The sequence below is a fragment of the Accipiter gentilis genome, chromosome 30 (assembly GCF_929443795.1).
Source record: "Accipiter gentilis chromosome 30, bAccGen1.1, whole genome shotgun sequence".
NCBI classification, from domain to species: domain Eukaryota; kingdom Metazoa; phylum Chordata; class Aves; order Accipitriformes; family Accipitridae; genus Astur; species Astur gentilis.
In genome coordinates, this window is record NC_064909.1 from 6664841 (window position 1) to 6809019 (window position 144179).

Here is a 144179-nt window from a genome sequence, read left to right on the forward strand (position 1 = left end):
GTTCTGTAAATATACCTCCCCCACTCTGATATGGGATGTCTTCACCTTTTTTTTCTCACCTTATTTTCAGGATTTGTTTGGCTTTGGCAGCTGAGGGATGGAGCATGATGAGCAATCCTTGCCACCCAAGGCACGCACTTTGAATTCATTTTTAAGTGGGTATCAGAAGCAAGGATAATTTAATGGCTAGCACTATTAACCATTTCACAACTGATCATTTTAACAGGAATGGGCACTGAGCATGGAACCTGCATTTATTCTCATAGAACAAAACGTGCCACAGGATTGTCACTTCTAACCTAACAAATATCCTCATAGCTTAGCCCTCAAGTTTCGGTCATCTTAGAGAGGAAAAATCTAAAAGCTCTTCAATTATTTTGCAATAATTTAGAGCCAGACCCAAATTTCATCGCTTGCAATGTTCTTTATTTCCAAACCACTGTGTCTGGTAGAAATGTCTGGAATGTGGAGTATTGTATTTAAAAACAAATCAAAACAATCCTTAATAGCCACTGTATCATTTAGCTAAACAAAATCCTGTACCCACACCATTCTGGAACGGTGGAGTGGGGAGAATGGGAGAAGTAGTGTGAAAAAAAAAATTGAAGTAAAACTGTGTATACAGTGACCAGAATTAATCACTTTGAGGTTTGGAACAAAGATGAAAATATAAATTAAACAAAACTGCCTTTATCCCTTAAAACACTTAAAATGCTAGTTACAGAATTCAGAGAGTCCAGTGTTTAGTTCCAAAGCAAACTGTATGAAAGGCCAGGAAGCCACTTCTCCTTGGTTACCCTTACACTAAGGATCAAAGCAGAAAGGTATCTCATTTCCATGTATAACTTTGAAGTATTTTATAAAGAAAGTCAGAAAATGGATCCTAAGAGCAGTTCTAACCAGGATACCTTGCATCAGAGGAATGAGTAAGAAAACTATAATGTCTCTTTGCTGGAAGATGTACCAGTACTGTATTGTATAGCAAAGTTCTTCATCTGTCTCTTGTAATTTTGGGTTTGTAAAGACCAAGAAAGAATTGGACAGGTTTTTATTGCCTTGGGATCTTTTTTTTTTTCCCCTCCTCTGCTCTCATAAACCTTCCATATGCTTCTACATACATGTCTTGTTTTCAATTTTAGTGAAGGTTTTTATTTGGACCCTCATAAAATTCTAATTTATTGCAGCTTCTTTTTATAAAATGGAAAGGGGAGGAAGGAAGTATTGAGATAGCATGTGCGAGGCAGTCCCAAGGAATGCATTTGAGTTTAAAACAACAGTCAGTTTATCAGCCCCTGCTTCAATTATCGGCAACTACTTTTCCTCGCTCTCTAACCTATGATCATGTGTTCACACTGTGTGTATAGAAAGACTAAGTGACTATATAAGCATACTAATACACACTCATTTTGGGGGGGGCATGGAATTAAAGTGCTAAACTTCTAAAACTCTTAAATGGGCCCTACTGATGCACAATGTGTATACTGAGAGATGGTGAGGAGAACCTACCCTCCCAATGAGTCACATCTGACACTACTTGGTAACAACTTCTCATGCACTTTTCTGCATTATGGTCCTTGAATTCTACTTAAATCAGGAACAGGAATGTCAGCTTATTGAGTAGCTGCTGATTTGACCAGCATAAAGGAGTGCATCTCTAGCACAGGGAAAGGCATAGTCTTTCCTCTTTGTAGGGCAGAAGCCAGAGCAGAAAGTCCTAAGATGCCAAATAAACATACCAAAATCAACCTCAAGAGAGGTCTGAGGAACATCCAAGAGCACAGTGAGCTCCCAGATCTACCTGCTTCTTGTGCACATGGACTCCTGTGTACACAGGGATGTCAAGGGACAGCCTAGCTGACATGCCTGATGGGGAACAGAGCACCAAGCATGCTTGAATGCATCACTTGATTTGCATTTTTACATTTGCTGTTTACTTGGATAGCAAAACTGGTCTACAAACTCATATCCCTCTGCTTAAATAATAAAGTCTCCTTTTCAGTCAGCAAACTGTCTGTATCCACAGCAGAGTGAGGGAAAACCAGGTAGGTGATCCTCCCACCTCCATATGGTGTGATCCTATAGCAGCCAGTTATCACTGGCCTGTCAGGGACTGGCTTCCATCAGTGCGCACCATTTGTTGAACACTCGCAAGAAATATCCACCCTGGTACATCCCTCTGGAAGTCATTGATGACAGCTGACCCTTTCCTAGGTCGGGAGCAGAGGGTTTTCCTCTGAGGGAGCAGGAATACTTCCAGGCTTACCTTCTCCTGCTCTGTTCAGAATTGGATCAGGAACCAAACCGGACCAGAAATCTTGTTCTAGAGCAAGATTTCTACACAAGGGAACAAAGTGCATTTCCCACCAGCATAGTTGTTTTTGCTTTGCCCTTCTCCAGTGTTAAGTTGACCAACCTAAATGAAAACCTCACACTTCAAATAGTGAAGAATTGAGATGCTAATGTGTTACTGTGGTTCAAAGTTACTGTGAAATCTCAAGTAGTCCCTGACTTTAGGAGAATGAGTACATCTTTTTTCAGCAAGGAACTACATTACTTTTACATAACCACATGATGCACTGAAATCACCTGTAAAAACAACTGTCCAGAGCTAATGGTATATCGCACCAGCACAACATATATAGAAGGTGTCATCAGGCAAATTGAATAGTTTAAGAACTTTGTGCAAATGACACATATACTTTTGCATATGTTGTATGTTTGATAGACATGTAAACATATATGTACACACACGCAGGTATTCTCTGAACACATTCTTCCTTGTGAACCCCTTCCTATTCTGTACACCTTACTGTATACATTAAGGTATGTCACTAATACAACACTCATGTTGCGTAAATGTTTGGAGAGAAGACCCTCCTGGAAAAAGTTCATAGGGATGAGTCAGTCTAAGCACTGAAAGAGAAATCCAAGTCCCATAGCACATTTGAAACCTGTTCTTGCAGAGGCTGTAAGAAAATATGAGAGAAGCTCTGCTGTAGAGAAACTGCTGGGCACTGGACTTTTTTTTTTCTCTCTAAATAAAACATAGAATAGGCTTTTAACTGCCTTTTCTCCATAATAGCTACTTAACCCTGTTCACTACCATTAAGGAAAAAAGAAGAAAATTCCAAGCAAAATTCCTATTCAGAGTAAAAAATATAAATCAAAATGAAGTGCGCAACGCACACCCTTTTCTTTCCTTCCCGTTTTGTTTAGTGTTTTCTAGCTCTGCTTTTCAGACAGCTGAATGGGGGCTGGGAAAGTGTTTACAATATTTTCACATGATTGAGATGGCAGAGTTCTTGCACCCCGTGAAAGGCCTTCTGTTTTCAGATGGCATTGAAAGTTTACCGTCTTTCCAGACAAAAGGAAGAGAGCCCATTGCCAGTGGATGAGTAATGGGCATGGCCTCCACACAATACCTCCTATCCAGTCCTAAATCTACATGGTGTTCTTAGGCTTCCCAGCTTCTCCAAAGCAACCTTTGTCTCTGCTCTGGGAGACCAAAACTGCTCATTGGGCGAGTGGGGATGCAGCCAAGAGGGGAAGGCTCAGTGACAACAGTTGCTCAGTGCTCACTGCCCAGTATCTGCCTTCTTACTATGCTACGATAATAGTTGGAAACCCATCAACAACTGGGCATCTTCTATACAAATATGTTGCAGACCATCTGTATAGTTTTCAGTTCCAGAAGATTCCAGTAACTCACTAAGTTTTAATACTTTTTTTTTTCTTTTTCTTGTTAGTCTGATGGGCTGCCCTGAGATAAGTGATTAAAGCAAAAGCCTGCCATAATTACTTTGGAGCTAAAACTGCGCAGAAGTTGCCAATTCCTGTATTTGTTTTCTTAGAAGCAGCTTGAAGCAGGCATTTTCCACTGTTAATAATTTTTAGGTTCTATTAAGTTTTGGGGTTTTTTTTGGTTAGAAAAAATATTTTTGTGAAAATGTTTGCTAACATATTCTTTCAAAATATTAGAATAGACAATTTTAAAGGTTTTCCAGAGAATTTGTGCATTTGTTGGCGTTATAGAGACCAGTAGGTAATTTTTTTCTTGTTTCTCTTATAAAGTTTCCTAGAGCTTGTCTGTTTGGAATTTATCGATGTGCATATATGTAAATGTAGACTACATATGTGTGGGCTTGTGTGTGTGTGTGAGCATGCCTGTCTGTTTACCTGTCTAAAAGAATTTGCATTTCACTTTCATGTACTTTAAAGCGTGCTAAGAGGCACTTTCAAAGAATTAACTAAGCTTTCATTAACTACACTTAATTTTGACTGTGTGCTCAGCTAAGAATTGTCAGTATTAAGTTCTTATTCTCTCCTGCTAATCTGATGTTGCACAGCTACTGATTTATCGGCAGGAAAATAGAAGCAAAGACGTAAGAGACTCTGGATTTCTTAAGGGTTGGTTGTAGCTGATATCAGCAATTTACTGATTAACCTGTAGTAACCTGTAGTGCTGACAGTCCTGGGTATACAAGCAATGCATTAAGGCTATTAGCATAACTATTTTCTAAATTACCTGAGTAGAGCTTTCAAGGTAACTAAGTCTATTCTTTGGACTTTTTTTTTTTTTTTTTTTTTTTTTGAGGAGTTAACTGTTTAAAACAGCATTAAAATAATCTGGCTTCATTTCCTCTGCTGAAAGAGCAAGTCAGCTGAAACGTGGACTTTTTGCTGAAAGAGGGGGAAAAAAAAATAGAGGTAGTTTTTCTTTTAAAGAGCATGACCATACACATTCCGCTCCGGTGCCTTTAAAGGGGACTTCCCTGTTCTAAATGCCCTCGAGCACAGAAATACCAACACCTCTTAATTGTTTAATATATTACAGCCTAAAACATTCACAGAAGTGCTTTCCAAGTATTTCAGTGTTCCAGGTGCTTCGTCCTGCACCTCCTAAAATAATAGGCTATTTCCCCTCAGTTTTCATCTGCTTAGTGCCACAATGAGACATATGCTCTGTATCAGGGGAAGGGGAAGCGAGGGAAGTAAGTGGGACTGCCTGACATTGGTGCTTGCACTTGTGGCATACACAGACTCCTCTGTCTTGCATCACACGGCTTGTAAAGAATGAGAAAATAACGTGGCTTGTACTTGAACTGTGAGATCTAAGGAGAAAAATATCATCTTGTTAAGCATTTGAATGTCACTCTGCACAAAGACCTTCTATCACTGCGTCCTCTGAGCAGCATCACAAAAAGAATAATAATAATTCTAGTAATCAGCAGTGCTGAACATACACCAGTACATGATGTAGCCATCTTGCAGCCGTCTTAGAGCCATGCTCCAAACTGTGTTTGTTGGTGTGTGGAGGTGACATGAAGCCGAAGTCTGATGTCTGTCACATGCAACAATGAGAAAAATTTATTCTGAAAAAAACATGACATCTTATTTTGCTTCAGTGGGGGCAAAGTAAGATGCAACAATTTGCTTGGCCTATGCTTAACTAATTTATTTTTCAACTTGTTTAGCCAAAATGAACTGAGACTTTTCCCCACTCAAGAAATAAATTCCTTAATATGGAGAGAGCACTTAGGGCTCCCTAGGCTTCTGTGAGACTCTACCCTGACATAACAGGATCTGAGCCTACTCTGTCAATCTTAATTGTCACGTCCTACCTCTGGTAAGAGACTCGGGTGCCGCCTGCTCGCAAGCTGTGCAGTTCAGACATCCGCATGCCACGAGCGCAACCTGAACACGCTAAGATTTGGTGCATGGGCACTGAGTGAAACTGGGCAAAGGGACTTTGTCTGAAAACACCTGTTCAAAAAAGTCTCCCTTCTCCTTCTTGAAAATCTTCCCTACTGTGCGAATGCAAGTTAACACAGATGGTTTAAAGAGTTGGGGTCTTACGTCCTTCTCCAAACAACTCCCTGTAAGGGAGCAGCGGCTGGACACGGTTTCCAGTAAGGAGCTGGAGAGAGGGTGGCTCTGCCCGGCCCGAGGGAGGAGATAATGCAAACTTAAACAATTCTGTGAGAGTGGAGGACTGAATCTTCCCGTGGCTGCAGTTTCAGTCATGCACTTCCCTGCTAAGTTGCCTGCCGTCCCTTTGAGTGCACCTCTCCCATGTGACAGAGCAGTGATCTGGCTGCTGAGCCACTAGACTAATATTGTTCTTTTAATCTCACAAAAATGTGTTATAAAAGGGTTTGATTCACATGAGAAATTAAGTATAAGATCTGTCCTCATAAAGACATTGTACCATGAATGCTCTCTTTCTGCTGGCTGCAAGAATAGGTGGCTCAAGGGTGAAAGGGTAGCATTTACATTTAAATACACCTATTGGAATCACACAAACAGAAGGCCAGAACTACTGCTCCCTCTCTGAATGCTTTTAAAGTTGGCTGCTTTTTTTACACAGCAGCATCTTTCTTGCTTTCGTTCTTTTTTTTTTTTTTTTACATAATCAAAAATGGGAAATGAGATCCTTAAGATCCCATAAAATAAAACAAAGAAGGTCTTTGTGCCAGCAGAATAAATGGATGAACCTTTTCAGACTAATTATTTTACTTTTCATCTGTATGTGCCACTCAGGAGGCAAAATCCAGATATGAACCAGAGCTTTCTCTGCTGTTACACTAACTGGTAGTGGGTGTGATGCTGTTTACATTTCCCAGAGAAAGTGAAATGCACTTTTTTTTGGTGTGTCTGCCAAACCCAGATTTACCCCGTGATAAAACAGAAAGCTCCTTACCACTTAGGGAAAGCAGAAACAGAAACAGAGTGGAAAGAGCACTTGGTACCAGAGTGGCCTGGCAGCCAGGGTGCAAGCTCACTGCAACCCTTGAAATGCACCCGCTTGACCCAGGCCAGGGCTTCTTCCCTTTCCTCTCTGACATCTTCCTCCCCTCTGTGCAGTGACAGAGGCTTAGGGGCTGGAGCTGCAAAAACTCTGGGGTTGTCTTTGCTCTTTGGGACCTCTGACTGGAAAAAGAAAAGAAAAAAAAAAACCAAAAAACCAAACCGCTGTGTATTTCCCTTGAATTTTTCCTCACATTTTTTTATGGCTCTTTTATCATGATTTTCCACCACTAAAACAAGGGCCAAACCCAAACACCATGAATAAATTACAATGTAGCCGGAAACCAGAAATCAGGAGCTGCATTCTGAACAATTTTTGCACACACTCCCCAATTTGTATTAAATTACCACATAACATATAGCTAATAACACTAATCATTAAATATGTTCCAGATGCCTCAGAACAGTGAAGAACTTAAAATCCAGATCTGAATGTGGCAGTTTCTTAACATCTAATTAATATTTTTTTCTTTGAATATGTATGTAAAACTATCTTGATATATAAACTTGGACAGTGGTGAATCTTAAGGCATTTTGTACAAACTTAATGAAACTATACAGATTTTAGAATGTCTTCTAAGTGGAGTGAAATGATCAGATCTTTAAAATTCATGCAAAGAAAAAAGAAGTGAAGGAGTCCATATCTCCATGTTCAGTAGCCCTTTATGGGTCTTATTTTAAAAGTATATCTAACTGTATTTTGTTTGGCTTTTTAATAGTTTTGACCTTTACAATATCATGTGGCCATATAAAACAAAACAGCATGTTCCTTAGTCGTCTTAGTCTAGCATGTTTTCCTAGCTTTTACATTAAGAGAAATGCTGAATAATTCTTTCCTGCATATTTTATCCATTTTTTTCATAATTTTATGTCAACTACTCACCACTCACCTTTTTTCCAAACTGAGGAATCCTCTGCAACCTAAAGTCTCCATGTAGAGAAGCTTTTCTACATGTCAGATAATCCTTGTTGCACCCTGTTGTAGCTCTCCTCCTTCTTCTATGCCTTTGTGGAGGTGAGGGGATCAGAGGTGTATTCAGTATTCACCATGAACTTATGAAACAGCAGAATGACATCTTCTGCTTTGTTCTCCCTTCCCTTCCAAAGGACTCCTGACATCCTGTGTGCTGTCTGACTGCTACCAAGCATTAGGATGATGTTTTCATTGAGTTTAAAGGTCCGTTGTAAGGAGGAATTATTCTCCTGGCCCATGGATACATAGGGCCACATTACCTGAATTCGGAGGATTTTATTTCATCTGCAGAGCAGTTTAGACAACCTAAATTGCATACCTATGTTTTGATCCTACAGTGCAATGAAGGTGCCTCAGTGCTCCTGAGGCAGAAGTTCCTTCCAGACAGCCAACAGTCAATATTATGCACCTCAGCCCACTGTGAATTTAGGTAAAAAATATTTTCTGATGAATACAACATCGAGTAAAGCCCATTTTTAAAAAGTGGAGGGGATGGTAGATGTTCTGAGGTTCTGGTTCCTGGCCCCAGTTTCCTGTTTTCAATAATAGTGTGACATAAAATATCACGTTATCCCCAAAAGAAAGAACTAGAATCTATCTACTACCACTATCTGATAGGTAAATCATATCTCTTGTTTCCCTGGTGGGTACTGAAGTGTTTCTGGGGAAATGTTGTGGGAACTTCCAGGTCAAAGAAGGAAGCCTGTAGTTGCTTTTGGGTTCTCATACCATTAGACTGTGTGGGCAGAAGATGGCCCAAGTTGCTGTTTGAGGTTAGAATCAGACACCTCCATTCCAATTCAGGCAATGTTATTAGATACGGGCCAAGAAGTTTATGCTAAAAGTTTAGTATCATTAAGTCATATCAAGCATAGCTCAAATACAATCAAATACTTATTTCCTAGCTTGAGGCTCTCATTTCACACTCTGCATGAATAAAATATAGCCTGACCAAACAAAGACTGTAAGACAAGTGCAAGCTCTACTTAGAGGTTAACAACCTGATTTCTCTCTCAAACCAGTTTTACGGTCATTTAGCTCCATTGACTTTGGTGGAATGAGTCCTGATTTACAGCATTGCTTCAGAGCGGGTTTAAAGCTGTGTTATACAAGAGCAATGCTGGTGCCAGGTCTTTGGGAGCAAAGCATGTTTGCATTGTGCATGCCACAGTATCAGTTCTGAGGCCCTAAAGAAAATGTCTATTAATTTTTTATCCATAGAGAACAGATTTTCAAGAAATTATTTAGGTTTCTCATTTGTTGCCTTTTATTATTTAATATCAGTTATGTTTTGGGTTTTTTTTCAGTGATTTGTCATTTGCCAAGGTAATTCTGGGGTTTCAAATCAAATATCTAGGTTAGAGGTTTACAGAGTCCATACTTGTGTGTATTTTTGTTGGAACAGACACCCTCAACTTGAAATTAAATCTCAAAAATGCTGTCAAATTTAAAAACAAAACCCCAGCAACAAAACAGAATTACATACTTTAGAAACTACTTGGAAATTAATTTACCTCCTGTCACCTCTCCCAAGTGTGATTTTAAGTTTGCACACAATAGGCTACCATTCCTTCAGAGTTTGAGGTGCACCACCATAGGAGGTCTCCTGTGCTGCTTCTTACCTCACATTGACTTTCTAGTGTAGAGCAAATAGAAAACATCTGGGTGAATGCATCTGAGCAAGAAATGAGGATCTGTGTTCTTAGCTTGACTCATGTTGACACAAAATATTTTTACTGTGGGAAAGCTAAGCGAGCCGAACGTGATAAAATTGCAATCCACTTCACTGCTACATAGATACAACTATGTCTGCTGGAGCTCTCCTTTAGGAACTTTAGCTCATGTGCACGTATGATATGGAAAAACACATGTACTTTTGATGCCTCTCTGGTGTATCTCTTAAATTGCCAGAGCTCACCTTTCACAGTCCTTAGCAGCTGGTCTGTCACTGGGACGCTGTAGAAGGATCTTATCTTCTTTGTGAGCCAGCCCTTATCTTCTTATCCAGTGCAATGGCCACGTTCTTTGGAGAAGAGATCAGCTAGCATTTTCCCCTCTCTTTCCTCATAAAATAATCTGAAGTGGGGCAGAAGCATCAGGAGTGCAGTGGTGAAAAGAAGGATTTGTTTCCTGAGGGGTGTCATTGTTTCTCAGTTCCCAGCAGCAGAAACTTTAATGATCTTTCCAGAACATGTAAGCCAGCTGGGCCCAAGACTCATGTTCATGTTGTGATGATTTGATATTGTTATGAGTATTCATTCCTAGTAGGGACAATGTTTTGCAACATCATATTAAGGATAATAATAAATAAAACCATACTCCCTTGTCTCCCCCCAAAACAACCTCCACCATGGCTATTTATGCAATGGATCTCGGGGGCTTCAAGGCCGTTACAGATATCAGGGTTAGTGCAAGACAGACTTACTGAAGCAACTGGGTGGCTGTGGTGTCACCTCTCCACTTCTCTTCCTTTCCCCGCAAAAATCCTGACTTTAGGGAGGGGATAGAAATCTTTTCTTATGTGCCTGACTTGCTGGGAGAGAGCTGCATAGTTGTGGTCTGTTTGCTCAATGTTAGCTGCGCTGCCTGAGTGTGAAAGTAAGCATGGAGGGTAGATTCTCCCTGACTTCTGTGGGATCTGGAGCCGATCCACGAGGAATGCTACTGTTTTCAGCACTTCCCTTGCTCTGCTTAAAACCAGGCACACAGAGATATGAATGTTGTTGCAGCTGCCACATACTACATATAAGCCACATGTTGGCGATTATGGCTTTAAATGAGAAGGTCTTTGTTTAAAATGTTGTTTTCTTCCATCTAGAAGCTACCAGGTTTTGTGCAATACTTAAAGGAAGAGTTTCTATTTTTAATGTTGTTAACAGTATACCTGGAATTTATATAATATCACAGTTTGTATTTATTAAAAAGACGTATATTTATTTATTGTGCAGACAGCTTTATAGTAACAGAGAACTAGCCCATAATTAATTGAAACAAATTGGCCTATTCATTCTTCAATTGTTTGTATCATTTTATGTTGTGGTTTATTACTTCTAGGTCTGCTTCAGTTCACTCCTCAAATAACAGTGCTTTTCTTTAAAATATAATGAACTGTGTTGCATTTATGAGACCTGCATGGGTCAAATCATGTCACTCCTGTCACCCTGCTGAATGCCATGTCACACTGCCAATGTTGGGACTGAGCACTGACTGCTGGCTTCGGCAAGACTGGAAAGGAAAGGAAGACCTGGACACACTGACTACATCTAAACTATTCAATAAAATTAGTCAGAGACTTCTCCTGGAGGCCAACTGGCATGAAGGAGCTTGCATTCACACAGCTAAACTCTCTCCCCCTCCAAATCACAGTGGCCGCATCCAAAATACCTATTGGAGATGGTCCCTGGCCCGGGTTAATACCTAAGCTGTGCTTTGGCATTGTCTGGAAGAGCACAAGCAGCCTTGGGCCAAAACTATGCCAGGGACCGATTTAGTAGTATGGACGGTTTCAGGCCCATGCCTTACCGGTCCTGTGTAGTTTGTTTAGTGTCAGAGTGAAACCTCAGTAGTTCTGCCAGAAGTCAACAGAAAACCCCTATTGGCCTCAGTGGCCCCTGAGAAGTATAATCATTAGTTTGTTCACCTCCTTCACATCTGGATTCTTTTTTCTCTCATTCTGTTTTTTGCCAAATGAGTACTGAAATGACATTTTTTAAATCTCATAGAGTAATAGAATTGGGTTGTTGCCTGCTCAAAACTTGTTGTTAGTTTTGAACTAGTGAGAGGTTTTTCACACAAGCTGAGATTCTGGAAAAGCCACCTTCAGCTCTCTTCCCTGATGGAGGATCTCCTATGGCTTTGAGCAAGTAACTACGATCTTCTGTGACTCAACGCCCCATTTGGATAAAAGGGTAAAAAGCTGTGAGGTGTCGAGATACAAACACAGCAGGTGCTCGAGGTCACATAAGCATGCTGAACTGATGTGAACATAAAACTCCCCTTTGACGTCCGTGGCAACTTTTTTCGCATGTCTGGGAAGGGAATTTATTTTAAACCCTGCAAAATGGACGTGAGTGCATTCACCCCTATATCATGATGTTTTCACAGTCAGAGCACTGGGAGTGGGTTTGGATAAGCCTTAAATGTCCTATAGTGTGAGACAATTTGGGGAGCCAGTGCTCGGTGTTTCTAGGGCTAACTCTGTGTACCTGGTACCCCAATTATCCCGTGTAACACTGTCCTTCATGGTACTATGCTATACTTCCATCTGCAGCAATATAAATAAGAATCAGGCAGTTCATGCTATAATCTTTTTCTCTATTCTAAAGATAAACAGCAGTGAAGGCCAAGTAGGTTTAAAAAGCTCATCATACAAAATTACTGTATTAGGCCATGCTGTATTACTGAGATTACAGAAAATTAACTACATGTATTGAATTAAACCATGATTTTCGAATGATCTCAACAGCAGCAGCAGAATTGGGACTTTATAATCATTGCATTATCAGTTTGGTAGGTAACTACTATACTGAATTGCTGCTCAAAATGAAAAACTGTATTGTTTTATCCAGAAGGTTTCTGGTTTCTAGCACTAGCCTTTACTTTTCTTAGAGCTCAGACATATGATTGAATTACTGAAGCTAACAAGTACTGATTTCAACAACATTTAAGCTAGCAGATATTTTGCCTCAGGTTTGCTACAGGCTAAGAGTGTGCTGTTAATGGGGTCATTTGATGTGCAACACCTTGCTGAACTATGAGAACTTGATTGTGTGCTTTTGCCCAATGTTGCTTTTAGGGTAAAAAGACCCTTTGTTTTTTAATTGACCTATTCATGGATCAGTCTCATAAAAGAGGCTATGGAGCCTGATATGTACGTAGTCATACCTCGCCCCAGCTGTGCGAATCTTAATGAAATTGTTATGAAGAAAAGAATAGAGTTGTTGCCCAGAATGATTTACTTAGAAATCAATAATTTTTAATTTTTTTTCTGAGCTGGATTTTGAAAAGCAGGAAGTATGTCAAAGCAGAGGAGGAACATTTGACCTAACCTACCTTTGGCCCCCTTTCCCTTCCCTTTCCATGTTGCCCCTCAAGCCTGAAGCACTCTCTCCCATGGATGCTGGCATACGGCAGTGGCTCTACTCAGACCTAGTAAGACCACTGCTCAGTTAACATTTGCAAGGCCATAATGTGCTTATTTTTGCAGTCTGATCTTGCGAGAAGCCGAGGAGGGCTTGCATCTCCCTCCTACTGATAACAGCAGTGTTGAAAGCGCTCAGTGCATCCTAGGGTAAAGCCTTGAATGCTGCGGGTTAGAGAGTTGCTAATGTTCCTTTGGTCTTCACTGAGGGAAAGCCTGGCTCTCCATTAAACGAAAAACAGAACAAAAGAAAAGAACAAAAACCCAACACAATAGTTGTAGTGGCCCAAATAAAACATAAAAAGCCCAATCTCAGCCCAAGCTCTCAGTTTGGGGATCCTCTGGAATTAGAGGCTTGAAGCTTGACCCACGTGTGAACGGCCTGTGGTGTGCGAGGACATAGCCCAGTGGCCCAAACTGGTATACCCTGCCTGCTGGCAGAGGGTATCACCACAGACTTGATGCTTACTCAAACTGCTCAGGCTCTGAGCTGTGCTATGCAAGCCATCAGCCCAGGCTTCACCTTGGGCTCTTTTGGACCCTCTGTACTTTTTTAAAGCTTGATCCTTTCAGCTTATATTCTCCCTCTAACAATTCTCTCTCTCTTTTTTTTTTTCCTCTCTCTCTACTTCCACAAACTGAACTGTCTTTGCCAAGCTCCCCACTCCACCATCTATCCACCCCATATGTTTATATTTTCCTATTGCTGAGGCATGTTGCGCTGACCTGCCTGGACAGAGCTCCTTTATCACAGAGATAAACATGATGTCCCCCTCACATAGAGTTTCTATCATGTGTGACCTTTCATCTTGAACTGCCATGACCTTTTTTTTATTAATGCTGTACTGTGCTGCTTGCAGAAGCCAGGAAAGAAAATCTTTTGTTTCTAGATAGAATACTGCTAAAGAACATGATACGGTCTTGTTTTTAATCCAGCTAATTAAAATCTGCATGTGCAGTGTAACTGAGAATGCAGCCTTCGCCCACCACTTTCCCACAGGCAGGGAATAAAGGCCTTTAGTGCGGCAGCAGCTAGCTACCCTTGGATAACAGAGAACAGAGCCCACAATTCATCCCAGCTTTCCTTATCATATCTGTGGAGGGCTTTTCCTTCCCTCCCTCCCTCTCCCTTTCTCTCCATGGAATCACTTACAGTAGCAATGCGCCTCCATACATCACTTCAGAACGTAATCAAGTTAAAAATACGTTAGCTTGCATTTATCTGTGCTCCGGTGAGCTCTGAATGTAATTCATTTCTAACACAAAAAAAGAAGAAAGAGAAAAAAAGAAAAAAATAGAAAGAGAAAGAAAAACAGAAAGAAAAAAGAAGGAAAAAACAGAATGAAAAAGAAAGAAAAAGTGTCTATTTCTAATCAAATTTCAAACCTATTTATGTTAAAACTGTTCTGCCAAGAACTAACTGAATAACACAGTTTAGCAGTTCACACTTTCTTATGTTCATTATGTAGGCTTTTTTGGATTTGCTGGATGGTTGTGGTTATTGCTAAGGCTGCCTTTTGTGCGTGTGTCGGGGAAAGGGTGCCATGGAATTTTTTTGTGCAACACTTCCTCGGTTAGTTTTTCACTTGTTGCTTTTTGTTGGGTAACTGAAGTGGGGGAGGGAGGAGGAGAAGGAGGGCAGCCGGGTGGGAAGAAGCAGTGAGGGCAGAACGGGAAGCACTAAAATTGAGCCTCCACCTGTTTTCTCTTTCTTGAAGTCATGTTTTATATGATGATGATGAGGTCAACAGGGAGCATAAAAATGTGCCAGGAGATTCAAAATGTGGAAGGAGATTGTACAACATGAGTGGAAAACACATTTCAATGCACGTAAAGAAGCCCCCCCCCCCCCCCAGTTCCCTCAGTAAAGCACACAAACAAGCTTTCTGTGGGCATTCCCTGGTAACTCGCACAAAGGGCTGTTCAAACAGCTGTGCCCTCAGCTAAACACCATCCACGGGCTGCTGCGGAAAATGCCGGGGTTTGTGCCTTAACTTCCCTAGCTCAAATTCAGCAAAATATACCTACAATTATTAAAGGAAGGGATTCTGAGTCCTGAATAAATATGCAACATCTCAGGAAATGATTTATTTTATTTGTCTGTAATGAATTATTCATATATATGTTGTACTCGGGGAATGATTAAGGAGTTATGAAAAAGCGGTGTTTTGAAATCTAATAAAGCTTGTTAGGTGACACCAGTCTAATTAAAGCACCTAATATCACATTTTTTTAATACCTAAGTATTTTAAAAACGGAGAACAGAACAATTAAAAGACATCAGAAGTACTGTGCTGCCTGTATATTAAGTTATGTTGATCAAGTACAACAGTGCTTTTCATCACAACTTGGTTATCTTATGCTGACCTCCATAAGCTAGAATAAAGAGATCTGCACATTTTTCTGCTTTTAGTGCCTGTGGAAGGATAACATTAAATAAGAAATAGGTATTAGTATACTTATGTAACGCTGATATATTTATATAATATATCATGAAATTACAGCAAGCATAATTTTTTTATGTACTCTGGAATTAGTGTCTAATCAGTAGAACTGTGATAGCCAAGAGGATATTTATCTGTATTTTATGAATTTAAGATTTTCTTTTTTTCATATTTTGAGGAATATACTCAATAATTGCTCTTTGGTAGTGACATCTGCTTTGACACAGTAAAAAGATTGTTAATAACAAGTCATGTATTTTTTATAAAATGAGTGTTTGCATATTGCATAAGCAATATAAGATTTATGAAGCTTTGTGTAGTCCTTTTAAGTGTGCTAATCCTGATAAATATGGCATTTTTTTATTGTTACTTAGCAGCCTTCCTCAAGCATTAAAATTAATTTGTATTTTGGGGGGACACTTCTAATTTTTATGGGTATATGTGATGTTAAATAATGTCCTGTAATCCCGTGTATCTAATACATAAATTAGGGTGGTGATTATTATTTTTGTCACTAATAACTATTGTTGTAGAACCCTTCTTATGCAGAGGGGACATAACAAGAGCTGAAAATCAACCATATTACTATGTTAGTCATACATGACAAGCAGCATGGCAGAAATTCCCTCTCAAAGTTACTGAAGGATGCTGAACATCAGGGCATGCTAAAGGTCAGGCTTAATAATGGGGCATAAGTCTCAGATCCCCACAGTGAACATTTAATGTATTGGAAATCAGGCTGCCTTTACTAAGTCCATAAACCACTTTATGCACTCAAAACTGCATCCAAAAAGTTTAGGTTATGATAGGACCCATATGTGTTTAGGAGGTTGTTCTCAATACTCTTAATGAAGAGGGGATCAAAATGACATCCTTTAGTCTTGCACGTGGGACCTGAACCTGCACTTCAGATGTTTTTCGTTCATCTGTGTCATCAGCAGCCATTTACAGGGATTCCTCATTGGTGATACCATGGAAAACAAGACTGTGACAAGGGGGCGTACCTGAATTTTGGTATCAAATAATATTCAAAGTTGTCAATTTCCATTTCAAAAGTTTTTCAAAGTTTTCAAATTTTCAGAGTTTGTATTTCTACTTTTTATGTCACTACTACTCTTTTGCACAGCAGATACATACTGATCTTCCAGAATTAAGAGCAAATTCTACATTAAGTGAAAGTTAAGAAAACTCAAGAGGCTGACATGTCAAAGATGGCAGTTATTTAAAATGTTCAGCTATGGCTGCAGAAACATCCCTTTAAAATGACCACTATTCTTTCCTATACTAACCTCATATCAAAGCAAGTTCTTAAAACAGCACCAAAAGAGGTGAAAAGAATAATTGTGATTAAACTTCTTTTGACGCTGCAAATTCCTCTCACAATCCAATTCTCAGATTTCACTGCATCCCTTCCAAACAAAAGCCGTCTAGCCCAATTGTGCAAGAATGTTTTATAAGGCTATGAAATGAAGGGTCGGTTAATTATGCCCTTTCTACAAATGATGAAGACCATGGCAGTAATGCTTCATCCAAACTGATGATTCAGGGGGACGGTAGGAGGCAGCTGCTCAATTGCAAACAGAAACATGAGTCACCCTCTCTCTGACTCTTAAATAAAAAACCAAAACAATAATACGATTAGAAATTACTTTCCCTGCCCTCAGAGTAGAGGAAGAGAGTAGCAGCTCATCTGTTTTTGCAAAATAACTAGGTAAGTTTATTACTGGTAGTAAATGGTAAATGCTGTAGCCACATAGCTCTGGAAATGGAAGAGTGACGCTGACTAAATAATCACGCCAAATTCAGGTTTTACCCACTGGGAATAATTCTGTGAATAAAATCTGAGTTGGGAGCTTGGGATTTAGCCTACTGCTAGCGTAGTAGTAACAACAATAATCCTAATAAGTAGTTATTAGTAATGGGAATACAGTGACACCACTTGTTAGTTATAAATAATTAGTTATCAGCAATGAGAAGCCTGTGGCAGCAGCAGGAGCCCAGGAGGTTCTCGGCAAAAGGAGCACGGTGGGAACACCACCATGTCTCCTCCCCTCAGCAGGCTGAGCGCGAGGTGTAAACTACTGAAACAGAACAGGGGAACTGCTTACTCAAGGCATTGTAAAGCCTTCTTTCTACTCATTTATCCTTCGTCTGTCAGTAAGGTCCCAATTTCTCTCTGGGACATGGTTAAGTCCAGGAGGAATGGGCCAAGCTCTCATTGTGTTCAATGTAAAACTGAAAAAGCAGTGCTTCTGAGCACTTCTCCACCTGTATTAAGAAGACTTAAATCCCTTTAAATAAACCAACCTGATAGCTGTGTTTCCAAATTTGAGCCTGATGATACTGTTGCCGCTCATGTTGGTTGGATCAGCATGCCTGTCTACACCAACACCCAGGTTCTCAGTTTTCTCTGCAAGAAATGAAGTCCTTGACTGTACCTTCTACTAACTTCAGGAAGACAGTTTTGGACAGGTAGAGTATGCAAAGTTTAGTTTTCTGGAATTGTGCCCACCAGCAACTAGGCAGAGTTTGGCCCTCTCAGTCTGTTCACTGCCTATGAGAATGGCTGTATTATTACATTTAATATCAATGCAATAATCCAAAGAAAAGCAAAATAAGATGTTTTGCACATTTTTTGGTACCAGGGGATTACCACTTACTGCTGCTGTTATTTAGAAATACATACATACATATACGTAGCCTTTTTAATTCTCTCAAAAGAAATGGGAGCTGTATTACCTCTGAGCAAGCTAGCTAAACAATTATTAATGTAACTAAATTAATTCACAATTCATCCCACTTTTACGACCTTTTTGTATACTTAAGTTTGGTTCATTTCTCTCAGACAGACAAGTACCATGCATATGCATGGCCCAACACTTCTACCTTGCTCCCTGTCACCACAGGAGGATTGGGATAATCTTCATGTTTGCACCAGGTCAGGTGGGACATTGGTAGCAGCAGCCCTTTTGCTGCTACTGCAACACTTTTTGGGTTCCAGACAGCTGAAATGTGGTAGAGGCACCCCTGACAGCTTTAACCTATTGGGAAAAATGGAACATCTCTGAAAGCTTCAGTTCAAAATATCGCCAGCATCAGGTCTGGCATAATTTGCTCTTCAGAGATAAACATGCGAGTGCTTAGAAGGAAATACTCCTGAACACAAGTAGTTGTTGAAGTTTACCTCTGATGACATCTTTGGGAAACACACCAAAACAACCCACTGGTACAAGACGTGCATAAAGCCTACAAGCTCTTTACCAGGTGGAAAAGCCATTCTGTGTCAGCTAAGGACGAGATGAAACAAAAAAGACTGAATTCAACAAAGCACATGTGCACTTTCTGAATGAAGTCAACTAAAAGGTCAAGAGAATAATCTGAGTGATAAGCAATGTAATGAGACACCCACTAGAAGTAATTTTCAGATGTGCTTCCAATCAGCTGCTTGTTTTGAGAAAACATTGTTTCAGCCTTATTTTTTGCACCTGCAAGCTAGTTACCTGGATTAGCCTAATACTTAACATGTGCCCTGTCATTTCAATCTCCTTCCTGCCAGGGCTGCCTGCAAGGATACCTGGCCTGGTGCTTAGAGCTTGGACTCAGGGTGCTCCATGCTTTGCTTATGGATTACAACATTCACATTCCTATTTCCTTGGTTTTGCTTCCAGAAATCTATCAACAAACATCTTCTTCTTTTTTTTTTTTTATGATCTGCCATTTTTTCTTCTATAAAATTATATCTGTCAAGTCTTGAGGCTCAGTAACTGTGTCCTTTGTGTAAACCTGCAAAAATTTGTTGGGCTCTGTTTAATTCCTTTCTCTGAATTAGCTACTTTCTTTTAATTTCTAGTTGCGGTATTTTCCTAATTTTCTATCTGAAGTGCTTTGCTTCAGCTATTAGGATTTTTAATTTCTAACTTTGTTCTCTCTTGTGCTTGGAACTTTCTGATGCCACTTATCACAGCCCTTGCCTTAGACATGCTTTTTCTGAGACTTAGCTTCTTACACCATGTATTTTCTAGGAGTTTTTTTATTTCAGTGATTACTATCCCAACAGATGGAGTTTCTGTCTCTTCCATTTGAATCTGGTAAGTAATCTAACAAAAGTTAGGGGGCATTTGTGTCACTTGTGAGTTTAAGATTTCATTTCTTTCTTCTTTTACCAACAGCCAAGATCATTGTTGGTTTCTACAGTGAAGATGAAAAGTATGAGCCATTCAAGCTAAACTGAGGTTCTGGAGGGATCATAGCCTTAAAAGCAGTGAATTTAGGAGGCAAATATAAGCTTTCTTAGTGTGATGAAACGTAATATGGTCCTGTGAAGTGTGTTTTTAAAAAGTGAGAAATGATAATTAATCATGCTTTGAACTTAGTATACAAGTTGACTTTTCAATGCTGACCTTGACTTAATTAGCTGGCAAAATACTATTATTTAAAATACTCTTTCTAAAAATTTAAAAAAATTCTTTATATGTTGCCTTGATAAAGATCATAACATAAATTTAAGCAGTTGTAAAACTCTTCTATTTATAAGCATTTACTTCTGGAACAAATCCTGCTAAAGACCCTGGGAGTAAGGGAATAAACCACCTGGCCCGTGAGCTGGGAGAGTTGCTACTCTCATTCTTACCATAGCTCTGTCTTGGCTGGTATCCTGCTTTGTCTCCATCAGGTTCATTATGAAAATAAATTATCCTTTGTCAGTATGTTGTTGGTAGATTTAAATAATTCTTAGCAGATTAGTGAGACACAGGTTTTCTCTGCAGAAATCCTGCTGATTAGACTCTGTGGCGTACTGAACATCCAGCTGTTTTATTATTTTGCTTTTAATAACCGTTTCAAAGTAATACCCTGAATAACCAGTAGAGACTCTTCTAAATAAAGGTACAGCACTTGCTACCTCCAGTCTTCTGGAACAGTTGTTGTTTTCATGTAGTCTAAAATTTTAGTTTCTTCACAACTTGCCTGCCTTGTGGGCCTGGTAAATTTTTTCTTTCCTATATTGGCAAATCAAAATCTTGGATAGCTGCCCCCCCCTCTTTATTACAAAACCAACTAACACACGCACACAAAACCAACAATAAAGTTTGATATTAGTAATCCCTTGATGTTCTGAGCAAAGAAAACTGATGCAGGAAAATAATCGAGCTTTCCGTTAAAATGCCTCAGCTTTTCTGATTGCTTTCTTTAGGCCTTTCTGATCTAATGCAGTCACTGACTGTTATGTGAGCCTTTTACTTCTGATGGACTTACTGATTTTTTTCTCACTAGCTCTCAGCTTCTGATAAACCCTCCAATTCATGCACCGGCTTCCTGTTTCTGATATGTAGAACACATGTCAGAACAACTGGCCTAACTAGAGATGAAAAATAGTGAGAGAAATTATAAGATGTAAGAAAGGAGAAGTACAAACACCAATTCGGTGTGAGCTTTAGGATGTGAAAAATTGAGATTCTAGGGATTCAGTTGTCATGTAAATGAATCTGAGAATTTTTTGTTGCTGTTAATATAAAATTCTTTGGGTTGTAAAAGATTCAATGAACACATGGCTGTTTCTCATTAGTGGTGGCTGTCACTAAAATGAATATGTTGCTGAGTGTTCAGTTTCTGGGAAACGTGGTTGAAACATGAGCAGCTCTCTCAATGCAGAGCTTCAAGTCAGATTTTTTCAGAGGGGATGTTCCCCATTAAGTAATGACAGAGAACCATACGGAACACATTACAAATCGAAATACTGATTGATGAAGTGCCTGTGGTCAGCTTTCTACAGAAATGAGAATTTTGAATGTATTATCACATCAGCATGGAACTGATCTCACGTACAATCACATTCTGTTTTCATTTCTCTTTTGCTTCAGTGTCACACGTGCTGTTCCAGATCACGTTTATAGTGAGCAGAACCTCAGACCAAAGGAAATAAAGCATCAAGTTTGAGCTCTGATGTTTCATTGATTTAGCCCAGTTCACAGAAGCCCAATAAGTCTGCGTTTGTTCACGCAGCTGGTAAGCTATAAACTCTTTCTCCCTGTAGCAAACTTCTCCCCTCCTTCCCAAGAGCTGGGAGAGGGGACTTGGAGATTGCTGGAGCATGCTGGCATTGGGGAGGGAGAAGTGGGGTCCCCTGGTAAGGCAGGGTAGGCCCCGTGCAGGTGTGAATTAATCGGACCAAAAGCTCCACCTTGCCTTCCCCAAAGTAGATGCTTTTCTTTTCCCACGTAGCTCATTTGCAGGGGTTCATTGAGGAAAAACAACTGGTTCATGCTGACTTCAGGGCGAGATTTCTTGGTTTGTTTGCATTCAAGTTACTTATTACTCTAGCTGCAAGTTCAGGTTTGTTTCAGATACAGTGACCTCTTCCGTTTTACACAGAAAGCAAACAGGGCTGGTCATACGAAACGTGTATAGCTATTCACTGTGTACACAGATTGCAAGTGAATGCATGTCTAAGTCACAACACATTTAAAGAAAAATATAGAGTCAAATGGTAAATTTAGGTCAAAGTATCTATCTCTTTTTTTGCCAAACAATTCTTAAATGGTACTTCAGTAAAAGCCTGAGCAGGAACAGACTTAGACACATATTTAGCACAGTGTTATGACTACTTGAGTATTTCTGTTTCTGAGATCCCAGCAAGAGATTATTACAGTGCTAAGGCACATCAGGTGTGAAAGCCAAGTCTAGCTTATGCCTTCACTAATGGAAACTCACTCAAGTGAATAGAGTTGCTTGGTTTACATTAGCACAGCTGAGGCCACAGGTTGGCCTAGAACCTAAAAATTTGAACACAAGGTGAAATAAAATCAAGTGCCTACTAATGCCTCGAAATGTGAACAGTGGACTGGGTCTAAAATTAAAAACAAGGAGAGAGAGAAATACCAGGCATTAATGTACAGCCCATGGATATATTTTAGGGTCTAATTTTTCGTAATCATTAATTTTGGGCAGTCAGGACCTGATTATTCAGAGTTGTTAAGAATGCACAATCCTTAGCTGAATTTTCTTAAAAGTAAACCTTTGAGGTTTATAGCAAAAATTATAAGTCTCCTAGCCTTCTTAAATACATGTGAGGTTTTTCTTTTTCAAATTAGCCATGGCAAACTGTTTTCCAGGGATCTGATTTCTGCCCTTCATAATTTTACAGGTGTTCTTGAAAATACAGAACAAATGTACCTTGCTGATAAGCAACTTGTTAGGTTTCACTCTGTGTTTATTCATGGCAGAAATCTGTATTGGTATGTATGCAAACAATAGTGTTTATGTGCTTCATTGATTCAAAGGATAAATAAATGTAGAATAAAATGAGGAAACGTGTACAAGCAGCTGTTCAAGGATATCAGATTTTAAGCTACCTGTAACCTTCATAATTATTTCAATGTTCTTCCTCTTTTATTAAAAAATATAGTGCAGACATTATAATAATAGTAATGATCAGTAATTAGCTGAGATTCTACTACCTTTCAGATATTTAAGTCACGAAATACTAGAAGTCTTTTTGATGGTGATGGTTAGTCTTTGGCAACAGATACAGACTTTTAATGGGGCTGAAAGGCTTCATGGCAGGAGGAATGCTGAGAGTGCTGCAACCATCATTCAGATCCCCTTCTTCACGTACAGTCTTCTTACCATACAAGAAGACTCTACCAGTCTTCATGGCTCTTTGTGCCAGAGCCATGAGCTCTGCTTGCAGAAGAGACTGTTGCAATTGTACTTCTGGTACCATCCAGAAGTGCAAGTTTGGGCTTAGATGGGGCAGAGATCAGGAAAGACTCACTGTGCTGGTATCGGGCATGAGCTTCAGATCTCATGTAATCCTGCTAGTCTTGGAGGATCAAATACTCCAGAGTCCTTACTGAAACTGCTGCCCCAGCCTAAGATGAGCCATAGGAGCGATCCTTATCTGGACAGGAGAGCAGCTCAGATGAGGAGAGGGAGGTGCTGATGGCATTTTCTCAAAACTTGTGTGAATCTCCAGAACTGTCAGTGTGGGGCATTCCCATAGTACACTGTTTGGCCTGGGCTAGATGATTAAGGCTTTGGTGCCAGGAAGATTGGTACTGGGGTGGGTGCCTACTTGCATGGGCACACGACCACATTTCTGACAGTGTAGCCATAAGATGGGTTTTGTGATTTCTGCATTTGTTCTGCTATGGCATGAAGCAAGGGTGTGGTTCCCTGGCTCTTAAAACTGCTCCAAGCCAGGGCTGAGCCGGCTCGCTGTCCTGCAATCCCCTGGCCACGCGTTTGTGCTGCTCTCCTGAGCTGGATCTAGCACTGATGTGAATGTGCAGTGAACAAATTTAGAGCGGCAGAGAGATCAGTCAAATTAGTTATCTGCATGCTGAAGCCACCTCTTCGTCTTTCCAGCACTAGGCACCCTAAAACTGATAGACTGTATCAATGAACCAGAGGTTTTCCCATTGATCAGATAAAATAAGGAAATTCTTCTTTCTCCCAGCACTGAAAGTTTCTAAGCTTCTAGTGGGACCTAAATCAGGGAATTAAGAATCTAGATATTATTGAATATATCTTCTCCAGGACTCAGTTTGTTCTTGTATACATGAAGATAACAGCGTAGTTTTGTCTCAGATAAAGATGCTTGGACAGCATTATACGTATTGCTATAGCTATTGTTACCACTCTCCACAAGTATAGGCTATGGAGAGAGAAGACTTGCCAATATAATCAGCATTATTACAGATTTCTATTTCCTTTCATTATTGTATCTTCAGAATGGCTTTGTTTGGTTCCATTCCTTTGAGGAGGATTGCTTTATTTTTTTAACTTATTCTTATACATTTAATCTGCCTTAAAAATAATATTTTGAAAATGGTCAAGAAACTTAAGACCACCTCTCTTTCTCAGATGTGATCTGGTGCTTATATGTGGGCCTGGAAATGCTATTACCTGCCAAAATTGTAGTGAAACTGGTGTGTTATAGACATCTAAGACTTCTGAGCCTCTTGGTCTCCTCTGGAAGATCTGGCACTAGTCCAACCATTTAAGTTACTGGTATGTGTTTTTATTGAAAAACAACCCAGTACAACCACATTTATAGATATAAAGACATCCTATGTTGTTGCTTCCCTATACTGCTATTTCCTTTCTAGATTGCAATAGGTGATACTGCTAAGGATACCAATGTAACTGCATCAATATTAAATGTTGTATTAACTATATCTGACAACTTGTTGAAAGTTGTGACAAAGACTCCTAAGTGCTAGCCTGTTTTGAAACCAAGATTTAAAGTCCAATTCTACAAAACTTCTTCACTCTCTTTTTAGATTGGGGCTTTTTGTCTGTTTGGCTCTCTTGAAAGTTTTTACAGTTAGGTTTATGCTGCCAAATCGGATCAGGATTCAGGCTTTGGGTAGGACTTCAGGTATTTATAATTTCTGTCTCAGAATAATGATATGACAAGTATTAGGAATAGTGTGAATGAAGAGTAAGGCTTGAAGCTTTTGGAGCAGAACTAGCTCTCACCAGAGATAAGTCCATGCTAATGTTGCACTTCTTTTATGGGGCTTATTTTGAGCTTCCTTTAGAATTTTTGAGGCAGACATCTGAGAACTAAACAGCATAGCTGCCTAAAAAGTAAACAAATGCTTTTAGATGTGGTGGGCAGATCGGATTGGATGCGAGTTCTAAGAATGTACAAAACTAAGTCAGCTTTATTTAGCAACAGAATGGTTACTGCACAGTGGTAGCACCACATGTGACTCATGTTGCAACACCATTAACCAGAGAGGTTGGACACAGAGATGACAGTTCTTGGCCTTGCTGAGAATACCAGTAAGATGTCTAACCACTGCCAGTCATGCTGTTTCTCAGCTCACGTGTTAGTCATATACTGGGGGGCGGGCGGATAAAAATTATCCAAATTCTGTTGTTCCCTACTAAGTCACACTGAGTAGCACCTAAGTATTACAGCTGCTGGATTTCCACAGGCCACTCCAGGACTCCATCCATCACAGCACCACAGCTGAGTGATCACAACTGGCCATCAGGGCGCAACTTTGGGTCCACCGATTCAACAGGAAAACTGGTTTGGACCTGAGCTTCCCTATGACTGTCACAGTCGCAGTGTCAGCCTGTCTGTGTCATGTATTGATCTTCAGTCTCTGTCCTAGTACAGTGTTGATTATGTAACGTTAATAATTACATTTTTTTTTTTTTCCAGATTGACACAAAGCTTGCACCTTTTGCTTTTCTGGAATGATGTGGGACACTCCTCCCCCTCCCCCCCTCCCCCCCAACCCCCCAACCAAACAACAAACACCCAACTTTTCTTTTTCTGCCTATCTCCTCTATGTGGTGCAAACCCACCTTTTGCTAGAAGGGCCAGCAGTTGCTGCAAGCCCCATCATGCATTGTACACTTTTGCTTCTTTTCATCCCTCTGATTTTTTTTTTTTGCTGAATTATCTGATTCCTGAAAAGCATCAAAGACAAAATGAGAACATAAAGCAAAGGTAGGACTTCTTTCTTTTTCTTAGGGCCACTCAGCTCTCAAGAGATCTGAAACAAGAGGGCCCTTCTAAGTGCCACAGCAAGAGCATGTTTTTCTGTAAATGCTCTCTCATTCTCTCTTGCTCTCACTTGCTTTAAAGCATACATCTGACACAAATTAATCTGCAGGGTTTTTAGTCATTTCCCATCCGCTGCTGGGGCAAATTAGACTTGCTGATGTTGTTTTGGCCTAACCCTGAAGCAGCATGAAAGGAATGGCCCAGAGGGAGAACGAGCATGTTCTCCTTGGCTCTTCTTCCATGTACTCTCTGGCCTGCTCAACAAAAAAATTGAGTTCAATTGGCCTGAAAGGCACTGGGAGATTGAAAACCCCTCTGTAGTACCTTAAAGAACCAAAATTACTTAATTAATGTGGAGGCCATTATGTGTGGTTACCATATGAATGAGTGAGTGGACTGCCTGAGTTACAGAGCAGGAAAGAGGAGAGGATATCTGAGGTCAGCCTTGTCAGGGTAAAGGAATCCTAAACAATGAGGGCATTGGTTTAAGATTTGAGGAAGAATTTGAAAAAGAGCCCTGAGAGTGAAATTAAATGAAGCATGGGAGAGTATTAGTGGAGATTAGCAGTGCTGTGAAGGAACCCAGAGCGGACTGCCAATCGCCCCTAAGCACAGACAGCTTTAACTGGGCTGCTGCAGAGAGGAATTAGGCAGTATGCTGCTGGAGTTTGACTGAAAAGTATTTTCCTGAGCAACATTAAAGAGTTTCTCTTCCACAGTCCCCCTTCTTTCATTGACTTCTGTGAGCATGCCCCTTTCACCTGTGTGTTTTGGGTGTGGTGTTTTGTGGGGTTTTTTTTTTTTGCCAGGTAGACTTATGACAGAAGTAGAAAAAACAGAGTCAAGATTTTAAAAGAACTCTGGCACTCTCAGTGTAAATGTGAGATTCATTAGTAGCACAGGGTTGTCATTGTGAACGTACTGCTTCAGATGAGAAGAGGACAAAGCCTAATGAAATTAATGTCTGTGCCTGTAATTGAAGTTGGTGAAGAAACTGATGAGATGCATTTGCTCACATATAGAATGAAAGGGATGGATACTGGTTTAGTGAAAACTAGATTGTTTTTCCAAAATATGAATCCTTAGTGACTTAAATTTTTCAGAGTTATTTGAGACCATTTCAGGATTGTTCTCTGGATTTTATCTTATTAGCCATAATTTCTAGAAAGCAGTACCTGCGATAGAAAAAGCATCCACAGGACAAGAACCACTTGACAGTGGTAATGTTGGCTACAGCATTTATTTTCTTGGCCTTGGTTTCATTTGCTGTGTTTTTGAAATGGTATTCACTTACATGTTCTGGAGTAACAATCCTGACTGCTGGATATCAGTTCCTAGTACTTAATTTTCCTAGCAGCTATAAACAGAATTGTTGCTAAAAGGAAGAGAAGAGAAAGTGTATCATCTCTCTGAAAATACTTTTATTGTGTGTAAGCTTTCCAGAAGACAATGGACTAGATCTTGAGTAACACTTGCAAAACTGTCAATGGGACCCAAGGTGAGACCTGCCAGAGCCTGTAGGAAGTGAGGGATTGTATTTAGACCACATCCTTCAGTTATAATTGATGATCTCAATTGACTGTATGAATTGGTAGCGCTTAACAGCCTTGGAGAATAGTCATTCAGTGATTTTTGTGTTAAATGCTGCTGTAGTGTGATACCCAATAGCTGGTTGTATGGCTGTAATCTTAATATCCATCTTTGAAAAGCTGCATTGTATCCTCCTTTACATCTTTATTCCTAAAGACTGTAGGTAATCTTGTATTTTACAACTGTAAGTCTCAGTCACTGGGCTTGGCCTTCCAAGGCAGCTCCTGCATGCTCCTGAAGTACCGAGAGAACCTGTGTGCCTAAATTGCCTCCAAGGAATGGAACAAAATGCTGAAGTTGCCTTGTGAAGAGGCATACTTAAAACTTTACCGGTTTATGTCCCTAAAAAATTTAGGTGCTTCTGGGAAGGGGATAGGGGTGGAGCCCTGACTGTTAATAATCCCAACAGTTTTCAAGTAGCACTGAAACTGGAGTCTGGCTGGTGTGTTAAATTGGAGTGAATTAGTGGAATGCACACAAATGGTGCTTCATTGCATAAACTGCATTTCAGAAGCAAATTGGGTGACATTTTCCAACGTTGCCTCTGCAGCAATTGTTTCATTCCTCTGCAAGAGAACAATTTAAGTAATTGAATTTTCCCTCAGGATAGGAAAAAATTACCCCACCCCCAGCCCTTTCTCTTTTATTTTCCCTTCTATTAATTTTATTGAAACCAAAATTGTTTGAAATATTAAATACCACTGGAGGCCTCCCATTACTAAGGCTAAAGCTGTGTGGGAAATACTTTTCTAACCTGCAAAACTTTTGCGTTTTCTTAAACATTCCTGTTCTGCTCTGAGATAAAACCAACCCCTTTTAAAGGCAGGAGTACATGTGCTTATGTTTATGTATAGGTGTTAGTGTTATGAAAGTGGTATGTAACCCCCCCCAGAAGTTTCAACTTCAAAATACCTCTTTTTTTTTTTTTTTTTTTCCCCTGACCAAAGAAAAGAAAAAGTTGCCAAAAAAAAAAGGTGAATTGTTCCATGATTTCGTTCTCTACCCTGAGCTTGAGCAGGCTTGCTAGCAGGGCACTGTCTTTTGGCTGAGTGCTCTGCAGGTTAATATGAAGGCCATCAGAAGTCTGAAATTAGTAGGAGTTGACACATCATGGCCCCACAAGTACTTAGACTGCTTTCAAAACATATCTTCCAGCCTGGCTGAGCAAGAATTAAATTCCCTTTGGAAAGCAGCGTTGCTTGTGACTCACTTGTCACCCGCTCGATAGCTGTCACATGGAACTTCACTGGTAGTTTTCCAAGCTAGGCCTGACTAACGTGTTCCACTTAGTCTAATGGAGTGTATGCGAGTGGCTTAAGCTGGACTTTGCAGTGAAGAAGAGGAGGTGTGTTTGGGCAGTTTGCTGCAGGCCCTGCTAGGAAGCAGAACTACCTGTTGTGCCACAGATGGGGCCAGTGCCTGATGGCATGTGAATTTGGACACAGCAGAAACAGGTTAGGAAGCCCTCCAGACAAAATCCCTGACCAAACCTGTTGTGTGTTTCTCTGTATTCTTTTTTTTTTCGTTTTACATTAAAAAAGAAAATCACACCATATAAATGAGAAACAAAAATCGAGCTAGGGTTGGTCGTTTGCTTGTTTCTTAACTCTAGAGCTAAAAAAGCTGACAGAGGAATTGCACAGTCTCTAAACAGTCTGCATGGCTTCTGGTAACAATAACATATGTGATGCTCCTGCTAATTCTGAACTGACCATGGAGTTACTCAACATATCTTCCTGCACTGCAGCACTGACTGCTCAACATATGGCCTAAATAGAGTTTGCAGCTGAGTGTGACTTTCTGTTAATGTAATGTATAATGACCAAATTTTGCCAAGTATTACTCTAATCAGCACTGGAGGACATGTTTAGTTAAGAATGCTTTTTCTACTAAACATGTTGCAGGCGATATATTCCTGAATCATAAACTATCTCTGTTTCTACACTCCCATCTGAATAAAACACAGTAACTTTTTATTGAAAGGGTTTTTTTTGTTACTTCAAACAGGCTTTAACCCTGATACTGCTTCTTAATGAAATCTAATTACAGAAATGTGATTTCATTTTAAGAGGTTTTTCTTTGTCCTTGCCAGTTCATGGCAATTAGAAATCCTTTGCCTTAGAGCTCACATAGAAGAGACTCATATTAAACTTTCAAGCCTTCTTTTTCACGTGTGAACCACAAGTATATTAACTTTCAATGATTCACAAATTAAGCTAATAAAAATAAAGGCAGGGAGGCTGGTAGCTTCACACTTTCTAAGAGTTTGGGAAGGGTGGGTTGTTTTTTTTTAATTCTAAAAAAACCTGAAAACCAGCTAAAGTCTCAAGAAAAAAATGAGCGATACGTGAGATCAAAAACTACATAGTTCTTTTAAAGGATTCTGGATAACTAATCCATTATTAAGATTCCTTTTAATGGCTGGTGCTCCTTCTAATTGGTTAAACTACTTAAGGAAGTATTTCAGTGCAATCATTAGCATAGAAAGCCTGATTGTTTATGCCTTTTGATCACTGATGCTATCAGGGGAGAAGTTGGATTTTAATATTCTCAAGAAGGATGAGTAAAGTTCTGACTGCCATCCATGCTTCTTGGTTGTAACATTATATGTCTAAGATCCTTAAGTTGCATATAGATATCATCTTATTTCCTCTCATCAAATGTTTTCATAATAAATGACCTTTTTGTACTATTTATTATACACTATCCAGTGAGCTCCTTGGGAATCGAATAACTTGGAATTAAGGGGGAGAGAACACATTCTCTTTTTTGTAGGCCATGTGGACTATGTTGTGCCCTGGAGATAAATACTGGCTTTGGGATTTTTAATGACGTATTTGACTTTCTATGATTCAGTGTGAGTAGTTGTAGAGGCTAAGTCATCTACCATCTGGATTTCATCTGTTCATATTTGACCTAGGTCAACAAGGTCTACCAGAGTAGGGATAAAGAGGTATTTATGCAAAGAAATGTATTGCTTAGTTTTGGTCTGGCAAGTTTTCCAGCATGTTCTTTTGCTCTGAAAATTGAGAAGGCATCCTCTCAGGTGAAGCTTTCCTACATTTCTAGTGCTTCCAGCCTTGAGATACTATTGCCTTACTGCGTTTTTTGTTTGGCTCTTCCAAATGAGCCCAGAGGTGAGATGCACGCCAAGAACATCAAATTAAAAGCTGGCTGGTCTGAGGATGTATTGAAAGTACTGAAAATAGCCCATGGCATTTGTCATGCATGGGCTAAATTCATTCTTGGCATCAGCAGGTAGTCTAACAGTGCTTGGTCCTTAGTGATACCTGGTAGTAGAAATCAAAGGATTAGCATCTTTAGCATAAATTGCTTAGAAACTATAATTATATTGCCAGGGATATGTAGTTGTACCTTTTCTGGACTGAAACCAGTGAGAACTTCATACTAAAGAAATCCATTACGGGTGCACACATGAAGCTGAAATTTTGATCTAGAGAGAAACTGTACCAGTTGTGCAGTCTTGCTGCCTTGGATAGTGGCCAACAGTAAAGTTGATTTTAAAAAGTCTGTCAAAGATAGTGTCAAAACATTCCTTGTTAGGTAAGTAGATAGATAGGAGCATTTATGTTATTCTGCTTCAGAGTGAGGCTGGAAAGCAGTTTTTAAAAACACATGTGTTACTGAATTCAAAACTGTGTTTCATGAATCATTAGCTCACATTGTACTCATAGGTAGGGTCCATTATTTGTGCTGACTTCCAAAATGCTGGTGGGAGCTATGCCCCTGTAAGTAGAGCTGAGTGAATAATGAAACAGCAACTAACTTATCTGATACGTTTTAGTTAGGTTCAGGATGTTTGCAAGGAAACTGATTTGGGGGGTAATATTTTACACTGATGAGCAGCTACCAAGTCCTGGAAAGAAAAGTTGCACTGTCTAGCTGCTCTCTGCCTATGTGTGCGCACATGCAGCTCTGTCATGCAGGCTGGTGGATGCAAACGAAACCTTTGGTTCTGGAAAGCTGCGTCTGGCACTCTTCCCCTCCCCCAAACCCTGCTTTCTGCTCATATGTTTGCCAGTAAAACCCAACCCTGGGAACATTTGCAGACACCAGTCATAGAGAGGCCAGGCACAGCAACAGTTAAAGATTAATAAAAAAAATATTAAGTCACTGTCCTGGTTTCAGCTGGGATAGAGTTAACTGTCTTCCTAGTAGCTGGTACAGTGCTATGTTTTGAGTTCAGTATGCGAAGAATGTTGATAACACGGATGTTTGCAGTTGATGCTCAGTAGTGTTTAGACTATAGTCAAGGATTTCTCAGCTTCTCATCCCCAGCCAGTGAGAAAGCTGGAGGGGCACAAGAAGTTGGCACAGGACACAGCCAGGGCACCTGACCCAAACTGGCCAACGGTGTATTCCATACCATGGGACGTCCCATCTAGTATAGGAACTGGGAAGTGGGGGCAGGGAATCGCCGCTCGGGGACTGGCGGGGTGTCGGTCGGCGGGTGGTGAGCAATTGCCCTGCGCATCATTTGTACATTCCAATCCTTTTATTACTCCTGTTGTCATTTTATTAGTGTTACCATTATCAGTTTCTTCTCTTCTGTTCTATTAAACCGTTCTTATCTCAACCCATGAGTTTTACTCCTTTTCCCGATTTTCTCCCCCATCCCACTGGGTTGGGAGGGGAGCGAGTGAGTGGCTGCGTGGTGCTTAGTTGCTGGCTGGGGTTAAACCATGACAGTCACAGAAAATAGGTGGGGTTTGTTGTGGTTTCCCCGGCCTCTCATGTGTCCCCTGAGGAGGATTTCATTGGGAAGGAAAATAATTTAGTTATCATGACTGCTGTTATAAGTTGCTGAATGTTTGGTTTAGGCAAAACTTACAAATTTGACTCCTTATTTCTGCTTATGCAGACCTCGTAATGTCTTTCAGAGAATCCTTTTTAAAAAGTCTTTGAATTGTTGTAACTTAATTGCAACGAAAAGTTCAAGCACAGTCATTCAGTTTCCAGTCATGGCCATTGTAATTTAGACAGTAAAGGAAAAGAAACCTGAGGAGGGAGGCTGTTTCAGAATGAAAGGTGTGATGGCTGCCCACTGTCCGCTATTTAGTCAGAAGTCTTGTTTAAGACTGCCCTGAGTTACAGGAATTCTGCATTTAGCAGCCTGTTGTCCCCCCGCCATGTATGTGGAAAGCCTCTGTCAGCAATCATGGGGAGAAGAGACAGTTTCATGAGGTGAGTGGGAGGTTATCCCTGATTATAAAGGTATTATACTAGCATTTTATTTCAAACCCTTCTGCTCACATGCATGATTCGCTCAATATGCTACGTGACTCTCTACCTGACTTGTGAACTTATGTGGTGAGGATGAAATTCCTAGCTTGGGGAAGCAGCTGTGGTATTGATTCATATAAAGTTCCTGTGCTGATCAGAACAAAAGATAATGCTTAACTTGCTTGATTGCTTAGGCCCCCGATTCCGTAATCTACAGAAAAGTAGATACAGACACTGCACACTTACTAGAAAGGGATTAAAGTTGAGTATCTAAAGTATTTGGGCAATCCTCACTGGACTCGGAAGCATCAGCTATAATCAGTATAGGAATAAACAGGTTTTTTAATATAGATGAGAAAATGCTAGAAACCTCTGCCACACCTTGAAAATGCATTTTTGGCCTGAAAGGTTTCTTCTGGCTGTACCAGCTGGCCTAAGAAGTTTCTCTCTCACTGTACAAACCCTGCCTCAGAAGTATCACAGGTTGTCACTTATTTCCAAATTCTCCTTTCAGAGCAGAGTATAAATCTCCATGTGTTTCAACACTGGAAAGCCCCAATTTGGAGTGGGATCCATAATTAACACTACTACAACAAAATCTCAATAGCTTTCTGTGCAAGGGAACCCAAACGCTGTCTTTAGTTCACTCCTGATCCCTGTGCCTAAATTAAGGGCTAACATTAATTTAGATCCAGACTGAATATGGTTATCTTACCCTCATGAATAAATTCCAAACAGTAACAGCCTGGGTAACCTCATATATAACTTTCCTGGTTGATTATCGTTCCTCCTGAAAGTATAAGAGGAAGAAGTTAAACGGCATTCTTCAGAATAAACTCAGGACTTCTACACAGTCTGAAGCATTACAGCTTCAAATGGTAAAAATGATTGACCCTTTTTGTGGTCTGAGCTTAAAGAGCATATAGCTTCCCAGTTTACTTACAAAGAGGAGGCTAGACTGCTGATGTGTTACTTGGAAGAAATGTAACGGTCTGAAAACACGCAGAGAGTGTCCTACCCATAAAGTGCCTGTCCTAAAGCAGCAGATCTGGCATCTTAAAAGGCAATGTGAATTTGATAGGTTTCTTTGTTTAATTAAAGGAAATTATTTAACTAAATTGCAACTTTTCTGGCTGATAGAGCTGCAGCTATCGCACAAGAATTTCTGCCTAATGGCTATTTTAAGTAGGTGTTGAATTATATTGTGTTCTTATTTTAGTATAGGAGATTTCTATTTTTAAGAAATTATTAGACAGCGGTTACAGTCTGTACCATTAAATTTATTAACACTTTAAAACTTTGACTTAATTGAATTTTCGTAGTCTCATAAGAATTATCATGGTGATTTACACTGCTGTATGTTCTGTAACTAGTAACAGACGTTGGTCCCCATCTCCCTTTTGTGCTCTGAGCACTTGATATGTGATGTTTTTTTAGCTGGCTTGGTTTTGTGGTGTCCTGAACAAATATTTCCACAGTTTGCTATCACTGGATTTAACAGCATCAGTGTAGTACCTGACACTGTCCTAACTTGCAAGGATTGCTTTCAAGGCTTAGAGTCCCTGGCTATTTTGCTCTCAGAGCTTACTGGGCCATTTATGTAATATGAGTCTTGGAAATTAGTCTGGAACCACCAGCTTCTTTTCAGAAACTTTTGAGTGGTGCCAGTGATGAGCTGGCACAAGCAATCACACTATGTGATAGAAAATCAGTCCAGAAGGTGCATTTGACAAACTGGTATTTAAAAAAATTCTCCTCTTCTCCTGTCCAGCTGCCTGGTCACATCTGTTTGGCTACATCCTTGTAATCTAATGAAACTGATAGATTAAATGTTTGCAATGAATAATTCCAAGCCCTCTGAACTCCCCAGCTCTTTACTTTCCCCACAAATTTCCAAGTGATTTGAAGAAATAGATTTACCCCATGGTACTGTTTAGCAATCCAGGTGCACCAATCCCAAGATGAAATGGTTATGTTTTAGGAAGAATGTAACTGTTGAAACTACATGACTAATCTTTTCAGTGAGCATCCTTATTTCATTCAGGATGAAGAGATTGAATTTCAGCTTGTATTTTGAGTTATGTATGAGGCTTAAAAATTAACAGGGGGAGTTGTGAGTCTGCTTAATATCACAGTTTCTCGAGGGTCTGTATCAAGATCTTTTCAAACAAGTCACAGCTAAAATTATCATCACATTTATTGCTCTTCTGTTATAACTTTTCCATGTCTCTGAGTGTAGTAAGAATAGGTTGACAGATACATTTCATTTTGCATTGTATTTCGCATCTCCTAAAATCTGCCATTGTCTGCTTCCCCTAAAAGGTATGCAGAAGAATCCCACGTCTCCTTTCCAGTCTGTTTACGTATTTAATAGACATGCTTCATCACCAAAACACCTTTTCTGTTTACGGATTCAAGGTGCAAAACACAATGCACAAATTGCTACCCATATAATAAATTTGGGCATGTACATTGTATAATTAACTTCAAGAGTTCCAAGTTGCGTATTGTACTAATTACATATAAAGAAACTAATTACGTGGCTAGAGTTGCTTGTTGCTGCTTGTGAAAGTTCACAAAGTGCAGAACCTCCTTTATCTGTACCATGATTCTACAGCTATCAACCCACTGAGGTTTGATGATTCAGAAGCAGCTATTCCTAGGGTCAAAACAGGTCATTGGAGTATCCTCAGAGATTTAAGTTGTGGCTTATTTATATCCTGACTCAGCTAGGTTTCTGATTCTAGGTTCAGACTTGTGACCTCCCTTTGTTTTCCTTAGCAGACCATGGAAGTTGCAAAACGCCGGTGGAAAGTATGCATGGGAGAACCACATTTTCCATATAATTTTATTGCAGTCACTGAGATTGTCTTGGTACTAGTGCATTTCATTAGAAGTTTGGATAGTTTCTGCTACTAAAATAATGGAGTGATATGAGGTGAACAAAGATGAAAATCAGATTTTTCAACAGGGTATCTTAATGAAGCTGAAAAAAAAATGATTCGCACAACATTTCAGGTGATAATTGTCCCTTTTATTTTTTAACCAGCACTTAGCCAGGCTACTGTCTGGAAGCTGGATATCACAACACTTAAAGGGAGACAACAAACAACTGCAGGAGTGTCCAAATTGAAATGCAAAAGCAAGTATATGCTTTTGTGCATGTCTCCTTAATCTTAACACTACAGACACTAAACATCCTAACAATATCTAAAACACCATGCCTTTCCTAAATTCACCCCACAATTGGAAACATTGCGAAGGAATGAATTACAGAAAATTCTTGCCTTGTACTGCCACTGCAATCCTGTACCTTGCAAATTTTCATCTCTCATCTACACTTTGCATCATGGGGAATGAAACTCTGATATGATGCTTACCTCTATAGAATAGAGGGCAGATCTAAAGCAAGGATAATTGCAGTAAGCAATATATATTTTCTTCCAAAGAACAGTAGCACTTTTGGTGGAAGCTAAGCAGCATGGAAAGAGGTAATAGGTTAGAGACACACATGTAAAGGAGATCTCTTGTATTTGTTCAGCCTGCGTTCAAGTTAACCTCCCTAAGCAATGAAATGCATGTATGTAACATTTGTGTGAGTATGGACTCACTGTATTGCGTGTCTAGTATGCTCAGTAGTCATCCCTGTGTTCTGCCAAGTGGTTATTAGAGATTCCATTAAAAACTGAGGATCTGGGCCCTCAGCCCTATGACCACACAGCAGAAGACAGGATTACCTAAATGAAGTTTGAATAAATAGCAAGTAAGTGTGCTAGACCAGCGGCCATCAATGATCCAACTCCTTTCTCCTAAAAAAAGCCAGCATCATTGTGCTAGTGTTAGAACATCCTTTTGTGATTGAAAACACTCGTAAGGCGGTGCCAGCATGTTGCTGTTTGCATCCAAACAATAATCAAGATCTCACACAGTGATGATTTGTTGTCAGCTATTTTTCCCCACACTAAACAAGTCCGACACTAGCAGCCCACAGCTAATTAACTCAAGTATCTGGCATGGGAATCTACATTATAGCTATCAGCAGAGTATCCACAGAATTGAAATAACCAGCCAATTGGCCTGATGCTTGGGGAGATGAAGAGTGACTCCTTAAGGTAGAAAAAAACGAAAGATGAATATTGATAAACAGGCTTTCCACTCCTACCCCCTGCCCCCCAAAGAAACTTATTTATCTTTTTTTTTTTTAAACAAAACCTTGGAAGAAAATTTTCTATTTAGACTGAATATTGGTCACTTGTACTTTTAATTTCTTATGACTTTCTATCTCTCTCTTCAACCTTTCTGGTTTACCTTTAGCCTGTTCTTAACACACAGAACTGGGTTTTGGCATCAGTTTGCTTTTGGTATCTGCACAGGTTCTTGACGAGACAAGATTGTGGGATGCCTTGCTGTTCAAACACTTTTTGTTGCTCCCTCGGGGTACTGTTGACATCACATGCTTATGGGGCAATCAGAATTCAGAAACAGCAAAAGTTTTAGGAATTCAGCACTGTTGGTAAAGCGTTGCAGTAGGCTGGAAGAGTTGAGGTGTCCAAGATGAAAAAGTAACAAGAACAAACTGAATGAACAGGACGTTAATATTTTGACACCTTGTCAAGTTGCCCATACTTCAGGGTTTTTTTCTGCATGTCTTACAGAATTAGAACACTCATCTGGTTTGCTATTACTCCCACTGTATTCAAGCAGAGCTATGAATTCTCAGTCCCTTTAAGAGTGGGACCTGAGTTGTCTTCTAAGCAGGGAAAAATGCTGCAGTAATATCCTCTCACCACTGTAACACTGGAAGTGAACTTTTTTTTAAAAAAGACAAGATCATGTGCCTCATAATGAGCAAGAAATACACAGAGATAGGTCTATACAGAAAGCCTAGTTTATTAACCATAGGCAGTTCCCAGGAGAGCTGATGGAGGCATATATTTTTTAATTAAAGCAAATTAGATCTCTTCTGAGCAGAGCGGCAAGAGCTGTTGGGTCCGTATCCATTAAGGGATTTAAACGTTTGGCTCACAGGGTCATATTTACACACCAAAATTAAATACTTTGAGCATTGTTTGGTAGAGAGTCATTTTAGTCAGTGAGAGGCTCTTGAGAATCCCAGGTCAGCCAGAAAATATGCAGAAGAGAGGGCTGCTTCTGAAAACTTGCCAATTTGCCAAGTGTGTCTCCACAAAGTCAGGTGTTTCTCACCAAACTTGTGGTGCAGCAATCTGTTCCCATCCCACCTATCTTTTGTAGAGCAGATACTGGCACAGAATAAGAGGTCAAAAAGATATTTCTTACCTTCACAGGCAGAAGAGTTAGAGATGAATCATTCTGTTAAAACTGAATTTATTGTGTAGAAAGGGAATACAAGATTCATTAACTCCCAAGAGAGTATAAGCAGAAGGATAATGACTCCTCAGACCTGCAAGGAATGTACTCCCTTGGAGCAGGGGAAGCCTGAACAGCTGTTTAAATTGGTAACGAGAATATCCCCAGTTATAATAGCATTGACTACATTAAGAATTCTGTGTTGGGGCTTGGACCACTCATCAGTTATTAAGGAGGGAGTCTACACTGTCAGTTGAAAGCACCATTACATCAGACAACATGTCATCTTGCTGTCAGTTGAACTAACTCAGTAACAATAATGTAACTGCAGCAGCATTAAGCTCATCTCAAGATCTGAGCATATTTTGCTGAAATCAGTGCTGCGGTGGGCTAAAAGGGAAGAGAGTGAGTCCCCCCCCTTTGCTTACTCTTGAGTTCTTAAACCACTGTGAGTGGTCTGGTATTGATAGCCCCCAGATATCTTGGGTCTGATCCATTATGGCCAGTCCAATTTTCCTTCAAGGGAAGCTGGGTGTAAATGGTTATGTGAAATTGCACCTTTTGCAAGTCAGAAATAGACTTGGGACTGGCTTTACCCATTCACCCTCTCCAGATTTGAATTTATCTCAGCTTCTTGGCTAATTTCAAACAATGGCTAAACAAAGAAGGGGAAAAAAAACCCAAACCCAAAACAAACCACCATAAGCTGGAACTTTTGTTGTCTTGCCACTGTTTAATTGGGGCTTGACATGAAAATTTAGTTGTACATCTGTGGCAGTGTTAAATTACGTTTCTTAAGAAATAACTTTTGCAGCAATGTATATGCTTTCTCCTGCTCACTTCTGCCCTGAGCTGTAAGGTTTCACTACAGCATTCCCTTCCAGGTTGCTGCTGTGTGATCAGAGTGTTAATCATCAAGTGAATTTCTGCTTCTGCTGGGCCTTCCACAGTCGTTTCATTTTTATTTTTTTTATTTCCCAAGCATGCATCCTGCTTTCATCCTGCCTTGGGTCATTTACTATTATTCAGTTAATTCACTCTAGCAGGGTGGCAAATGAGACTGGCACCAAAGGTATGTATGCCTGCTGCTGATTCCCAGTGCTTTTTAATGTCATAATTGCACCAGAGAACATTGTGAAAATGAAGTTCATCCTTGTAAAATAGTATGTGTGAGCTATATGGAAAGTGATCATGAGTAAATCCGCATCAGGTACAGGTCATTAAATGAACAGATTAAATTAAAAGAAGTTAGTTTATGTGGAGTCTGTCAGTTGCATGTGTCAAACCTGAAATGATCAAGTTGAACAAAGCCTGGCATGCAGTTATATTTTTATAGATATTTTTTGCTAGAGGATAACTTCTTAAAACAAAACCAAAAAGAAACGTTGCATGCAACAGTGATTTGAGAAGGTCCCATTGTTCCCATTTGCTCTTGCTTGCTCTCTCCCTTGTACCTGTCGTAGCCTAGACATTTGAAAGTTCCTAACTAGATTCTGCAAGTCCATGTATAGGAGAGACAAAGGCTTCTCCTATAGGTGCAAGTGTCCTAAAACTCAGAGGCACAAACTCCTCTGAAAGAGATACCACCTAGTTTCAGACTAGCCACATTTGGTAACTATTTGGGCTAGGTCTATTAAAGTCTCCAAAGAAATGTCTTTAGGAGTTGCACATCCTGATTGCAGTGTGGACATAGTGTGAGTCAGTCATGAGACATCCTGCGTGTATTATGAAACTACACAAGGATTCAGATCAGTATGCACATCAGGGTAGTAAGTGCAATCATGCCTTAATGCATGTCTGTGCCTAGAGACATGTTGTGAAGTGTCTTCAACAAGAAGACCCCACCAATATTTTTACAGCTTACGTTAAATTCTCTAACAGGCTGCTGAATGATTTAATAAAGTTTTTTTAAGATGACATAACCGTTCTGCAAACAAAGTGCCACGTACTTTATAGCTTAACACTAAGGAAGGCAAGATGAGGGCATGTCAGTAAAGAAGATCTTCCCATTTTGTGATTTAAAGTTGATTCCTGTCACAAAGCGTATTCTGCTACTTTGCTGAAAACATAGTTTTGTCAGATTCCCTTCAATTTCCAGGAGACTATACTCTAAGATATGCTGTTACCTTCATCCAGAGAGAGAGAAATAAAATTGTTTAGAGCAAGAATGAAGCAGCACAACTCTCCTGTGAACCCATGATTGTCATTGCATTTATTGTGTGTCATTGTACATACATGGGTACTGCATTCTAGTCATTCCCAAAGTTAAGAGATCAGGATCCAACACGTGCTGACATCTTTTGTCTCTCTACACTCAGCTTTCTGCAAATGCAGGACTCCAGATAGATGAGCTGAGTTTATTAATGAAAATTAGTTTATTCATGAAAAAAACAAAGCAAATGCTAATTCAAGGGTTACTATAGTCTGCAGTTACAGCACATGGACAAATGGAAATGCCCATCTTGCTAACTTGATTGTCTGTAGTGCTTATATATGTTTTAACCACAGTTCCTCAAAAGGAGCAGAATGCACAGTTCTCCATTTTAACTGCTCCTTGGGGGAAAATGACTGTGCTGAGCAAAAGCAGTGTTGGTATGGCCCAAGGAGCGAGATGTGTTGCAGTCTCAGCACCAGCTTTGCATACAGGAAAGTCAGTGGGAGTGCAAGCAGTTTCAATGTAGGAAAAATCCAATTGCCAGTAGTCATCTGATCACTTACAATGACTCTGAAATTAAAAATTAAAAATACATCACATTGAGGCACTGATATATAACCTTGGCATAAGGATGTACTTTTGGCAGAAGTATACTGTAAACACATAGTAAATGGAAAGCCACTGCCTTAAGGAGCTATCAGACTTGGGTTTATTACAAGATGAAATTAGAGAAGGAAACAAACAAATGGATAGGAGCTGAAACGGAGAAGGATGTGGGAAGAATAGTGCAAGCATGCTTTTTCATAGACAAGCTGTGTGCATAATATCACAGTGAGCAAGGAGGCTCTGGGTGTCTCCTGCTTCATGTTGTGGCTTATTTAGGCACAACTCCCATAGACTGCAGAAAGAGTTTTGTCTTAAACAGAACCAAGGAGGGGAAATTGGGGCTCATCAGAAAATGATGATCAGGTATATACAAATGAATCAATGTGCTTCCCACTATGCTGGCTTAATGTTGCAAAGAAAAGCAAAGCTTGGGAGGAAAAAAAACCCAGCTTTTTATAATTATAGATCTGTTTGAGTTAGCCTGAGCCCTCCCCTTTCCTTCCTTTACCTTCCGCTTCTCCTCCCAAAATAATAACACATTTTGCCAATAATTTTGAGGAAGTCGCAGTGGGCCAGATGGAATTCGGAGAGAGGGATCTAATGGAGTTTCATTTCATTCTTCTTTCTCCTGCTTTTTCCCCCTCCCTTGATTTTCTACTTGTGATTTCTTTCTTTGGCTTATTGCATGACATGGAGGTGGTGAGGTAAAAATAGAAGTAATGGTACTACCACTGTTTGTTTCTATTAGCGTTTACATGTGAAATGAAGGCATTTTGGAAGAGAACCAGACTGGCCAGTAAAACCTTTCACCCTCGTAAACTGTACATTTGGTTTGACTTTGGCTTAGATCCCAGAACTTGTCACAAGCTTTATTATAAAGCTGTAGTTCAGCTAGAGTTTTGTTAGCTTTATTACAACAGCTCCACTCCTCAAAAAAAAAAAAAAAAAGAAAGAAAGGAAAAGCAAGCAAGCAAGGAAGGCTTTTGTTCATTCTGAATGCTTTTCACATTCTGGAGAAAATACACTAGAAAATGCAATTAGATAACTGGCCAGCATCAATCATCAGAAAATAAATGAAGTTTATCTAAAATTTACAAAAATTATACATCACCTCCTTAAAATAGTCAAAGAATGACTAATCATATAAACAATAAGGCAGCCACCAACAGTGAAGCATGTTACAACCTCTGAGAAAGCACAGGCCTAGCACTGCCAAAGAAGAGTCTACAGATCAACTGGAGAATGATATGGACATCTGGAGAGAAGATGCATGCTACGCTTCAAGAGGAGATTTTTTTTTTCTTTTTATATGCTTTCCCAAAGGGGTAGTTTAGCTTTGCCTGAATTTACTCAGGGAATATATAAGGAAAAAAAGAAGAGGAGGAAAAGGAATGTGTTACACAATACACAATTATATAACTATTGGTCTCATCCTGCTTTCATGCACCCTGTGTCTCTCATGCACAGAACCCCCTTGGTTCAGGACCAGGTACACACAAGAGCAGTATAGGATTTTCACAGTGGTAATGGAATTTAAGGTGACTGCTTTATACCATAAGCATTAATGAATTTTTAAAATCTGTTTGAACAGTTATTGAGAGGATATGTAGAATGGCTCTGAAAGATCAGTTAGTTCATAGCACTTGGCTGGAATTTGAAACATGGTCTTGGAGCTAAGGGACTAATTTGAGACACAGAATATCTAAGTTTGACTCTTGTTCCTGTCAGTCAATTCCCATGTGATCCTTGAGTGACTTTTATACTACCTATATTTCAATTCCCTGTTGAGGAAATGGTGACCAGAAATTCTTCTCTGAGTCTAGTTTAGACTAATTTAAAAAGTTTAGTTTGGTCTTCTAGTGTAGAAAATTTTATTCTTTAAAACTTCTTGGATCAGGAACAGTTAATTGGCTATGAGGCCTTGATTTTGATTGGAATTTATAGAAACCAGACTCTTAAAAGGTATTCGATTCCCCCCAAATGCAAACAAGCACATCAACTCAATTTTTGCACAATACTTTGGTGTCTAATTCCAACAGAAATAATTACAACCCTGTACTTTTCAATGTAGCACCACACTGATGGTGATTCCTTGTTCTCCCACTGGAAAATACAAATTCACAAAATCTTGACGTTCCCAGAGAACCTATTGAACTGAGTCCCATGTCTCCTTCAGTAATTGCTGTCCAAGGGCTGTCTAGAACCAGGGTACCCAGGGAGGAGGACTACCTGAAAATCTCTCTTCCCAAGCAAAATGTTTACTGTTTGGATGTGAGCAGTATTTTTTGTGGACAAAGAAAATACATTTTCTTATTACTACTCTTGGAAAGCAAGTGATTTGGCTCACCAGCAGTTAAGCCTAGCTCCCATGCCAAGGCCATGGTTGGTAATGGCTGCAGGCTGCCTTGGTACTGTCTGAATCCTTCCTGTGGATCTGGGCTGAAAGCTTCAACTTGCTGGGACCAAATATGGAACTGGTAGAATCGTTGTCATCACCGGTGAGTAAATCACTGCCAGAACTTGTCCTCCACTCCTTCCTGTAGAACAGCATTGCCTGGTGGTGCTTTGCTATGGGTCATCTAATGGAAAGTTACCCACTCCACTATACTAGTGCATTAGTGATGTCCATCAGCAACCTATTGAAGTAAGAATTTGTGTAGCAGAGGAAAGTTGTATGCAAATGATCGTTAGCTTTAGTGAGGTAGGAAAATCAGTTATGTACGAAGTGCCATGTAATACCTTGCTACTGAATTTAAGTTCACAAGCAATGTGTGCAACTCTCAGGAAGTCTTTGGTAAACATTGATTTGTAAATTTTAATCTGATAATTGGGAATTTTCAAACTAGACTTGAAAGTCTGCTTCAATTACAAGTAAAGAATGTAGAAGTAAAATTATGACGGACTTGCATCTATTGATAAGAGAAAATTAAAATGCAGGATGAAACTAAGGGCCCACTGCTGTATGACATGGCACGTATTCTGTGAAGTGTTGAGGATGAGATTGTTTTAACAGTCAGCAGGAGTCAAAGCCTCAATACCTCTAAAAATCTGTCTCCCTGTGCTTTACATTCTTATTGCTTTCTTTGAGGGGGAGGGAGGTTTGAAGGTCACAGAATCTGGCCGTTTGTATAACCAGAACCAGATGATTAATTACTTTTTTAGGGATTTTGTTCCTCTGAAAATTTTATCCCAGAAAAGCACGAGGACACACAAAGTCTGTGGTTGAAAGAAAATTATATTAAGATTACAGAAATATTGTACGTCACAGTTCTATGGGAAGTGGCTCTTCATTGTTTAGCATAAGAGGAAGAAATATTAACAAGTCAGGCTACACAGCTGGGGTTTGTGCTGTGTAATAAGCTCCAAATAAAAGAGTTTTATAACAAACCTCTAAATATTGCACCCAAGCTGAAAGTATGTATATTGGAAAGTCTCAGACTGAAAAGAAAGCAGTTAGACAATTAACATTCAAAGTAGATTAACTGTCATTTTAGCTTAAAAAAAGTCCCACCCCATTCTTTCATGCTTCCCCCTCCAAAAAATTTGGAACTCATCACTGGAAATATCACCTCAAAAATCTTTTTCTGCTTTCTATTATTTAAACCAGAGATGTATGTACTCGTTTGAGCAAAATAAGAATGAATCTAATTTTTTTCTTAAATCAGAAACAGATCCAGATGAGGATTTCAAAATTATGAGAACACTTTTTTATTTAGGTTTCTGTGCATTTAAGTTCTAGGAAAAATGCTGATTATTGTCAAATGTTGAAGACTAGGTCGCAAAGCCCATGGAAACTGCTGGGAAAACTGCAAACAATTTTGATGTGCTTTGAATCAGGCCCTTTCTGGAACAGTCCCTGGACATAACGCATGGGATAGGCTGAAACATATCTCATTGTGCTGCTCCAAAGGCTCTGTTTATTATGGCAAACTGACAGGTTTGAGCACCGTCACACAGTCTGTTTCCTTCTTTGCACTTTGTTTGGCCCAGTTTTGGCCTAGGCTGACCAGCTGCTCCCAGTTAATAACCAAACATCATTTGGGTGACTACTGCGGACCTAAGGCTCTTCCCAAGAGGTACGTGGATGTGGCAACTGGGTTTAGGTACAAAGAGGAGGGCTGGTTGTGTGAGTCCAGACTGTGCTGATGCCATTCATCCTCAGAGCCAGAGAGTGGTTCTGGACACATTAGCAGACCAAAGGTTTAGCAGAAGGGAGGCTTCTGTGAACTCTTATCCAAAAAATCACTTTTTTTCAATGAAGTCCCTCTGTTTTCAGCTGGGTTTACTCTGGAACACTATTTTTGTAGTTTCTCATTTCCCCTCTCATTTCCCCTAACCTAGTTCAGCATGTGAGTTGATCACAGCAGCAAATGGGTATGGAGAGAGCTAAACAATGCTGCAATGAACAGAATTATAAAGAATTCATGCTGTCTTCTGCAGGTCCTCTTCTCTGTGTACTAAATCCCGTACATGAGCATGAGCCACTCGGAGCCCGGCCAAGGAAACACAAAGGGGCTGGTGCCCTACCAGGCATTCGCTTCCCCAGAGCTTGGCTGGCCTTGGTTGAATGCTGTTTTGCAGCCTCCCATCCAGGCTGGGAGAGAGGGGGCGAGCAGCAGTGTACTGTCCTCCAGGCTGAGCCACTGCACAACTCCCTTAGAAGAAAGCAAATCCTCAGCTACTTTTCTTACTGGACTGCTTTTTGGTGGTTTTGTCTTGCCCTTCCTCAGCACCGGGAGCTGGCTGAGCCCAGTACTTCTAAAAGCTCCTTCTTCATGAATGCCACTGAATGGGCTTTTTACAAGGTAAAGTTTGACCTAAGGCTTTTGATATGCTGAATGGAATCCCTTTACAATGAGTGGCATTACATGAAAAGGACAATTCTGTTCTCTCACTGGAGTGAGATCAGAATTGGGGTCTCTGCAATTTTTCTGTCCACTGTAGCTTTGATATAACACAATCCCCCTGATGCTTTTGGTGCTGATAAATAAATGTATTTATATGTTGTGCTCTTACATTCTTAGTACTAACTGAGGCAACAGAACAATAACATACTCTTGTCAATACAAGCACTGCTCTGGGAATTGACTAATTAACGTGAAACTCAGCCCTGCAGGGACATTTCCAGGTTCATTTTTTGCTGCCTCAGCAAACTATAGGGTTTGGGCTGTTAACTACTTTCAGATGCTCTTTGTCTTTCAAGAAAGAAATAAAGAACATCCACATTGCTTTAGGCAAGTTAATGATTCTACAGAACACTTACCTTTTTACCATATGCCTCAAGACAGATTAAAATCCTGAAGGAGCTAAGGATTATATACCACGTATAGTCCTTTGGCAGAAAAACACGTATTCTGAACTAAAAGTGAATGGCTGAATGTGACGTTTATATTCATTGTTTTTTCAGAACTGCATACTTAGGATGTTTGATTTTACTCAAAATAATCCCAAAGCAGAGTTTTTGGAGGTACTTTGATTTCTCAGGGTCTCTTAAGGTTATGACAAGCAGTTCACAGTGGCTACTGAGAAAGTTGGAGAAACTTGCATAACCACTTCTGTAAAATTAGAAGCAAATCTGGCCTAACTTAGCAAAGAGGAGATGTGCCTAAAATATTGAGAAACACATACTACTCGTCTTTTGTACGTGAGCATATTTGTTTATGTGAATTACTTACTTTTCATTCACATTCTTTTCCTTGGACAACAAAAGTTTCTTGTCTACAGGAAAAATGAGAGAGAAAAGAGAAAGAAATTCAAATGAAATGAAATTTGAATCTCACAGGTAAAGAAAACCTCATTTTGTTATTAATTTTCTCTAGCTCTCTAGAGCAAATGGCTTTCCTCCTTGTATTCTTTGTCTGTTATTATTAATTATTATTATTAATCTATTATTAATAGACATGCCTGCCCATTGTTGCTATTTATGAATGAACAAAATCACATTCTGTGGTTCATAGAAATCATCTGTAGAAAGTAACAATAGAATAATTTTCAATTAGAGGGTTGAAAACTCTTTAATAGGTCCTCAAGTGCTACAGCTAAAACGACTCAAGTTACATTTGAATGAGCACAAATACTTTCAAAGTGTTTTGTAAGAGCAGAAAAATAAGCATATGTGCAAAGTCCCCGTTTGAGAAAGGCAACGCTACAGTACATGCAGATACATGCAATATTCATAATTCTGTTTTGTACACACATTTGCTTGTTGGTGCATGAATATGCTTTTTTTTTGTGAGTGCACTTCAGGCATGATTATCGGAAGCCTCTGTGTGTGCCTATCAGCACAAGTATTAAGGTCGCCCAAACTTATCTGATCCCAGTGTATAGGCTTCACAAACTTTACCCACTTGGAGTAAAATTTTACATTATGTATGTCTGCTTGCACTTTTTTTGCTGCAAATTTCAAACACAATAGTTCAATGTTTGCTAAAAAAGGAGGAAAAAAACCCTAAGAAAACACATACTGTTCCACTCATTCAGACATACTGGAAAAGTTTAATTTGTGTCACTGTGGCTTTTAGGTTTCAGAACAGCAAAGTGGATTGAGGGGAACTTTGCACTGAACTAGGAGAACTTAAATCAGGAAGGTGGGGGAAAGTGAAATCTGATATGGAGCCAGCAGGTAGCCAGGACTCTCTGGGCACGGTGACTCCTAAGAAAAGAGAGACTCTCACAGTGAGACATGAGTGACCACAGGATGAGGAGTCAGAAGCAGGGGAAAGGAAAGATTGCTACAGCAGTATTTTGAAGAGGACGAGGCAGCAAGTGTCAGTCTTGGGGTGATCAGAAAAAAACCCAGCCTTTGTGCCCCTCTGGCACTTGGAACTGCACCAAGTGTCTGTGAAAATCACTGAAGAACTTTATTTCCTCTCATCCCCATCCACACGAGCACTAGCAATTTACTACTGCCACTATCTACTATGACAACTGTCATGCTAGTTGTAGAGGTCTGTGGATTGGATTTCAGTGTTTCCAACACTGCTGATTCTGGGAGTCAGCAAATGCAAAGATGCCAAAAATAAGCTGACGAAATCTTAGTGTTCTTCTTTATTTCCATGCAATTACATACCACTCTCACCATCAGTATAATAACTTTTTGTACATTTAGTCTGCTTTTACTATCCTGAAAAGCTTAAGGAAAGCTAGGCATAGGCAACTAGGTTTTATTTAACTTTTCCCTAGAGATTTCTCCCTGCACGCAGCAACAGTGGCTCTCTGTCATAGCTACAGTATTCTAAAACAGAGGGGACACTGCATTTTGCCTTTACTGTCAGGAAGCGTCAGAAGTATTAATAGCATAAATTTTGCTAGCTAGCTAAAATTCTCACAGTGCAATCTTGTGCATCAGCATTTTTTTAACACAGATGGTCATTTATGTAACACTGTTGAAAATTGTGGCTGTGTTCCACAGCAACAGGAAAATGGGATACATCTGCACTGTGCAGGGAAAAATACAAATGAACTAGAAGCTATGCAAACATTTAAATTGCAGGGAAACAGGGCTGCGATAAGCCCTCGACTACATGAGCAGGAAGAGAGTGTCAGCCTCGCCCATGCCCTGAAAAAATGGTCACATTTATGGGCTACTCTATTGTACTGAGTGGAAGTTTGTTTATGTGGGACCTTCCTTCCCTCAGGACTTCCTCTGAGAGGAAATGTCGTCACTATTAAGTAGGGGTCAATTGTTATGTATTCAAAACTCAAACATAAAATAGTATCACTGAATGCAACAAAGTAGAAAGGAATAAATAAGATTTCTCCATTTACACACTTAGAAACATTTACAACAGTCATTCTTGCTCACCAATACTTTCAGAGAGCTGAGAAAAATCATACAAGTGGAGTAGCTAGAATAATACTGTTTTACAAGTATCCCAAACACTACTCAGTATTTCATGAGTCTCACCTTCTTCAGCTCTGCTACTTCTCTATGGCTGATGTGGGAATATGTTTCAAATGGAAGAAGGCTAACAAGACTGCAGCCTTAAAACAGGGATCATGCTCTTATGGGAATACTTGGCCAAGTCTGGTCTGTGTCTTGGATCAAACTGCTCTGAATCTGAATTGCTCTGGATGAGCACTTTTCTGAGGCCATATTTGCAGCTTAGATGTTCCTAGAGATTCAATTTTTTATCATGATAAAACAGGAATATTGTTTGAGATAAAAGAGCTAATATCGGTGTTGCTTTCCCTTTGCCATTGGCATTGTGTTGTCAGTCAAATGAAATAACTGGAAGAAACTTGTGGGTGGGGTATATGCTGAGGTCTTGGAGTGGTAGAATGACAGAATGGCTGAAGTTGGAAGAGCTCTCTGCAGACCACCTCATCCATCCCGCTGCTCATCCTCACAGTAAAAAAGTTTTTTTGTTATATTTAAATGGCATTTTCTGTATTTCAGTTTGTGCCCATTGTCCGTGCGCTTTTATCAAGCTCACAGTAACCGTGCTGTTCTGACACCAGCTTTACTGGAAAGGTGCCGAGTACCAGCCAGGCAAAGGCACACTCACAGGGGTGGTTAGTTCTGGTCTGTTCCCCACTCACAAGAGGCGTTGCGTAAACTGTTCTCTCTAGGTGAGTAGACTTTGTCTCCAGACACGTATTGGCTCACACTTTTTTATCCACTTTGCATTAGGCTATGGGACGCCTAAAAACAAAGGAACGTTGGGAACTGACTGGCGTGCAGAGCAGTCTTCAGGGCACATTAGTGTCCAGAAGAGGCACCACAACCATGACCAAGTCTCTTGACAGCCTGTCTCTTGAAGTTTCAACCTCCACGAAGTCCTCCTCCCTATTGCACGGTCTATGCTAGAAATAAGTTGCCTATCCTTTCTCGGACAAATTTTCCGGAGTGTGCAGTAAAACAATCAAGGGGGCAAGAAGATGTCATTTAGTCTTTCCAGTGGAGCACTTAAGAATTCTCCTCCAAGGACAGGAGATAACATAAAGCACGTCACAACATTAGAAACTGGTGTCAACCTGGTTAAAGCTCTGTTAGCTAAAGCACCATAGTCATAAACTGATTTTATCCCAGCTAGATACCTGGTCCAACATGTTTTAGTCAGTTCCTCCCTCCTTCCTCCCTTTCTCTGCCTCTTTCTCTCCCTCACTCCCCCCTCCCTCATGCAGGGATTACCCAGGTTTTCACCCTCTCAGTGAAGGAATCAGCGGAGGGGCTTCCATTTCGCCCACGTACACGTAACCTTTCTGCCAAGCCGGGCGGCCGGCGCAGCCCGGGCTCCGGCCGTGGCCCGGCCACCAGCCCCTTGCACCCCACCTGAAAGAATGTCGCCTGTGAGGCAGAAATTCCCACCATGAGAATCTCGCCTCTGTCTCGCACAACAAAGGCCACGGCATTGTCTCCCTGTTAAGCGGGTGTTAAAATGCGCATATGTTGCCAGGGCTATTGCATATGAGGGTCCATTTAGGAAGCAGTGGTTTTTCCCGACCGCTGACTGCTCTGAATCCCCTCATATTAGCACATTAGCACACATGCGGGCCTTCTTATCAGATTAGCTACAGTTGTCACAGATTAGTTCACCCTGTGAAGGAGCCGCAAAGGTACCTTTGACCATTCATTCAAAAGAGCCAGAAAGGTTTTTTTCTTGTCTTCGACCATCAGAGTGCAAAGCAAATTAAAGGGAAAGTCTCTCTCTCTCTCTCTCTTTCTCTCATTTTGGTAACAGGATAACTAAAGGATAGGTGTTAGGGTGGGCTACACAGAGAGACATTAATGGGTACCTAATATTCATCTAGAAAATATTTATTTAAGCCCTTGAAAACATTTATGTGTTTTCTTTCCTCACCAACATCTTTCCTCGCCAACAGTCTTTTGAGAAATTACCTTTCTGAAGCTCAATGTTGCTTTTTTAATGTTTTGCTTCTCCTCCCCCTGCCCTCCCTCTTCTTTTTTATTACAGTTAATTTGCATTGCGGTTCAATGATCACTATTCTGCAGATTGGGGGGTGTGGGAGAGGAAAAGACTTGCTAGTAGCTCGTTACATTATTTATTTAACCCATCTTGCTCCTCAAAAGGTTGTGATAGCTGGTAAAATAAACAATGACTCAAAATACCTTCAGCATGTCTTGCAGACTACACAGGCATTGAGACTGAGCCTAGAGAAGACATAACACCTTGGAAGTGTAGTGACAGCAGAGGTTTCAACAGTTGTCTCTGAATGAACTTGGTGGTAAAGGAAGCCTAGAAAGTTACAAAAACATATAGCTGAAATTGCTGGTTAGCATTCACACCTTTGGCACAAAAAAAATTATGAAAGGAAACTGTGGTTGGGAAGGAATGCAGCAATTCCTTACACCTGGGTGCTTTCTAGGGGAGGTGTTCTACATCCTTGCTGCCAGGTGTAGCATTACTGTGCTCAGTCTGAGCTTGTCCACTTCTAGAGATTAGCTGTGCTGCCTGCATATGGGAGACAGAGGGGACAAACCCAAGACAAAAGTGCTTTTTCATGACTTTTCCCTTTGACATACGGGTGAGAGTAGACCTGCAATCTCCACTCATTGGTCTAGTGCAGAATATTTTATCTAGGAAATGAAGAAGAAATCAAAAACTGAACTGTGACTTTTTTCTGATTGCAGGTAACCAAACTGCAGCGTCATTAGTAGGACTTTAATTGGTAACTCTTCATTCAGCTTCTCCCACCGATACTGGAGCACAATCTTCGCAATATTGTTTACTCGTCTGTTTCTCCGCACAGCCTTAAACCTGGCTGGTTCAATGTGCTGTGTTTGTAAACAGTAGAAAGTACAATAGATCGTTTGTAAGGGCACTAGCACGCGTTACCAGGGGCTGGAGTTTCAGTGCTTCTGAGCAAACAGCCTGACTATGTGTTCTCAAGTGCATGCAATCATACTCTTCTAAGACTACAACTTTAGGCTCAGAGCATGGACTTTCTGGTCCTGGAATAATTTCTGACAGCTAAATTCTAAAATACTCCCAGCCTAGCTGTGGCTTACTTTGCAGATCCTGTTGAAATGCAACAATATTTCCACTACAGTAATTTTTTATTTCATTGTTTTCAAACCATAGTGCCACACCAATAAGAGAGGGCTGTGAAGGATGTGGCAAAACCATCCCTTAGAGCCCTATGTCAAGAAAACTTACATCACTGATGGTGCTTCCCAGCTGTAAGTTATAAACAACTCCAATTTATGATCTAGGTAGTGAGGCAACAGCAGTAACAGCAAAGCGGGGTGTATGTGGGAGAAATCAAGCAGTTGCATCCTGCTTTTGCTTTAAGTGGTTCCATCTTATTAGTTGATGAAAACAGTCTCCATGCTATAAAGTTACCAAAAGAGTTCATTGTGACATCTGTTTCTTCTTTTGTCAGATAGGATGGTAAAACCTTAAATTATTAATTTCCTGTGTTATTTTCTGATAAAAAGCATCAGTGTTTATATTTTTATATTTCCACATGCACCTAGTTCAGTATGGTCATTTTAAAATTCTGTTTCGTTATATATATAAATATATATATGGTGTTAACTGATTTGTTCCAGTTTTTAATTTCTCTTTTGAAAGGGTGTGATATGAAAAGGAGCAGTGAAAGTAGAATTGTAGCGCTCAAATAGATTCTTTCCCTATCAATCTAGAAATTATTTTCTGCGTTTCAGTGAAAAATAGTTATTCAGTCCTCTGCTGACACCTTTCAAATGTACCCACTGTGAGCCTAGGTAGCTTATGCACCAACTTTAGTCATTGATCTGAATTTAGCAAAGCTGTTTTATTGATGATCCTTCTGTCTTTATCCCAAAGCAAGAAAAAAGCTGCAGAGCTAAAGGCCTAAATTCACAGCAGTTACATCTCTCTTTCTTCCTTAAATAAGCACATAGGAGTCTGGGTCAGAGTATGAATCTTCTGTTCCCATTAGTTATTGTTACTGTGTTGTCCCAAGCGTCACCTGTCTTGCTAGTGTGAGTAAAGAGTCCCAGTTCGAGAGACCCTGTTGAATGTGAAAGTGCTGATTTTCACACAGTCCTCTTCACTTAATTAAGTGAATATTGTCTGCAGCAGCATTTTGGTGCTAAGGATGTAAATTAGAGTATTTTCCAGAACCCTGATTCAAATTTAGATGGTAGTCTTCCATGCCCCGAAAACAAAATTTAACCTCAGTCTACTAAATTTTTGATTTTGAGTCTAAATGATGAAACAATCTGTCTTGCTTGCCTTGAGCGAAAGAGACTGGAATTGAGACCTGTGGCATTTTATGCTTTGATTCATGTAACTGAATCCCTGGCAGCTAACCCTGCATCTCATTTCTTTTATGACATTATGGCTTTCTCCCTTTCCACAATCCCAGGCAGCGTGGCAGCCTGATCTGTGAGTTACCGATGCAGTCACGACATATAGCATGTGGGGTCAGAAAATGTTGGGGAGACAACAGCATTGGGAATGGAGATGGAGAGCTGCTGCCTGCGGTGATCCGTGCATGTACAAAGAGCAAGGCTGGACAGCATGATCCTTGGCAGGAGCCGAGCATCATTGCCTCCCTCCCCCGGCCCTGTCACCTACCCGTTTGCTTTTGTCACCTCAAGTACACTGGCACACTGGCAGAGAAGCAACTTGACATGTCTGCACGACACACAGCTTTGACCCTTCTTCAGTTCCTTGACGTAGCTCACAGAAGGAACTTCTTGGCTTTGGTCATTTTATGACCTAGTCGAAAGCAACACACAATTTTATTTGAAATATTGATGAACTTTTAAAAAGTCATTTCTATCAAAATGCCAACAACAACACATTATTGAATTTTTTGAGTTGCCCTTATTTACTTCAACAAGCATCTCCTTATTTTAACACACTGAATTAAACTCAGGCTTCATCAAACCTGAATAGTAAATCAATTATTTTAAATACAGGAGAGCTGCTTCACTTACAAGTCTTTCCCATGCTGATGAACTCCTGCAAGTTCTATGGCTGCTGACCTGGTCTGGGGAGCCTTGTTCTAATTGATAATGTTGCTTATTGTGAGAACGCTGGCTACGCAAATCCTGACGCTGGGTGTGCAGATTTGCATTCCAATACTTGGAGCGCTCTGTAAGGGTATGCAGGGCTGGTATGCTGCCTCTGGAAGCACAATGGGAATTATGGTTATGTGTCTCTGGGCCAACAATTATTTCCATGTGCTTGCTAAATGAGTGCGGGGAGGGAAGACTTTCCTCTTGTTTAGTGTCTATCAATGTCTTTGGTGCTGTATTGCATTTTAACATAAACGTCCTCCCCCACCACTACCTCAGTCCAGCCCTGTTAGATATTTTTCTGGCTTTCATTAAAACACTGGCGCATGAATAGCTGTGAGTTCACAGGGCTAGAGGGCATATTTGCTGAAGCTGGAATCTTTGGTAAATAATTTGCTGCACTTTTGGAAGTGTTAAAAGTAACTAAGCACCTAATGAACGAGCACCTAAACAATAGAGTTAGTCAAACTAGTCCCATTATTCTTTTTTTTCTAGTATAGGTAAATAAATAGTAAATGTTTTTTCAACCACTATATACTGTTGGCAGCTCAGACTCCCTACCATACGTGTGTAGGTTCACAGGGCTAAAGAATATGATACTAGTGTATATAGTGCCCTGTCTAGCAATCAAAAGCAACAGGTCTGCAGGCAGACTTAGGCTTTTCCTTCTGTCAGAATAGGCTGGGCTACAAAAATAACAGTATCAGAGCAACAGCTGGCTTAGTCACATAATGCTCTGCTATATAGTCTGGATTTCTTGGTTTCATTTCACTTTCCTTTGTTTTAGAGACAAAAAAGGAAGCCCTTGGGGGAAAAGACTTCCAAGTTTATTGCTTGACCAAAGTTAGCTGACTCCAACTTCAGCAGCTTTTATTAACTGGAGCTTTAGCATTTCTTTCTCTGAATGTAACATTGACACTGGCACCTCTGTTCAGCCACAGAACTAGTACCAAACAGGGCAGCAGGCTTTCTCATGCTGCTTTTCCAACTGTTGTAGTGTCATCTGCCATGGACTATCTCTAGGGTTAATAGAAAAATCACTCTGTACAGTCATAAACATCCTAGACTCTGCCCTTAGACTGCCCAATTAGGTATCACTCTGTGCTGTGTGGCTTCTATTTTAGGAAATGGTTTGAGATCACCAAACTGGTCTTCACGTTGAAGCAACAAGCATTTGCCAGTGCCAGCTCTACTATAATTTGAAATCTGTGGCCTGTATCAGGGACTGATGGAGCTACCCTATGGATGGGAAAGGGGGAGAGCTGGACTGTGCAATGGCAGCTCCTCTGTCAAGGGACAAGTACTCCTAGTTATCCCACTCCTGTTACACTGGACTGTGCTAGCTGAGGGCAGCCCAGTTGCTGAGCCAGCTGCACCAGCCATCTCATTTCAGTGCATTGTTCTTATGGAAAAGAAACAGTGACCTCCTGATCAGCCATATCAATATGTGAAGTGAGATAAAGCTGTAGTGAAGAAAATCCTCCCTGCACATACAGAACAACTTAAAAATTATTGCTGAAAACCACACCTTTTAGCTAATAATACTGGCCCCAAGTTAGACTGTATTGCTCTTGATAAAAGGGCCATTTCTATTCCTTCAGTCCTTTAGTGGAACATCACATAAAAGAAGAATGAAATGAAGACTAACGCTACAAATGTTATCCAAGGTGCCTGTAATACTGTATATTGGTGATGGATGACTAAATATTTTTAAGTCTTCACAGCATTATGCAGCTCAGCAGAGCATGATACACTGTCTTCTTTCTTTTGCTTTTTTATGCTGAGCTATATGAACAGCCGTCTGGGTTCCTGAAGCAGCAAGTTAAATATTTTGTCTATAAGGTCACTTTTGTTATCACATATGGTGTTGCAAGGAAATTTCCAACTTAGTTTCAAAATAGCTTTGGCAGAACATAAGATTCAAGCCAAGAAAGCCTCCTCCTCCTTTTCCCAGCTTCTGTCAACACCCGATCAAGGGTCGGCAAACTAAACCCGGCTCATATGTAGTTGGCTAGCTCATTTTTTTAATTCTCCAGGGACAAAAGCAGACTTCATCGCTAAGATAATGGCCCTCCCTTCCTGCAGTGACTGAGGTCTAGAAGCCCTCTTCTTGGGTGCATCGCATAATCTAGATTTTTGCTTTCTGTACTTGGGATAGGCATGCAGCGTATATTTCAGTTAAAACAAACACAGCTCCTAACATGTCTGGCTTGTTCTTTTGACACAGTTTCTTGAACAGGATTTTACTTGCCAGCTAGCTGTCAAAAGGTTGGAGAAAAGATAAATCTTTATTTGGACAAGCTGTACTGTAGATACTTATAGTGGAGCTCACCTTTTGTAATAACCAGTTTATGTTTTTCTTATACTATATCCAATGTGTTTTGCTATAAATTTGTCCTTATAGGGTTTTGTGTGTCAGTCTGTGTCAAAAATAGGAACAGGGATATAAATTGTGTTCTCTGTCCTGTTTCCTGCCTTTGAAGAATCTCTATAGACTGAAGGATCACTAATATTCAGGAAAAGGTATATTCAGGACAGGTACCAATCGTTGCCCCTATGGATCTAGTCACTGACAAACTGCAAATAAGTCTTCATGCAAGATCACAGATCAGGCTGCTCTTCCCCACTCAGCAGGCAGATGAATTTGGATACAGGTACTGGATGCATGAGCCTTGAAGTTTCTGTGTCTGGTCAGGCTCAAACAGCTTGGTTTGGCCTTTCAAAGATTTCTTGAAGATCTACCTTTTTTTCCTCCCTAGACTTCAGTCATGCTACCCTTTAAGGTGTTCTTATTTGGAGAGACAGCTGTTCATTGATTTTCAGATTTTCTCTTCTCTGATACCAACAAGCTGATTAATTTTACTCTGACACCTTCAGCAGTTTCATCAGATATATGAGTGTCGTGGTTTAACCCCAGCCAGCAAGTAAGCACCATGCAGCCACTCACCCACTCACCCCCCACCCAGTGGGATGGGGGATAAAATCGGGAGAAAGAAGTAAAACTCGTGGGTTGAGATAAGAATGGTTTAATAGAACAGAAAAGAAGAAACTAATAATGATAATGATAACACTAATAAAATGACAACAGCAATAATGAAGGGATTGTGCAATTGTGCAGTGCAATTGCTCACCACCTGCCAACCGACACCCAGTTAGTCCCCGAGCGGAGATTCTCCGCCCCCACTCCCCCCAGTTCCTATACTAGAAGGGACGTCACACGGTATAGAATAACCTGTTGGCCACTTTGGGCCAGCTGCCCTGGCTCTGTCCTGTGCCAACTTCTTGTGCCCCTCCAGCTTTCTTGCTGGCTGGGAATGAGAAGCTGAAAAATCCTTGACTTTAGACTAAACACTAATTAGCAACAACTGAAAACATCAGCATTATCAACATTCTTTGCATACTGAACTCAAAATATAGTACTAGCTACTAGGAAGACAGTTAACGCTATCCCAGCTGAAACCAGGACAATGAGATTCAAACCATTTCATAGAGTATCTACTTTTCATTCACAACTGCCCCATCACTCAACTAGAGGGTCATAGAGACAAAGCCTAGTTTACAGAGAAACTGGCTATCAAAGTGATCAAGAGGAGCCCTGAATTTTCTAATTTGACATTTTACCGATACTGCAGGATAAAGAGCACCACGTTCTTGTCCTTGCTCAGTTCCCTAAAAAAACCCCCCTTATACACAAACTGAAGTGCAGAAGCTTATGATTGAATAAAACCGAACTGAAACTTGCTGCAGTAGCAGAGGAAGTTTAGGAAGAGAAAGGGTAGAAGGTGTTGGGGAAGATAATAGGTAGTGGAAGAGCTAATTTATAAAGTGTCTTCTTTTTAAAAACAAAACAAAACAACAACAACAACAACAACAAAAACAGAAAAAAAAAAGATTGTAGTGGAGAGGGTTGCTATAGTGAGAGTAATCTTAATGTGTGCATGCTCTCAGAAGACTGGATGTTCCAGTTCAGTGAAGCAAGATGGCCCCCTGCAGTATTGTTAGCCCCCTGACAAAGAAATTTTGCTTCTAATCTAGGAACATCACTGTGCAAACCAGTAACAGATCTGCTGTGGTTTACCATTAGTTTCACTGAAAACACAAGGCAAACATTCTTTTCTTTAAAACATCAGTCAAAAACAGAAGTCTTCAGTTACCAACTTTGCTCCCTGTGCTTCTGAACACCGCGTGCACTGTTCTGATATGAGACTGAAACAAAATTGGTTTTAGAGTAATACCTTTGAACCCCCAGGCAACAAAAATACTCTCTCAAGTTTGTGTGGTAAAGATTGCAATAGCATAATAGTAAAGACTGAAAAGGAAGTCTTCCCAGAGTTGTGAAGCCAGGAGAGAAGTAAAACTTCATGAATGAGAAGGTAAACTTCAGAAAAAAAGCACTGTGCTCTACATGCATCTGGAATAGGAACATTGATGTATACTGTGTGCATGAAGAGCTTTTTATTTCTCCCATCCTATTACATTTCCCTAACATTTCCCTTTTCTTTTTTTGAAAAGAAAATAAATTTTTATAATATATTGATATTTTGGCAACATTTGGGGCTTTCAGGTTATCAAATTCTTTTCACTGACACAACAAATCACTATAAATTATGTGTTCTGTAACAGCACAACAGTTTCATGCTTTAGAACTTGTAGATATCATGGAGTTGTAGATGTATAATCAATATACGTCTGTAACCTGTGCCTGATAATATGCAGCAAAATGCAGAATTTACTGTTTATTTAGTAGTTATACGGGGATATGCTGTTAGCTTCCCTCTGAAGTACATGAGACTTCTTTGACTGCCACCTGCAACTTAAAGCATCCATCCAGGTTACACATTGCAAAAGCCAGGAAAAGGAGAGGAAGACCAGATAAAAAGAGACTCAAATATTTTCTTAGCAATTACATACAATGGTTCATAAGGTTCATGAAGTCAAATAAATTCCTTTCCTAGTCCTGTTTCCTCTCCCCCCTCCCCCTGCTTTGTATACCTCTATGATTTCTATCAGTATTACTTGCAAGGCAGTAACATTATGCTCAGTGCTTGACAGAGAGATGCGCCAGACAACCAGAAGTAAAAGCATTAGAAAAGAAGGCTGTCTCATAATAATTGTAATTCATGCTTTAGCTTGTTCCCATCAGATTTCCAACCTAACTCAGAAAATAAAAAAAGGATTTGGGAAGTTTGAATGAGCGTAAACTTTAATAAAAATTAATTTCCTCTCTACATCCCAATGCTGAACTTAACACATCATTCACAGAAACCCACCCAAGCTCTAAAGAATCAGTGTTGTGAGGTCTGTGTGGCCTTCTACAGACTGCTTTGGTGTGGGAGCTTGGATTGTTTTTGACCCTGTGACACTGAATGGCCAAGAGCTTCCATGCAAGCACAATGGTGCTGTTAGTGCCCATTACTAAAAGCCTTCTTGTTTCTTTCAACTGCTCACAGGCCTCCTAAACAATGAAAGAAATCCATACATCATTAATAAGGAGATTTAATTTAAATTCTGCTCTAAGAGAATTCTCAGATATTCTCCTCATTTTTATTTTTTTTAAGTGAAAATCGCTGAAGTCTGATGTAAGGCAGAATCTTAATGCAGAGAAGTGTTGGGCCTTGTTTAGGAATGCCTGGAAAATAGAGGGAATTATAATCATGGAGCAAACTGGAAAGCAGTACTGGCACACCAGTGAGCAACTCCCATGGAATGAAAGCTTGCTGAGCATGGGGATATGTCAGCTAGTTAAAAAAAGACTGTGAGCCTTCCGTCTCTTTTGACTCAAGGGATTTTATGACTTTTATATTTATAATGATGGTAACTTTACTTTTATTGGGACTACATGTATTCAGAATTTCTAACAACCATTTGTCACTCAAAATGGACTCATTTTCACTAGCAAAGGGAATTGCTAAATTCTGACAGAAAGTTGATGTGAAAGAAAATGGAACAGGATAGCCCATATTCACCTTTGTAGTCAAAGGTCGTTAATATACACATCAATAATTTTACTTCTAATTGTGAACACTTGACACAGTTAAAAATCAGCCAGTACAAAAGAATCAGGGTTATTTGTCACATGAAAATAACGTGAGTTAACTTTGCCTCAGCTTTCTCTCTACTGTCTTCAGTGGAATTAATTACATGAGGAATGAATGCTGATTAGGGTATTCAAAAGGTTTTATTCTACTGTCGCTTTGAATTTGAAACCATTTACTCAATTTGATATTTTTTAGGAAAATAAATAACAACAGAAGATTTCAGAGAAACCTCTAAGTTGGACTATACTGCATGAGAGATTGGTTTATATTGCTAAGCACAGTTCATCTGCCAGAGTAAGGCCAGAAACAACTACTGCTTCCTTCAGTGTAGATATATGTAACATCTTTAAGTGTTTAAAGCAGATTCTAGTGCATATGTAATCCAGAATGAGCCAGTCTACTAATCAGCATACTAATGATTAGGTGGTGATCAACAATCGTATCATGCTCATTCTTCACAGGTTCCAATAAGGATGCTCAATTCCTCATTGAGTGTGTTTTGGTAACGTAGCAGTTTTCTATCTATCTATGTATCTGTCCATCTATGTATGTACCTATGTGTGTGCATGCACACACACAAATATATCTAAATATGTTTAGAGAGAGAGAGAAAAGTTGGAAGATAAATTCTTCCCATGCCATTAAATCTAATTGAATGCCTTTGAATTAAATAGTTATTCTGTAGTTAGTTACACTAGACTAATGCAGACCAGAGTTTTTATTTTGGCAGATAGAAATTTTGTTATAAAAACTGAATTCTCACTCTAAATGGACTCCTTGTACAGCTCACGCATAATTATTTTTAAGTTAGGTGAATCACACTGGCTCATAAAACCATTATATATGAAAATATATATATAATTTTATATAAACAAACATATAAATAAAAATTTGGAGATTATATTATAGTTATCTCTCCAAGCCTCCAATCTCTATGTGTATTATGGCTTCCAATGAAGGTAGCTGCAAAAAAATTCCAGAGACCTCTCTAATGTACATTCAGTGATTCTCTTGTCCCAGGCCCTCTGATCTCTGTAAACCTGAGCAGGGTCTTATCAAAGATGTCACATTCAGTTTAAAGATTCTTAAATTCTTTTGCAGCTACTCCTAACATGACTTGAGGAAGATACAACCTCAGCCCTCTGTGAAAACCTTTCTGTTTTGAGGGGATTCTGAAGCTTGTATCTATGTCAGGTTTTCACACTATACTTAGCAAGTACATGATTGCTTTATAGAGCAGTGAAGTATGATTTCTTTGCCATAAATATTTAAAGAACAATACCAAACATCAGCTCTAAAGTAGGAAATTAATGATACTTTTTTGATTTGTTTTGAAAACTTAAGATAGGAAAAAAGTGTTTATGCTTCTGAGGATGAAATAATTCTTTGAAATTTGGGTATGTCCGCATTAGCATTTCAGTATGGGTCAGGACTGTGCTTTTAAAGTGAATCTCTTGCTTGTCGCCAGCTACCATGTGTTGGTTCACATCAGAGATACCACCAACTGGATTCTTTTAGGATGTCATTAAGCCAGAAGATGCAAACATAATACACTCCGAACCACCAACTAGCAAATCAATTCACACTTGAATATTCCTTTGAATGTATAAATAAGTTCATGTTGAGCAGGTACGAGCCCTTTCTATGTTCGTTTTCACAAATATTTGAGCAACTGAGACTCATTAGCTAGAACAGTATCAGCACCTCGATCACAAACTCACTTGAATGAATATGCATGAAATCACCATTAGTTTTGCCTTTAGAGTAATTATTCTGCACACATATTTAACCAGGCAATGGACAGCAAGGAAACCACTCAACTCATTCCCTTGAGCTTAAGTGAGAAAGGTATTTCAGGCTTGATTTTCTACTGCTTTGCATCTTGTATATTTCTGCAAAATGAGTATGAAACTTTATCCATTCTGTTTTGAAAACATTTCACAACAATGAATAATGCTGTTTCAGTAAGTAGTTATGTTATTCATCTATCTGTATCTAATTCTTGCTGATGCTTAGAATGTAAACTTTTGAGAACAGGGACATACCATACTGATACTATGCTGAGCAGAGTAGGATCTTGTTCAATGTCTGGAACTCCTATGTACTGTCACAATATTATGGTGTAGTTTTGCAATGTTCAAGATGCTGGAGACTCAGTCATCTCATATTTAGAATCTTGTAAATTGTAGAGGATATATGGGATCACACAATATGTTAATATAAAAGTCAAGAGAATACTGATCACTATGTTGTACAATGGGCAATCACAGATACTAATTCCATGAGCAGAAAGAAAGGCAAAATTTACTAAGACAGGAGTTAGGAATTACCTACCTCTAGTAAATACGTATAAGGGATGACATTATGATAATGTCATACCGTGACCAAAAATGGAGATTCTAGTATGGGAAACATTATTTTCTGCTCCCTCCCTTCCTCCTCTCCTTCTCCACCCCCTCTCCTTTGTTCTTTGCCATTCAGTGTTTTGGTTCAAGTTAATTAAAGATTCCTGTTGCAGCCTCCTGGAGTGAAATTCTGGCAGTATGCCCAGTGCCGACATAGTCATGTGTAAGCAGCCCCTCCAGTGAGCTCCATAATGTCTCTAAGAAACTATACAAAGAGGAAGAAAGAAACTGAATCCAGATGGAATGGGAAATCAGATATTTCTTCCATTTGTGCTGAAATCTGTGAAGACTGCCCCGTAGGTTGAAAGAGAAGGCAATTCACATACTCTGCAGTCTCAGGGAAAAAACATGTTTTCTCCCCCAACCCTCTGCCCTTCATTGAAGACGAATCTGTGAGAAAGCTTACAGTGAGACTGCAAACTCAGTAATGCAAAACGTGTTTTCCCAACTCTGCTTTACTATGCTAGCTATAGAAAGGTGTAGGATAGACCTGTCAGGGGAACACAAAAAACAAAACAAAAGAATCAAAAGAGTGACTCAGGTGGACAAAGACTCTTCCTAATGATAGGTTTACAAGAGAATTTGATATCCAAACCAACATTTTGACACACAATTCATAGTGAAAAGAGGACTTAAGGCATTTTAAATGCCCAACAGGAGAGTAAACATGTCTAACATACTAAGCAATAACCACATCCTGAACTGCTTGTTGCTAAAAGGCACATTAAAAAGATTGCAAAAATGCATAGTACATATGCATTTCTTGGATCTCACATGCATAACAAAAATCAGAAATATCCCTGGAGAAGCACAGATGTGGTGTATTTTGTGCTTTTGAGTCTTTGTCAGCTTCAGTGCTTGGTTCTTAAAATATAACACTACACTTGCTTGGTAGTTACAGAAGAATTCTCCTGATGATTAGTAACAGTATCATTAGAAATTGAAACTGTGGATATTTGCAGGTATATTTTATATATAAATTACAGTTTGCTTTGTGGCAAATTCTGTGCTCACTAGGGATTTTCTGGAATTTGGTGGGGGAAAGGAATAAATCATGAAACTATCTATCTGCAGTATTGCTTGGTTTCTCTATGCATTTCATTTACCGTAAATTTGTTGCTCTCCAATGGCCTGTTTAGTTTTTCAGGGGTTTGGTTGTTTGGGGGTGGGAGGTGTTACCCAAAGATTAAACTTTGGCCAGGGCAATTATGGAAAAGAAGTCTTAAACTTAACAGCTAATTTCTATGTCAAAGCACTAACTTTGAATTTTAAAATATCAGGGCAGAGTGATTTCTTGGCAGAGAGAACAACGTGTCATAACACAAAAGATGCCCATTTGAGGTGCAGACTTTGGGCAGAGGTTATGATTCAAGGTAGCAGAGTTTTAGCTGACAGTTTAGAGCAATACTTCAGGTGAAATGAACCCTATAATTGCAGTGCAGATTTCCCCAAATAGCAGGTTGGCTGGAATAGCTCTGGTTCCATGTGACTAATTGGATGTTTTGTTACCAGTTTTTTTCAAAGCAACAAAAATGGTCTAAAAAAGCTGTCCAGGTGAAAGGGGTAATAGATGTATGCTGATACAGTTACGTGTGTTTCTTGCCCTTTCAAACCTTTGAAGCGAGGCTGGGGTCAAATTACTCAAGCAGAACAGCTCTGTTGACAAACATGTGGTCTTCAAAAAACAATCCCAGTATGAGAGGTGCTGCTAATTTAAAATATCGGGGAGGGGGGGAGAGAGGGAAAACCAGCACCACTCTACATGAAATCCAACCCAACTGCCACCTTCCCTGCTAGCCTCCTTTTGTGAGCCTGCCTTCCCTGCCGCGTGAATCAGCCATGGTTGGGGTTAAATGGGTAGCTTTTGTCTCCTCACAATGACCGAGAGTGACAGGTTGAGCTAAATGATTTACTGGTGGAGATGATTTGAAGGACAGAGCCGGGCAACCTTGGGAACACACGCACAAGAAAAGGACAGTAGCGAATCAGCCTCTCCTCCCCCTCCCGCTTTCATGGTTTTGACTGAAAGATCACAGAGTGAGTCTCTGACAGACACAAGGACCATTGAGAAGCTATTTTTATTACTTATCCATGGCAGCCTTGCTTTGCTGAGAACAGACCTGAGGTTAATTAACCTTTACTTTTTTTTTTTCTTTTTAAACGTTGTTGTTTTTCTTGTTGGGGATGCAAACCCATAAGTTGGCAGGGTCACATGCCATGGGCAAAGGGAAAGTCTCTGTGTGAGACTTCAGCGCAAGAAAGCTCAACAAACCCTTCCCTAGCCAAAACAAAGCTTTCCACACAGAAAGGGGATGTAGTTGGGGCCGCAGTGAAGGCAGCTGCTTGGAGTGGAGCTGTCCCAGCTGTTGTCAATTGGAATGTGCTAGAAACAGTGCCCCCCCCCCCCCCACCCCCCCTTCAACTGCCCTGGCGGCAATGGTACTGAGTGCTAATATGGATCCCAGATTGTTTCCTGAATACTGTTTGATCTGGCTGTGTGGGCGGCAATGAACTGGTTTGTTGGGATGCAGGGCATACCAGAGCACTGGAGTGCTGCGTTTTGCCCGTCTCCTCATGAGCAGGCCAGGCACGCGGGGACAAGATGGTGGGCTGGCTGCAGGCCCTCAGCACCAACTCAGGAGAAGGCAGCTCCAAGCCTCCTGTCTGCCTGCAAAGTGGGGAGCAGTGCAGTTCAAGGAATCAGCCGACAGAGCCCCTAACACAGATAAGGCTGGCAGGGAAGGGGCATGGCAGAGCGTGGCTGGGAAGAACCCATTGACCATCATGCCTGCCCCCACCTTCTTGCGGTGCCCACTGAGTCCTGCGTGTGGCTGACCAGTCCAGAAACCCTGAGCACCATCCCCGGGGAGTTCACCCTCCTCCACGCACCCATGACCCTGCTGGCTCAGCAGGACCAGCTGCGGGGCAAGGCAGTGGGCAGAATGGGGCCCGGCCTATATAGGCTAGCAGCAGATGGCAGCCTTGTGGCCTCTCAGTACATGCATTGCAATGCTTTCTTCAGAAGCTGCCCCTCTAAACATTTGCAAGGAAAAGTGAAAACATTTCTTGATAGGAAAGGACCTTTTCGGGCAGCTGCTGTGAGTTACTCTGAAAAAACCCCGAAGGCAAGGCATAGAAGAAGGTCGGGTTTATGGGTAAATCAGAACTCATAAGAGGCGTATTACTCAAGAGAGACAATGCTCTCTTTCTATTCCATACTTCATTTGGTCTATGATTTGTGAGATATTCCTCAAGCGCAGTGGAATAATATGTCCTATCACAGGTTATAACCTGCAATTGTCGTGTCATTTTTTGGTTCTGAGAAACAGATAGCAACAACAAAATGGTTCAGGTACTACTGCAAAAATGTAATTTTTCTAGTGCCTAACACCTAATGACATCCAAAATCCTGTGAATCACATCCTGTGAATGTGCAGCAAAGCTTTATTCCTATATATTCAGCTAACTTCAAAAAAAGTCACTCAAAAATATCTCAGACATCTTAACTAGTTAGGGAAGAAATTTAAGAGTAAACCCACTGTGTGCAATAACACATAGCTTTTTGCTGGCTAGCTTTCAATCATATTCTTATTTTTATAGTAATCTAATGAAATCTTGTAGTTATTCAAAAGAAAATATATGTTTACAATACATGTAAACATGATGGCAAAGCAGCCTTTCATATCAGCAAGTTTGAAAGACATGACTTGATTTAATGGAAAAGAGAAAGGATCTCTAAAATGGCAACTTTAGAGAACAGAAGTGTTTGCTGTTCATTAATCTGCTGTTCTGTAGAGTTGCAGTACTGTAGAGCTGCAGTATGCTGTCACATGATACAATTCTAATGGCCTCTTGAATGCTCAGTTGCGAATAAACACTTCTGTTTTAAAATACAAAGAGCAAAACAAACTAAATCTAAAAATACAAGAAGGAACTATGGTTTTTGGTGGGTTTTTTTGTTTGTTTGTTTGGGTTTTTTTCTGTGAAAGAGAGCAGTGTTTGCAAAAGATGAAGCAACTCTAAAAAACAGCTTGCCCAACAGGCTTCCAACTATGGATTTTCCACTGTAAGGATTATGGTAGGTGAAAATAGAAGAAGAAAACTTTCTCTTCCATATCCTTCCAGCTGTAATCACTGTCACTGTCCCAGTGTGCATGGGTAGTGTCGGGATTACTCCGTTCTTGAAATTACAGAAGAATAAGTGTACTTTAGCACACACTGAGTAGCACAAGGAATGGGTTTCATAAGTCTTAGTCTTGACTGGCTCTGTATTAACAAACCTAGTCAGAAAGATCTTGCAGTTATATTTTGCATCTGTTTCTGTCCAGGCTGACTTTCTCCAAGCACTTCTCTCTCCCAGCTTCTGCGTCATGCCTCAAGTCCTAGTAATGCTGCTATAAACATCATCATCATATCCAGAACTGGGTACACAGTAGTCTTGTAGGACCAGGCTACAATTCTTTGCGTGTTAAGCCCTGCTTTAAAAAGTGTCTCCCATAAGTGGTGAATTTTATAGAGTGCTTTAAAAAATAAAGGAAAACATCTTCTATATTGCACAGGGTGAAAGATGTCATTTACATTAGGTTCTCACCTCACCCCTCTAGTCTGCATGAAACTAGTGTAAAATTCCTACAACTTTTTAAGCCTTTACTATGGATGATATGTCCTGTCCCTTCTTTTTCTTTGATTTTTCTCCTTACCTTCACTTTGTTTCGTTTCCCGCACTTTTCCCAGCCCTAGTTCTGTCTTCCTCTTCTCGTTCATCTGCCTTTTCTCTGACTCCTTTACGTGTTTCCTTCTCTCATAATCCTCCTGAGCCACTGCAACTGTAATAGTGTTCAGAAGCCAGAGGGTCTGAGACATTTGGCTTTGAAGGTAAAGATGCGAAAACTATGTAAGGGTGGGAAAGGAACACCTCTAGGATGCAGGTCCCTATTTCATTCCTTATTATCATGCTATGCCAGGAGCATCACAGTTTTGCTGCCTGTCTCCTCTTTGTCCATGCCTGATGAAAGCCTTTGGCTGAACCCAGCTGAGTGACTAGATGATACAATCTGTTGGCAAACAAAAAGCATGGAATAGGGCTGTGTTGAGTCACCCAAAGAAGGAGTGAGATGGAATCTCACAGTAAGGGGGGCAGAGGACAGTATGGGCTGCATGGGTTCTGTACTGCAGCTTCCCCCAGACAGCTGGGGAACACAGGGCCCCCCCAGCTACCTGGCACTCTCCCGTGGCATTGGGTGGCCTCTGATGCTGACATGGGATATGTGGGTTGGTCTGTTCTTTCCAGCAGGGCACAACCCTGGAGCACTGCTTGAAGCAGCACTTAGTGCTTTGGTAACACCAGCCACTTAGTTTCTTCCTGTGCTCAACAATTATTTCCTTCTAGTAGATCTTTCAAAAGCCTTGCTTTACATTACAATTCTTTCATTGCTTTATAAGAGGTTATGTCACATCACAAGAGCAAAAAGCACAGTGCAGCTTAGCGTAACTTGACCCTGATCTGGCATTTCTTTGTGATGTGTCATGTCAGAAATGTAAAGAAAACAACATTGTCCTTTTCATAGTAGTTTGGGCAGCAGTGGTGACTACAGGTTGCCTTACCTTCTGCCTGGAAGATGTGTGTAGTTTATGAGACTAATGAGGATTCTGTACTGGAAGTAGGAGAAATCGTGTTTATGAAGCTGTACATATGTTCTGGAGAGCTGCATGTGAGCTTAACAGAAAGTGGGCTCTGAGTTAGTGCTGCTGGCGTGGTTGCAGAGAAGCTGGCAAGAAAGGCCAGCATTTACAAGTGCTGCTACTTGAGAATGAAGCGTGATGAAGGAAAATGTGAAAACACTGTTTTGTCATTTCTGTAGATTGCCTTTTTTGGCCTACTGAATTTCAACTGCTTTTAAATATACATTTTCCAAAAGGGATTTGAGACAGCCAGGAAAGGCTGAAATTACCCTTAAAAATTTGAAAAGTAAGAAATTCTAGAGCATCCTAGACCCAGTGACAAAGTTCTTCCTTGTACTGAGCCTAAGCAAGAGCTGACAAACAGGACCTGTTATAGCCTAGACCCAGGCTTGATCACGTTAAAAGGAATCACATCTGTATTAGTTTTTTCATGTGTACACAGGAAATTATAATTCTGACTCCCACTGCACAGTGTGCTGACCTATTGTTGCTTACTGTGAGGAGTCTGTCTTTTACATCCTCATAGCTACAGCCTATTTGCATCGAAATATCACACTCTCAAGAGCCTTGCTGCTCCCCCAGCAAGGATCAAGGAGTACTTGTTTTTAAAAGAAGACTTATCACTTTATCACCTTGGGGATGATGAGCATGAAGCCCTAATGTAAAAGGCTTATGTGATAGTAGGAATTAAGGATGGTTTGCAGATAACGCATCCTTGGAGGCCCTCAAGTGCTCAATTTCCAGGCCTGCTGCTAACCTGTTGAGTGACCTTGAGCAACTCACTTCACATTGCTGCAGCTCTGTTTTCCCTTTGATTTTTTTGTTTGTTTGTTTGTTTAACTTGCAATACGCTGGAAACCTTTTTATAGCACCCTGTGAATTGAGTCCTGATCTCATTTTGGTTGTTAGATGCTGGTACCTTAAAAACAGTAAAAATAGTTTTAAGCAGATGAATAACCCTTTCCCAGGCCCCTCTATCTTAGGAGATGTGGCCATTTTTCTTGAAATATTCCAGCAGCACATTATGAGTTTCTGTTGACAGAAAAGCCTTAGGTCTGTCACATCCATTATAAAACTATGATGCAGTTTTATATATATATTATACAGCTTGAAGTTGTAGGTAGTTGGCTCAGTACAACCAAAGTACTAGCAGTGGCAGAAAGAAGTAACTGGCACAGGGGAAAGCAAGAATTTCTGTGGAGAAGCTCATAGGGAAAATACCCAAGCACATATGTAACATAGCTATACTGTGTGGATCTTTAGAGGCGAGGAGAACTGGAACAAGATGAGTTAGGGGAAACAAACATGTAGTCCGTTAAAATAATATTTTGAAAAGTGTACAAAAGTGAAAATTGTTCTGAGTTTCCATACTTACTTTCTCTCCAGGGAGGAAATATTCCCATACTGTAGCTCCAATGTATAGGGTTAGCAGTTCTTTAGCTATCAGGCCTCATGCTTTTGCAGAAGAGATTGTGCTCTGTATCATAGTCTTGTCTTATGATCCATACTTTCTCAGGAAGTTTGGGTGAATAAGTGTACCTGAGTCACAGCCTAGCTTACAATGGTATTATTAATTGAAATATCTTGCTTCCACTGATGTTTTGCCTTTCTCTGTGGAAAAAAAGGTGAGACCTTTGTGATTGCTACATAATAAAAAAAAAACATTTGAATGAATAGGACTGTTGTTATTTTGAATCTAATGCCTAACACTGGGTGCTTTATTTGGTGGCTCTCTTGGCCAGAAGAGGGAAAAAAACCCAAAAAAACCCACAACCTCCCCCAAACCCCCCTTATATAATGACAGAAAAAAAAAAAAAATTACAAAAAGCACCTGCAAGATTGCTTGTTAGTCCAGGGTATATTAAAAAGGGGACTCTTAATTTAATTTACAATATTTCAAGTTTATTTCATCTATTTAAGAATCTTTCTTTTCCTCAAAATTTTGATTAATGTCACAAACTGTTAGAGCAATCTCAAATATTTTAAAAGGTTTCCTGTGTAACTACCCAGGTCTGGCTTTTTTCCTGGAGAAAACAGGCACCTTGAGGCTAGGCTTATTTAATTGGATGTTTACTGGACTTAGAGATCTACTTTAACAGGAGATGAATGGTACCCCAGAAGTGCTATTTGTCTCCATTCACTATAAAGGCAGAGTAGATGGTTAATCCAGATGTAGACAGCAACATTGCAGATGGCTGTGTCTGATCAGATGAATTGACCAAAATACTTGAACAGGAGCTTCAGACATTAAATGCCCAAGAGATGTGTGCAAAGTTAAATGTAGGCTTCATTTGAAAGCCTGTTAAAGTCTCTAGTCATCCTTTATTAACTCTGAAAACATCTATCCTTAAGTCAGTCAAAGTAGACATGGGGGTTTGTTAGTGTTTGTTATTTTCTACCTGTTTTCTAATTGTGAGTCTTTGTCTCCATCATGTGCAGAGCCCTGCGCCTGTTTAGTGTGTGTGTGGACAGAATTGATTTCTTATGCTCCATGGATGGGGCAGCAAGAAGTGTTAGAGATCAGAACAAGAGGGGAGCTGGTGACAAGTAGCAGTGGAAAAGGGTTCCCTTTCCTTTCTCAGGTAGAAGTAAAGGTGCACTTTTATGCCCTCCTCAGTGGCAGCAATGGCCCAACAACCACTGTTACTGGGACTGGAGCCAGCCTGCTGAATGTGCATGTCCATGGGCTCTGTCACTGTGGCCGTACAGGTATTTTTAGTCCTAACATACTGCCCTCTCTGTTACTCTTGGAATTAGTATGGATATTATACCTTTTTTTAACATTGAATGATTTTGACATTCATTTTTTTCTATATCAGAAGATTTAATATTAAAAATCAAGCTGTCTACTTAGATGTCTGTGATGATGACCATAGATTGACATGTCTAAATTCTACCAGGGAGAGATGCACTGGCTCCATATTACTCAGGGCTACCTGGTCATAGAAACTCCTAAGTTGTCATTTTAGATTGCAGAGTTCCCAGGATGTCTAAATATAGATTTGTTCTCATGTTCAGAGATGTCCTTTTCTGAGCTGGCAGTCACATAAATACACACCCCCCCCCCCCCCCCCCCCCCCCAACTGCCTCGCTCTGCAGAGAGCAGAGCAGTTCAGGCAGACAGTGCAAAGAATTGAGACAGCCTGCATGGCAGTTGGGATTGATCTCCCAGACTGCCTGAAGTGGAATCTACTGAAAAGTAGCAAACATTTCCATGATTCTGGCTTTCAGTTTTCAAGCTGTAATGAAATCCTTTCTTGTGTGAATGTACTATAAAGCCCTATGATCTATTTTAGCTGGGTTATCAGAAGCAATTTTTTTAAAACTGCACTGCCAACCGTGAAAATCCATCTCAAGTTACATCAAGGATATCAACAGTGTATGAATGTGCACCTTTCGGTTAGCATCATTAGAACTAATAAGAAAACAAACAATAAGTTATGTTATTCTTAGTGGGCTTAGAATATTTTTCAATTATTAAACATAGGCCAGTATGTTATTTACAAATACTCAACAGTGATTTTTCTGGACACCTGCCCTCCAGTTAGAAGCAAAATGCTTTTTCCATATTTTTTAAATGTTAAAAAATAAGGATGACAAAAGAAAACTGGCTGAAGAACTCCAGGCTGTGCCCTTCTCTGCACAGCTTGAACTCTCCCTGTATTTATCTGAAGCAGATGTTCCGGGCAGGATGCACACTGCAGCCAGAGGTGAGGACAGAGGTGTACAGGACTTGAATACATTTCAGTGCAGCTCCCACATCCTGTTTACACATAGCTGCTGGCCTGAGAACAACACGGGAAAAAAATAGGAAGGGGGGTGTGTGTGATAGGAAGGAACAGATGACTGTAGTCGTGATACTAACACCACTGCTAGGCGTGCATGTCAAGAGTGCTGTAGATTTGTGGTTGTCTTTGCGTCTGCCATTGCCAGCAATATTTTCTCTGCTACTTTGGCAGGCGTTGATAGGCATGCTGTCTTCTGTTATAAGGGAGGGAAAAGGAAGAGACAGAGCAATTCATTGAAAAAAAAAAAAAAAGACAGCTCACTTGCAGAGAAACTATATTTTCTCTTCTATTCAGCAATGCTACCCAGACTCAAGAAGAAAATACAGCCGGAATGCACTGAACCAACTTTTCTGTCTCATTAAAATCATGGACTGATTTTTAATAGTAGAAAGGCACTTACTGAATCACTGGTGGGCAATGAGAAATATTAATAATGCCAAGCCCCATTTAAACAGTCATTCTGCTGGAGAATGGATTTCTTTCAGGCTAGGTACTTACTGCCAGTTTGATTTCTACACAGAGCAGGGAAAGGCCTACTTTTCTGTGCACTGGACATGCATGTTCATTTTATGCCTCATTCCCCAACTCACTATACCTATTCCACATCATCCACATGTATTCCTGCTTAATGCTAGGGAGATAAGGAAGAAGTGTATGTATACTTTCTCTCTCTCTCTCTCTTTTTTTTTTTTTTTTTTTACAGTTAAGCAAGATCACTAAGGGACCAGCTTTTCCTTGTCAAAGATTCATAAAGCTGCTAATGGCAAAATTCCCAGGAGGCAGAAATGGAAGAAGCAGTTTTTCAAGGCTGTTTTTCACAAAGTTCACAACACGGGCTGGGAACACTATGTATCTGTTAGGTGTCTCTGTAATATTATATTCTGCAGAGGCTGGCTACTGGTTTCAGATCTACATGGTCATGCACACATACAACATGGGGTAGTTTAAAGGACATATACTTTCCTGTGCTTAAATGGTGTGAACATATCAACACCGCAGATCGACCAATGTCTCATCAGCTCATATTTTAAAATGCTTGAGAGGCAGAATGCATGCGAGATATTTTTAATGCCAGAAATAATTAACTAATTCGTTTTATTAGGACAATATAAAAGAAGCTCAAAACTTATAAAAAAGTATAGAAATCTATATTATTATGGGTTATTATAATCTATTTATCTCTTACTAATTAGAATGTAAAAATACTAAAATCGCGGCATGAAAGTTCCTATTCTCTCAGCCCTGACCATATTAACTTCTTTACCACTGCCTTTTTTTTTTTATTAAAAGAAATGAACCATCTTAGTGCTTGAGACTCCTCTTTTTTATGCATCAAGTTCCATCAGGAGACAGAACTTCTAAAGTATGTGCTGAGATAAGCTACATTTCCCCGGATGCCTTGCTTTTCTTTACCCTATTATATTTGGATTATTTCATTATCGAAGCAACTATCATGGTATTAGGCTTTGATTTTCTTACTTCAAATAATCTAAAAGACCAGAAATTTGGAATCAAATTGGAAGATAGAAGGAGAATTTAAATTCTGCTTTATTCTCAAGCCTTTCTTCTAATCTTCAATCTATTTAGTGCTTGAAACTCAATCTTCAGATAAGGAACAGCAGTCAATCTCTTCGTTGCTTCCCATTTGTTTTTGTATAAGACAGCCTATAGAGTTCCTTTTTGCCTGAAAAGACTATAAAAAAAGATGAATTAAGACCTTACTGTATTATTACTAGTAATCCCAGCTTACATTTACGTAGCTTTGTAATTACAATGTTTGTTAAAAGCTTTTCAGGCTGCATATGGAAAAGGTACCATATCCATGCTAAAAAGCATCCATCTTAGGGTCAAGCAGAGGCTGCGTGAAAAGTGTTTTAATTTTGTTTTCCAAAAGGCTTTAGAACAGGGTGGAACACTGTAATTGGAAATACAGACACTATTTGGGGAAGAAGGATATTTTATCTTTCCTAATATTTTCTATTTCTATATCTTTTACAGTATATAATTGAAGAATCTAGTCTTTTGCACCAGTCTTGTGGTGTTGTTTTCTACCTTCTGGCATAAAAATCAATGTTAAAGTTAATGAAAACTAAAAAGTCGTCAAAGAAAAAATGTTACTGGAGTTACTGGTAGACAAACAGCAATATACCATTTTCTGACTTAAGCCTTTGGTCTTCAATCAGAGGGTATGCTTTGCAACTTTGTGGATTACTATTGCCACTTGGAAATATTCCCAGGATGGTCCCTAAGACAAAGACCTTGTGAATGACAACATAATATCAAAGATGTGTAGCAAATGGAGAATGACAATCATGTTAATGGTATAATACTATAATATATAAGGTATAACAGCCCTTTCTAGTTGAAAAGACACTAGGAGATGAAAAAGCACTAGGGAGACAGCATGAGTATCAGCTCAGTGTTACAACATAGGTATGAGTTTTAAACCAGACTCCACTTCTATTCATCTTTTACTGGCATTTCCAAAAAGGGTAAGATGATTTAAGATACTTAAAGATAGGAAAGATAGCGTTCTACCTATTAGTAAGAAAAGAAACTCAGCTAGGCATTATGAATATTGGATATGGACATTTTATAATGCTTGCCAGCAACTGAACATCCAAAGCAATCCTCCTTATTTGGAATAAAATTATGAAACATAGCAAGATCAGAATACAACATGTGTGGTCTGCAATCAGGAAGGATTTCTATAGCATTTGCTTATGATAAATAGAGAAGATAATAATGGCAAGATACAAATATTTCTTCATTGTTTCCCACTTCTACATTGCATGTCCAGAGGTCTTAGTTTACAAAGTAAAAGTGGAAAGATTTTCAAAATTGGCTGCTAACTATTACTGTTACCATTTTTATCCTTACCTATTTATACTGTAATGATGCACCATGGTCAGGATTGGTACGTGACTGTACTGAGAGTTTTATGACATCTGAGATGACACACTTTTTGTTCCAAGAACCCTGTTGTCCCATGGTTGGAACAGGCACTGAAAAATTTCAGCAATGGCCTCATCTTGATAATTTTTGGAAAGCTTTTTGATACTAAGTAAATTCCTTTGTATTTTGCGTTATAGGATAGGGCCTTAATATTTATATATACCTGAGGATATATTTTTCCTTTTTGTATTGTTTATCTTGCTTCACCTGAGTTGTGTCTAAACAGTTTCCTGTCCTTGGTTTTATACCCCAGCTGATGCCTGCCCTGCCACCAATTCTCTGTTCTGTCAAATTTTTCTTATGTATGACCCTTATTACCGATAAATGTAACCAGCTGCAGTATTTTCTTCTAACCTTCTTTCTCTTTGCAACTCGGTATTAATTTTTTTTAGATATATAAAAACACTTTCAGTCCATTTTCTTGATCATGATTATTTCTTCATCACTGAAGAGAGCTCCAGGGCTTCATGTCTCAGGTCTTCCATTTCTCATACAAAATAAAAAATGTAAGAGGGATGAGGGAATACTATATTGCCAGCTCATGCAAAAGGAGGATGAAATCTTGTATGAGTCAGACACTGAGCTGAAGACAGTTTTGTCTGACTGGGCTGTGCTTACGGCAAGCAGGCAGTGTATGTTCACAAGGAGAAGAGGTGCATCTGAATGTCTGTGGTAACCTGAGCTATGTGAATCACCTTGATCAGTAGCCTCACTTAAGCACAGGATAAATTGTGTGAAATAGCTCAAATTTATATTTAAGATGTACAATAAATACTTCAGATTCCAGAATTTTTGAATACTCTTTTTGTAAAACCAAAACCAATTGATTGACAATTAGAGAAACTAATGGTGTTTTCACCTAACTGAAATATATCCATGAACATTCATGGATAAATGCTAGCTAATTATTAACTCTCATGTATCAATATAAACTTGTTCAGAGTGAGGTTCCTGTGTGGCTGATAACACCACTGAGGTGGAATATAAACATTTCAGTAGTCCAAATGCCCACAAGAGCAGTAGAAAATCAGAGGCAACTGACCCCTTGCCATTGGCATCCATTTCCTGGGTAGGCTGAGGAATTCTTTTGCTCTTTCTTCAGTAGCTGAGATGATGAGACTGAACAGGGATAGCCATCACTTTGGTCGAGCATTAGTCAGAAATGATAGAAAACTTAAAGGCATTTGGCATTCATACCAGTCTGCAATAATACTGAATACTGTTCATTCTCATGAAGGGGATAAATGCTTCAATAATGCTTAATGTTCAGCTTACAGTCATTATTCTGGAATGGGAATAACTCAGAAATACAGTTATGAATCTACTGTGTCTGGTGACAGTTTTAATTCCATTAATAGCAAACTTGGCTATTGTGAGACTTTCTTATTCTTACTGCACTTTTTCTGCAGTCATATCTATAGACAGTGCACTTGACAGTTTGTTATGAGCAATACATTATTCATATTGCTCACACCCTCTGCTTGGGAACTTGTAGACTTAATTTCATGGTTAGTGACTTCATTGTGAGAACAGTAAGGACAGGCAGACAAAAGACAGAATAATTTCAGTTTGTTTAGCCTTGAAGAGCATTGAAAAATATAAAGCGAGGAAAGTTAGCAAATCCAGTGCTGTAAATAGAAGATTACAAGCCATATCGCTGCCTGCAAAGTTTTCATGTTTGATTGTCTTGTTATTTTAGTGCAGAAAAGACAGGTTATACTCTCAAACTCAAAAAAGCTGCCACTATATTATTAATTCTGATGAGTGCCCAGTATTTGCATTTCATAAAACCAGGAGGAGGGTATGACCTCAAAAGATCACCTATTAGTAGCCCATTTTCTGCCATTTCAATTCCAAGCCTCTGTCTCAAGTGCAGAATAACTAAATTTCACTGATCACCAACTTTTGTTAATGACACTTTTGATATAAGTGCCAAGAGCTGCCTTGTCTTCTTGCCTGATAAGCACATCCTTTAAAATGTTTTAAGGCAAAACTGTTAATAAAGCAAATGGTACTTACTATGTCGTCTTGCACACAAACCTATCATTAGCCAACTGAAACCAACTACAGATGACTCTGAAAGAAGTAATTGCATAAAGTTTAAATGCACCATTAAATGTAAAGGTGAACCTATAGACCAAGCAGGTACAGTTACATGCATGATAACAACATTTCAGAGATTTATTTTAGTAGATTATTTTTAGAAAACTGCAATAATTCCAATGCATCAGTGACTATGCATTTTTAACAATACTGTTCTTAGTAATATTTTAAAACATGGAAAAACTGTCATAGTTAATGGTATTGATTACTGAGCTTTTTAGTTAGGAAAGAAAAAGCTGTCAGTGGCCTTTGTAGAGTCTGCATGGTAGGAAAGAGGAAAATAACAGAAACTTCTTCAGTGGAAAATGAAAATATCATGAAAAGGTCTGCTTTATATTTATGATTTAAAAGAGATTACTCTGTGTCATATCAAGCAAACTAAGAGGGGAATTTATTTTAGGGAGCATACAGAGATTAGTATTATTCAAAAACCAACTGCTGTTGGGGAACTGTACATGAAGGTATCCGCCTCTTCTTGCATGTTTTGCAGTGCAGTTTTCCATTTTCTGTCCCCAGCGTGTTCCACAGTACATGCACATTCAGAGGGTACTCAGCTGTGTTAGCCTTTGAAATAAAGCTGAATTTGTCTTCAGAAGGTGTTCATTTACACTATACATACACCTATCTAAATCTGTAACATCCATACCTATCTGTACCTAATCTATCTACCTTAGCTTCCCTTTAGCCACCTTACTTAGTTTTACTGATGATCTGGCTCATTAGGGTGATATCAGGGTAATGTGTACAAGATGATAGACCTTAGGAATGATGAAATAGGGCAAAAGTAGGCCCATCTCCAGGGTGTGTACACAAATGCCCACAGCCAGGGAAAAAGGCAGGAGGAACTAGAGCTCTGCTCGTGGTCACCAAATTACATCACTGGGATAACTGTGGTGAGACAGCTCACATGGCTGAAAGATTATTATGGACGGATACACAGTATTCAGTACAAAAAGGCAGGTAAGACAATGGGGGTGTCGTCCTTTAAGTGAAGTAGGAACTTGAATGTATAGAGCTCCTCTATGAGATGGATGACAATCATCTGGTTGAGAGCTTATGGGTCAGGGTCAAAGGAGAAGCCAGAAAAGGTGGTGCCGTGGTGGAATTGTGTTACAGACTACCTCAGGATGAGGAAGTAGATGAAACCTTGTTTAAATAACTCAGGAAGTCTCTGTATCACAGGCCCTGGTTCTAACGGGGCCCTTTTCTTTCCCTGTTATCTGCCAGAAGGGCAACAAGGCAGGGTGTAAGCAGGTATAGGTACTAGATGAGCCAAACAGGGATGACACATAGCTGCATCTGCTATTCACTAACAAGGCAGAACTGGCTGATATGTAATAATCAGTGATAGCCTTGGCTGTAGTGACCATGAAATAGGAGTTCAAGACCCTGAGGAAGGACAGTAGCAGATTACAAACCCTGAACTTTAGGACAGCAGATTTAAGCTTATTCTGGGAACTAGTAGATGGAATCCCATGGGAGGGAGCACCAAAGAATAAAGGAACCCAGAAAAGTTTGCCGATCCTTAATGACAGTATTGTCCAGGTAAAGGAATTATCAATTCCAATACACAGGAAGTCAAGTAGATGTATCAGGAGACCAGCTTGTCCAAGTAGAAAACTCATGAAGGAGCTCCAGTGCAAAAAGGAGCCAAAGATCAAATGGAGATGTCAAAGGGGTGCCAAAAGGAAACAAAATTAGCCTTTACCACTACAATAGTAGTAAATGCCTGAACAAGGAAAATGTGGACCAACCCTGCCTGGAGGCTGATGATGAGTACATCTGGGGTCTGTCCTGGACCTGACCTGTTTAGCATCTTTAACAAGAACTTGCCAGAGGTGATAGAGTGAATGCTCACTGAATTTGCAAATGACACCAAAGTGAGCAGACCAGTCAATAAAGTCTAGGGCAAAGCTGCCATCCAGAGAGACCTAGACAAACAGAGGAATGGGCCGACAGGAAAATTCTGAAACTCAACAAGGACAAATGCCAAGTCCTTCATCTGGAAACAAATGAAATCCTGCAGCAGTACAGGCTAGGAACTGACTAGCTGAGGAGCATCTCTGCAGGAGAGGACTTGAGGGTCTTGATAGCAAGGTGGACATAAGCTAGTAGTGTGCCCTGGCAGCAAAGGAGACCAATAACTTTCTGGGCTGTATCACCAGGAACATAGACAATAGATCAAGGGAAGTGAAAGAAGTCCTTTACTTGGCACTTGTGGGAGCTTGTCTACATAGTATGTGCAGTTTTCTCCCCCCCAATATGGAAAAGATGCAGTCTCTATCCTTAGAGGTTTTAAATACCTGTCTGAATAAAGCCCTGAATAACCTGATCTGATTTCAAAGCTGAGCCTACTTTGAGAAGGAGTTTGGACTAGAGACCTCCTGAGGTCCCTTCCAACTTGAATTATCCTCTAGTCCTATGATTAGGAGGAACAGAAAGGCAAGGCTTGGAAAGAGAAAGGAGAAGGTTCAGATCCAGAAGGAATGCACCCTCATGTCATGATTCTGCCTCCTAACCTAAAAGAAAAAGTGCAGAAGTAACTTCCCCAGCTAGGTAAGCACACAAGACAGTCTCCTTGCAAAACAGCTGCCAACCTGAAACACCTCAGTACCGCGGAAGTTCCAGGAGCACAGGGAAGTTCAGCCACAGTCCGCACACTAGCAAAAGGGAAACAGGTAGAAGTAAAAGTCAGCTACAGCTTACCACCCAAGGAAGGTGTGAATAGTCATTAGGAAAGTATCTCTTCCTCAGACATTAGCATATTAGCACCTTGATGACACTAAGTCTGTCTTTCCCATAAAGGAAATTTGAAAGGTTCCAAAATGCAATTTATTTTTAACATACTGTTTTATTTTGATTTTAGGCTATCTCTGGGACTATACTGCCTAACAGTTTTCCCTTAACTTGTCTCTCTCTCAGTTTTGCAGAATGATAAACACGAACCCAGAGGCATCTCTCATAATTCTACCAAATATAACCTACTGATGGGATGGGAGAAAGAGACACAGCATGTTACTATATCTCAGACTTTCTGGAGACTGAGTTTCAGGTTTATTTAGCCCTTGAAAGTAAACAGTGAGAGAGAGGAACAAGTAAGTGGAATCTCAAATTTTTACAGAGGTAAATTTTCCGTAATATTAGCAGCTCTGCTGTTACCTCAGCCATATATCAGGGGACATACTATATCCTTGTTTGAAAAAATATTTTCTACAGCCTTGGTTCAATGGCATAAAATTGAATAGAGAAAAAGAGTAGCAGAAGGTAATGCTTGGCCAGCCATGTGATGTTATGAACAATATAGTTGCTTGTGAGTCAGCTGGGTATTTACAGCAATTTCCCCTGTGAGAAGGGCTATTGGTAAATGCTACTAATAAAACCTTACAATAACAGTAATAATAGCTTTAATTTTTAATACTGTCTTTGATCCTAAAGGGGCAGCTATTTTACTGCATGTTTTCCAATTAAAAAGGGCATTCATGTTTTACGGCCTTCATCCTATTCATCCTGCTTAATGGCTGTTTAAGGAGAAGGAATAAACCTGTAGCTCTGGGAAACCTAAAACTACTTTCCATTTCTATATTCCCCCTTTATTGCAGGGTCTCTGCAGGCTCTCCACACAGAATGCTGTAGGATGACTCTGTTTATCTCCAGTCATTGATATGATATGACATGGTGTTATGTCTCCTAATATATGTATTATATTAGGTCCTTTTATAATAAGATCTGTGCTAGATGCTGTGTAGAGATTTATCAGAAAATGGAGTCCACAGTCCAGAGAGTCTATAGTCTAAACCAAACAGGGCACTGGAAAACAGACATTTGATCCAGTGAGGGCCTCAAACACAGGAATAGACCTTAAGCAACTTACCAAATTCATACAGGAAGTCTGTGGAAGAATAGGGAACAAATAATTTCTGGGCTCACTTCTGCTTTCACAGAGGATAAATTTGGAAAAGTTCAATTCTGTACTTGGGTGATGAACCAACAGAAATGTAAAGCATTGGGCTAGACTCTCAGAATGTCAGGATCATCCAAGGTTTCTAAATGTTTAGCTTTAGACCAGAATATTCTAGACTATAACAATCCATTTTTTAAAATAACTTGAAGAATCAAAAGATTTTTTGCCCCTAGTTGAATCTTTCCTTGAGATAGTAGTTTCTTGTCAGGCTGAATTCTATCATCTAGTAAATATAATATTTTTATGGGAATAGCTCTTCAAATTAAGTATTCTTTGCCTTTTTTTAGATTGTTCAGCAAGATTTTAGACAAGTGTGAATAAGGACTTACATAGCATTCACTAGACCATGTTGCACTGCAAGCTTTACTGCAGCCCTCACACAAAGGAGGAGCTCTCTATGGAACTGTTTCACCTTCCCCTTCTGTAGTACCAGGGAGGTGTGGTAAGTCACAGAGGGAGTGAAACAGTGACACCCCTTTAGACTTCACTACGCCCCCTTGTCTGAAAGTAATACTGCTTGAATCTGGGGTTTGGCTTCTTCATTTCAGTATCATGAAAGATTCAAACACTATGGTACACTTCTGTTTGCAAGGAGACCATAACAAAAGTGCTTTAAAGCAGTATAACTCTGCCCAGTGGTGCTTCTGCTAAGTAAGTAACAGCTTGAAGAAGGTCAGGAGAGTGTTCAAAAACAAGACTGATTTTTCAAATATGACATGTATTTAGAAACAAATGGCCTGATTCTCTTGATTAGGCCTTTTGGGGCCATTGAGGGAGCAGGAGTTTCTTGCTTTAGGACTGATACGACAGTAGAATTAGACTGGTCAGGTGTCTCAGTTGCTACGGTCCATGTAGATTTTTAGATCAGCTAGAAATTAATAGGGCAGATGCCACCCCAACAAGACTCATTTCTTTAAACCATAACACCACTGCTGTGGAAGGGTGTTGCACTGAGACAATGCCACTATGTTAGGGTAATTCTCCACACAAAGAAAAGCCCCTGGGTTTTCTCTTGAAATCAGCCTTATGACCCTTGCAGCCTGAAGAAAGGCATATAGATAAATGTCCAGCAGTTTGAATGCTTACTCAGATCTTGTTCACAGTACCTCAGCTTCCTGACCTTAGAAATCATTTAGGCAAACTTATACTTCCTGCAGCTTTCTGGTGTTGGACCAGCAAAGGAATATGAAAAGGGAAGAGATTTAAACTGAATTGAACAGATGTTTTAATCAATTTCATATTTGAGTGAGTTCCAATACTGAATTTCAACATAGCTATTAATATTAGTTCAAAACTCTTCCCAGTGGTGCATGTAAAGGTGATACACCGCTCACCTGTGTTCAGAAAAAAAGGTTTTTTTGCCAGTTTTTGTTGTCTTCATCTTTTGACTATCAAGTTATATCTTCTCAGATATTCATGAGAAATATGTGTGCGTCTATATGTATATAGACAGACCCTGTAGTCAACTTTCTTTTAGATCAGACTTCATACTTGCTCCATCCAAATGAAAACAATCTTAAGTCTTAAGAAGCTTTTGAATTCTTTGAAATTGGAGGGATTTATAAATCCACAGCTGGAATAAAATGAATTGCAAACCTTAAAAGGCAGATTATGTTTCCAAAACATGAGGACAAGTATGACCTTACTGTAAAACTATGTGTTTTTGCCTATGGGTAAAAGTGGTACATGAGGGGATTATTTATGTTTAGGTGTGTAAATAAATAGTAAGCCTTTGGACACCCTTCTCATATTTCCAGTGGAGCCTGCCAGCAGTCTTTTATTTCTGTTATGGCTTCGGGGCATTAACACCACAGGAACATAGCTAAATTAGATGTTGCAAATGCGAAAGTATCTATCTGTGGCACCTCTCACTTTCACATCTAAGGGGCCTGATTCAGCTGAACATGTGCTTTACTTAAATATAGTGATAGTACCATGACACTCTGGTATGCTGCTCCCAGACTAAACCATTGCTCTATGTAAAAGTAGCTGAACTGGGTCCTTGGTATTGTATCTATGTGATCATGAAAGAATTTTAATCCTATACTGATTGTGACTGTAGATTGGAAATAATTCTAGGGACATCAACCGCATTTGTAGAAATACTTTGCTTTGTTTTATTTGTCTGTAGAAGGAGTAAAAAAACTACATTGGTCATACAGTGATATGCTTAGTAGATTTTTTTGTAGAGACAAAATACTTCTGAAATAATTGAAGGTGAGCTGTAAAGACAATCAAGCATCAGAAAGTCACATTCTTTTAACAGTTAACTTATCCAAATCCCTGCTCCTTCTGAAGTGTTGTTCTATTACTTTGAAAATGTTAGGACAATAACAACAAAAAGTCCCAGGCTATTATATCCTCTGAAATGACCGTAACCAATCCTATGTCATCATTGTTTTAGTGTCTTCTGTGATTAATCTTTTTTTACACATGGACGAGATTAACACAGTCTGATATATATATAATCTTTGTACTTAGCCTGGAAGCTCCCTGTATGATTGAAAGTGCCTGCTCTGGAGCATCAACCCTGTACTATATCCTGCATAATACTCTGTTGTGGTCCAAGTTTAGGCAGAGTGCCATAAAAATGCCACCTTAACTTTCTATGAAGTTAGATGTGATAACATACAAGCACTTGTATGCTTCAGTATCCTTCCTTTTGCATAGTACTCCACTAACTCATCCAGCACTTAGGAGTTTTATGCTTTCTTCAGGCGGGGAATGCCTGAACCCATATCTTTCACGTGTTAGTGAAGTGCTCAAGCCATGAGGTATTCTGGTTAACTTGTCCTCCACCCTTTCTCTTGAAGTGCAGCCAGAAATGCTAGCATCGTGGGCCAGAAGGAGCACAGCCAAGAAGAAACCTGACTCTAGCTGGAGGTTCAGACATTTGGTTAGAAAGGCAAAAAAAACCAGGGATGCCAGATCCTCCTCCCTAATATGTATGCATATTATATAACTGTTAAAACAGTCTTTGGAGCAGAGTTAAGAGACATAAAGTGTATTATTATTATTAAGCACCCACCTGAGAAGATGGCTAAATATGTACTGTCTTCTTCTGCTTGTAGTAGCCCTGAGAAATATAGTTTCAATGAATCTTCATCTGTCTTTTCTCAAGTCTATGGGTGAAATTGTTGCAGCATTCATTGCTTTCCTTGTTTTCTTTTTATTAGCTCCTGATTCCTGTTAAGGTCTTTTGAACATGTTCCCATGTGCCTGGTTGCCAAGCAGATCACCACCTTGTAGCTGTTGCATATTTGGAAGGCGGTTTTCTTGGGCTATGTATTAAGGAAATGCAAGAACACTCATGTTCTATTTTGCCAACACCAAATATGATGCAACACCAAAGGTTAAAATGAGAGGCAGAAGAAACTATTGTGTAAGAATGTTAGAGTATAGTTATGAGAGTGCTCACAGGTATTCACTGGGGTATAAGTGCTACGTACTGTTTAAACAAATAATTAAATATAATCTTTACCTTGAAAAAAAGACATCATAAGTAATCAGGGAAGATGATTAAAAATGGAGTAGGAAATCAAGGTACAGAAGAGCAAGATGACCTGTCTCAGATTAAAGAAAAACAGAAATAGAGCCAGCAAGACACTCCCATACTTCTGGCGCCCAGCTGAGTGCGCAGCATGCCATATGTATCATATTGCCTTACCTGGATATGTTTTCGTGTTTGAGATGCATAAATTCCTGAAACCTCTTAGACAAAGTCTACCCTTTCACGTAATTAGGCAAGCTATTAATGTTGCTCCTTGAGAACACTGCTTCATCGTGCTCCTGGTCCCATTGACACGTCTTTTCCAATGAGAAACATGAGCATTATTTGACCTAAAAAGAGGTTTGAGAGTTTAACCATAAAAATCAATAAAAATCTCTGTTTATAGGAGAATTTTGAGTGGCCTGATGGTAAACAAAATAACTGGTGATTTCAATTTCTAAACAGCTCTTTAGAATAGTCTTTCACACAGACTTTTAGAATATAGACTATATACATATATATAGAATATATACTATATACGTATAGGTGTGTTTATTATATAGATGTGTATATGTACATGGGCAAATTCTGCTGTTCATAACTGAACAATATTCCCACTGAATAGCATAGAATTTGGCTCTGTTTGAGAATATCATTCTGTATGGAAGAAGTTAAATCCTGTCTGAAGTGCAGAATATCTTCTTGGACCTCCTTCAGCTTTACTATATATGCAATTAATAATTCAAGATTCAGAAAATAGAAGCAAAGAAGAGGAAGCTCACCAAATATGGTTTTGCTTGAGAAGCGCACAGAAAAATCTCCCTAAGGAATTACTAACATTGAAAGATGATGGAAATTCTTGACCTTTCAGTGGTCAGGATTATGGTTAAACTCTACTGTATATGATATGATCTCTTAGTGGGGCATCTTTTTAAGGGTCAGCTGCTCAAAAAAAGGTTAATGTTTACTGGCATGTACAAAATGGGCCCTGCAAAACTTCAGCCAACTGGAAACTCTTGTCAGTTGGAAGTCTAATTAGATTAAATCAGCTTAATCATGTATAGTATTTAGTAACAGTTAAACAGAGGCTAACTAATATACTTTAAATATCCTATTCTCAAAATTATTCTGAGCCTAAAATAGTCTGTCATATGTACCAGTTTGAGTATTGCTCAGTTTCCATAGAATATGTTAATATTACTACATTATGCCAAAACAGCCTTGTCTAGTATGTGAAATATGGTGTGTCAACGGTTTATTTCAATTTTGGAACCAAAGTGAATAGTTGCTATAGCAATCATTGCATCACAGATTATTTGACATACTCTAATCATTCAGAACAATAATGGCTGAAGTTTTTGCCACCTGTGTAGTAAAAGCAGGGGAGGCATATTCTTGAAAACTACAGCCTTCTTGCTGACGCATGGTTTGAAATTGAGTTCTGGAATGACAGACGGAAGATTTTCTGTACTATTTTCAAACTGATCTGAGAAAAAAAATCATAAGGAAAGAAAGAATCAAATGCATTTAAGACATATAATTAAGTGTTCTAAGCTGTTCATTACAGCTGTGTGAAAATATAGTTCTCAGTTCAGCAGCAGATGCATGAGCTCTTCCTAGAACATTGCTATGTTATAGATGTTTGACTTTGGCGTGACCTGATGCAAACAAAATGTATAGCAACCTCTTGATTTGCTCTGTGTTGTGCTACACACCTTTGACTGGTGTCATTTTTCTTTCTAGCCCACTGGTCTTAGGTAGAGTTTACTGGAAAAACTACTGTGTTTTGCGTATTGATACTTAAGGACCAGAAAGGGGAATCTTCACTAATCACTTGCGAATAAACTGAGTGCTGTGTTCAGTATCAAACCGGAGAGGTATCTGGATTGTAACTTAAAATACAGTATTGCACTCCCGTCAGAAGCTTCCTCACCTTTTGTCTTCACTTTTCCCATGGATCTCAACAACTAAGTTTTATTGGTAGAAATCTGGCATTAACAAGCTTAAATTTAGACAAGCAACTATTCACAAAAGAAGCTCTATTGCCTGTGTAGAGAAGGAAAATGCTTGACAGCATTCCAAGGATTTTGGCACTAGTGGAGGCTAACAAGCCAGATGGGGCTTTGACCTGTACTTCTGAGACATACTTCAGACCATCAGGGCGTGGAGGGACACTGTAGGACAAAACATGACTTTGCAGTTATCACAGAAGATAGTTGAGCAGTATTGGTTCAATCCAAGCAGACTGTCAGAAAAACACGTGTCTTCAATTATTTGTATTTCTATACTATATTCAATTGACTACATTATATATTTCATGTTATGTATGCATGGAGAGAGAAAGCTTTTTCCATTTTCCATTATTTCCATTTAAAGTTAAATTAAAATTTATTTGTTCTCTGGAAACATGCATGATAATATAAACAAATTGCAGCAGAATAGAGTACAAGAAGTGAGAGTATCAAATGCTTATCAATAGATGAAACTCCCTGTTGCCCCTCTTTCCAGTCTTGTTTGGTTGATTCATTTTTGTTCCTTGGAAAATTCCTTAAAACATGACCATGTATCTGATCAATGTCTTCAGGTCACAGGAAATAACAGAGAGTAAAAGACTGAAAGTGATTTCTTGACAAAAAGAGCTATTTCTCTACCACCCCTCCCCAGATATCTTGCCTTCAGCCCATCCTAATTCAATTAGGAATAGTAGTAGGAATGTCTCAAATTACTGCAATTGCTGCAGCAAAAGGGGAGGACGATGATAGAAAAGCACGTACCCCTGACCTATGTGGGACTTATCCAAAATAACTCAATTACTTGTTATAAAAATAACTGTTGCCTATACTACTGTGCAGTGGCGATAGCTGTGTGGGAAATGGCATTTATAAAGCACCTTTGACCACTTCACCTGAACCCAGATCACTAATACATCTGGCCTGGGACAATTTCCAACACTCCCAATCTGCCAACAGTTCCAAACAGCTGCCATTTCAAAAATAAAGCCAGCCTTCCAGAGGCTTCAGATGTCATCTTTACCTCAGGATGTGGCATTATTCTTTTCTTTGCTCCTCCTCTCATAAATTCAGCTGATTTGATGTGGGATCAGTAACTGGCCCTTGAAATGTTGACTGAAGAAGTGGCAGACCCAGTAGCCGATAAACCATCTTAACCTAAGATGAAAAAAAGATTATTCATGCTCATGATCTGGGACTCCTGATTCTAGAGAAATATGGGAATAATTTCTGCCTGAAAAAAAGACTGAAACATTATACTCAAAAGTGCAAAAAGAGTACACAAAATCTACTTTTGACTTTTTTTTTCCCTGAGATTTTTGTTTATATGCTTATGAAAATTCTGTGGGATGACATTCTATGTTTATTGTAAGACTGCAGTCAGTGGAATTTAAATTAAATTTATATGTGAGAAGTGATGACAGGGGACTGTTTGACTGAGGAAGGGACAAGACAACCCACTGGTCCCATTTGTTCCAAATTTCCACCACAACATTTCCGTAATTTTTAATACAGCCAGGATTATGTCTTTGGGAGTCACCTGGGAGTAAAACAAGATCATCCATAGGTATGGGGTACAAGGAGGTTGTGTGAACGTGGACTTCCTTCACAAAGCAGAAGGATTTATACTTTTTGAAGGCTGCTTCCCTCTGGTTGAGTTCCTCCAGCACATCTCCCTGGAAGTGGGAGAAAGCTCTTGCAGCTTTTAAAATGGTATAATTACATTTAGTACAGCTCTCTGCTGTCACTGCCAAACTGTTTCTAGGTGTGGAACTAGGTAGTTCAAATACTTCTGTATCATGGTCCCCTGTACAACTCAGACATGCCCTGCAACACAATGTCCAGAACAATGGTTATCTTCTGTTTTTATACCTGCCTATAGCATGCTGTTACAGAGGATAAATGCATGCACATTCAACAGAAGAGTTCAAACTCCTGTAGAGACTCAATAGCAAAAATTTAAGATTTTTTTTCATTAAGCGCATTTTTAGTTTCTTCCAATTGTCTAGCATTTTCAATTTGAGGTAAACTGGTTACCCAGTTGCAGAGAGACAAAACAGCATGACCAAGAAAACTGTTTAAAATATGCTAAAAAGTTTTAAAATTATTTCCACTGCATGCCTGAGAAACTTTGTACTAGCAACTAAGTGATGGTTGGAGGTATCGTTTTACTTGTATTTATTTTTCTGTTACTTGAATCTGTAAGACACAAGTAATATGATCATTCCCAGTGAGTGCCAGCAACACTTTTATCTAACACAAGAAATACAGCTAAAGGCAAATACAGAAATGGCATGTTAACTACCCTGAACTTAATCATACCAGATATATTTAAATGGTGGATTTTGCATCTGTGCCTTACATGGAATTGTACGTGGAACTCTTGCTGGAGTCAATTCTACCTACTTCTCTGATTAATTCAGATGGATTTGCAAGTACTGAGCACTATTGAGGCTGCTTAATAAGGGCCTAAGCCCACAGCCTTTGGAAGAAGAAAATTTTCCTTTAAAAAAGGAATTGTACAGAATTGGACATTTATTAAGTAAATCAATAACTTTGCAGATGAAGATCCTACAGCACTCAATAGAAAATACTCTGCAGAGGTTTTTGAACCATGCTACAGAATTTAATAGGTAAGGCTATGTTTGGTGTATGGCATGCAGGAATCTTTAAAAAGAAACTATGTAAAGCATATATTCTATATTAAGTCCCCAAATATTTTATATTAGTTTGTATGGGACCTTATTAAGTGTTCATATAAATAGGACAGTTTCATTAATTTTATGCTCTATCAGTTTTTTACATCCCCAGGAGACACTATTTAGGAAGATAATTTTTTCTTCATGAACTTTCCACTAAAGCAGACAAAAAAGACTTCAAGCCTTCCCTGGAAAGTCTTTTCTCTTAAAGAGCAATTGGTGATATCAATTATTCCAGACCAAGTCTTTTTCTCAATTCTTAAGTTTTTAAATAGAGCTGTTTAGAAAATGCACTCTACAATCCAGGTATTGTGCAAGTATACCGTTTATCTCATTGTATTTATCTAACCAGCTGTGGATAAGAAAACATGTTTTTTCTTTTATCTGAGCACTAGTGAGTGGAGTTTTTCCTTTAACAAACCCCATTTTACTGTATTAAAAAGAGAGTTCATTATCAGTCAGTTAATGAAGTTACTTCAGTCCTGAGATGTCCCAGTTTCTGAAAGGTTTGGTTTATGCTTAAAGCTTTGGTAACTGGATAATCCGTTATTGAGTGGGAAACACATTAATTCACATGGGAGAATGAAACCAGAAGTGGTGAAAATTTGTTACTGCTTCCTTATACAACTGCTATGATAAAATAAAACCTCTTTTTAAAAAAAATCTTTTGATGTTAAATACGGTGCTGTATCACCTGCAGTAGAAATAGCCAACTTTCTAACAGCTAAAGTATCCCAGGACTTCATTTTCAGTATTTCATGGCTTCAGAAATACAGAAGCTAATATTGTTATTTATATGGTGTGACAAAGTTGGCAGAAGTTGTTTTTTCTTGAGCAGAGTTGGTTGTTCAGAATTTGAAAGGAGCTGTATATCCAACAGTGTTCAGTGAAACATCCTAATATGTGACTGATTTTTTGAGAAGTCAACAGCACTCAAAAGTGCTCTTAAGAATTGACTCTACTTTTAATTACAGAGCTGAGACTATGGGGGTTCCTAAGGAACAGGCCACTGGAATTTCTTATGGTGATAACCTTACATTCCTCGAAAAAGGGAAGGGTGTAGAGTGAGTAAGAGTAAGTTATGGTGCCCGATAACCCAAATGGTCTGCAAGAAGGATGAGGACCAAAATGGAAATGGCTTTACCTTGGAAGCTTCTTAGGTGATGAGAATAAAGAGCTGAAAAAAACAGTAATCTGACAAAATTTTTACACTTCTCTAAAAATATAAGCGTAGTCACTGTGGATTCATGATGAAAACTTTATAATACCACAAAACCAAACAACGTAAGACCGCCTACCTGGCCGCCCTTTTTAACCTCTGGATAGAACTGGTGTATGATTGCTAGACACTAACTATGGAAATATTTCACAAGGGGCAGAAAAGTAAGGTTTTCCGTAGGGCTTATTGTTTTCAGAAAGTATCTTAGCTCTGTAAATAGCTCTGGTTCAAGTAAATGCAGAAGATGCCCTGCAGCTGTTTATCCCCATGCCGTAACCTGGGGAGGCCGCTGACTGGGCTGACAGTGCTCCCACACATGCCACACAGGAAAAAAAGACTCAAGGTACACAGCACAAGTCCTCACGTGAGAAAAGGCTTCCAAGGGGAAAGGGGGGTCGGTAAGTCTCTCACTCGGTCCTCAGCTCCTGTAGTTGAGATTGTACCTTGGGACATAGTCTGGACAAAGACAGTTTGGGTTTTGGTACTGCTGCACTATGAGCAGGTTAAGAGGATGCCAGCACCTCAGAAGTGAGCAAACCCACATCTGCAGAGTCAGCAGAGGCATTATCTAGAAGATTTTTGACATGGGGCCCCTTTTACTTTAGGCATGGATGGGATTATGAAGAGGACACACCAATGTTTGCTAACCACAACAGACCTGCCCTGTTTGACACCACACAAACTGACAAGACTGTAAAAATTCCTTGGGGGCTTTATGGAAAATAGATCCTTGTTTTAATTCTGTTCTATGATTAGTTACTGCTTCATACTTTTTTTTTTTTTTTTACACCCTTAGGGAACACCCACTGATTTAACTCACAATTCTGTGCAGTTTATAAACCAGAGTTTACTTTCTATTAGCACAGCAATACCTCAGTGCTGTGTGAGAACTCAAGGCTTTATGTATCAGTGGTGCACACAGAAAGCCTATTTAGAATTTACCATGGTTCACATCATTGTCAAATCTTTTTTTCCTAGCATTAGATCCACCGAAACATCTGTAAGCCTGCCCTGCTAAATAAAAGCGCCTGACTTTTAGAAGAGCATGAAAGCAGCTCTTGTAGATTCTGTGTTTATAGCATGTCATATGGTACAGCTTGGTCAGAATATTTTTGAAGTTAAATAGTGTTTAGAAAAGTTCCAAAACAAAAATCAATCCAAGAAAAAAATTCCAAATAAAAGATTTCTGCTTTGTAAAATGTTGTCAGCCCTGCTTCCTTTGAGTGTGGCCGATCTACAAAAAATGGCTTTGTCTGTGTAACTCTAACATAGGAGATTCATTTAATTTTCTTTTTCAGCTGAAATAATTACACCTGTACATCCATGGAGGTATGGTGCTGCCTTATTTCAAGAACAATCAGTCGTCCTGTTTGGGAAGGAAAAGCCTTTGCACTGCAACTTGTGGGTACACAAGGACTCATGCCCCGATCCCCTTGTCCACGGAGGAAAATTCGCTGAGCGCTGGATTACATACTGAAATACCTCTACATGCAGGGAGGCTACTTCAACATGTAACTGCAACCTTGTTCCAGGTGTACCACATGTCAGCACAGGCTTTAGAAAGCCAAATATCTTCAGAGAGAATACTTTGATCTTTCCGTTCCTCGAGTACAACACTAAGCTAAACTAAAAGCAAACATCCTGGTTTAGCATGTTTTAGTAATCTGTCTGGGAATGTGATGTTCCCTGGGAGCAGAAGTATAGCTTTCTCCTTCTGTCCTTTCATAAATTCATTCCCTTTTTGTTAAGCTGAATGTTATATGAATTAGGTCTTTAAGCTACAAATTCCCAAACAGGCTTCTGATTAACCCCTATGTAAGTATAGGACACACTACTCGTGTCCAAATTCCCCAGTCAAACCACAGCTCACATGGACTTCTGTGTCTCTCCTCTAGTGGGGATCTTGGGAGTTTCCATTTGTCTGAGGAAGGGTTATTTATCATGCATGTGACTCTGGTTCTACTTCACCTGAGTCTCATGACAGTGTTTTTAGGAGATAATGGTCAAGATCTCGATTTTCCTTAAAATGGCAAAGCAAATTTCTAGCTTCTGTGATTGCAGGAAAAATTTTGAAAATGTGGAATGCTCCTCTAAACTGCAGAATCCAGAAGTCAAATAAAATACTTTCCTCCTCTTTATGTTTCAGGTTCTTATGTTTTTTTAGCCAGCTTCTTTCTTTCTTTAGTATTGCTTTTTTCTGTAGAGGAGGTGGAGGTACAGGAATTAATTCACACTTCTACTCACCTATTTTTTTATTCTTTGAGGCTGCTAATGAGCTTTTGCTAGCTTTCTGACTATAAGTGAAATCAGGGTTATGCTGATTTCATTATAACTGAAATAAAGGGCAGCTAGTCTCCAAACAGCAGCAGCTACCAACTCCTTCCCAAAAGCAAGTTAAGGGCAGTGTGCAATGATCTCTCTGAACCAAAGAAAGATCCAAAGGAACTCCTTCCTTGTAGTGCTCATGGCAGTCCTAAAGAAAAGGCTGGGGTGAGACCCTGAGAGGAGACATCGCCTGACTGACAGTCTGGGTAGTGTTCGGTGGATCGGAGGAATTTGCAGTGCATGTGTCAAACCAACTACTTTCCTCTCAGTATTCTGAGAGGAGTGCAAGAGGCTTTCGTTTTGCCTCTTATAAACGGCCCTGCAGCCTGAAGGTAAGGGTGTGATGCTGGACAACCAAGGCTGTGCATTTCTTGTTTAATTGTTAGCTCCTTGCCTGTATAATTTTAGATGTAATTGGGGTTTTTTTTCTCCTTTCTTTTTTTTTTTTTTCTTTCTTTCTTGCATCAGTGGAAACAAAATATCAGAAGTATGGGAATATTGGAGCAAGCGGAAAGAGTGAAAACAGCCGTTTTCCTGGAATATAATATTATGCCATGGGGGTCAGAAGCAGATGAAGCTAAACAATGATGACAAAAGAGAGTGCCTTTATATGTACATTTCTTCTTGTTCCTTTTTGAGCCATAAAATATTTGACGCTACTAATTTTACCATAAAAACAATTATTTTTCTACCCTCTGGGCAGCTGGATTAAGATTTAAGCTACTGTTGAATGATTGGTTTCTTTCTATTATTTCGTTTTGTTTTGTTTTTTTAATTTTAGTGCTGTCAGTATATTCAGTGCCCATTTAAGTAAGGGTCGTGTTGCTCAAGAAAGATTGCGACAGACTTTGTGTTTTGTACACCCAAGAAACTACTGCTCGTAGCTAGCAGCAAAGATGCAAAGGACTGAGAAGAGAACTTGCTGGTCTGTGTTTAACCATACTATTTTGAAAAAACACATTTCAAGAAAGAGTCATTTAGACAGTTTACTAGTGACAAGAAATTCTGAAATTAAAAAGACTTCAAGTAAAACAGGTCATCCTCAGAGAACCGACTAAGAATCGTTCATTTGAGCTCACCCAAGCAAAATTATTTTAAAGTTATTTATAATGCCGGATTCTTGGTTTACAAGTTCAAGATATTTCTTTAGCAAAAGTGGTTCCCCCCCCCCCCCCTTTTTTTACAAGGTTCCATTTTAAAATCACAGATTTTTTTTTCTGAAGAAAAGAGTTCCTTACAAGTAGAGCTAAGAAGTTAGTTGTTTGGTTTCTTTTTGTTTTTGTTTTTGTTTTTTTTTTTTATGGAAGAAAAAGGAATTAATGTGTCTGAAATGCATATTCACTAGGAAGTTTAGTTTTGTATGAAGTGGTAGCTTTAAAAATATCTCCTGATTAATTGCAAAGGCTAATGAAATTAGCAGGCCTTCTCACATGTTTCAAATTAAATTTATGATTAAGTGATCTGCTGGATCTGACAGGCTGTACTCTTCAGTAGATCCAGAAAAACATTTTTAGCTTGTTGGGTTTTTTTTTCCTGAGAATAAATGTAAAGCCTAGTGGACTGAAGCATTTCACGAGTTTATTTCTGTTTTACCTTATTGTTAATGCAAACCCCAAATATTAATCAAATGATAAAAATGTTTTGTCCTTTTCTTCTTTTTTGGGGAGGAGGGTAGAGAAAACAATTTTTCATTTAGAAATCTTCTTCGTTTGTAATTCTGACAAATAAAAAAGCAGTATTTGAAGATTTAGCACTTTTGATCACAGGAACATTTTGTCTAACTTTGTCAGACATGAAATGAAATTTTCCAGACTATTTGGTTCCTACAATTGTTTAGGCAACCCAGAATGGCTTTTCTGCCTCAGTTTTACAGAGTAGTCAGGAAATTTGCTGCTTTCCTTTGTCCAACATTCCTCTTTATCTGGAAAGTCTGTTTTTGAATATTAGGAAATTGATGTTATTTAACAGTGTTAATAATTTAAACTTCTTGGATCTTTTTTCAGGTAGTTTGGACCTTGAGAAAGCAAACTTTTGCCCTGTTACAAATAAACTCCAGTTGACTCACCTTCTCCAACTTCAGTATCTGTCATTGAAATAAACATTACACAAAAGCACTACATTTTATTTATCTTACCTACTTTCCAATACCATGAAAGAGGCAATAGGTGCTGCTCTGAATTGCAGAGTAGTAACTAAACTCACCATTAGCAACTTTTTCCCTCAAAAAACGAGGCCATAAGCGACAATAAAGAATTTACATTATATTTCTTACAGATAATATTCTTCCCTCGCAAGCTGTTTGCACCTGGCAAGATGCCCCAGTCACCAGCCCATGAAATTCACACACACTCATTCATGCTACCACCGAGCAACTTAACTGTTTTTTTTTGGCTGACAAGAGCAAGTTTACACCTGTATAACAGCCTGTAGCACTTTTTACATATACCGGAAGATGCCACATAACAATGTAAAAAATAAAAATAAGAAGCTACTGAAACTTTGGCTTGGTACCCACAGCTTACTATAGCTTGGTTTTGGTTGCAGTACTCTATGGAGAGAAACAAGAATACAGGAAGTAACTCCCCTGATATTTTTGAGATCCGAATAAGAAATTACCCAGGATGAAAATGGCTTATGCAAAAATACTAGACCTCTGCATTGTCACACAGCAGCATCTTTGCTGATGATCCTGTGTGTAACAAGACAGTTACCACCAGACCACCTAAACTGATACCCAGTGATCTTTACCTTCCTCATTATTCAAATCAGCTGCTCTAGAAATCCCTTTCTATGCATCTTTTCAACTTCTGCAGTAGATGGAGGTCTTTTTTATTTTTTTATATAAGACCTGGTACAACACAATGAAGCCTACAATACTGCTTTATCTTTTTTCAGTCTCCTGTGGTCTGTGAGTCCCTTTTCAACTTTTTTCACATGCCTCTTTTGTGCCCCGTTACTTACTTTGTGTAAAAGTAAGTTATTGATTTTTTATTCTTTACATTTACAAAGCAGCCAATTCTCAGTCCTTTTTCTCTCTTCATAAAGCTGGAGCTGCTGCTGCTTTCCAGTCCCAGGAGAGTGTTCTGCTCCCAGAAATTCTCTTTTCTTATCTAAAACCCGTGGGGCACTGGTTCTTGGAGTAGTTCCCTTTCCTCTCTGTCCAGGGTGGTAAGGCCTGGGCATGCCTCCCCACCAAACTCAGGGGAACTCGCTGTGTACTTCTCCTTCTAACCTTTCCCTCTCCTGGTGCATTGGGTGCCTACTCTACTGCCAGATAATAGCTGGTAGCAAAGCTGAACATTGGGTAGCAGTGGTGACATGATTACTGTGACGTTAGAGGCCATATGGAGATTACAGTTAAGGTCCATTGTCTTCATTATGCGCTTCAGTGCCCAGTAAAAAAAAATAAATAAAAAATGCCCTGTATCCTACAGCCACTCAGATCTCAATATTTTCATCTGTTCTCATTTTGCTAAGAATTTTTCTTTGGCCTCTTCCTCAAAATATATTTTTGTGACACTCCCATAAAACCACAATAGAAGGGTCGAGAAGGGCCAGAAAGAAGGAACTTGCCCCAACCCTGCCATCAGGCCCTGACAAAAGCCAGAAACTGTAGAGAGAAATCAGAGAAATAAATGAACTGATTGCTAACTCCAAACCCTCAGTTCACCTACTTGCAACTTGTTGCTCATATGAGTATTTTTTTCATCTGTAAGCCTATACAATCTAACTCAACAGCAAGTTTTTTTGTTCAAGGGCCTCATTTACAGATGTGATTTTGGAAACCAATGATTCTGTAAAACCACTGGCTAGCTGAGGGGGACCTAAAAAGAAGCCTATGATTTTTATGGGAGCCTAAGCTTGTATCATCTGGAAATCAGACTCCTCTAAGAATTCATATTTTCCAGTCTCTCTGTCACTCTGGCAAGCTCCTGGACAGGTTGTAGAGTTTCTTTCAGGAGAATTTTTTAAAATACAGTTAAGACAAATACTTGCTGGGAATGTTCTGGATATAAACAATTCCACTAGTGGTTTCCAAAGCAAGGCTTCTGTCTTTTTCTGTAAGATGATTGCAAGAACTCCCTCAGAAATCTCACTCTCCATTTCTTTACTATTTTTCAAATTTTGCAGAATGTCTGCAAAACATGAGAATTTTGTAGATAACAACTCAAAAACTAGACAACATAATTACAGGACACAAAAAGAAATTCTGGAAATGATGACCTCACTCATGAATCTGATACTAATCATCTGCAATAACAACTAAAATTCTGAGAAGAAAACAAAGTCATGGCTGAGAGGTAGTTTAACAACAGCTACAAACAGAAATGGTTTAACAACAGTAACAACCAATCAAAAAAAGCCCCAACCCCCCCCCAAAGGAAGTAGAGCTGAAACAATCTCTATTCAAAATTGTGTTCCACAACAAGCCTCAGTGGAGCCTTTGGGACTGTGGTCCCCATATTTCAGTCAGCTATGTGTTTAATGAAAAATTTAGATCTGAAGATGCATGGAGTTCTTGAGTGTTCTTAGCACACTGGCTTTTGGTTTTGCTTTCATGCTTTTGCCCAGCACCTCAGCAGCTAGATCATCCCTTTGGGACTTAAAAAAAACCTGGGTTTTTTTCCTCCCTTTGTCCAACAGAATTCTGGCTTAAAATCTCTCTCCAAAAATTTCTGGAGGGTGCCTTGGGGAAATCTGGGATGAGAGGAGCCTCTAAATATTTCTGTGGAAACTGTTCCATTTTGAATGAAATAATTAAATACTTGTTAAGTTGTCGGCCTTGAGGTTAGGGAACTTGCCTGGAAGGGGAGAGATGAATATTTCATACTGCTCTGATTAATAGTTCACTATTTTATGTTAAACCAAGCAGGGAACAGACCTTAAGCTTTCCCCTTCCAAGTAAGCCTTACTTAAAAGGCCTATTCACACATTTCTTTGCTTGTTTTTTCTCCTTTATGTGCCACCCCAACCTAGGTGAGGGGTATGAATACAATATATCTCTAGGAAAAGCTGGAATTTTGTGCTCAGCGTTTCCTGTTGTCTGGCTTTGGTGCCTCTCCAAGGCACTGTCAGACTTTGCAAAGCCTGTTCTTATGTGTGCAGCTCTCCCCACACAACCTTGGTACCTAACTGGGGTCTGGTGAATCGGGATATTTATAAGTTCCTTCTGTGGATTTCACCTCTAAATAATTGTTTTCTTATTCTTTATCATATTCCTATTCAACTAAAAATAAATCCCTCTGCTAATTGTAGCAGTACATGGAAAGCATTTTATTGTAGCAGGATTGGAAGCTGTGAGATACCTTCTGCAGGACCCCATTTGGTCTGAAGTTAGGAACAAAAGTTGAAGTTTAGCTGTATATAATTCTTTGCCGTGTCAATGCATGACGTGATTCAAATTCAGCATGTAGAAAATGAATTTATGTTCTTTCCTGGGATTTCCCAATTGCTGAAATAGCCTCCACACTACCATGATCTGCAAGAATTTTTCCAGAGGCAAAGAATTTGGATGGGCTTTTTCTAGTTCAACTGCAAATAGGTTTTGGTTTGGGTTTTTTTTCCCCCAAAGGTAGGGAACAATTTGTACCCTCACTGGGTGCACAGTAAAAAGCCATTGAAGATTGTTTTCATGCTTTTTTTATCCCCACAGGGCTATAGTCTTGCAAGATGGTGGATCCATCTTTCATCCTTTTTTTTTAAAAAAATAATATATATATTAGATTACATTGCAGTGGCTGGCACCGCTAATATTAACACTGTTGTTTTAGATGTAGATGTCATGACATGCAAAATCATTCAGTTGTAGATATCCTAAGCATCCAAAAGATATGTTGGTTGCAAGAAATCTAAACAACTCTCTTCCTTTAACAATCATTGTTATGGACAAGGCAAAAGGACCTTAGGTGTTTGCAAAATGTTGAAGTTGTATCCATCTGAGACTGAAATGTCCCTGTAGAGCTATTCTGAACTTCCTGGAAAAACAGAGAGGATATGAGTATGAATTAACATGTTACTTCATTCGGCATCTCATGGGAATCTGATACCTGGGGAACATTAGTTACCTAGGCTAAAAATAATAAACTTGTCTCTTTCATCCAGTACTATCTAGTTTATGTTGTTGCTTCCAGGTTAAGATGTTGCATTTAATTACAATGTAGTAAGAAATTACCTGTCATACAATAACTTTAATTGTCCTTCCCTAAACTGGTCTTCCTTGCAGCTGTGTAAAGCCAAACATCTTGAGCAATTTGGCTCTTGTCCTTGGATATCTGGGAAGTTTCTGCTTACCAAGAGTTTCAGTTCCCCCTCAAAGAAAGATGCTAAATTTCTTGGGTGAAAACAGCAATAATTATATCATCATTGTAGTTCCCATGAGGGATACATCTAGGATGCCACAAAGCTGAGAAATACAGAACTTTGACTGAGAATGAAAGTGATGACTTGCAACAGATTCTGCCCCGTTGTCTGTGTTACTCTGTTTACAAAACATTTTTCAAAATTTGCTAAGAAAGCAAACTAAATAATGTTTTAGTGGTGTTCCTACTGTGAAAACCAAGGAGCCCAATTACTTTCCATCTTCAGAACAGAGAAAAAAAATCCAAAGAAGCAGGTCTAAGGACTCCAGTATTCAAGCCTACCTTTTTCTTTTCTCCTGTTTCTTCAGTGATTCTTCCAGTTCCCACTGTCTGGTCCTGGTTAATCAGTACTTTGCAGAACTGTGGTGTTAGACCTGTGCACTGCTAGCACTTAAAGGCTGATTTCCAGAGAAAGGCATGATCTTCATTTCACCTGAGGAAGAATGCAATAACAGCTAGAATTCAAAAAACTTGCCTGGTTCATTAATAACATTGTGACTCTGACATGAGCTGCTAATTATAGGAAAGATTTACAACAAAGAATAAAGAGGTGGTAGATGAAGAAGATGGGTGCAAGACCCAGAAGAGGGTTACTATGTGTGTAGTTACTGTCAAGCAAAAGCCAACTAGGCCTTAACTCACGCCCATCTGCGTTAAAAAAATATCCTTTCTGAATTGGAAAAGTTCACCGTAGACACAAAATGAGAAAAACATAGCCTCTTATTGGGTTAAAGTGTCTTTAGATTTCTGACTTCTGCAGGAGAAATGGCACGGCAGGTTTGGATGTGAATGTTGAATGCATTGAACTAAACAGTCACAACAAAGCATTATCAAAAAAAGTTGCTGAAGCATATGACAGGACTATTTGGCCACAACACTTTTTTTCATACCATGTTTAAATGAACACCGAATCTTGGAACAAACCTAGTCAACTGAGGGCAAAGAGTTTCATGACAATATTCGAACCACCAATCTGTTTAATCTTTTTTTTTTTTTTTTTTTAAGATCGGGATATTTCTGTCTGCAAGCTGGCCCATTCCTTAAGCATATATACATGTCACTTAAGGATTTAACAGTCAGAGATACCGAGAGACTGTCCAGATCTCTCTCTGACAGTTCAAGAGACAGCTCCAAGAGACTGAAAAACTACTGGGATTTGAAATAGTGTGTGCAAAGAGTCTCCATTTCTTCAGCTAGTTAAAGTGGTTTGTTTCTATAATTTCATATGCATTAAAAAGAAATGTATAGCAAGTAATATTTTAAAGTAACTTGCTGTTATACTGCTGGCATCATTTCCAAAACAGTCATATGTCTTAATGACATTCCATTTATTTTACTGTTTTTCTCATTAAAAACACTGCCCTGGTGGTACTGATTGCTCAACATTTGACTCTCTAGATTATACAGATCTGCCTGTTCTGAAGAGGCAAAAAAACAGGGCAGAGCAGCAACCCCAGAGAAGGGAAGTGTCCTGCTAAGAGTTTATCAGGTTGAGGAACAATGTGCATTGCCCGATGTACTTATTATCCAGGAAGTTACTCATCACTGTTAGTTATTCTTACTAAAAACACTAAAATAATTTCCAGTACTTCATCCAAGAAACTGTGTACTTCAACTAACAGTGGGTCCAGTGTTAAGAAAATGGCCATGCATGATTCTGCATATCGAGGGTTTTTTTAAATTAAATTAAAGACAAAAACTGATGAGGTATTTTTAATTTAATTTTATTTTATTTAGCTAGAAAGTAGATTTTACCAGTGCCCTGAATGGGTTTGTTACAACACAGTACAGATCCATGCACTTTGAACCCCTAAGTCCTTGTTTTTTTCTCTCTTCATAAAGCTGGTGTAACCGAGGCTTTGTAGGCTGCAGGCAGGCCCTTGAGCTATGTTATTGAGCTTTCTTACACTCCCAGTATGAGAAAGCTGCTTGTGTTTAAGCTCTCCCTTAGCTAAAATTTGTTTTTTGCCCTTGCAATGAGGATCTTAGGCACCAGGAAAAATCAGTACTCGACTGTGAAAAGCCTTTCAGGGTACTCTTCCCCACTTGTACCAAAGGATGGTAAGGATGTGAAGGCCCTGTGGTGCTCAGGAGCTCTCCGAGAGCCTGCAGGGACAGCACCGATGAAGAGCTCCTAGCTGCACCACTCTCAGGAGGAGGGCCCTCAGGAGTGGTTTAGGAGCACAATATAGACCCAGCTGTAACACTCCAAGGATGGCTGCCAGGTGGAAATGCCCCTCCAGGACACGCATGCAAAGTTTTATTTCTGAAAGATCCCGTGTGCTCTTAATGTCCGATCAGTACAGGTGGCCCTGAGGCTCAGTGGGGAGAAGAGGTGCAGTCAGGCCCCCCCCAGCACTCTGAGCATGTCAAAATGACACCCCAACTCTCTGGGTCTCTGCTGCATTTTGCAGGATGTGCGTCCGGAGGATGGTACACTCAGCAGAGCGTTTCTGTCTGCAGAGCAGGTGCTGTGTGTCCTGGTTCTTGTTCGTGCTTCAGGAGGCTCTGCTGTGTTGCACAAGACCAGCTGTTATGTGACACAAAATCATCATTTCGCATACTCTCTGAAATCGACTGTTGCTGATACAAGGAAATTCAAGGAGCTGATCAAGAAATGGAGACTACAGGTTCTTGCTTCATTTTCTGACTTTATTCTGTTCACGGACCACTCTGTGTGCAAAGATCAGAGTTAAAATATGGTTCAACGGGCTGCCATTCAGTCTGTGATCTTGCTGACCAGGAAGACATGAATAACACACTGAGATTGGAGCGCTATGATAATACAGACACCTCAGTGATGTACCAGGTGTTGCCTGAAGGCACCAGCTTTCAGACGAGAACTTCAGCCCTTTATCTGAGCTCTAGTGTTTTGTAGATAAATGATCACACTGCACTTTTGAAAAGAGCACAGGGACAACCCCAGGTTTCTAACTAACTTTCACTTTCTTAACACATAATATAACATGCAGGGCTGTTACTGACTGAAGCTTGGCTGTTAACGTTTGCCTACATAGTCACTGTACTTACCAGCACCTAATTAATCTGAAAGCGGTCTTTAGGATTTTGAGAAGATGTTAAATAAAACTAAATCACATTTTTCCATTCTGTCTCACATATAAATCTCTATAAACATAAGCCAATCCTGTGTGTGCAGTTTGAATACAAGCTTTGCTTCTGAGTAGTTTAAAATGGGAGTTTTTCACATCCTTATTTAGATGCAGTATCATTTCTGCCTGCAGTGTTAATAACATACTCAAAGGGACTGGAAGGTTTGCAAAAAATCACAGCCCTGTATCTGAAGAAGTAATGCAACTGACAGGTGCCCTTCTCTTGCAGCCCTTTCCTGAATGCGTGTGTCTGTGTGTAAAGCAAAGGCCATGCTGGCAGCAAATTAGCATTTCTAGCCCCATTTGTTATCATCAGACCCAAACGCTACTTTTGCAAGCAGCGGTTAACAAGGAGTGGTTTAATTCCTCTGGAGCCTGTAGGCTGTTCCCTGCAGAACGCAATCTCACATTGGGACTTAATTACTTTAAGAGTATGGAGAACAAAAAGATCTTGACAGCAAGATAAGTATAAGCTGAGGGAACCAGGGGTCCCAGTCCAAGTCACTTGCCTCTGCTGATTATGGATTTGGTGAAAACGACATTTAGTTTCTATGTATTATCTGTATTATCTTTGTAAAATCTGACAGAGTCTTTAAATGCAAAGGCAAATAAAGTGGTTCATGTGCTGAGCTCATAGTTCATGGGAAAATTAATATAAATTAATAAGGCCAACAAATGCCTGTGCAAAGCTGCGCTAATATACAGAAAGGAGTAAGAGATGGTGTTTTGAGAATGAGATGTGTTTTCCATTTACCCAATCATTTATCACAGGGATGATTTCATTTTGTTATACTGTCTTCCCTAACTAGACCTTTCATTCTTCTGAATGGAAATCTAAGTCATGTAAATCACATATATATGCGTAATGTACAGAATGGTCATTAACTGCAAAACCTGTGCGAAATTTTGTGTATCAGTTAATTTTTTTTTTTAATGTTGCACAAACTTTTTTCCTAATAGAAATAATACAAAAAGAACTAATGAAGAGAAACATTCAGTATTGATATAGAACATCAGACAAGCTCAGAGTTTTCGATGTGAGAATATATTGGCCTCCTTCTTGGCTGGTAGTATCACTACTCAATTATTATTTGTTTCCAAAAATTGCAAGCAATAGAACTGGGCAGAAAATAATGCCAAATGGACCTGTAGTCTCTCTCAGATTAGTTTTGGTAGTCACATCAAGTTTTGGAATTAAAAAAAAAAAACACAAGAAGAGAAACTTATAGTATGTTTTATTGATTTTCCTGGAAAACAGGATATATGTGTAAATTATAAAATAAAAATAATAAATAGCAGTTATTGGATGTAATGTCAGTGTACAAATAGGTGGAAATACCTGAGAAATTTCTTATAAATGTTGCAAACTTTTTAGCATGATGACTTGCTATGTGAGAAATGTTCAAAGTAACAAAATTCTTAAAGAGATCAAAAAAGAACAAAGAGATTCTGTAGAAACAATGGACCAAATATATCTCAAGGATAACCCCACTGAGATCAGTGGAATTGAACTAAGGATATACTTGGCCCAGTGACTCCAGAAATGATGTTAATGAGGAACCTTAACACTACTGCTAGAGAAATCTCTATTTAAACCATGCTGTGGCAGTTCATGTGAAAAAGTAAATGGGACCTTCACACGAACTGCACAGCATGTGAGTGTGAATCAACAGGCTATAATAAATTGGTTTGGTTTCCTTCTCCCAGACTTAAGCAAATGTATTATATTGTAGCATTTGAGATGTTACAATGAAGGTTATGTCATTATTCCATTATGTTCAAAAAAGCCTGATTGTCTTCAAAAAAGGCCTGATGTTGAAAAATATTTCTTAGTTCTTACAAAAAAGAGAATCTGTAGCTCAACTTCAATGAGTGAGAAATCCCTATTAAAAATCCCCTGTTTGTCTAAAACTTGATCTGGTAGATGTCAATAAGCTCAGGATGAGGAAATGTTTTGTACAATAAAGGCCTCATCTTTTTCAAAGGAAAGCAAACTTGAATGGGTTTCTAACAAAATTTTACTTTCTTATAGAAAGAAGCAATTATTTTAAAAGTGTGAAGGAATGTAGCATCTGATGTCCTATGATAAGATATGTCCTGAAACTACTTGAAAACACAGAACTTGAACTACCAGAGAAAGGATTGACCTTTTCAACTTAAACTGCTGATCATAAAAAAAAAAAAGTAAAACAACATCAAGATTATTTTTAACTTACGGTAAAGCACTCACAAATAACAGAAGCTGAAGCTGTCTGGATTGCTCTGGCCTGCCTCAGACTGAATGCAGCTCTTGCATAAAGCTGTTCACCGGCAGATTTGAAGGCATTTTACATTTGTTGTTTGTAGGGACAGATAGGGAAACAGATGCAGAAAGATAAGGTGGGCAGCATCCTGGAGATGGGGGATAGCAGTGGAGTTGGGATCTCATTGCACCCACTGATGTGAGAGGCAGAATCCAGCAACAGTATCTCCAGCCCAGGTCACCTGCATAAAATATGACTGATCCTGCAAGCTCTTTTCAGTTTGAGGACACTTAGGCTTCAGTCTCCACCGAAGAATAAAATCTTGTTTCCTGATGTAGTGTCTGTTTGCAGTGAAGTGATCAAACTTTGCAAAAAAAACCCCACCCCAAAACAAAAACCCCAACAGTCTGTGGGCATGTGAAAGGGATTATAAGAGGTAGTGCCTGCACACTGGGCTGAACTCACTGCACTGGCCTCAGTGACCCTGGACGTCACTTCCAGTCCTCTAGCCCTGTGAACTGTGATTTCATTCCGGAGATCACTGAAAAAGAAATGCAGCATTTCACAGATTTCATCTAGCACATTCAAAATGACCATGTCCTGACATTTCAGCTGTTGAAAAGAGCCAGTATTTACTACCTCACATGAAAAAGACCAGAAGGCTAAAATGCATAACAAAGTCAAGCCGTGATATGAGACAGATGAACTCATTTAGATAAAATAAGACAAGACCCAATCTTCATCTGAACTTCAAATTGAAACTGAGTTAAACCTCTCATGAAGGAACATAAAAAGTTAGCCAATTTATTTGTCTTCCAGTTCTCCTTTTTACTGAAGAGAATGCTCTTCAAGGGGTGGCTGAGATTCTGGGGAGAGCAGTTCCTGCTGCTGGTACAGCTCCCTGAGCGATACCGAGCCAGGCGCTCAGCCACTCTTGCCTCACTTTCCAGTCACAGCCTGGTGTTCCTCCTCCCTCTCCTTGCTGTCTGATGTATGTACTTCAAACACGAAATTTTTAGAACAAGAACTACCTTTTATTATGCGATTACACCGTGCCTCAGGTCCTTCTTTCAGCCATTGTGTCCAATGTGTTTGCAGTACAAGTGATGATGTTGATGAAAATACTTTTCTCTCTGTGTCCCCCAATGTCACCTAGATGGATAAATGGTTTTGATAGACATATATATTCTTCATGTGCTATCTCTTTGGTTTAACATTCTGAATATAACTCATTTGAGTTTAAAAAGTACTAGAAGAAGAGACAGAAACGTTGCATGCAATTTTGCCTGCACTATATGAACCCTGTGGTATTACCACGCCTTCATTCAAAAGTTAGAAGCAAGCAAAGGCATTGACTACATTTTCATCCATCCTTCATGGTAAGAAATTATCATTCTGCTATGTATCATTGCCCTCTATATAGTTACAATAATGCTCTGGATTTTTGCATGAATCCTTTGCGTTATAAATGTCCCACAAAATATAATGGAAAATATTCTTATAGAAGAAAATGTTATACAACCCAGCATGATCTGTCTCCTCATCATTTGTTCTAGGATTATTCAGAAACATTACTTTCTCTATCTGGATTTCATAAATAGCTCAAACACCCCCAACTGAGCATAAAAATCACTTATGTTTGATGGAAACTGCCTTTTGGGTCCTCTAACTGCTGTTTCCAAATTGGCTATTTTGGTCCTGTTTTGAGTTTGTCATGTATGGCACAGAAAGGAGTTGGCAAAACACCATAGTTATTCCTACAAGTCTTCATCTGTGAGAAAGTCTTTAACTGAAACCAACAATCTTTAACATAGCTCAGGATATTACGAAAAGTGAGATCCTGAAGACCTATCATTAATAGGTTTCTTCAAAGGAAGAAAATACTAGTTCAAACTTTTCAGTCTTTTCATTGGGGTTTAAGGGATGTCTTCATCTTTCCTTTCCACTGCCAGTGTTCCATTTTGTCTCCCACCTCCAAGGCACTTAAGAAAACCCTTGCACTTATACCTTCTCTTACCCCATTCGACGGATACTAATCTGGTCAATAGACATAAGAAGTGGCATAACATCATGAAACATTCCAATCAGCAGATTCATTATCAGATTTATTATTGAGAAACAAGTTTATTCATATTGCAGGAGTGGGGCAAATCCCAGTAAACACACAATAACTAACAGAACTTACACTTTTCCCAGGCTCCTCATAGTAGAAAGAAGAGCAAGGTGAGCAACTTACCCAGCACTCTTAAAGTATGTTACAATATTATAATCACATCTGTTGAACCCCACTTCTATTCCTTCTTCTAGGACAAAAAAATATCCAAACACAGAGTCATAACAAAGCCAGGTACAGATACTGAGGCTAGATTTTAGAAGAAATGAAGTGATATTTTGCACCCTCCATCAGTATGTTTAGGAGTAAAACAAAATATGCAAGAAAACAAGTCTGAAAATCAGCCTGAATATCACTATAAAAAGATTCAGTGCTTAAGGCATTGCTGAAACTGGGCAGATAAGGTACAGAAGATCCATTCTACTTAGAATTTTGAATGAGCAAAAAGATGATCTAATAGCACTCATTACATACTCACATGATATAAATATACCAGTCAGTTGTATTTTTCAGAGTCCTACAAAAAAAGCAATAAATATCAACGAAGGCCAACTGGAACAAGTAGCTAAAAAAACAATGTTAAAGAGGAAACAAAAAGCAGAAAGTGTGAAAGAAAGAAAAGATAACTATCTGGTTTGAGGATCTTCCATAATTAGCATGTCCAGTGTGACACAGTGTTGTTTCTGTTTGCCTGTGAAGTATTTATAGACTTTGATAGGTTTTTGCAGTTGTGCTGAACAATTTTGAATGTTACCACAATTGAAATACAAGCAGCTATTACAATAACAAAACATTGTGAATCATTCTGTAATTATCTTCTACCCTGCTAATAGTAAGTGTGTTAATCATTTAAATGGTTTGCTACATTTCCATGCTTTATGCAGCTTAAAAAATGTTCCTATCACCCTGGCAAGGTACACTGCTGAGTTTATGTCATGTCAGTCACTATATGGTTAAATACTACCTTGAAAACCTATCAAAAAATGACTGTAAAGTGAGTAGGTCAATCACAATTGGTCATGGAAAGGCAGGCAATATGTTAAGGCAATAGAATATAGTTTTGCTGTAACATTTAGGTAGAGAAGCATATAAAAGACTGTGTCATAGTATCTAAAACATTACAAAACTGTCTCAGCTGTAACAGCAGGCTGCAGGGCAATATTTACTGCTAATTCTAACTGTTGTTATTATGGGTATTCAACTTTGGTATTTTTATTCCTTAGAGCCACTCCCCCAAATGAGTTAAATTACAAATTTCTGTTCTTATATAATAATTTCACCTTACCACTATTATTACGATGGCAGTCCTCATTCTTGGTCACTTCTTCAGTTCATAGGTAGTTGTGGGCAAAATAGTCCTCACCTATTACAAGTGTTTTCCCTATTCAGTTGAAAAAGTACACTGAAATAGATTCAGTTTCTACTGTAGTGACATTTGGAGAATACTTTCATTTCAGTTTCTGCTACATTCTATGCCATATTTTGTTTAATTTTTATTTCTCAGTGGCACACTTAGTGATGTTGCTCTGAAGCCTCACTCACAAAAGAAGAAAGAGGTTTTTAACTTCAGAAGACCTAGCAGAACACTACAATAACCTGTAAAATTAGAGAGCAACATCCACAAAAGGAAAAGGTAGAGTTGGTAAAGGAGGAAAAAAAAGCAGAAACCCCAAACCAGAACAGGATACAAACTGATCTATTCTGCCAACAGTGCAAGGAAAGTGAATAAAGGAGAAATTGGAAAAAAATATTGCCTCACTTATCACAGGATGGTTGAGGTTGGAAGGCACCTCTGGGGACCATTTAGTCCAACCTCCTGATAAAAGCACAGTCAATGAGAGCAGGTTGCTCGGGATTTTGTCCAGCAGAGTTTTGAATAACTCCAGGGATAGAGACTGTGCAATCTCACTGGGCAACTTGTTCCAGTGTTTGATCATCCATGTAGTAAAAATCCTTTTTTCTTACGTTTTTGTTAATGGAATCTCCTGTGTTTCAATTTGTGACCATCGTCTCCTGTCCTTTCAATGGATGCCACTAAGAAGAGGTAGTCTCTGTCTTCTTTACACCCTCCTTTTGGGCATTTGCACACATTGATGAGATTCTCACCATGAGCCTTCTCTTCTCCTCCTCTCCAGGCTCTGCAGTCCCACCTCTCTCAGCCTCTCCTCACATGTCAGGTGTGCCAGTCCTCTAATCATCCTCATCTCCCTTCGCTGGATTATCTATAGAGATTTCTTACTCAAATACACATTGTTTATGCATATTACCTGTATTTATAAATATAGTACATATATTTTACAAAATACCACACACCCTCTTTAAGGGGAATGCTCTAGGGAATGCTAGAATTAGATATGCTTGCATAACATTAATTCAGCCCATGTGGTATACTATTATGATTTTTAACCTGTTTTGGGAGGGAGGGGCCATGATCCATCATCCATTCAGTCAACAAATGGGCAAGCCATACAAGTTTGTTTCCTCTTCACTGTTCAGTTTGTGGCTCAAGGCCTTATTTTAACATTTATAGCCAAATCCTGGTCTGAAAAAAGGCAATTCTTGTTCACAGACTTTCCAGTGTAACTTCTCACTAGTGTAAGTGGCTGTGCCACAAATGTTCACAGTACCCCTGTGAGGCAAAGCAGCATCTCTGCTCCTGTCTTACAGATAGCCTCTGGCGTGAATTTTCAGAGAACTTCACATTTAATTGCACTTTAAATGCCCCCACTGACTTTGGTTGTAGTTGCCAGTGCTCAGCACATTTGAAAATCCAGGCTTCTACGGCTGCAGACTGGCTTGTCCAACACAATTAGCTTAATCATAAAGCACAACGTTTTTATCTAGTGAGATAACAGTTTGGAACAAGGGAAAATCCTATTCAGTAGAATCTTTATGGTTACAGCTCTCCCGAATAACTGTCCTTTCCACGCTTCTTCATTTCTTAACCACTGTATGAGATATACAGCATGGGGTAACGTAATACGAAATGCATGCATTTTACTGAGCAAATGTCTCACTTGAAATGTGAGGTCTTTGGTCTGAAAATAAACATGATTCAGGGCTCAGTTGTGGAAGTGTATTTGCTGCTCCATCAGCCAGGTCCCACTATCCTTGCTTGGTCAGCTCTTTTGCACAGCGTTAGCCTGATCCTACACTTTCCCTGTGACGAGTTTCCAGAAGTGTGAAAAGGCAGATCACTTTCCACTACCCACAGGAAATGAAATGACCCTTCTGTTGTCGGTTGGATGATACATGAGCTGTATCCCCTGCAGAAGCCAAAGCTAGTACAGACTTGTTCTCATTAAACAAAACTAAATATTGGAAGCACATTTAAACTGCAATGTAGGAGATGCATAGGCTCCAGCTGAACTTCCAGAATTACTTCCGTTGGCTCTAAGCTATTCAGCCTTAAGGCTGAGATGTTGGGTGATGCCATTACAGGCTTTACCTCTAATTCATAAAAAGGGAAGGGGAGGGTGTGCCTGAAGTAGCCATAAACTACACTTGCTTCTTCCCAGTCTTGAGGCACCTCAGGGTTTCAATGGCCTCATGTAACAGCTCTAGAGAGTAGTTTGCATTATGGTAGCCTTAACACAGCTGCCCACTAATCAGAAATTCCCCAGTCTATTGCACTGCCTCTGCCGCATGCTTTGCACCCCCCTGCCTCTGCGGTGCCATGTAAACTGCATATCTCTGGCCACATTTAGCTGCAGCATGTTTGTCCAGCCTCACCTCCTGAAGAACAGTTCAGGGGGCAGAAATCCACCCCATGAGGCTCAGGACCTGTTGTTTAAGAGACTGCGTCTTTTTTCGCTGTCACAGCTGAAATCCAGACCAAAGTAATGCTTCCAACAAACCCTTTCAGAAATGGGACGAGAGGAAGGGGAAGGTAGCTTTCATATTGCTCCATGGATGGTCTGCCTCAGACAGAATCTCTCTGACTTCCCAGGCACATGGCAAAAGTTGTCTCCGTCCTCACCCATGCTTCGGTCAAGTTATAGCCAGGGATGGTATTTTAATGGGTCACCCTTCTGTGTACCTTTAAATTCTGAGGCTGACAACCCGAACACATATAAGCACTGACAGACATTGTAATTATATAAACATGGGGGGAGGGGGAAAAAATAATCATAACAAAACCGATTGTCAAGAATAATAACATTTCCCTTTTAGTGTAATAATAGCATCATTAATTATTAAAGAAGAAAAAAATAGCAATGAATCATCGAGGCTAAAAGTAAATGAGCCTGGAGACTGCAATTCCTTCTTATATAGGAGTGCCCTCTGCAGTCTAGTTCCTGGGGAGTGATGCTGTGCCAGCTAACGCAATGCTTGTGCCAGAGGAAATCGAGAATAACTTGGTCAAAGCCAGTGCAGTAAGTCGGGATGCAGAGCCATAATGAACACCTGGAGCATGGGATTCACAGTACTAGCACACCATTCCCTAGAATAAATGCTAACCCTTTTTCTTTGACGGGCAAGCTGAAAGACGTGCACACACTTTGGTGGCGTTTTTTCAGATGTAAATGTTGCAGCTAAGAAGTAACAACTTTTATGGTTGCTGCTTAGACATGGGGCACTTTACTCTGTGTTTTAAAGCTTAGCAGAAACTGTAAAGTGATCTTCAGGAATGTTCTTCAAAGGGGACATTGTCTGTGTCCTTTCAAGATTTTAAGCTCTAAAGCTGGTCACATGCTGCCATAATATTTTAATGTCATTCCTAGCTGGCAGGTAGCAACTTGCTTTTCATCAGTGCCTTATGTAAGTAACCCAAGCATTAAGATGTGGCCTCATTTCTAAACACACATGTTTCTCCATCAACTGCAAACTTTACAGGAGCATCATTTCTGCTTTTATGATGCTTCACAAAAATGACTATTTTTAATTAAAGTGTGCAAGAGAATATTTAGTATGGGAGGGAAAAAAAGCTAAGCCTCTAAAAGTTTATACCGCCTCCAATTACTTTTCATGCTTGACTATGTGGCAGGGAATACTTCATTATACCAGGTCACCAACTTTGACATCTCTAACCTCACAATAATAGTCCTTTTTGTAATGTACCAAAATTGAAAATCAGTTTAGTTTATGTTCTCACTAGGTTCATGGCTCCAGTGCCTAATATATTGCTGACTTGTATGCCAGCATTACTCCCTAGTGAGGAATATTAAATAGCCACAGCATATATTAGAAGGGGTGAAAAGGTCCAGCTCAAGTCTGCTCTATAGTTCACATTCGTTAGTGCTTTAAAAACTCAGTAAGTTGCATAATGTTTCCACTTATCCATGAAATTGTGGTATGATTCATATCATAGGCATCTTTAAATGATTTGTAGTCCACTATTTAAGTATGTATTCCACATAAATAAATACTTCCTGGGTTTGTATACATGACTTGTGCTAGTCAGTATCATAAAAGCAGCACAATAGTGCCTGACCTTTATTACTATGGCAAGAAGTTCATACATCTAATGAAAAACCCCCAAATGGCCAACAGGAATGGCGTAACACAAAGCACCTCTGTTTGGAAAAGGCATTTTTGGAGCTTAGTGAAATGTGAATGCTATTTCCCTCCATCAAAAACTTCTGTTCCTTCCACTCCCAGTATTCTCTGTGCCTTCTAAAAAGTTCATGGACTGTGTCGTTAATGTTAGTATGTAGGATACAGTGTTTGACTGCTGCTAGCTGGCTTGCTCCTTGATGCTGCTTGTTCCTTAGCTCTATCTGTAAAACAAATTGGATTAGAGCCCTGTCTCTCCATTGGACTTACTTTATCAGTGAGCATAGTGAGCATACCTACCTTCAGAAGTACTTTCTGGAAGCTGAAGGATGATAGTTGTTCAGAAAAAAATCTGTTATTTCCCCCACCATGATGCATCTCCAATGTGCGGTAAATGATTTGCAAGAAAACTGCGGATGCTAAGTTGACAAGAATAAAAGATGCATCAGACCCAAAAATAGATGGGCTCAGGCAACAGTCTTCTAAAATAAATAATCTGGCCTGTAGCTTTGGACTGTTCCTGAGGAGCCCTTTGGGAATGACTTATTCTTCCAGTCACGTCTTTGGGAGTGACGAAATTTCACTGAACTACCATCAGTCTCCACTCAGGATTTTAACTGACTTTCTGGAGAGAAGCATGTCATTAACACTCCTTGTTGCATATTTGTGCAATCATAGCCACTGCTGGCAAATCTGTGCAGGCACCTAGCCTGCAACTATAGAACAGGTAATAAGGTGTTAAGTGCAGTGAAGCATGAACCCCATCTCTTTTATAAAGAAGTACAAGACACAGAATACAAGTCCGCTATCAGGTTCTTGCAAAACAGGATTCAGATTCACCGCCTCGGTGTGTTTGTGATGGATTTTACTGTCGTAGCATGGGGGTCTGTGAACTCTCCATGTAGGGCCTACAGCACCACTGCTGTGATGGCATCTGTGGCACAAGCCACGTGCTCCACGTTGCAGCGTTCTGCACAACAGCCAGCGTCGATCCTCTGAAGGTTGCCTATAGGCAGACTGAAGGGCCTACACGGCGCGTTTTTGTCTTCCGCGGAGCACAGGCGGGGCAGTTCAAGGCAAGGCTCGTGCCTCATGGTGCTCCCACTCCCGCCAGCCAAGCACCAGCTGAGGTCTGTAGTTCTCTCTGCACGAGCGGGTGAAGGAAGGTCTGTGCTGGGTCGGTGCTGGGCGGGAGCTGCCCGGGACGTCTGAGCACCTGCAGAGTGAGGAGACGGCTCCAGAAGGGGATGAAGGAAAGGACCCTGCCTTCACACCCAGGACCCCACCCTCCAGCTCCAAATCCTTGCGGATTCCTTAGCCAGAAGGCATGACAGCAGTAGTTTCGTCGTGCTTTAGGTATCCATGCACTCTAAGATTCATGTGGTATTTTTCATCCCTAATGGGGGTGTGATTAGTTCTTTCAAAGTCATTGGGACTCTTAGCATAAGTGAAAACACTAACTGTCAAATCATGACCTTTTAATTAACAGTACGTTGTTAGAAGCTTGGCAAAGGAATTACCGAGTGAAATTGTACGAACTGATTTATGTGAATCAGATGAGACAATGATCATAACAGACTGTTGGCCATAATGTCTATGAATCTCTAGGAGTCCCAACTAAATAAGAGAATAAGATCTTTAGTTCTAAATTTCTCTCATATGTTTTGACAAAACCCTATGCTTAAAGAAAAGGTACTTTCTTCAGAAAAACCCCTTTGCATACTGTGGTTTTTTTCTTTGCAAAATAAAGTTTCTTCTTGTTTTCCCTTAACTGTTTTGTTTCCAAAAGGTGGAAAGTAAAGCAATGAACAATCCACATACATCATTATTTTGTTTTATCATAATGATGGTAGACTTTTTCAGCTTCTCTCAAAACCAATAAAATATTTGTTGGAGCTTATTATTTATGTGAAAAACAATGTTCTTTCACTTAAACAGCCATCCTAATTTGTCATATTGACATTCATATGGATATTTATATTGATATAAACTGCATTATGCTCTTGAGTTTTAATTCCAGGGTAAATCTACTGTTTCTTTTTACTGTCTTCTTTTTCTTTTCCACCTTTTTTTTTTTTTTGGATCTGTTTTCCCTTTCCTCTGTACTCCATGCCAGATCACCTAAAGGACGTACAAGCCATTAACATGCACATGGGTCTCAACTGTGCAAAACAAGTTCCCTGTTATGTAGACAGACTCTTCAGCTCAAATGTCCAAACTAAATCTCCTCTGTGACATTGTGTAGGCAAATCCTGAAGTTCTGGAGCATGTTCCTGATGCAGTGTCCTGCACAGATGACCTTGTTCACTACAGCTAGGCCCAGCTGCGCTTCCCTCACAGTCTGGTTGCCTCACATCTTCTGGGCTGATCGCATGCAGCTCTGGCCTCACCTCTTTCATGGGAAAGTATGTTAACTCTTCCCACGGAAAAAATTGCCACTTGGTCCAAGTATCCTGACCCAATTCTGACTTCCCTACATATCTGTTGGAATAATTTCATTGAAAACTATTATTTTCTTGGTCAGCAAGGTGAGGATATGGTCCTCTTTCTCCTGTTCTTCACCTCCAAAAACTTACAGATAATAACACACGAAGAGTCACAGACAAGACAGAAGAAACAATGGACTGACTCTACATGGGCACAGCAGTTGCCTATAAATGACACTTACACTGGTTCAGGATATATGACATGGCAGGCAGAAATGTTCAGATAAAACTATAAACAAACAATCAAAGTCATTACTGCAACTTGAGAACCAGCTAGAGAGTACTTGGACATAAATCACTTTGTGTGAGCAGAAACACAAAGGAAATACTGCTGAAATGTTGGCTGGCAGCCATCTTAAAAAAGGTCAGATTTTTTTTTTTTAGGTGAACCATATGTAACGACATGACACTTCTGGCTAACATCTTTTTTTTCCCCTGAAGATTGCAATATTTTCAGTCAACGCTGTGGTTTTTCTGCACATTAGAATGCGTATTTATGAGATAGATAACAGCTCAAATCCTCATTACTCTCCATAATTTCACCATTATATCTCCCTTACGTGACTTTTCGAGCCACAACATTACACTAATGTGCCAGTAGAGGAGTCCCCCATCACGATGAAGCCCACTGAGCATTCCTGTAAGGATCTTTTGGGGAGCAGAAGCAGTATCATTCAACAAAATGTGTAACTTTGCAGAGCTTTACAAACATCACAGTTGTATTTTCTTCTGTGGGTCTCAGACACATCACAGGGTTTTGTAAAGGAGCAGCCTAGGTCATTCACCGTGGTGGTCACGCAGGATGCTCCAGGGGAAGAAAAGGGCTAGCAGGGGCTGGCAGGGGGAGAAGAGGGCAGTGTCTGGGTCATCACGGCATTGGGGCATCAGAACTAAACTGTCTGCATTATTAGGCAATTAGAAATGCTGTTCCTGTAGCTGCAAGGATACTTTTCTGTGATTGGCACCTTTTTTTCTGCTTCCCCCTACTTCAAAGGGAGAGAGAGGCAGAGCTACCCCCTCTCATCCATCCACACTTCTCTGGGTCTTAGTCCCTGCGCAGGCAGGGACCCCTACACAGAACAAGAGCACCCCAGAGGGCTATCCCCACCAAGGCAGAGAGGCAGGCAGCTGGCTCCCAGCCCACTTTGGAGAAGATGATGTGCCCCAGCACCCTTTTTAGTGCAGGACAGCAAAGCTCCCCACGGCTTTCAGCTGTGCCTAATACACACAGCCCAGCTCTGTGACTAGTTTGCAGAAGGTGGGATTTTTGCCTTCATGCGTTTCTGTAATACACTCAGTACCCTGCAGCAGAATGATGCAAGGTCCAAAAAAGGGCAGCTTTCATGCATTTCTTAAAATTAATGCTAAACTGCAAAAAAAGTCCCCTTTCTAAGGATGTGGGTATTCTTGACATTTCTTTAAAGCAAACTGCAATACACACTGAAACAACGTTCAGAGTCCTGCTGAGGCTTCAGTAACTTAATTATGCTTTATTCTCTTTCTAACCCACCCACATACATGTTTTACCAATTTAAACTTTTTATAGATCCTCCTAAAGTCTTTTCTGCTGTGCTTTGCTCTTAGCATCACACTTGTTTTGTTTTGTTTCCTTCAGCCTTTGCTCAATTACAGAGCGCTTTCCTATACCTGTGCAAGACAGTTTCCATACCTCAGTGTAAAGCAGAGCTAAAAGAAGGAGTAAGGAAGAGAAACAAATGGACTTCACCTTGTGCTACACCTCTGTCTGGCTCTTCTGTGTAAAATAAGTGACACTGATTCAGCAGCTTTCGTCCTTGCATGCCAATAAACTGCTGGGAGTAGAGACATAAAAGACACTAATGGAATCATACACTAACAAAACCTAAAGCACTTATAACCTAAGTAACTTGTCACAAAGCAAAAACTGTCAAAAAGCACTAATTGTACAGTTAGGTCCAGGCGTACTCTGCTGCAACTGTAAAGAGGAGATCTTGCTTACAGATCAAGGCTATATCCTCTGTGTTGGATTAAGTGATTAAATACACTTATTAATATATATATAATATACAAGCATATTTTAAATTACTTTTATATAAAGTCATACCAACTTACCTTTCAAATCAGGAATAATTACAACCATTTTTGAGCTCTATTATTTTCAGCTGTAAGACAACAGCTGATTCCAATGGGCTCTGTATCACTGAGACCCTGTGCAGTGTTTTGCAAGACAAAGTTCAGATTCATGCAAAGCTAATACACCCGTTCATCTTTGACAGCTTCTTTCCCAGCTAAAATTCTTTTTTTTTGCATTTGAGTAGTATATCAAATCCTTCATCATCTCAAAAGTATACTCCCTAGCAAAACACTGCATTTCAGGACTAACGGTAAAACTTGAAATCTTAGAAAGAAAAAGAAAATGCTGAACTTTCTCAGTTGATAATTGCCACCTTCTTATATAAGATTCTTGCGCTGAGTTGAGCTGATTATAAAATCAAAAGGAACAGGTTTCCTAGAAAAATGGAAATTCTATCTTAAAGAAAGATGCTTTTCAGATCCAAAATACAAGAGTTGAATTCTATTTTCAAACAGAAATCATAAACTAATGAGATTTACATAGGAAAGAGCAGTGTGCAAAATGTGTGAAGTTTTTCTGTTAAGGCAAATTATTTCTGGCAGTTGCACTGCTTGAGATAAGGGGCAATGGAGACATGAGCAAATACCTTGGCATCACTTGGTGTGAGCTTGGAGCTCTGCCTAGCAACATTTCTAAAATGAATCAAAGCTCATCTGGCATCGTGCTTAATCTTTGGCTAATGCATACATTGGGGCTTGGGCTTCTCCTATGTATTATGATGTTACAAGCACACTAGTGACTGTTTCACTTCAATGTGGCATATAAGGTGGAGAATATTTGGGAAAGTATACTCACAGACAGGGCAATGAACATGAGCATCGCCCTACGACTTTCAGTGAAGCTATTTATGTTGGTCCTAATCGTGCAATAAGAGATCAGAATTTGTTAATGGCTTGGGCACAATAAATAAATCCCACTCCACAGACGTGCACCTGAGAGAGTACACAGCATTCTACAAATTCATTTCAGTTAGTTTACTGTGCATTAAACTGAAGAAGAATACAGTAGGTTCTGTCAGAGGTGAGCGTTGAATGGAAGATGTGTTTGTCTGTTTCTGATGATGTGTAGGGTTATAGATTTCTGAACTCCACCTGGGACTGGACTGGGACGTGAGGAAGTCAAGCCCCAGAATTAGCTGTATGATACTGGATGGAATATTTTGCTCACATACAGGGCAGATTGTTTTAGAAAATGCCATTAGTTTATTCTCTACAAAACAGGAAAGACTTGCTTCGGGCAACTAAAGGAAGCAGCAATTGCCCTTTTTATTCTTTCTTCTCCCTGAGGGGATATAAGGCAATGAGTCAACTTTGATTCTCCCCTCAGTCCCACTGTCAGAGAGGCTGCCAAGTATATATTAGGTTCCCAAGGGCAAAAGGACTTCAAGCAGCTATTTGTGATACTTATCCCTGGGGCTAGTGCTGAAAATTAAAGACACATGATGTTCAAACCCAAAACAACAATCATAGATTTCCAAAGACAACCAGCTGCTTCACTGGGAACTGCCAGAGCAAACAATTAGGAATTCAGTAAGGCTATTCACATGGCCTGCTTTCTCGTTGGATGGTTTGGTATTCTCTGCCATGAGGGGAGACAACTTTGATATTTCAGAAAGATGATAAGAGTGATTATTCATCACTGGCTTTGTCCACCTGGGGAGGTAAGGGTATATATCTCTGTTTTGAAAGAAAAAATAACTGAAACTTCCTCACTCAGCAAGGCAGTTCATGAAGTACACATTTTGTACGTACTGAACATGAATTAGATTCTGAGAAATTATCAGTGAAGGACAGCTGTTTGGGAAGTTAACCATCACTATCAAAACTGAGAGGAACTGACATAATATGCCTTTTTCAAATGGTTTTCTAAATGAAAGTGAGAGGGTTGACATATGTCAAGTTGCCAAATTCAGTGTCTTCCTGCTAAGCTTCATGTAGGTCTGGATACCACTTTGCTGATGTGCTTCAATTGCAATGAAAAGCCACAGTCTAGTATGCATAACTCCATTGCTGTAGTCAAATTAACAGAGAGGCAGACTGTGGAGTCAGCTGTGCTAAGGAGAATCACCCTGGATTTACCTGGGTAAGACTGAGAATTGAACCTGTTCCATAAAGTAATCCATCTATGCAAGCATGTGAAGGAACTCCAAAAGTGACATTACCAAACTTCCCAAGAGTATAGCATTTCTGTGTACCACCTTTTCAGCTTCAGATGCACTTGCAAAAATAGTGTGCTTTTGCCAGTGCATATCACTTCTCATACTTTGGCTAGGTAATTGATGATTATGGACTAAAGCCTACTGTCCTGGTTTCAGCTGGGATAGAGTTAACTGTCTTCCTAGTAGCTGGTACGGTGCTATGTTTTGAGTTCAGTATGCGAAGAATGTTGATAACACGGATGTTTGCAGTTGGTGCTCAGTAGCATTTAGTCTAAAGTCAAGGATTTTTCGGCTTCTCGTGCCCAGCCAGTGAGAAAGCTGGAGGGGCACAAGAAGTTGGCACAGGACACAGCCAGGGCAGCTGACCCAAACTGGCCAACGGTGTATTCCATACCATGGGACGTCCCATCTAGTATAGGAACTGGGAAGTGGGGGCAGGGAATCGCCACTCGGGGACTAACTGGGTGTCAGTCGGCGGGTGGTGAGCAATTGCCCTGCGCATCATTTGTACATTCCAATCCTTTTATTACTCCTGTTGTCATTTTATTAGTGTTATCATTATTAGTTTCTCCTTTTCTGTTCTATTAAACTGTTCTTATCCCAACCCAGGAGTTTTACTTTTTTTTTCCCGATTTTCTCCCCCATCCCACTGGATGTGGGGGGAGTGAGTGAGCGGCTGCATGGTGCTTCGTTGCTGGCTGGGGTTAAACCATGACACCTACAAAATTGAAACAGGCCTAGAGTTCAACAAATGCACAGTTCTTCACATATGTCAATATCTTGGCAGAAACTGCTACAGAAGCAAGAGCAAAACTAGTTGTTGGGCACAGCTCTAAAGTCCCATAAAAAGTGTTGCTGGAGCAGTACCATGCAGGCTGAAAAAGATGAAGATTTTTAAAATGCAGTACTTAACAAGGTTAAGAACAAGTGAACTGTGTATCAGCTACATATCAGATGCTCAAATTCATACCAGCTACTTCGCCTATAGATGGCAAAGCGTTAGGACGTGAACCTCATATGAGCCATGTCTAACTCTTGACCTAGACAGTGACCAGATCTTTGAGAGGTCATGACTTTCTACACAATTTCTAAACTTCCTGGTTCTAGCTGGGTTGAATGCTCTCTGAAAAATAATCCTTACTGAAAAGCTGTTAAATGCTCCTTGCTATTTCACTGAGTGCTATCTTATTACCTGAGAAGGCATATGAACATGAGTATTCCACCTCCGGTTTCACAAATTAGTCTAGTTCATGGAAGTGAAAATCCTAGCTCATATCTTATGAGACTATTACCACAGGAGCCTAAATACAAATAAACAAGAAGAGTACATGCCACCAGAGGTTTAGCAAAAACAACTTTTTTTTTTTTTTTAATTTCTAGCCATTCAAATATCATTGGTTTGAAAAATCATCTGAGAAGTGAGTATAATGCTATTTGCACTCCTTCAACAGAGATGAAATACAAATCAAATAAGCCAAGGGAGGGAAAGAGAGCAAAAATATAAAGGACTACAAAAAAAGGGAAATTATTGTCTCTGTATCTATCTATCACTAATCTATAATTTTATAGATATAGCTAGAGGAAAAAAAGATTAAAAGATAACAAGGAGAAAAATATATTAGTGTTAAAGGTAAGAACAGATGTTGTTGAGTGGCTGATCTTCACAGTTTTTCCTGAAGACCCAGATCACTGTAAGTGATCTCACATGAACTGCTCACAAACACTGCAACTTAACCCCTGTTCAGTGCATATTTGAACCAGGCTTTTACTGAGGCAGTTCTGATTTCTGATCAGAACCACTCTTCCACCCCCCCTTTCTGCTAATAACATTTTGCATACTGCTGAATAGTTCTATGGAGAATACAGGTTTTAAATTACTAAGGGCAGGGGAATTAACAGTTCAGCTGAACTACATAGATGTTTCAAAACCAAAAGTTCTTCACAGAGATAAGTGAGAAGATATTTCTTAGGTTAGTATCTCCTTCAAGATATTATTTCTTGAGTTGACTTTTCTTAAATAGAATCAGTTTGTTAGTCTTAGAAACTCAACATAGGACCAAACAGGCCACCTTTTCTTTTCTGGAGTAGTACCTTCTGAGCAAGGGTGGAAAAATATGTAGTATTTTGTAAGGGATTTTTCCTGAATAGTGCAGAAAGAGTTGCTGCATTTGTGAGCAGGCAGAGAATGATGGTTTCCAGTGATGCTTTCAAAAGCATTAAATTCACTCTAAGAAAACTTCTGAAACTTGGACTACTCCTGTGAACATGAGATACACATGCCTCAAAAACATAAAACCAAAGAACCCAATGAAAATCAAAAACATAAAACCAATAATAAAAAGCCATTCAGTTGGAGGTATACTGTAACTAGGATCTGTTTCTGCAAAATGAAAACCAGCTTTGCACTCTTTCTTTGCATGCATAGGCTGCTGAAGCATGCATTTTGGTTGCCTCTCTCTGAATGCACTGCATTCTGGCAATACGGCAAGAAGCCAATAAGATAAAACATACCATGAGATCATATTTTGTAAATCAGAACTTTCCCAAAGAATACTAGTGACATAATAGATCTAGAAATTAGTAAAATATATCAGCAGGTTCCATCTTTAAAGGCTCAGTTTATCTTTATACCTATTTACTGTCATCTAATGTTATATGAAATTCATAAAAGTTGTGAGTGCAACAGTTAAAACAGCACTAAGAACTGGACTGGATAACCAGCTTAGGGACCTGGATGACTAAAGCATTAGATCTGAATGCAAATATAAAATGATAAAATTCTGCTGGGATTATACAACTGTAAATCTGGAACAACCCTTCTGAGGCCCCTGGAACTTCTGAGATGTTATACGAATATAGCAGAGCTCAAAATCTGTCTGAAATCACTGTAATGCTATCATTCATTCCTAAACTACATAAAAATATATGTATTTACAGGCAGAGGAATGGCAAAATTAGATACAGAAATTCATAAAAAGAGTAAATTCCTTAACAGAAAAAGAAAAGAAAACACAAAGATATTCAAGCTTGAATAGTCTGGAGTTATGAACTGTAACAACTAACCAATTTTCCATTTTCTTTCAAATGTTCCACACACCTAAGCCTACAAGCAGGTTGTGCTCTTAAATTATCTGCGGATGTAATACTCACAGAAAGACACAGGCTGTAAACAATGAAACATAATTAAATTGGTTTGAAAAATGCCTGTCCAAGTACCTATGATTAAATTATTTCATCTTTAGTTTGGGGCAGCAAGTTTCCCAGGATTGTAAATACCTACATTATAGCATGGATCAAAGTGTTGGCCATGTAAAATGAGAAACAGGCCAGTGCAAAACTGACAGAGTTAATCCATGGTATACACTTTTCCATCATAGTAAATGCTGTTTCTGTGCAGTGAGCCATCAGTAATCCCAATTCTTTTTCCTGTAAGTAATACAGCTCTGGTTAGATCAATTTGTCCTTTCAGGGTTACCATACTTTAATTTGTTTTGTACTTCAGACTCCATCTACAACCTGCAGTTTAACAGATTTTGTGAAGATGCAACTATGTTAGAAGAAAAATATTGTTATGTGTTCATAGTGGAGTTCTTGAGCCATAAAGCTTTAATGCCCTGTTGGCTATATGCATGAAACTTCCCAGTTTCTGTACTGCTTCAGAGCATCACTATGACATTTTAAAGTCACCATGAATAAGCGTTCCTTTGAGGCCAATGATTTTTTTTTTTTTTTTAAATTATTATTACTGTCACTGCAGAGCTCCAAATACACGATAATGAAGTAATAAAAATAATTATTGCAATGTCTATCAATAGCACACTGATAACTTATACCTGTAACTCCTGTGCAAACAGCTCGTGGAGTGAAGCAAAAAAAATACTTCATGTAGCTTTAACTTGACACACACTACCTGTATAAGCCTGAGCACAAGCTCACAAAGCTCACTTTAAAAATTACAGTAGTCTGTGAGATACTGCACCTGAATTACCTGTTGCTTTCATAGCTTGGCAACCATTTGGTGCGACCACTTGCACAAGCTCCTGCTGATTCTTAGGCTTACTAACAAGACCTGCTCTTCTGGATGCGAGAGACTGTCGTGCTTAACATATCATTAAAAGTTTGCGATTCACATCAATCTTTGACAACGTACAAGTGCTAAGTGTGCTTAATTCTGTGTGTATTAGAACAGGACATGGGCAACCCAAGATAACAGGAGTAATTTTTCAGTGTAAGTAGGCTGTTGGGTGACATTCACCTGCATGGGTCCTAACTTGGCATACAGAAAGGGCTATGTGTAAAACAGGGACTGCGAGCTAGATTTCACCATACCTTTCATTATTAGTAAGACATCTCTTTCTCTCCCTATTTATATGAATTGTACACAGCAAACTTGTTTTCTTCGAAGAAAAATCAAGGATCTTCCTCAATTAGCCACCTCCTCTCAAATCAATTCAATGTTTTAATAAGCTGGCAAGCAATACGAAACTATTAACAACATCCTAAAGAAGCAAAGCATATTTCTTGCCATCCCTCGGTGAGCTGGAGCCCATTTTGATAACCTGGTTAGCTTCCAGCTTTGCAAGCTACTGAAATATTTTTGGCTCTGGACTATAATCGGACAAAATGAACAAGAGGGAAAACAATTATAGCGGTTTTGTTTCTGGAATTTAAATCCTGCCAGCTCCTTGAGTTTTGCAAACCGACAGCTTTTCAGACTTCGTTGTGATAAAACCTCTTTGCTGTGTTTACAGTGCCAGCGGAATGGCAAATTCCCACTACAAGAGAAGCAATGGATAAGGCTTACTTCCCTGCTCCTGCAGCAAACTGCCCACCTAGCCTATGAGCCTCCTCTGTAGTTTTTTCTTTGGCTTTGTAGTTTGATCTTTACTGCAGTCTAAATGCTCACTAAAGATGGAGAATTTTCTCTTGAAACTGGCCAAGCTATTCTCATTTCTCAACTGGTTGTGCAGAAAAAAATATTCTGGGCTTTGCACAAAAGCTCAGTAGCTCTTTTAAATGGACTTCCTCTCTTTTCGGGGTCATTTGCTTTAAATATATGGAGCAGTAGTGGGGAAGCAACTGAAGGAGACACAAGAAAACAGTTTGAAATGAATTAAGGCCTACAGCACGATGAAAAAAACCACCAAATCACATTAGAGATGGGGTTTTGGACATGGCTTCTGTTCTGTCCTTCTCCAGCCAGGATTCATTGTTCCGACAGCCGCCCAGCTGCCACTGACACGGGCTGTCTGCTCCAGTGGTGTTCTCCCAGAGGAGGTGCCCAGTCCCCCTAGACCAGCTTGCAGAAAAGGCTCAAACTCTGTGAGAATCTGAGCATTTTTGCAAAGGTCTGAGGATCCTCAGACTGTGTGAAGCCAGAGTGTCCTCTCCTGCAACAGCAAAGGATTCTGATGTTGCTCTGAGCAGGGAAGGATCAAAAGTGTTAATATAGGCTACCTCAGGAAGAAGGAAACTAGATTGAGAAGATGCCAGTCCCTCTTAAATTTTTCAGTTAGATTGGATGTATTGGAATATTCATAGGACACAGGACCATTTTTTACAGACACTATATATTGAAAGTGCTGTCTTGCTGAAGCTTCAAGAACATGAGGGTAGGTACTTAAAAACACAACACGCAAATGTGAAAGCAAGTGAATCAAACCTAAAATAAGAAAGAGAAGAAGTAGCGCGACTTTCTTTGAATCTGGTGAAAGCTGTAGGTTGCTTTACTGTTATCTGAGTAGGATCAGATATTGTTGGCATAGTAATATGCAAAAATCACGTTATTATACACACACACAGTGTTTGACCAGCTAGTACTTTGCAATATTACAAATCACCATTTCCCCTCCAGGATCTTTCCTAAATAGTGAGTATTCTAAAAGAGGAGCACAAGGGAATTTTATACCAGATGAGGAAATAAAGAGGATTCATGCAAATGTTAATTCCCATGTTAAAGGGAGGGTGCAGCAGAGATACTGCAGTTTATTCAAGTTGAAACTTTGCTTCAGTCCTGTGTGAACTTTCTTGGGGAATTCACTGTACAATTTTTTATTTTACAGAAATAAATCCAGTTTAAAGTGTCCTGAGATATGCAGAAGTGGAGCAAACAAAACTTCTGACTTGAAAAGGTCAGAAATGAAAATCTCTCAACCAGTGCTATTAACTAACAAAGTTAGAGCTGCTCTCCCATTCTTTTATCTCTAATAAACTACTGGAAGACCAGGTAAGAGAGCTATGATGAGGCATTTGGAAAAGCTACTTACAAACAACAGCAAAACCCAAAGGTAGGTGTGATCTTGTGGACGAGGGCTCCCTCTGTGCAAAGATATTCCCTATCACAGGACAGGAACTGTGTGCCACAGTGAAAGATGCCAGCAGCAGGAGGAAGCACATAAAACAAATTAGCCCTATCCCCTTTCCACCAGTGGATCCGTCTGGTAACAGCTGTTACCTATCCAGTTTATACAATCTCTTCTCCAAAATCTTTGATGTCCAGAAGACTAGAAAATCTAATGGTGTCTTGGGAAAGATAATAATAGAAATATTGAGAAAGTAATAAAAAACACAAACAGTTCTCTTATTGCAATACTTGCTGAGAAAGAAAGTTCTCCAGATCTGGTTAGTTAGCAAACTCTTTCATAAACCAGCCATGAATGGATAAAATTTACTATTCATCGTTATGGAAATAAAATTAAAAAAAGAACTTGCTTCATTCAGCAATCTTGAGAACAATGATATATTTTTCATCTGCTTTGCTAAGGACAACTAGAAAATGAGAGCATTGAGGCTTCCTGCGAATGTCTTCAGCTTACACAGTCAGGGCATAGTTTAGTCCATTAGCCCAAGGGCCTGATTCTCCATTACATCAGCTTTAATGGAATGACACTTGTGCAATGATGATGATAATGAATCAAATAAATAGGTTGCAATATCTCTGGTTCTGCTGTACGACCAAACCGGCCGGATACACCGTACGCGGGGAGGTCGGTGGTAAGGCACTGAATGTGGAGCAGCTTGCCTGCTGTCTGCCATGCCATGGCTTCCCAGGTGGAGAGGTGGCCTCCAGAGAGAGGCACACGGAACCCAACCCCATGCTGGGAATGACATAACTCCTCTCTTTGGCACTGACAAAAGGGCTTGAGATGTGCTACCTGTGACATATGCCCTACGGTAGTTCAATGAGGAATGAGAGTCCTCTTCTGTCCCTTTTGCCCAGACAAAAAGTGGCAGCATTACGCAAACAGGCACCGCTCGGTGCACATAAGCAGGCTGCAGTGCATCGCCGCTCGCTCACGTTGGGTGCATCAGGCTACCCGGTGCTGTGGTCAGGCAGGGCTTGGCCAGCTGTGTGGGAAACAAACAGCAGCTCCTTCTGGAAGACAGAGGGAGGGGGGCCAGTCTCCACGTACCTCTTGAAACAAGATTATAAGATTTAGGTTAGGAATGCCAACACGCTTTTCCTACGTGGATCCTGCAGGCACACCTGTGGTACCTAGCAGAGACTGCAAAACTTTGCACAGAGTAGACCGCTCTCGCTGCTGTAAAATAGGAATAGCACTCATACCAGATCTGATATGCAAAGCAAGAGAGACAATCTGAATTTTAAAGCTCCCCCTGTATTACCATCCCATTCACCTATAGCTCCTGTGCACGCCAATCTCCCCAGACTGGCACCTCGGTTACGCATCAGATAATATCCCGCAAGAGCTATTTTTTTTCAGTTTGGAGAAATATTCAGTGCAAACTCTCATTGGCTTATCTTTCTTCTAAATCACTACAAAATGTCTCTGTTTTTGAGGGGGAGGAAGGTAGAAGGGGGAAGGCTAGTGCAGGCTAGCGCATTTTAAATTTTAAGGGAAAGAACCCCTCCAAAGTACAAAATCTTTCAAAGACAGACTTATGTGGTTTGTGAAACTTGTGTGCGACTGCTCTTTAAAACTTGTACCACACTCTGCCTCCTTCACCCTCTGACACATAGCAAGAAAACTGGATTCAAAATGAGATTGCACCATGGTGAATTCATTCCTTGAATTGCATCGTACGTTTCAGCAATACACAGCGTGGGAACACGTCGATTAGCTCTTGCTTTGAAGAAATTGGATTTGCAAAGGTCAGCAGTGGCTCAGCCCATTTCTCAGCAGATCTTTGGCTTGCTTTTTATCCCGGGACTAGCAGGGAGGAGGTCAGAGAGGAATGACAAAAAGAAAGAGCTTTTTGAAGTGAGCCCAAAGAATCTGACCGTGCTGGCAGCAGTGTGGAGGCTTCTTTTGCTCAGAGCTAATAAATAGGTAGATTTTAAACCAAATTTATGGCAATAACTTTTGGGGTTTACTTTACGTATTAAACAATTCATTATTTTGCTATAAACTTAGAAATGCTTTCCAGTGTAATTTTCAGTCCGGCGAGAGCTGCCTGAAGCTAATCCACAGAAAGAGCCCGCTCACCCTCCCCCATCCGTCCCTCTTTTTGTGCAAAAGGGAGCAGCCAGCCTGGAAAAAAGGTGGAAGGAGGCAAAGCTCAGCCCCCAGTGGAAGTATGAAACCCAGGGAGTTTGTGCTCTGTATTTCTCCTTTGAAACACATCTCCCAGTTGTTTAGCTTGTTCCCATGCCAGCATACTGAGACAGAGGTAGCTTCATTACCCTTTTGAGCCGGAAAACTCACAAAATATTTTGGCCATCCTCCACACCTTATTAACATAAACTGGAGTTTCCTCCCACTGCTGGCAGGGCAGGGTGCTGGGAACATGTGATCAAGGCATTTCGGCGGCTGTCGCCAAGGTTCGCTTTGGGCCCGCGGTGAAGGATTGCTCCTGGATCCCGAACAGGGGGCTGCTGTGGGCACTTACACCGGAAAGCCACAAAAGAGGGAAGGAGGTGGGGGAAAAAGAAATGAGGGCAGGTTGGAAAGGAATCCAAGAACACCAGCAAGCCTGAGTTCCTTCACCTGTAAATATTAAACATCTCTTGCAGAAATATAGTATCCACAGACAGAAACGTGTCTCCTAGAAAACTGGGAATAATGGACTTTTTTGCTCCGTTAGTGTATTTTTTCTGCAGGTTCCTCTCATATGCCTTGATTTCTCCAGCTTTAAAGCCTCTTGAAGGCTTGTGGTGTGGGGAAAGAGTCGAGAGAATAGCTCCAGCTGCTGTCACAGGTCTCTGTGAGCTGTAAGAATTTGCTTTTCCCTGGCTCTTCCAACAAGTAACATTTCAGCATTCTGGCATAAAATATCATTTTAAAAGTATCCAAATCATATAAGGCCAAATCCTGATGACCTGTAGGTTCCTGTTAAGTAGCCAGTACCAATCCAGGTGGATTTTCCCTGTCATTAACTGAACAAAAACCGAATGCCAGCCTTTGCCCTGACTAATTTATTTGACTCAGAGAATTCCCTTCGGAGTCCGTCCCAGGGACTCCCAGAGGTCTGGCTGTTGCAGAAGGTGCCAGCAGGAATACTGCAGATCTTGGGAAACCTGCTGGAGGGGAGCATTTACAGCATATGTAAAAGAGGTGTAGGGCAGAGTGTTTCAGGCAGACAAAGAAGATGAAAAGAGAGTGGCTATCGTCAAAATGACAGATGAGTGATGTTCCTGTGACCTAACAGGAAGTAATAAATGCTGGTTTTAGGCTTTTAGTGGGGAAATGGCTTTTTCACCTACTGCTGCTTAACTGCATCCACCAATATCTAATCGTCTCCATGAATGAATGAGTCTATGGAGGGCTTGTAACAACTCTGCCAAGGAGATGGTGCCAGCTCCCCTCGCAAGTGTTATGCTACCACAGATCCAGACATACCCCGGGGTCTCTTTTTACCTCACATACAGCAACATTTTAGCTGAGCCTTCACTTTCCTGTTACAGATGTGGAGGCAAGTAGGGGGATCTGAGTAAGGTTCCCTGGCTAAGGGGATCTCACTTCAGAAACCGCACTTTGTGCTAAATACCAGATCCCGTCTCGAGGTTTGGTTAGAGAATCCTTTCTAGGAATATATTTTTTAATTCAGTAGTTTCCCACAGAATTTGACCTGTAGAAAATTGTGGTTTATGGACTCACACGTCATTTGCAAATTTGGCATATGTGTATGTGCAGGTAAACATGTATCTGACATGCTTAGGCATAAGGAAGTGTATCTGGATTGCCTGTGCACAGCTGTTCTCGCTCAGCCATCAAATCCCAGAACTAGCTTCTTTTTTATATTTAGCATCCTCTTGTCTCTCTGTTTGCATTTTTAACAGATTCTTTCATGTTTGATATTTTTATCAACACTTACTTCAGCTTTCTTCAGTGGAGAAAAGTGTCCTTACTGCACCTTTCACATATGAATAAGCTTCATAACTGAAAACACAAAGTGCTGGGTTTAGCTTTCTTTTTTTCAAAAACAAAACAAAGAAACTCAGAAGGTTAAAAAACTACAGTTGAGGCTACCCTTGCTGAGCTTCAATAAAAAAAAAAAAAAGAAAAGATTCGTCTGAACGCACTTTTTTTTTATTAAAAAAAGAATGCACATAAATTACAGATGCTGACTGTATAGTCATCCTTTTTATGAGGTGTTTCCCTACACCCATATATGATTTCCACATATAAATTCCCTGTTGGTCTGAAAACTGCTCACATGGAACTGGTGTTTTTCTTAATAAATTGTCCACAGAATCTGTATTTCATCTCGGACGTAAAAAGTTCATTAGGGAAAAAAAGCATCCCAGTGTCTTGGTGGAAAGCAATACCAGACACTATCCAAGCTAAAAAAAGATCTGCCTGCTGACTGTGTAGCATTTTTTTTCCTGCTTTTCTACTTAATTATTTTCCATAATTTAATAAAATCCAATATAACATAGCATACTATAATGGTCCCTGCAGTAACAACCATCTAGTCCAGAGCAGGAAAAAGCAATTCTGTTTTGTTGAGATTTCAGCATGTTAAATTTTGTTTTCTTTAAAATTCTCTTGGAGAGGGAATAGGCACCTAGCTCTGAAACAGTCTGTATCCAAGCACAGAAACCCCGAAGTTCTCTGCTCTGAAAGAGATTGTTTGATGGGATGCCCTCAAACCATGCAGCGTGGAAGGTGGGAACTGCTCCAGATCTGCTTTCCAGGGACTTCTCACCAGGGAAAATCACTGGAACCAGAATCAGATGTTCCATATGGGATGCTCAGTTGTAAATCTGAGAAAGTATTAAAAATATGAAATTGTGAAAAAATTTCCCCAGAGCACACATGAAAATGAAAATCCACATTCATCTTTACCTCTGTTACTCCATGTAGAATAGAGGCAATGCTAAACTAAACTGGATGGCCGCTTATCAAGGGTCATCTGCTGCTCTTACTGTCAAAGAGCAGCTGTCTCCTGAAGACACAGTGAGTTCAGCAGAGACCGAGTGAAGAATGTGCTCCTAAGAGGTTCTTTCTTCTAGAGAAAGCCGCTTGGTTTGACAAACTGTTGAATGTGCCTCAGAATGTGACAGACGGGGGACATATTTAGCAACACTTCACTGAACTAGTGTAGTGAGTGTGGTCCCCAAAAGTGCAGTTGCTTTCATTCCCATAATTTACTTTCATCTGCCTTTTTCAAAACCTTCCCTAATTAAGCTTAATTGCCGTGCAGTCACACATTAGTGCAACATTCTGTCCACTTATGGACTACTCATAAAATGTTTCATAGCATTAACCCTGGAAAGTGGTAGATTGCTTGTTTTGTTCTATTTTCTAATGTGCCTAAGTGCCTATAATGCATAGTGATGGCTTTCTGGAACTGATACTTGACTCTGATTATCATGAAAAGATTCTTAGTTTATATCAGAAAGCTAGAGAGGTCAGAAGGTTGGTTGTGTTTTGGGAAAAAACCAAGAATTTATGATTTGGAAACTAGTATCCTTGGTGCCGAACTCAGACACGGGGATTCCCAGCTCTATGTAGTATTTAACTCCTTAGGACAGTTATGGGCCAGACCATAACAACTTGGATACGCTCGGCTTTTGTGAGTTAGCTAGGTTCTCCACATCACTTAAGTCTCAGTGACTTAGAGTCACAATAAGCAGTGATCTGATGACCTAATGAAACCCATGAAAACTATCCTTAAAGCTGGACAAAGGTCTAGTCTGGAGGACACCTCTAAATAGTTCGTAGGAGCTGATCCATAACAGTATTGGAAATAGTAAAACAAAACAACAGCAACTCAGAATTGCAGGGAAGCACACTGAAATATTTTTTTAAGCAGAAGATTCTCTAAAACTACAGTTTATCTGAGTGCAGTAGCTCTCATACCTTTGAAGTCAAGAAGTCCCCTGAATTTCTAGGATGCTCAAGCAAAAGCAGCAAGTACCAGGTACCTCAGAAGAAAGCTGCTCCCAATATGCTTCCAGACAGAAATGCTCAGTCAAGCTGGGTGGGCTGAAACCTCACACGACCAGAGGGACAATGACCAAAAAGACAAGCAGAAAGTAGTGTTAAACAAGAAAATCAGAATTTTCATAGCAATAAGACAACATCATATTTTATAGCACGGAGATAAAACATGAGGGAACTCCAGCCTCACTCACTTTGGTGAGAGTCAGAGTTCACACAACATGGCTAAAAATTTCATTTACCATTTGCACTGGCTACTCTTTCCTATGGTTTCTGAGCACTGTGCGACAATGCCAATATTCTTGCCATTGCTACAAATAATTTTCTTAGTCTAGAAATGACAAAGAGAAAGGAAAGAAAAAAAAAAAGGTCCAGGTTAATATTTCTAAATTATTAATAAGTGATTACATTTCATCTAGTCCTTTCCAAAGCTTTCAAGCTTTGTAGGATGTATATGTTGCAAAGGGAAAAATAAAAGGAGAAATACCAAGAACTCTCTAACCAGCAAGGACGAGTTGCACATGTAACATATTAGCTAAATTTGTCCAAACTACAGAGTGCTAGAGAGAAGCACATTCCTTGAAAAAAGTGGGGCTATTACATTATGCATGTGAGACAAAAGGAAAATAGAGAACAGGAGATACACACATTATTGCCTGTGAGCCCAGAGGAAAGTTCTGATGACAATTTAATTTTTTAATGTCAGGAAAAATCATTCTTTTCAGTCACACCTTTATGAATTTCAAAACTGAACAACCTCCCCCCTACTTCTAGCTTAATTGATTTGAATAAAAATGCAAACATACAATTTTTATTTTGTTTAATAAAAGGTAGAAAAATTCAAGTGACACAAAACGTCTTCAAAAATTTCTTACTTAAAAGCCACACACACAAAACCTCATTGTTATCAATGTTGATACTATCTTTGTCCCTTATTTATCACCCAGCCCTAGCATTCTTTCTGGGCGGGAGCAGTGCAGGGCAAACACTCATGGGCAAACTGAAGTGACAAGCAAGCAAGCAAGCAAAACAGAGCAAAGAAAATGAAAAGTGTGTACTTGCTCTGCCAACTATGCTGCAGGATACTGAGGATATCATAGCTGCATTGAGTTAGTCCTAGAATTTTAATTGGTCATTATAGAGGAAATCTGACATATATTGTTAAAGAGAACCCCCCAGCTCAGAAATGCTGGAATAAATGGACATGTTGCAATCCCACTGACACCACCAGCATCATTCATTCCCAGGGAGAAAATGGTGTCGTCTTTTGTTTTGTCAAGTAGGATTCATTCCTTCAATTTGAAATTCTCTTTCAAATGTTAACATGTCTAGATGGCATAAATGTGGCAATCTGGAGACTACCATACAAGGGAGGCAGGCTTGTTTGCTACAGGGCTTCTGCACTTTGGGTCCTCCGTGTCTGGGGTGCAGACTAATCCAAGGGGTAGAGGCAGTAGGGTTAGGATATGTATGTTATGGAATATGGCAATCTAGAATGGCCTTGTGGTTATTTACTCAGAGAAAGTGTGGTGCCACCTCTCTGTGATTGTATCTATGCATCTTTTTACTTGCTTTTAAAAATAAGCAAAATATCCAATCTCTAAAAATACCAACTACTCAAAAATATACAGTTCCTTAGGGAAAAGAGGTTACAACATAATTGTGTTGGACAAATGTTTGCCTGTCGTCTGTTTGCTCTTTCCCCGCAGTTTTAACTCCATTTTACAGAAGGGCAGAGGTCTCAATCAGTGTCAAGTTCTTACAAGTCCTGTGCTAAATGGGGACAGCCCACGACCACGCATGCAGCAGCGCTGCCCTGGCCACACTACGGTCTTTCTTGCCAGGTGCTGGAGGCACGAAGGACAGGGAGGGCTGGTGGTGGTGGAGAGCTGGAAAGCAGACAATGAGGCTGAAGAGACAGAAATCCATAGGAAATGAGGCCTCTTTAGTTTGGCTGCCTGTGGGTCAACTTGTTAACTGATTTATACCATTTTTTTCCCCTCAGTTCTTGAGTTCTGCTGAAGATTATTTTTCTGCCAATGATGCTTTCCAGGAAAAGACTGCAGCACTTGCTTCTAAACTCCTGACGGTCTCATTTATATGCTGAACAAGGGGGCACAGAAAACAAGCTTTTTCTTATGTTTTTCTTTAACCTTGCTGATGCCTTTTCAGTGAACTGTAAGCCAAATTCTTCATTTCACTGATTTAACAAGTTTGTAGATACTGACATCCCCAGTCCTCCTTTTCCAGGTCAAGATCGGGTTTTGCTGGAGACCAACTGAGCCTGCAGACCTCCAAGTCTATTTTCTCATAAACGCCAGTCTCACGGATTTTAGTGGGAGAGCACGTGCGGGCTGGGGGCTTGGTACCTACCTGTGTGTAGTACATACTTGTGGTTAATTCTGAGATGCAGCTACCCTGATGGTTATAATCCTGTCCCACAGAAAGCAGTATTAAGTACAGGGCCTGTTCCTATAGGCTCGGTTCAGATGTGGTTAATCAAATGAATTAATATTCTGTAGGTTTCAGTACTCCTGAGAGTAACAGAAATCCAGTGACACCAACAGATTGTGATTAAAAATGCAGGAAGCCTCATCAGGGAATGATTGAAGCTTTCCTACTTTGTTTTGATTAATATTTAATTCTAGTACAGACAGAAGCAAGAATACAGTTGAGGCGGAAAAAAGCATTTGTTCTAATGAAAGTGTTTTGCTCGCTAACAGTATTGTCACTCAGTAGATAACAAAAGAACTGTGAACTCTTTTGATTTAAAGAAACCCCACAACTGTTTAGGAAACCAATTATATATCTAGGGTCCTAGGCAACAAACATCAGTTACCTGATGCACCCCAGGACAGAAACACACATTCGTGATTATATACAGTAATACCATTTCATGGTTTGTCTGGATGAAAAGCGTTAATTAAGTTTGCACTGTTGATGTCCAGATCACTACAATCTAAATACATTACAAACCTGGGCAGTCTAGTCCAGACAAAGAGAAGCACCTTTCCACCTGGGAGGAAATAACAAATGCTATCACTCACCCAGTGGGTGCATGGGGCAAGAGGGCCCCAGTGCAGTCAGCTGTCAGGAGCATGGCTTCTGCGGGGCTAGCTGCCCACCCTTGCACCCTCCCTGGCAGCGGTAACTTGCTGGAAGCCCACAGCCCACCTCTGTGCTCTGCTGGTTATGGCATCTACAAAAGGGAAAAAGGGCTTAAGTGAATCCAGTAACTATTAATGCTTCTTACTATGTCTTGACAGGTATGCTTTGGCTGTGATGCAAATCATTAATTTAGAGTAATGATGCCTCAAGCTCAGTAACTGACATCCTGCATCATCTTTCTAAATCTAAAGTTTTAGAAAGATCATCTCAAAATTAAAGTTTGAGTTAGCTGCAATAGAAGGGAGACAATTTCTGCCATTCCTTGCACTCAAGCAACCAGGCAACGTTACACTCACTGAAGTTTCGTAAAAGATTGAGATCAATAAATCCTTTCTACCTTCTAGTAAGGAAAAAACTATCATGTGCTGCTGTAGCTTGGGAAAATATAAACTTTGAGGACCTACTTCTGATGCCATTTCAGAATTGCTTTAATGGTTTGCCTGCTGTCCTCATTGTAATGGTTTGTATCACCGTCCAGGAAAAATATACTGCAGCAGTGTACTTATTCATGATGAAAATTCCACATGGGTAACACTCAGGAATATTGGAACCAGCCTATATGTATATGCACATATAGTTAGAATTAAATTTTTTTTAAACAAAATCATACACACACCCCCCCCCCCAGTAACTCTGTCTTGAGCCTAATAAGCACAGCAATGCCACAGTCCAGAAGTGTATAACTTTGCATATTTAAATGTATCTGTATAAATATTCATCTGAATAATTTTATCTGCCTCAAGAATTTAAGAAAATTATCCAAACAGAAGTTCTTTGCCCTTTAGGTAGACTTCAACCGTTAGAAAAAGCCCAGAATCCAAGCCAACAACACACCACCAACAATAACAAAAATATTTATTCTTTCTGCTGAAGCCATTACCCAACTTCCCAGCGCTAATCCTGAACTCTCCCTCTTGCTAGCACTGTGCTGTAAGTACGACAAAGGGCAGACAAGAGTACCAGACAATATAAACTGAAACGCTAGCTTGAGCGTAACCGGAGTACTGTGTTCTGCCAGACCCTGGCGAGCCCGAACTCGCACAGCTTTTACTGGCAGGTCATTAGAGAAAGCTCAGCTCTGGTTACTGCTCAGGCGGGCAGAGCCAAGGGCACCGCGGGACGGGGGCCAGGGCGCCCAGCACCGCGCACCCCGGGGCTGCGGTGCCTCCGTCAGTCTAGTAGGGGGAAAATAATGCGTGATAATTGTGCTGCATGACTTAATTTAGAGGAAGCCCTGACTTACAGAAACAGCGGGTTCTGTTTTGGGAAGGGACAGACCCTCTGGACCTACCGAGCACTGTGGGAACAGTTCTGTTGCTTTTATTCACACTAAGCAGGCCTGTTCCCCCAAGCAGACCCAAACACTTACGTGAACTCTGTATAAATAAGGTTATAAAGCTACTAACGTTCTTTAACCATAAAGAGATAAGACCAACCGTGAAACCTGAGGGGCTTTTTCTTGTCTCCTGCACATATGAAAGATGGCATTAAAAGAGATTAGTTTAAACCACTTGCAATTTCCTTCATGCAATAAAAGATTTTCTTTGCTTGGAATTTCCTATTTATGGTGTGTATTTGGACTCAGTATAACATAATACTTCCCTCAGTATCCCTGCTTTTAATGATGCTAGCAGTATTTGAGCCATTCATCAAACGTGACAATTGAAACAGCTAGGAGTTAATGGGAGCATGAGCAGTTTGACAAACACAGTCTATTTGACAAGGCTGAGGTCAGGACTAAAAGAACTGCTCTTGGTTAAATAAACAGAAAAGCAACAAAGTAAAAGCAAAATCTTTGCAGCCATTTATCAACTTTAAAAGCCTTTTTGTTATAAGAAACATAAAGTGAAGCTGCACACAGAGATGGCAATTAAATGGGGTTGGAAGAATTCAGTTGGCCTCTTTTTTAGATGAAATTAAAAAGCCCAGTTAAAACTGAAGGATTATGTCCGTAAAACTGACATGCAGCTACCTAATACCGAAACCTACACTTTAGAGCTATCTGCTTCTGAACTGACTGACTTATTTTAAAGAATCCAGCCTTTTCTGAGACAACAGACTGATTCAGGTGGCATTGAAAGGAGAACAATATGACAAGAGACGACTTTCCTGATGTCTGCAAAGCAGGAGAGCACTGTGTACGTGTGTTCAGGACCACAGCTGAGACTCCATCTATCCATTGCTGCTTCAATAACAAATGTACCTGATGTTAATCTATGCAGGGGCCTTCCAAAGAGACTTTGTAAAACATCAGAGGTTTGTATTTAGACACAATATTGCCTGTAGGAAATTCCTGGATGTCAAATGACTCCTGGAAGCTAATAATTATCACACCCACTAACTTCCTCTCTTTACTTGGTTCATGGACCATCTGGGTTTTTTTGACTTGGGGAGATTAGTTTGGGCTCATATTTTTTTTTTTCTTCTGTCCAAGCCTCTGGAGAGTCTTGGAAAAGTAGAGGCACTGAATCCATTCTTGTGCTCCCTGAGTAAAGTGGCTTTCAGAGCATGCAGCGCACACATGAAAACAAAGGATAATTTCTCTACTCTCTTCTTTTAAGTGCACATAGGCGTGCAAAATCAAATCCTTACCATCCTGGGTTCAGTCTTGCATCCCATACACGAAAGAGAGTCTCCAGGCATTATAGTGTTGACTTCAATGGGAACAAGACTGACTTTCCTGTGATTCAGCTTTCCTGCTGTTTGGATTTGGGAATGAAAATATTCTCATGACTAGATAAGACAACACAGATTTAGGCACTCAGAAATTCTTGGACATTATAGCTATGCAGAGTATTTTTTAATCATTTGCCTACCATTACCTTATGTAATCATTTATATCACTGTCCAGAAACCATCAGTACCATTAGGGAATTTCCATCAGAAGAAAGTAATCTGGCAAAACTCAGTAAGCTTTTGCAATTCTGAAGTTTCAGGAAAGGCCTTTATGGCTTTTGGGCTGGACATGTTGCCAGATGAAAAAGCCCTTTTCTTTTGAGACTTCTCCTTCCTTTCTATTGCTTTCATGCTTTTATGGCTATTGGCAGTTTAGAGACAATAAAGAAAAAAGGCATGTATCGAGGCACAAAGACAGCAGAATGACTAAGAATAGTTCTAAATTTACAGATTAATTTTGTGCATCTTACTTGTTTCTCTAATTACTTTTCATTTTTTCTTTCATAAAGAAATTTGTACAAATAACTAATATATTTAACAACTATTGCTCCTGGAAAATCATGAAAGACTTCTTTTCCTGGAAGTGATTGATTATAGTCTGGACAAATGAAATAATTTTCCCTCTTCTCTTCTCATTATGCTTTGAGAAAGACACCCATTACAGGAGCACTGTGCAGCCATTTGGAGCTAGGAAATGTATTCCATTTAGCCTGTCAAACAAAGTTTAACTGCTGTCTTAACGCTGCCTCTTTTCCAAACCTTCTTTTCAAGACTACACTAATATAACTAACTTTGACAGAGCATTCTGGATTCTGAGCAGCTCTGACTCTTGAGCTCTTTTCCATCTGGAATGGGCTTTTCATCTGCTTAATCCCAGGGCTTTCTGGTTAGTTTTGTTTAGTTGTTTTGTAATATACAACCTAAAGTTGTCTTAGAAAATAATTTATAGCACTCATTTGGAGTCCTTTTTGGAACTTTCTATTTGGGGGAAAAAAAAAAATAATCAACTGAACAAAGCTCAATCCTAGTTTTACTTTTCAATAAAAATGTTTTTACCCAAAATACTGGCATGGGTGTCTGAAGACTGCACCCTTCTTTCCAAAGTCAACAACACAAACATCTTTTCTAGTGAACATACATAGTTACTTTGTGTCATGGTTACATTGTGTTTGGTTTTTTTTTTCTGTGTTCAAAAACATAAAAATACATTAAAAATGTTCAGTGTGACAAACATTCAATAATATGATCATACCTAACATACAGTAAAGTAGGATCCTGGAACAGAGCATAAGAAGAGTGATGTTAATTTTAAGATGAAAAGTCATGAGTACGTGCAGAATATATACAAATTACATTACTAACATATTTTTACTCATGTAGTAACATAATAGTGAGGTCTGGATTCAAAGATTCAGGAGATCTTCTACAGTCTCATATCTCTTATAAACGTTTTATGGATGGAATTATTCTGCAGTGCTATACAAAGAAAACCCCATTTCACAAAGGAGGGTTTGTTACCTACTTGTATATTGGTTGGCTTTTTTTTTTAAACTTCTGGGATCAGCAGTGTGCTAAACTGCTTAAGGAAATCAACCCCATTCATGCTTTTACCCTCTTTTCTTAACCAAATGGAGTTGGTCCTGAGAGATTTTCAATACAACAATGGTAAAAGTCTTCCCTTTAGTCTAGTCCTGGGGAGGTGGAGGTTAGGATCAAGATTTTATTTTCACTTTGCAATATTATTGCAATCAAACAATAATAACCAAGCCATTATTATCATTATCATCATTATATTCATGCACTGACAGCCTACCAAAATCCTTCCCAGAATTCATCTTCACACCTTCTCCATACTTGGTCTCCAAGAAGGACCCCTAAATAAAAAGCAGTATGCATGAGGCACAAGGAGTAAGAGGCACAGGAGGACAGAGCGGCTTAGGAGAGTCTTGCTTTGGCCAACCCGAGGATAGGACTGTCAGGTGCTAATGACCAGGCTTTAATTAGTCCTCAAATCAAGAACCAGGAAAAGATACATACTACAAAATAGGAATTGCCTCTTTCTGGTTCTCAGGAGGTAATATTCCATTTTTTGTTGTATTTTACTTTAATAATAGTCATTCAGTCACCAAACACACTTGTTCACTATGTTTATAATTAAGTTAGTGCATTAATAGAAAATACTACTTTCGTGCCACATCAGGTTATGCTGACTAATAAATCTTTTTTTTAAGCTATGTGTCTGTATGTATCCTTTTTCACTGAGAGAAACAGTGAAGTAAATTTACTGGACAGTTACTGATCTCCTAACAACTACACAAACTGCTACATTAGAAGCTTTTACTATGTATGCTATAGAGGCCACAGAGCAGTGTTCAAATCATTCATCTCTCTTGTCATTATTGCTATTATTTGCTGTTAGTCAAGTACCAGAAATGTACCAGGTCTTGTAATACCACTGAGTGGCAGCCCTGTCCCCACATTTATAGAGCCTTTTGATTTTCAATTTTACTAAAACTCCTAAATCACACCAAGCAGGTAATGACAGACACACCACCAGCTAAATACTTTTACACTTGGGGTGTGGAAGCCAAATGAGGATATGAAAAGACACAATTTAATGGGGGAAAAAAGAGGGGAAACCTTTTGTTTGTTTCTTTCTTTTCTTTTTTTTTTTTTTTTCCTTCCTTTTTTTTTCCCGCTTTTGGTTTCTTTGGGTATTATTTCCTGCAGGACAGACCACAGAGTAGGATTTTACTCAATAGGGACAGAATAATATCCACCCCTTGTTATTGCCCCTCACTGTCTCTGGGCAGCACGGATGAACTGAGTCTTTAGATAGGATGTGAATAGATAGAACAATATGCCACATACAAATGAGAGGGACCTCATACACCTGGTTTCTCCGAAATCATCACTGAGATGAGATTCTTCCAGGTAGGTAAGGATATATGATTACAGATATAGGCAGGAAGAAAATTGGGCAGTACCTTGAAGACTGCAAGCAAACTAATGGAAGACTTTTCTGATTAAACTTTCAGCCCAGTTTATCTGGCTTCTATGGCAAGTTATAGTATGAATTTCTCATTTTTCACCAAAACATTATGGGGGAGGGGGGGTATGTGTCATTATTTGACTCATCTGAGGGTTGACAATATTTCAGTATTGTCCACTGGAAAATGAAATTATCTAGATTAAAATGATGGAATGAAATTCAAAGTGCAGGGACTCTGATTTGGCTTGCTTTTTGATAGTGACAATGGGCAGAAAAAGCTTTTTATCAAGATTGCTGCATAGTCACAAGAAATAATTTGCTTTAACCTCAAAATATTTTATAGCTAGAAATTTTCTTCTCAGTCAGACTTCTGTAATTCTATAACTTAATTATAGTTGCCTTCACAAAAAAAGAAACATTTATTAAATAGCTAGACACTGACCTAGACTCATTTTATGTAAAAATTTACATAGAAAATAGTGATTTGAGACGGTAATCACTTCTCCCTCCTATATCCAATCTGTTGGGTCAATTAATGTGGTCATAAGAGACTACTTGCCCTTTAAGCTAACTCTGAGAAAGACCAGAGCAAAACCAGGCTGCAGTAAAAGACATTCTGCAAGGATGCTGGGCACTTGGGTCATGTGTTAGAGCTCCAAAACCTCTCTTAATGCACTGCAGATGTTACTAAGCTTTGACTCTTTTTAGCTATGTTTTCATTTACTATTTAGGTGGTCACTGTGTTACAGTGTTGCCAAGAGAGCTTTTGAATCAGCTTAAGATGAGAATTAATTGTATTAATTCATCTAGAAGTAACTGAAAAGACTGAAAGGGTCAAAATATTAATTGCAGGCCTTCTGTTCTGAAATGAGTAGCTAAACCAACAGACAAGGCACAGTTCACCCACTTTAGTGAAAAGTTTTTATCTGTGCTCTGAAATTGTCACTACCAATTAACCCACTGGGAGTTTTTGCTGGAGGAAAAGAACTGATACAACTGGGGTCTCCAGAGTCAGTTGCAAAACAGATATTCCAGAGAGCCTGAAAAATAGCAGCTTCAAGTAAAGGCTCATACATGCTTCATTTCCTTTGTCCCCAGGCCTTTCCAGTCTGAGAAAACTGTCTGCTTACTATGGCATTTCTACTTATAGTCACATTTTTTAAATTCGGGTCTCAGCCTTCATAATAGTGTTGTCCTTAGGAGGAGTAGGGGACTGAATACTTGTGTACTTGAAAGGCAGAACACACTGGGTCAAAGATTTTACCAAACACTGCTCCTGCTCTCAGTGTTAGATGTGTAAGTGTGACTGGATTTTGCCTGTAACGGCAAACACAGCCAAAAAATCTTAAACTTGAGTTAAATGGAACCTTTGACCTATTTGATGTGCCAGGGTACTGCTGATGTTCAAACTAGTATCACTGTTCTTTTGTAGTGTCAAGCAGTCCCCAGAGGTTATGGTTACTATTGCCTAAATCGAGCTCATTTGAGAGGAACTAATTCAAACATAGATAACCTGAGCAAACAGTAAAAAAGGCATTAGAAAACATCTAGAAAAAAGAAGCTGCTGGAAGTTTATTGCCCCTAATTCTGTTAATAAAATAGGCTACTGAATATTTAATTTTTCTTACAAGGGAGGGGAGCAGTGGGGAGGAGAAAGTGACTCTCCCACCCAGAGGAACATCCTAGCAAACACATGTTCCCCCAAAGAATTTGACTACTAGTATTAATGGGGGTTTCCTTCAGAGAATGACACAGATGTAAGACTTGAGGCCTGCTGCACCATAAGCTCTGCCCTCAACTTTATCCAAATAAAATAGTAATTTTTTACCTACAACCCAGCTCTGTTTTTGTGTAAATGGCTGTACAAGCTGCAAAGCAGGAAGAAATCAGGTCCTCATATTGTTAATAGAAACAAAGTACCCTTCAAGCCAACAACAAATGAGGACTTAATCTTACATAATGTTTGCTTGTTTGAGAAAAAATTCAGACTATAATCTGTATTGATAAAGAAATTAGACAGCTACCGTCCAAATACGTATATGTTGTTCATGTATGAGAGAGAGATCGTGTACATCATGCACATAGGCTATAAATATATTCTGCAAACTATTTGCAGGCCAGCCCTCAATCTTCTGCCATATATGAAATTTATATTAGTGTTAACTCAATGGCTAAAACTGTGTTGGAAGAGAAAACATCAGGTTTTCTTTGCAGCCCCCCTTGGCCATGTAAGTTCACCACAGTACTAGAGCTGAAAGAAATACCAATACAACAGTGTTTTATGTCAATTCTCGAACCACTAATACAAAAGAGTGTAATTTATCAGATCCAAAGGAAAACACTATCTGACAGTGTCTAAGGTACTACTATTCATTACATATCTAAAGGCTACTGATCAATAGACAGCGCTATGTTCTTTCGTTCAATAGGTTCAAGCTTAACTGATTTTCATGGCTTCTTGAATGCTTTTATGACTAACAAGGCACGATCCACATAGTGCTTTGTCACCGATTTGCACATAATCTAATAAAGTGACAGTAATAAATCACAAGTATCATTAGTAAGTCACCAACAAACAAAGCAGCACACTGGAATCAATGTGGAAAATGCACAGATATTCCTCCAACTACTTTGGTAAGTAAACAGGTTAAACACACAGTATTAGTTAAGAGCTTCAAGTTCAATTCATAGAAAATATATACATCTGAGCTGTTAGGGAGTTGGCAAACACTGCTTCTATGTTTCTTCAGGGCAGGTTCTTAGAGAAAAAAGAGAAAGGGGAAAAAGAAAAGAGCTGAAAGAAAACTAAACTCAAATTGAGCAAACAAAAGCTTGGAATGCAAGAATATAATCCAGTTTGGTGATGCTTATATACTGTTAAAATCACATTTGATGCCTATTTACTTTATCATTTTGTACCTCATAAATACCTACAGTAGCTGAAACTGTCAGTGGTGCCACTTCAAAGAGCAGTGCCCCTAGGAGCAAGAGCTTCGAGGGTTAGTCTAGCCACAGTGTGGTTAAGGTTATCGCAAGGTCTCTTTAAAGCTAGAATCTAGTTGGCATAAATCCATGAAAAGCACACATGCCTTCAAATGCGAAATTCAAGATTCACTTACTTACCCTTCAGGTGTGGATTTAAGAAAAGCTGGGCATTTAACATGCTAACAAGCTTCCACAGACTTCATAGAAAAATCCAGCTCCAAGATACATACAGCAGAAGCAAAGCAGTCATTTTGACTCCATCATCACTACAAAAAATGCATATGCTTAACAAGTATTTACTTGAGGTGGAATCCTGGAAACACAAATTTGTAGCTGTCACACAAGTTAGCTGTTTGGGGTTAACGTTAGACCTCAGTAGCACTTTCTTCTATAGTAAATAGAAAGCCAAATTACCTAGGTTTAGATCATTTTGAATTAAAAGCCAAAAGTTGTTTCTTTTGCTTTCAGTTCCTAAATTTAACACAGAAGTGGTAAAATTACAAGAGGAAGTCAGCTTCCCTGGAATTTCTGCCCTGACCAGAAATTTTTGTAAATACCACAGGAAAGCTTTTTCCTACAATATTTTCAATTCAACATTTTAAGGCTTTACTTGTCCTGATAAAAGGATCGTCTGAATTCTTGAACGTGAATGTGAATCAAATTCCAATTAAAATCTTTAGGTGCTTTTCAACCACTTCTCTAGTGACCCTTGAGCAAATTAATGTTTGTGTCAGTGGCTTGAGGCGAAATGCATAATTAGAGCCAATACTAAAACCATCTTTCCTCTCTCTCAACCTCAGAAACAAAGTTTAATTCAATACTAATAGCCATGGAAAAGAAATAAATAAGGTAGTGGCTAACACCAGAGTGAGTAAGGGCTTTCCCTCTGAAGACTAGAGGAGGACTAGACCTTGGTTTGTTACAGCAAAGGGGGCAGGTATTACAGGCGGTTATTTACATGCAAACCCCCGGACTCTGAGGTAAACCATTCCCTTCTCACCTGTTCTTGAGGAATACAAGTCCTTAACAAATACTCAGCATTTTTCCTTTAAGGTGGCGAGGAAAACTAGTGAGGCAGGACCAAGGAGCTGATGGTGGTGAGGAAGCCACTGAGCCACAGGTAGGAGAGGAGGAGCGAGGCGTGCTCCTAGCAAGGACCACTGGCACGTCAGAAAGCCCTGCTCCTCTCCGCACAGTCACCAGCCTTTCTGTAACAGCCTGACACAGCAGCCAACGTCCCCAGCAGGTACCACGTCCAAACGTCGAGACCTGGGAGTTTTAAATGGATGTGTGTGGAGTTCTCTTTAGCATACGGAAACACTGAGACAGCAGTGGGAGAGGGACTTGCCCCTCCCGGGATAATGCTGTGGGTAAAACATGGAACGTGGGGCCATGGCAGCAGTTCCTACAGCCATGAATTGGACCTCAGTACCTCTGTGTTTAAGGAAAGCAAAACTTTTTGCCAAATCTAAAT

The 144179-nt window shown here is 39.7% G+C and overlaps 1 long non-coding RNA gene across 3 annotated transcripts; it reads right to left on the bottom strand.

Annotated features, from left to right (window-relative positions):
- Positions 1-40258: 40258 nt before the first annotated feature.
- On the bottom strand, positions 40259-83974 carry LOC126052778 (uncharacterized). 3 transcript variants are annotated; one of them, XR_007510143.1, is made up of 7 exons: positions 83746-83974; positions 69286-69521; positions 53340-53483; positions 50885-51011; positions 46488-46530; positions 43160-43448; positions 40259-40776 (listed from the first exon to the last, which is right to left on the bottom strand). It is a non-coding gene; the product is annotated as an uncharacterized LOC126052778 (long non-coding RNA). The 3 variants fall into 3 exon arrangements; XR_007510144.1 differs by lacking the exon at positions 53340-53483; XR_007510142.1 differs by lacking the exons at positions 50885-51011; positions 53340-53483.
- Between the last annotated feature and the right edge of the window lie 60205 nt (positions 83975-144179).